The 117,980-nt window shown below is 43.8% G+C and overlaps 3 protein-coding genes and 1 non-coding gene across 10 annotated transcripts in view; all 4 read right to left on the minus strand.

Moving 5' to 3' along the window:
- Arhgef19 (Rho guanine nucleotide exchange factor 19) overlaps nucleotides 1-5,736 on the minus strand; it is a 9,435-nt gene extending 3,699 nt beyond the window's left edge. The window contains exons 1-11 of the mRNA XM_026400853.2: nucleotides 5,316-5,736; nucleotides 4,660-4,932; nucleotides 4,386-4,494; nucleotides 4,237-4,313; nucleotides 3,657-3,919; nucleotides 2,749-2,909; nucleotides 2,490-2,642; nucleotides 2,152-2,281; nucleotides 1,999-2,073; nucleotides 1,728-1,817; nucleotides 1,441-1,601 (exon numbers count right to left, since the gene is read on the minus strand). Of these exons, the coding sequence (XP_026256638.2) occupies nucleotides 1,441-1,601; nucleotides 1,728-1,817; nucleotides 1,999-2,073; nucleotides 2,152-2,281; nucleotides 2,490-2,642; nucleotides 2,749-2,909; nucleotides 3,657-3,919; nucleotides 4,237-4,313; nucleotides 4,386-4,494; nucleotides 4,660-4,932; nucleotides 5,316-5,721 (1,898 nt within the window). The 5' untranslated portion in view covers nucleotides 5,722-5,736. The remainder of the gene's footprint in view (nucleotides 1-1,440; nucleotides 1,602-1,727; nucleotides 1,818-1,998; nucleotides 2,074-2,151; nucleotides 2,282-2,489; nucleotides 2,643-2,748; nucleotides 2,910-3,656; nucleotides 3,920-4,236; nucleotides 4,314-4,385; nucleotides 4,495-4,659; nucleotides 4,933-5,315) is intronic.
- A 9,601-nt stretch (nucleotides 5,737-15,337) lies between these two features.
- Cplane2 (ciliogenesis and planar polarity effector complex subunit 2) lies at nucleotides 15,338-19,179 on the minus strand. 3 transcript variants are annotated; one of them, XM_026400848.2, is made up of 6 exons: nucleotides 19,078-19,179; nucleotides 18,686-18,812; nucleotides 17,333-17,485; nucleotides 16,621-16,745; nucleotides 16,167-16,303; nucleotides 15,338-15,979 (listed from the first exon to the last, which is right to left on the minus strand). In XM_026400848.2, the coding sequence occupies exons 2-6, from the start codon at nucleotides 18,795-18,797 to the stop codon at nucleotides 15,730-15,732; spliced, it is 777 nt and encodes a 258-aa protein (XP_026256633.1). In that variant the 5' UTR covers nucleotides 18,798-18,812; nucleotides 19,078-19,179; the 3' UTR covers nucleotides 15,338-15,729. The 3 variants fall into 3 exon arrangements, with proteins under 3 accessions (XP_026256633.1, XP_026256632.1, XP_077647529.1); XM_026400847.2 differs by having other exon boundaries at nucleotides 18,686-18,834; XM_077791403.1 differs by having other exon boundaries at nucleotides 18,686-18,834; nucleotides 19,034-19,179.
- Nucleotides 19,180-29,531: 10,352 nt separating this feature from the next.
- Fbxo42 (F-box protein 42) lies at nucleotides 29,532-107,132 on the minus strand. 5 transcript variants are annotated; one of them, XM_077791189.1, is made up of 11 exons: nucleotides 106,946-107,132; nucleotides 100,784-100,857; nucleotides 69,829-70,095; nucleotides 63,887-64,003; nucleotides 56,646-56,780; nucleotides 37,966-38,119; nucleotides 36,663-36,773; nucleotides 35,040-35,136; nucleotides 34,514-34,570; nucleotides 33,539-33,655; nucleotides 29,532-32,869 (listed from the first exon to the last, which is right to left on the minus strand). In XM_077791189.1, exons 2-11 carry the CDS (start codon nucleotides 100,788-100,790, stop codon nucleotides 31,754-31,756), a joined length of 2,178 nt encoding a protein of 725 aa, XP_077647315.1. In that variant the 5' UTR covers nucleotides 100,791-100,857; nucleotides 106,946-107,132; the 3' UTR covers nucleotides 29,532-31,753. The 5 variants fall into 5 exon arrangements, with proteins under 5 accessions (XP_077647315.1, XP_026256564.1, XP_026256566.1 ...); XM_026400779.2 differs by lacking the exon at nucleotides 100,784-100,857; XM_026400781.2 differs by lacking the exon at nucleotides 100,784-100,857 and having other exon boundaries at nucleotides 69,829-70,120.
- On the minus strand, nucleotides 52,665-52,771 carry LOC113191194 (U6 spliceosomal RNA). The gene has a single exon (XR_003301868.1). It is a non-coding gene; the product is annotated as a U6 spliceosomal RNA (small nuclear RNA).
- Nucleotides 107,133-117,980: the final 10,848 nt, after the last annotated feature.

Genomic DNA, 117,980 nt, shown 5'->3' on the forward strand with positions numbered 1-117,980 from the left:
CCCTCCTATGTACTGTCCCCAGAATCCTCTCACCCTGAAACACCCTGTCACCCCTGGGGCACCTACACTCACCTGGGCGACTGCGAGGGCTTCTGGTCTCTGCTGCTACCGGCCATCCTTCAGATTGGCAGGAGCAATAAGTCACACTGCTCCTGGCTCTCCATGCTCCTTGCTGCCCCCAGGACCAGTCTGACCTCTCCACTGTAACTTGCAACATCCCAACTGCCCTCTCCTGACCTCTCTTCTATAAATTCAGCCACAGCAGGTTCATCATTCCAAAACACACTGTCCTGGGGTTGTGGCTCAGTGGCAGAGCACTTGCCAAACACGTGTGAGGCACCGGGTTTGATTCTCAGTACCACATGCAAATAAATAAAATAAAGGACCACTGACAACTAAAAAAAAAATTAAAAAACCACACTGTCCTCTCATAAACTCCTACAGCCCTGCTGAATACTCTCCTCCAAATTACTATCTACCTGGAAAGCTCCTCCTCATCCTACGAACCCAACTGAAATGTCCCTTCCTTTGTGTAGCTTTATCAATACTACTCCACACTAGGGGCTACCACACACACCCTCCCATCTGAACCCACATGACATGATTATCAGGATGGATGCTCACTGGTCTGAGAGTCCTGTGAGCAGACAGCAACTGTCATGCATATTTATGTCCCCAGTACTCAGCAGAGGGGGTCCATTACAGAACAAGTTCAGTGACAGTTTATCAAGTGAGCAAAAAAATCAGGAATGAACTCTTCTCATGGCTTGAGATGCCCTCTCCACCCCATCCAGCCTCCAGCTCACGAGGATCAGCCTTCTTTCTGATCCCTCCTCACCTGGGATAATCACAGCTAGGACTGAGCGAGTGCTCCCTGGGCCCAGGCACCCAGCTGAGCTCTTTTCAAGAGTGACTGTCACACTGGATGTCCCTACACGGTAGCCTGTTTTACAGGTGGACATTAGGGCGGTGTGGTAGGTAAGAACATGGGTTCTGGCATCAGACAGAGGTGGTTACCTCTGGGTCCTTCATTCACTAGTGCCCCAATCTTGAGAATAACAAGGGAGCCTAATTTTCAGGGAGGTATCTGCAGGACTGAAGGGAATCCATGCAGCACGCCTGGCCCAGAACATGTCCTGGGCCAATGTTGGCTATTATCACTGACTCAGGGAAGAGTTGGACTTCAGAGCTTTGCTCATTTCTGATCTCACTGGCTGAAGCTTCACATCCTCTGCACACAGCCCAGCCCTTGACTCTCCCATCTGGACAATGGCCTCACTGTCCACCTGTGTTCTAGGAGCCTCCAATGCTCAGGGTGCCCAGGGAGCTTAGCCTGGCACAAGCTGGGGCTCCCAAGTCCTGTGAGAGGCCATTAGCAGTGGTCCTGATAGAGGAGAAGAAAGCCTGGCTCCGATCCACCTGCCCACCACCCAGACTCACTCCTTCCGCCGGGAGAGCAGCAGGCAGTCATTGAAGAGGTGCAGGTAGACAGCCTTGCTGGACAGCTTCAGCTTGGCAGGAGGCACTGCGGGCAGTGGTGCCAGTTCCACCAGCTCCCCATGCCGAACCAGCCAGCGGGCCTGAGAGATCAGCGGGAAGATCTGGAGGATGGAGTAGACAAAGAGAGGCTCAGGGGCACAGACAGAAAGCACAAGTTGAGAGGTGGGTATGGGAATGACACTGGGGCCTGAAGTCCCCAGGGGAAAGAGGAAACAAGAGCCACAAACCTTGCCCTCAAAGTGGATCTTCTTGCTCAGGTGAATGAGCTCCTCGGTCCTCTTCATGGACTGCACACTGGCATTGCACTCTTGTACCAGCTGGGGAGGCCAGGGGCAGGTCACCTGCAAGCCGCTTGACCAGAGCCCAGGATACCAGAGCCCAGCCTCAGGCCTCTGCCCAGGAATCAAAGACCCCCACAGCTGGAGGCTCTTTAAAGGACATGCTAGGAGTCCAGGACAGCTGGTCAGGAGCCCAACAGCCCTGTCCCCCTGAGCTCACCTCCTTGAGTGCATTAAAAGCCTTGGTGGCCATATCTTCATCTTGGGAGCCCTGGGCTGTGCGCTTCAAGATGTTCTAGAGGTGAGATTCTAAAATGAGACAGGCCACTCCCTTCCTCATGATCTTGCCTGCCCAGCCCTTCCCTCTGGGTACCTCCACCAGCATCTTCAGGCGGGTGATCCTCTGAAAGGGCAGGATGAGGAAGGAGGTGAGGGGCAGTCGTTGGCACACTGGAGACTCCTCCAGACGAGCCAGGATGCCGGGGAACTTGGGGTTTTCCAAGCTATAAAATGGGGAGAGGAGTCACCCCTAGGCCTGAACTCCTGGTGTCCACCACCCCACTACTCCTTGGCTCTTCAGGTGCCACTTATCTTGGTCACAGAGCCCCTTAGAGGGACCCCTCCCCATTCAGAGTCACACTTCCTCACTCTGTCCTCTGTGCCAGCCGGGACCTCCCTCCCTCCTCCCCCAAACAGAGCCCCCAGCCCTACAGCAGGCGCTGGTAAGTGCGCTCCTGGTACGCCTGGTTGGTGACATAGGGCAGGTAGACACGGCGGAAAGCAGGGCAGTGCTGCAACACCACGTCGCATACACTGAAGCGCAGCACATCTGCCTCCAGACGCTGCTCCAGATCCTGCAAGAACCTGAAGGGTGGGCCAGGGCTCAGGGCCAGGGCAGAGCTCACAGATCTGGGGGCGTGCCAGCCACAGGGTCTGTCCCCACCTCCACCAGGCCAGATCACTCCCTCACCTCTCGCTGGTACTCTTGACCTCAGGAAGTTTGGAAAAGAGCCACTGCTTATCCTGCGCCCCCAGACACTCGTTGAGGTCGGTGGAGCCTAAGAAGTGACCTACGGCTACTGTCAAGCTGTGGATGTATGAGGCTTCGGAGGTGATCAGTTCAAATTTGGCCTGAGGGAGGATGGACGGGGTTGTAAGGGCCAGGCTAGCCTACCTCGAGATCCTGGCCTGGAATCCCCCAACCCCAAGGCCGCCTCCACAGACACCCTATACCCGTCCCTTCTCTAATTGCACCCTTAATCTGGTTCTTGGCAGCGGCCCAGGGTCCCGCCTCCTGCCACAGGCAATTGTAGGAGCCAAACAGTGGCCCTCGACTCCACCCCTTCCTCTAGCTCCGCCCACCTGCCCCATTCCGCTCCTCTGGGCCCTGCCTCACCCGCGGAGCGCTCCTCCATCAGCCCCGCCCCTGCCCTAGGCCCCACCCCCGCCCCACCCAGCCCCGGCTATCTCGATGGCTCCGCCCCCTCAGGCCCTGCCCTATCCGAGGCTTCGCTCCCTTGGCTCCGCCCCTCACGCTCCCAGTCTAGATTCTCTACTTGCCTTCGGCACCACTACTTCTCTTGTCCTAGCTTCCAGGACCCTCCGATCCTCAGTGTGGGCAACCCTGCCGCTCGGTCCTTTTGTGACTCGGTCCGCTCTAAGTCCCAGGACTTGTGGCCCGCTCCCTACCTACCTACTTGTTATCCTACCCTCTGAGGGCGCCCCCCCAGCTCAGGCTCCGCCTCCGCCCCCCCCCCGCTCAGGCTCCGCCTCCGCCCCCCGCCCAGGCTCCGCCTCCGCCCCCCCCCCGCCCAGGCTCCGCCTCCGCCCCCCCCCAGGCTCCGCCTCCGCCCCGCCCCGTCGGGTCCCGGCGCCCACCTCCTGCAGTTTGCAGTCACGCAGGCTCAGCGTGGCCAGAACGCCACTGCCGCGCACGTCGGGGATGTCCTGCCATAGCGAGAAGGTGGAGCCTCGCGCCGAGCGCTGCGCCCGGAAGGAGCTGCTCGGGGAGAGGTTGGCGCGCGGCGGCCCGGGCCCCTCCTCCGCGCCCTCCGCCTCGTCCCCGGGGCCCTCCTCTTCGCGCTGCTGCCGCCGCAGTTCGCGGGCGCTGGCCACGTCGCTGTATTCCTGGTACAGGACAGCTGGGAGGGGGAGGGACACGGGTAGGGCCGTGGGATGCCCGCCGGCCCCGGCACGGCTCCTCCCAGGTTCTCCCGAGAGCCAGCCTCACTTAACAAGCCTCTGCAGTGGTTGGGACACATTGAATTCATTCATTCACTCATTTATTCATTCCGTTGACACTAATTGAGCGCCAACTGCGCGGTAGCACCAGTGCTAGATTTCGAGAATTCAATTCTGTCTTTCACACGATCTCAACCTCCCACCTCTCCAAACCCTGGAGTTTCCACACCCCAGCCTCTTCCTCCGTGATCCCCTCCCAGAGACCCTCTCCGCTTACAGTTAAGGAGGAATCGCGACTGCCGCCGCTCGTTAGCGCTTCTAGGATCTGGAGGCGGCCCTTCTTGCGTGTCCAGCCTAGGAAAGAGTGTCAGGACTCTAATTTGGCTGCACCCTGCCTCAGACCCGAGCCGAGTGAGTGGTGGTTACCTGGGATCCAGCAAGCCGCCGTGGCTCTCGCTTGGGTCAACAGGTGCTGGCGGAGAAATGCTGTCCACCCTCATCTCTATGCTTCGGGGCTCCCTTCCAGATGCCTTCCCTAGAGAGAGAGAAAGAGCTGAGGGTGGGTGGTCCCAAGGGTACAGGGCACAACACCCTTTCAACCAGCATCCAGTGGCAAGTGTCCCGGTGTCTAGCGAGTTGGACATGCCCCACCCCCATGTGCTCACCCAGGGCTGTCAGGGACCAGGGGAATTGTTGGTACCTTCCCGGGCTGCTCCTGAAGTCAGTGCCCTGGCTGATGAATTCCGCCCCAGGCGCAGAGAAGAGTGCAGCCGGGTCATCAGCTCTGAGGCTGAGAAGCGCCTGCGCTCAGGCCCTTCAAGGCCAGCCCTGGTAGTCCCAGACAGTTCCAGTGGCCTGGGCTCCTCTGTGCTCAAATGCCTCTCTTGCGCAGCTTGCCCAGGCTCCAGGAAGACAGCATGGGCCTGGGGGCTGCCCATGACCTCTTCACGCTGGTACACTCGCATCTTGCGCCCTGTGGTTGTGAGGCATGAGAGCACAGGCTGGCACCTACTGGGGTCTCTTCCAACCCCTGTCTCCTGCTTTTGCCCTGTGGTTCTGAGCATCCCAGGGAGTTCAGGCTCCATGCCCAAGAGAAAGGCTGATGTTTCTGTGAAGATCTGGTGCCCAGGGCCATGGAAGCAACAAGAGGGGTAGAGAGCACAGGGCAAGGGCCCAGGACAGCCAGAGACTTGTGTAACCTTTGACAAGTCACTTGCCCTCCCTGAGCACTATAGTTCCCTAATCACTAAGATCTGCCACTTGTCCTGGAACTCTGGGGCTTAAGGGGTTCAAAAAGAGCCCACCCAGCCCCCTCCTCGTCTGCCCCAATGGGCCATTCCCCGAAGGGTAACTCACAGGCTGACTTCTTCTCAGAGCCATGGCTGGCCCGTCGCTGAGGCTGTGTGTGCTGAGAACTCCAGGGTCCCTCCAGAGCTGGGGGCTGAGCACCAGGACAGTGGGGCCAGCTGCCCGCCCTGCTGGGCCGCATCCCCCCACTGGTGGTGTCTGGGCCTCCTGGGGATGGTGGCCATAGCAACCTTTGGAGAGGGGCAGGGGTCCCCAGGGACCAGCGGCTGCCAGAAGCCTGTAGCTCCTCCGGGGCGACGGGGAAGAGGTCCAGACACACAGGGCTCAGGGGCTGCAGGGTGGGCAGCTCCACAAAGGACAGACTCTCCTGCTGGCACACAGCTACTGGGCGGCGGGCAGTACTAGGTGGCCCAGCCAGGTGGGGCTGGAGGGTCGCAGGTGGCCCACAGTCCATTCCTCCTTTGCTGTGCCACCCACCTGTGCCTGCAGGGGAGAAGGGATCAGAGCCAGGCACAGGACAGCTGGACTAGCCAGTAAGCCACCACATTCTGGAGGCCTGGACAACCCCTCGTGTATGCTGTTTATACACATCTGCACAAACACCCACCTGATTATCTAATTAAGAGCTAATAGTTGGCCCTTACATAATGCCGGGCAAGTGCTTTCCACATATCATCTCATTTAACTCCTCCTATGAGTCGATGCTGTTATTCTACCCATTTTATAGGTGAGGGAAGTGAGGCAGAGAGGTGGTTATGTGGTGAGTGGTAGAGCCAGGATACTCACTCGGGCATTGCAACTTTCAAGACTTGCTATTTATTCACTGTGTACCTTCTTGAATACACTGATGCATGGCATATATATATTGCCACACAAATCCATGTTCCAACAAATACATTCACACATTTACCCTCAAGTACACACACTGACACACACACACTTTCATAGATACACTCAGACTTTTGAGATTCAAGTACACAAATTCATGGGCACATTTTTTTTTTTTTTACTGGAGATTTAACTCCGGGGCACTCAACCACTGAGCCACATCCCCAGTACTATTTCGTATTTTATTTAGAGACAGAGTCCCACTGAGTTGCTTAGCACCTCGCTTTTGCTGAGGCTGGCTTTGAACTTGAGATCCTCTGGCCTCAGCCTCCCAAGCTGCTGGAATTACAGGCGTGCACCACCATGCCTGGCTCACGGACACATATTTTTTGATTCGCTTTTTAATTTTTTTTAAATCAAACATCTATATAGGTGTTTTCTCCCAAACATGCACTGACCCATCTGATGTTTACACACACACACACACACACACACACACACACTTTCCCATTCTGTTCCAGTCACACACATGCACACCCCAGGATTCAGACATGAATGCATGGGCCCACTAGTCCTTGCTTTGGTGTGACCCAACCCCCCTCCCCCCCCTCCCCCCGAGTGGCGGCCTTCAGTGCTGAGTGATGCCCACACCCATGCCAAGCTGGCTGGGAGGGTCACAGCCGGAAGGCAGGCCGCCAACCCAGATTAGGTGGGGCCCTCCCAGGGAAGGGTAGAGAGGTGGCCTAGCCCCCCAGCTTGGGGTCGGGGGGGTTTCTCCCACCCTGGCTCCTAGCCCCTGGATCAAGCAAGGCTAATTGGGTTCTTTCTGGGCAGGACGTCATCCCGGGAGCCTGCCAGAGCCTTGGGGTAGAACCATGATCTGAGGGGTCTAAGCCCCCATGGCCTTTTCCCCAGGGCGTTCCACTACCACCCTCCTGCCCCTCACCTTTCCAGCTGCTGATGCTGTCGGGCTGCTGTGCAGGGGAAGCCCTCTCTCTGCCCAGCTGGCTGGGGGAGATCCCACCCAGACAAAGAGTTTGATTCATCAAACCCTGTGGTGAGGCAAGCCGGGAGGGAGGAGGGAGCAGGCAGCGGGCTGGGCGGGGGCCTACCCTAGCCTGGCCTCACTGTGGGCAGGCTGGGCAGCAAGGACCCCCCAGAGGTCCCTTCTGGCCAAATGGGCAGTGCCCAGTCTGGCAGGGCCAAGAAACTCAGAGGGAGACCCAGAGAAATGTAGACCATTTAGACAGCAACTCAGAAACGGAGACCCTGAATGCTGACAAACAGAAAAACCACAGATGCTAAGACATTCAGGGACCCAGAGATGCAGACAGAGACACAAAAAATTTCAGACAGTCCAGATACTCAGAGACAGACATGAAGCCCAGAAAAACCCCGGAAGACAGATGGACAAACAATTCATGCCCCGTGGGCTTGCCAGTCTGGTGGGAGAGCCAAGAATGAAAACAGTTACAATCCAGATTGGCAAGAGCCAAGCCAGAGGCACATCTGAGTAGTGTGCCAGGCTCACTCAACCTGGGAATCCTGGAGGTCTTCCTGGAGGAGGTCATGGTAACAGCTAATGCAAAATCCCCAGGACCCAGAGCACCTAAAGAGGAGTGATCCAGCTGCTTCCCCATTCTTACCCCTGGCCAGGTGGGAACCGGCTGCTCCTAAGGAGCCTCCCTGAGGTGGCGCCTCTAGCTTGTACCTGGAGCCTCTGTCCATCTGAGTATACTTCCCTAAGCCTCAGTTTCCTCATTTGGCAAACAGGAGAGAGACACCAACTTGACAGCGCTAATGAGAGAATAGGCACCGTGGAGGTGAAGCACCCAGGGCAGAGTGGAGCTTGTTGCCCACGGTCATTCCCCAGAGTATCATTATTATTATCATCAGTCTTTATGGTGTTGGGGGATGGTCTGGGTCATCAGCCAGATGGAAAAATGAAGATACACATGACATCTTAGGAGCATGTGGGTGGGGACCCAGGTGGCCTCTGCCCTCCAGATAGGTTCCTTTCTCTCCAGGAATAAGAAGTCCTCAGCACAGTTCGTGCATGCCCCTGCTCCCTGTATTAGAGGAAATTCTTTGGAGTTCTAGACGCCCCTGGAAGGCAGGGAGAGGCAACCCCCATAATTTACAGGGATAAATAAGCCAAACATTGAGTCTTGGGGCAGAGGCACGTCCAATTGAGGCCTTGGGGAAAAGCCTGGTGAGTGTGGGCAGAGGGAAGGTGGACGGCAGGAGCGGGCTGGAGGCAGGTCCTGAGTGGGCGGTCAGGAGTGAGCAGCCTCCACCCACCCCACGCCCAGGCTGAGGGGCGAAGGGAATGATCCACCCAGCTCAGGTGTGGCCACCCAACCTCAATGCTGGGGATCAGGTAGGGGCAGAGCTGCGTTCATATTGGGTGTAGCTCATCTCTGCTAGGAAAGAAGAAAAGAAAACCTGAGGGAGAGAACTGGGCCCAGGCAGCAGGGACACTACCTGCCCAGGACATAACCTCAGGAGAGACCAGTGGCCATTCTAGAACCCAAAGGGAAAAAACCCAGCCAAAGGTTCAAGGCCCCACATGGGCACTAATCAGCTCTGTGTGACCTTAGACAAGGTTCAAGGCCCCACATGGGCACTAATCAGCTCTGTGTGACCTTAGACAAGGTTCAAGGCCCCACATGGGCACTAATCAGCTCTGTGTGACCTTAGACAAGTCATGGCCCATCCGTGGGCCTCAGTATTCCCACCTTCAAAGTGTCCCAAAGTCACCAGCCCCAGCTGCTCCCTCTAAGAAACCTGTGTCATCATAAATATTTCTCCAGGACAAAAAGGATAGGCAGAGGCCAGGGAGAGTCCTCTCGGGTGGGCACTGCCAGTCACAGAGGGTGATAGGCCACTTGGCAAGGCTGGCAGAGAGTGTCCTTGGACACGATTATGGTCTTTTCCCTGCTCCTGCCTAGTGCCCCTAGCCCTGCAGCCCACAGGAAGAGGGATCCTGCCCCCTAAGGACAAAAAACAAGGGGGAGGTCATGGCTAGAAAGGGGATCCAGGCCAAGCGGTCTGCAGATCCCCAGGAGGCCATAAGTGTGTTGGGGCCAAGATCAGAGGCCAGGCAGGCAGCACAAAGGACTCACTTGGGGAAGACTGGTGGGAGGTGGATGGGGCTGCTGGCACCCTGGGGGCCCTACCTCAGCCAGGGAGCTCCGTCCAGCTGCGGGCACAGTCCAGGGCTGCAGGCCACCCTGGGGGCTCTGGGGTTGCAGCCAAGTCCTCAGGGGGCGATGTCAGCATGGCCCCTGAGCCCGGCCAGGCAAACTGCTGGGTATTGTGTGGGGCAGGGCGGGGGGAAGGCGGAGGGAACCTTGCAGAGAGGCAGGCGGCTGTCTCAACGTGCCTGCTCCCCGCCCCCCTTCCTCAGAACCGGTTTGGCCAGTCTGGGGTACAGAGGGGGCTGGAACAATGGGAGTCCTATGTCTGCAGGAGAGGCTCTGAAGGACCCCAGATGTCCTAAAGATGGGGGAGGCATTGCTGCTTCTCCTGGGAGACAGGTTACTCCTCTGCCGGAGCTTCTCCAATGCAAGGTGTTCTCAGGGGACTCCTGGGGGCTGGAGAGCATCCTGGGAGCCTCACAGAGAATCTCCCAAGCCTTGGAATCCTCAGGAACTCTGAGACCTCCACTGACCCTCTCTGAGCCTAATAACGCATATATAAAATGGGAATACTCAGCTCTGAGGTTGAGACATGGAAATCTGTGCTGACAGTTGGCAATGTACATCTGGCTTCATCCTGGATGGCCTTTCTAGCATGGCCACTTCTCACAAATTACTCATCCTTTACTGTCACCTGGAATGATCCACCTCACCATCTCCCATAGACCCTCCATCACAAAGCCTTCTCGGACTAAGCCCTCAATAAAGTAATTAAGATAGCCTAAACCCAACCACCCTCTATAAGAATTCTTTGTGCTGCTCTGTATCTGGCCTGTAATTTTCCAAAGCTTGTGAAAGGGGAAGCTGCTTCCCCCCAACCCCAGCCCCACTACCTGCCATTAATTTGAACACTGCAAATGCCAAGCACTTATTATTATATGATTTGGGCTGGGATGTTGTTCAGTGGTAGAGCTTGCCTGGGCTGTGTAGGCCCTAGGTTTGATCCCAGCTCTGGAAGAAAAAAAAAAGTTATGTATACAAAAAATAATACATTGCTAATAACTTGTATTGCACATTTACTATGCACCAGGCACTCTTTTGAGCACTTTACATGCGTTTCTTCATTCATTTATCTTTACCAGGACCTATGAGGCCGACACAGTGGCTGCTGCCACTCAGCAGGTCTGGAGCTTGCATAGGTAAAATCACACAGGCAGTTATCTCATTTGAATATATCATCAGTTCTATGAAGTTTCTATCTTACAGATGATGAGACTCAGGTTCAAGGGATTAAATAACTTGCCCAAGGCCACATAATTAGTAGTAATGAACTAATAATGAAGTAGTAATGAAGCCCAAATCTACCTGACCCCACCACCAACTTAATATCCCCTGTACTGCCTTACCAGGGTTTTGGGAGGGGCCCATAATCAGTGAAAGTCTGTGGGAGATGTCTCTGCTGACCTAGCTAAACCCTTTTAGTGTGGTTCATACACTCTGGGTTTTGATGACACACAGGGCAGGGGCTTGCTTCATGGCTCAGACTCCAAACAACGCTCTCCCAGAGTGGTTCCTTTAGCAGCCAATGACGACCATTGTGTTCGGAGTCATTAAGGTTCCTCTGCTTCCTGGTGTCCATATCCACTTCCTCCCCTAGAGCAGAATCTCATAGTGAGGACACACTGCCCAAGGCGGGTGGGGACTACGTGGCCGTGGAGAGGTCGCACACTGACACAGAGAGAGATTTACTGGAGGCAGGGAACACAGAGAGAACCCCAATGGTTTCATTCCTGGCCAACGCACTGCTCGGATCCCTACCTGGAAGCCAGAGGGCTCCCATCGAAAGAGCATCCTGGGGACTCTAGGGTCTTCAGTTATTCCTGCGTCCTGAGCTCAGAGGACAGCAGCCCCAGAGGGAGTAACACTTGTCCAGGTTGCGTAGGCTGACCTCCGGAGCTGAAAGCCTCCTCCTGGGGTGCGTATGTAAATGAAGGGGCGTGGAATGGGCGGGGTTTCATGGGAGGCGGGATCAGGCGGAAACTGGGGAATCCAGCCAATTGCTCCAGGGAGAAGACAGCAAGACCGCGGGGCTGGAAGCGGCTGAACTCGCGGGGGAGGGCCAAAAGGCGTGGTCACGCTGGTCGGACAGGGCCAGGTTCCCCACCCACCCCGCCTGGCGGACAGAAAGCGGCGCCGGCCGGTTAGTCGCCAGCACCTGTTGGCTAGGTAGCGCTCACGCTCTTTCTTGGCCAGGGCCGCGGCACCTTCGGCATGAGCCAGGCAACGAGGCGCAGAGGTGCTGGGGAGAAGGGGGCAGGGGCGGCCAAAGCCAGAACGATTATTTTAGTAATCTTAGTTTATGGTGCGCTTACCACGTACGAGGAGGTGTTCCGAGGATTTTCTGGATATCTTCACAGCTCCATGAGATGAGTATAACTGACACCTCCATGTTACAGATGAAGAAACAGAAGCATAAAGGTGTGATTTGCCCGCAGACACAGAGGAATAATTCAAACCCCTCAGCGCTCACTGTTGAAAGGGGGTCTTAAGCAAAACGGGAGGGTGCATGCTTCCTCTCCTTTCTCCAGGTCTTTTCCAAAATATACTATTATTAGCAGAGTTAAGTCATTGTGTACCTACAGTGTGCCAGGCACTGTGTGAGTGTTTGACCCTGAGTCTTCATAACGACCCTGAAGCAGGTCCCCATTATAAAATATAGCCCCATTTACAGCAGGTCGGCGACAGTGCCTGAACTCGAACCAGAACTGAGACAGGTTGAGCCTTCCTCAAGGCGACGATGAAGTCTAGACGCACAACCTGCAGCTTCCAGGAAAAGAAGGTGAGGTTCCCCTGCACAAAAGCCTCGAAGCTGGGTTGAGGGGTCGGGAGAAGCTTTCCGTTGTCGACTCGGAGGCCTACATTCCGGGCCCTCCAGGTCCTGGAACCCGGCCCTGCCCCTTCAAAACACCAACCCCATCAACCGAACAACTGCCTGTCTAGAGGAGTCTGCATCCAGGGGTCCCCGCAGGAACCTCAGGAACCTCGTTACCAGGACTCAGAGCCGCGCCCCGCCACCCTAAGGCTCGGTCCCGCCCGGATTCAGACTCCGCCCCATCCAACACCACCCCCAGCCCGGCCAATCCAGGCTTCTGCCCTGCAGTTCTCAGACTTTCCGCCCCGCTTGGACTCAGCCCTGGCTACTCCTAGACAGGCCTGGGCCCTCCAGACCCAAGTCAATGACCGCGCCTCCAGCCGCTTCCCTGCTCCGCGGCCTGAAGAGTCCCCCACCTGCAAGGTGTGCGGCAGCCCCGGGACCAGGTAGGTGAAGGGCGCAGGCGCCAGCCTTAAATTTACCTAGAGGACAGTTGGCTGTGGCAGTCTTACGTACTAGAGACCAGGCAGGAAATGCAAGGTGAAAGCGACAAGGAAAGCCTGCAGGGCACGAAGGTGTTCAAGGCCAAGTCCTCTAATTCACTCCCCATTTGCGTCCAGACCCACTCTTGCAGCAGGATGCGCCCACCTTCTGAGACTTCCAAACCTATGACTGCTATCCCAACTCCATCCCCCATTTCTCTTATCATGTGGGCCCTGCCCCCCAACACCCCCTGCCCCCATCTCTGACCTCGATTTCCCCTCCGACCCTGTATCCCCTCCCCTTCTTTACTGTGCTCACATTCACCATTGCCATCAGGTGGTCCGTGGCCTCTAGCAGGAGCAGACAGATGCCCCAAACCCCTGTGCCTTTTGGCCACTGGCTGCTGGCACTCACACAGGAAACTGGGATCTCCATTCCATTGTTGAGCAGAGAGAACAGGGGCGTCAGCAGGAAGGCCACCACAAAGATGGTGATGAATTCAAGCTGTAGCACTGGGAGATAGGGAGCCTCAGGCCTGGGCCAAGTCCCCAGTGTGTCAGGTCCCCCGATGCCCCATGCACACACCCATACTGCAGGGCCACTGCTCACCTATCCCCAGGTATTCATCAAGCAGGTCCTTGCACTGCATGAGCTCATAGTTCTCTGAGTGCTGCAGCTCCTGCCTTGCCTAGATGTCCCACATCCTTGCCAGCTGCCCCTGCTGCTTCTGGGCCTTCAGCCTCCTGCAGCAGAGGCAGGGAAACCCGATAATAGCTGTAACAATAGCCTGTGTCAGGAACGACCATTTCTATTCCTCCAACACTCCTTAGAGTCAGCACGATATTCCCACCTGACAGAGGAAAAACAGAGACCTAGAGATTTTGCCCAAGGCTCCCCAAATTTTAAGTGGTAGAGCTGGGGTTGAAATCATCATTTGGGTCTGGAATGCAGTTCTCCTTATTAAGAGCTCCAGGACTCAGTGCATCCTACATAATTAGTCATTCTTGGTCTCTGGAATCTTCTCTCCCCCAAATAGCAATCAGAAGCTCTCTGTTTCAAAGCTCTCTCCTGTTCAGCATTGCATAATCCTCTTTGCTCTTTTTTGAGAGGTATTATTGTTCCCATTGTTCTGGTGAGAAAACTGAGGCTCAGAAGAGACAGGGCTAGCCTTGGGCCTGTCTCCTGACACCCAGGCAAGCTTTCCTTCTGCTTTGTTCTCATAAAAGCCCTGCCCACAGCCTGGCTAGGCCCAGCCCGTCCTGTCCTCTGGTTCCCCACACCCAAGGCGGGATGTGCTCCTCCATGTTACTGCCATTCGCTGCCATGGTGTTGAAGAGCCTAAGCCAGCTCAGTGAGGCAGCCGCTAGGGCTGCACTGTTGTTGGCAGACACAGGGCACCTTATTTGGGACTTAGGAGCTGCAGAGGGGTGACTCCACCTCTCTGCCAGTGTAACTGGCATGTGTCTGGTCATCTTCTCCTCCCACCCATCCTGGAGACCCCAGATGCAGATCCTACCCCTGCCAGACTTGAGCATGGGATGGCCCCACACTTCTCCAAGAGCCAGCTACACAGGGGTGTAGCTGGTCACCTGTGAGCGTGGGCTGTGCAGAGAGCTAGGGACTGACTTCTCAAGAGAGGGCTCTGCAGCCAGCTGGCTTTGAGGGTCCCAGCTGAGTCATGTCAGGCCTCGGCCCAGGGGTCCACATGGGACCAGCAGGGGCAGCATATGATCAGGGGGTAAGAATATCAAGGCCCCTTCCCTCACCCCACTTTGGCCTATGCTCACCAATGTCTCTGGCCAACGAGCAGGAATAGCGAAGGCTGGGCCTGCTCACTACCCTCATGCTCTTGATCTTGCCCAGTGGCCTGTTAGGACAACTCATACCTGACTCCCTCCCAGCAGGGTCTTGGTCCTGCTCAGCGGTACTTTCTGACTCCTGGGCTAGCCTGATGTTGTTTTTTGTTTGTTGTTGTTGTTTGCTCTTTTAATTAAAAAAAATTTAGTTATTGATGGACCTTTTGTTTATTTATATGTGGTGCTAAGAATCGAACTCATCAAACTCAGGGCTAGGGTTGTGGCTCAGCAGTAGTGCGCTTACCTCACACATTTGAGACCGTGGATTCAATCTGCAGCACCACGTAAAAATAAATAAGTGTAATAAAGGTATTGTGTCCAACTACAACTAAAAAGTAAAGTTAAAAAAAAAAAAAAAGAATTGAACTCACCCATGCTAGGCGAGCACTCCACCACTGAGCCCAACCCCAGCCGGCCTGATGATTTTGCGAAAGGCTCCAGAGTGAAGGGCTTGCCTCCTGGACCTGCAGGTGGGATGAATCTCCCAGCCTCCTCCCCAGCTCCAGGTGACCAAGTGACTAGGTGCTGACCAATGGAATGTGGGCAGGAAGTCCACCCCAGGCCCAGTCCACAGAAATCTTCTGTGTGATTCATTCCCTGTCTGCCGACCATTGATGCCCTGGGGCAAATATGGAGGATCTCAGGGCCTGGGCTTCAGATGGGCACACGGAGTAGACAACTGGCCCTTTGCCTCCTCCTGAGGTGAGAACTAAGCAGGAAAAAACACTTCATTTTTTTTAAATTATTTTTTTAGTTGTTGATAGACCTTTATTTATTTATATGAGGTACTGAGAATGGAACCCAGTGCCTCACACATGCCAGGCAAGCTCGCTACCGCTGAGCCCCAGCCCCAGCCCCAGCCCCAGCCCCAGCCCCAGCCCCAAGGAAAAAGAGTTAAGCCACCAAGGCTTCGGGGTTTATCTGTTACAGCAGATCATGTGACTTCAATTAAGAAGGTGCCTGGCGGAAGGCATGTGAGGTCCAGGTCCTGCCCGGCCTCCCTCCCCCAGTCCCTTCTGCACCCTCCATGGGTGCTGCAGAAGGGGGAAGGGTAGCAGGAGGCTGGGGAGACAGCTGAGCTCCGGGCCCTGCCTGAAGCCCTGTGCCCCACTCACTGCCAAGTACTCTGCAAAGAAGGTGCCGCTGCAGCGGGCCCTTGCCGGCCAGCCCTCAGGAGGGGTCAGTGTTCCACCCCAGCAGGAGGCCCTCGGTGCTGCCCTCTGGTCCAGGTCACATAAAGGTTAGGAGTGGGGATCATAGGTGTCCTTTCATGATGCCACCCCTCAGCTGGGGGTATTTTCTGCAGAGGTGGGAAGCAGGCCAGCTGCCACCTGGTCCTGATGCCACAGCTGCTCAGCAAGGCCATTGAGCACATGGGCAATGTCGGCCAGCCCAGCCCGCCCATCCAGCGTGCGCCCATCAGCCAGGCGCCGCCCAGGCACACTCTTCACCCGCAGCAGGGGCAGCTGCCAGGCCTGCCGGAAGGCTGTGAGGTCCCGCTCAGGCACGTCTGTGTGCATGTACTGGTCGAATCTGGAGGAAGGTCAAGGAGCCTGGCCAGGCACCTCTGCTCACCGCCCCATCAGACCCGGGCTTTGCCCTCCTCCCTAAAGGCTGGGCCCCACAGCTGGGCGGAGGCGGGGTCCCTGAGCCCACGCTCCATGCCTTGTCAAGGGTGGCCTCTGACCCAAAGGTGTCCCAGGGACCACCCAAAGGATACTTGGAGCCAATGACCATCCTGACGACACCAGGGGCCTCTCCTGCTATGCGGGCCAGCTGTCCAGGCAGGTCTTCGAAGGAGGCACGGTCAGTGAAAGAGAAGAGGAAGAGGAAGGCATCTGTGTTCTCTTTGCAGGCCTGGGGATGGAGAGGCTGGCTCACAGCACACCATCACGTGACCACGCCACCCCACACCCGCGCAACCAGAACCTTGTAACTGGCTGCAAGGGGTCCCTCCTTTCAGACTGGGAACCTGAGGCCCAGAGTGGCTGGTCCTGTGGCACAGCTCCAGCTGGGACTCAGTCCCATGCCAGCTCAGAGCTCTGCCGCCAGCACACTGCCCACCCGCAGCTCATGGAAGCCCTGCTCAGGGTCCTGCAGACGAGGTGGGCCCAGCTCAGAGCTCCTCAGACATCTGCCTGCTCCCAGGGTCCTGCCGGGCCCGCCCTGCTCACCAGCAGCATGTGATCAAACTTTTTGAGCGCAGACTCCCCACAGTCCCAGAACTCGAAGCGGAACATGATGACCCGGTTGCTGGCCTGCAGCTTGGCTGGCCAAAACACCACAGTGGTCTGGATGCCTGAGGGGGACCGGGGTCAGCTATTCAGCATGGGAGAAATTAGGGGAACAGGGAACCAATAAAGAATAAGAAAAGGGATACATCCCTGCCCTGGTGGGTCACCAGTCTGAATGAAAGGCGCAGTCCGTGTCCTGGAAGAATTTTTAGTTTCTTGGGGGGAAATGGAGACTTGCCCTGGAGGAGCCCCTGGTGCACTGGGAAGATGCAGCCCTTACCAGGATAAAGCAGTTTTACAGCCTGTATGAGAGACCCAAAGGTCCTGGGACATTGAGGGATGCACACAATGCAGGACTCTGTCCAGTGGAAAGACAGGAGGATGAGCACTTCCTGAGCTCTGGCCGTGTGCCAGCCCAATGCTGGGCATGTTACCTTCACCAGCTCCAGCTCCAACTCTGTGACGTTCCCGTGGGGTTGGTACTATTATCCCCTTGGGATAGAGAAGACTCAGAGAGATGAAGTGACTTTTCAAGGACACAGGGGAAGTGGTAGAGTTGGATACACTCCCTGGCTTGTGTAGTCAACAGCCAGGTTCTGTCTTCCACTCCAGGGAAGGCCTCCAAGGATGGGCAAAGGGTGGGTTCACTTACCAGTGGTCTCATGGTGCACCACGGGCACCTCCAGGCCAGCCAGCTTGGCCACCAGCGCCGTCTTGCCCACACCACTTTTCCCAGAAACGAAGATCTTGTAACTGGCAGTGTCAATGGCCACAGGCGGGGGCAACACTGGCCGTTCAAGCAGCCCTGGGAGGGGGAGAGCCAGGTAGCGTCAGGGGTTCATCCTGCACTTGCCCCAGTGGACATTCTCATCTCTAAGGGTTCTAACCCACCATCTGTGGTTCTCCATATTTGTTCCAGATCCCTGGGAGCTTGTTAGAAACGAACATTTCAGCTACGCAGACCCACAGGCTCAGAACTTGCATTTAAAGAGGATTCTAGGTCAGAGGTCTGCCTGGAACTCTGGGGTTCTGTGACCCAGCTCTGGGCCACTCCAAATAATGCCCAACTTTTTTGGGTTGGTTTTACCGATACTGTTATGACATGCTCTGGATTTCCCACACACAGAAGTGTGGTTTCTCACAGATCCTCCTTCTTTTTTTTTCTTTTTAATTTTCAATGGACCTTTATTTTGTTTATTAATTTATTTTTATGTGGTGCTGAGAATCGAACCTAGTGCCTCACACATGTTAGGCAAGTGCTCTACCACTGAGCCACAACCCCAGCCCCAGATCCTTCTTAATAAGGCAATATAAGCAAAAGTGTTTTCAATTACTACAAGTGAACCCCATACAAAGTCAATCTATAGAAATCTTTAGGGGGGCTTTAAACTTAAAAGTTGGAAAAAAAAAGAGTCAAAATTATAAAACATCTATAGGCTAAGGGCTGAGAGTCCTAAGCTAGGGACTGCCCTCTCATGTTTTGGTGGAAAGTTGGCACTTGGTCTCTGTTGGCACTTGGTCTCTCCTGGCCGCAGTGGACTCTGGCTGCTGGGCAAGTCTAGCTTGGGTGAGCTGGCTTCAGCCTGGGGGGTACCAGTGTCTTATCTCTGGCATAAGGACGTGGAAGAGCTCTGTGTTCACTAGGACACATCCTGGGCAAGTCTGTAAAATGCTGTCAGAGAAGCTAAGACGGGAGTTCACAGGGTAAAGTGCCCAGCAGAGGGCCTGGCACCAAGTGAGGGCTCAATGGACAGCATCTCTGGTGACCGCGGCTGCTGGCAGGTGAGGTTGTTTCCATGTTCCTGGCTCTGTTGATGGAATTAGTTCTAAGGAGATTTGAGGATGGGGGTCCAGGGATGGGGCTTCCAGGAGTCACCAAAGCCAAGGAGTGCGGTGGAGCAGGGCCTCACTTCCTTGCTTCTTTCTATACCCACCATCTCCCAAGCAACAGGTGACACAGCCTCCCCAGAGTGACAACTGACAGGCTGAGGGCGAGAGCACTTACCAAACACCCGACGGCGGCTCTTGCGCAGGATGCAGGCCAAGTACTCCTTACCCTCGGTGGTCTCCTGCCAGTCTGGGACAATCACCGAACCGTGCGCGGGAGGTCTGGCCATAACTGAGCATGCCAACTAGGTAGACGGGTGCAGAGTGCTAGGAGTGGGGGTGGAAACGGGGGTGACGGTCTCAAGCTGGACCTGTGATCCTTCCTAACCTCCGACTCTACCGTAGCCCCAGCTCCCCATCTGAAGATGCCATCACATTGCCCCCTGGCCTCCGCAGTGCTCCCTGGGGACAGCCATCCCATTACTGCTTTGGAGGGGGTTTACACAACCCCTCTCTCCCTCATCACCTTTGGGTGGGGGTCACTCAGCCCGACTCCTGAAGCCACCTAACCTTCACAGCCAGCAGTCCACGCCGGCGAGCGGGCTCGGGTGGAGACGGTCCCTTTAAAAGCCTGCCCTGCGCCGCACCAAGCCGCGCCTCACCGCCGCTGGACCTGCTTCCGCCGCGGCTCCGGCGCTCTCCTCCAGCCCCTGCAGCGCATGTGCGGGGCCGTTGCCACGGAGACGCAGGGGGCGGGGTTGAGCGGCTGGCGGTGTCCGCTCCTCCTGCAGAGTAGTCTGCAGCCAGCGCCGCGCAATGAATGGCTTCTCTGGGCCACTGCTCGGTCCCAGCCCGTCTTCCCTCCCAAACTTGATCAAATGCCCCTCTGTCCAGGAGCCTCCCGCGCCTCGCTGTGTCTCAGCTTCTTGTTCTATAAAGTGCCTTTTTTTTTTTTTTTTAAAAAAACTTTTTAGGATTCTTTACAACACTGCTGCTCAGCAGCCTCCTGAGTTAAGACACCTCTGGCGTCACAGACTGGGAACAGCAGCTCGGAGAGGTCAAGGGAATTGCAGGAGGTCTTTAGATGTTGATTCATATATATATAAAACAAAACTCTCTCTCTCTCTCTCTCTCTCTCTCTCTCTCTCTCTCTATATATATATATATATATATATATATATATATATATATATATAGTTTTGTTTGCAGCCGACTTTTCAGCCCTGTGTCTGTGGTCCAATCGTGGCCACTCCACCTGCTACCCAGAAAGTGGGTGCTCAGTAAACACTCCTGAGTTGGAAGGGTGCAGGTGGGCCCCTACTGAGAGGTATCTACTACATTTAATTTTTACCATTACCTTTCTGCCACGTCTTCAAGTCAGGCGAGGACTTTAAGGGACCTTACTTTGTAAGAAATGAGCTAAGGCCAGGCAGTGGGACTTAGCAGAGATGACTTCACTTAATTCTATAAACATTACATTTAGTGTAAATAATAGCATCATCCCTCTTTTACCGATGAAGAAATAGAGACATAACATGACTTTTGTGAGGTCACACCACACAGTTAGTCAGTGGAAAAACCTGTCTCAGAACCCAGTGGTACCTGACTCTATAAAGTACATATCTATTCTGCCAGAGTGGGTTTTGTGTTTTAAAATCTTCGCCCCCAGCCACGAGGAAGGCTGTCTTAGTGAAGCTCAATGCAGCCAGAGGCCACAAATCCACAAGTGAGTGAGACCATTATGTCTGGGGTGTGGGTAGGAACGGAAGAAGATGCGTCAGACAGGGTGCTCCTTCAACTTGCTTACACTGCAGCCAGGCACCATCCCGACAGGATTCCAACAGGATTCTTTGCCTACTTGACTGGGTCAGATGGTTCCCTTCCTGCAGCTCTTCCTGCATCTGCCCTCAGTCAGGCTGCCCACAGCAGTGTGGCTCTCTTCACAGGCTGGGCGTGCCCCATGGTGGGGCTCAGATCTGAACTGTCTTTGGGTATCCAGGCTTCACGTCCAGCCCTGCCCTGGCTTGGCTTGGGGAGCCCAGTGAAGGTGTGAAAAAACAGAGCATCCTGACAGAGTGAGCTTGTCAGTTAACCCGCAGCCGTCACATTCTCTTGCAGCACAGAGGGAGGCTGGTGGTCAGAGGAACTGGTGGCCAGAGGCTAGGGCTTCAGTCTTCACTGCCCCACAGTGAGCTTATGGACGCCTGAAGCCTGCAGAGCTGATAAACGTGGACTCTGGGACTCTCGGGGCGATGTCTGTGAGTCTGCACCTTAAAGGAGCACTGGCAGTTCTGAAACTGGGATCTGATTAGCTTGGACTGCTGTGCCAAAGACTGGACGATTCAATAACAGAATTCATCTTCTCACAGTTCTGGAGACTGGAAATCTAAGAGCAGGGGTTGGTTTCTGGTGAGGCCCCCCTCTCCATGTCCTCACAGGACCTCCTCTCTGGGCTCACCCTCCTGGTGTTTCTTCCTTTTCTTCTAAGATCACCAGTCCTTTTGGATTAGGGCACAGTTATGATCTCATTTAAGCTTAATTACCTCTCTTTTTTAAAAATTTCGCAGTTGAACCTAAGGGGGCTCTACCACTGAACTACATCCCCAGCCCTTTTATTTTTTTTAAGAGAGAATTTTTTAATATTTATTTTTTAGTTTTTGGCGGACACATCTTTGTTTGTACATGGTGCTGAGAATCGAACCCGGGCTTCACGCATGCCAGGAGAGTGCACTACTGCTTGAGCCACATCCCCAGTCCTCCCCAGCCCTTTTAATTATTTAAATTTTTTTTTTAATTTTTAATTTTATTTTTAGACAGGGTCTTGCTAAGTTGCCCAGGCCAACCTTAAAACTTTTGATCCTTCTACCTCATCCTCCTGAGTGGCTGGGATTACAGACCTGTGCCTCCATACCTGGCTATAACAACCTCTTCAAAAGATCTCCAAGGCCAGACGCCATGGCATACACCTGAAATCCCAGCGGCTTGGGAGGCTGAGGCAGGAGGATCGAGAGTTCAAAGCCAGCCTCAGCAATTTAGTGAGGTGCTCAGCAACTCAATGAGACCCTGTCTCTAAATAAAACACAAAATAGGGCTAGGGCTGTGGCTCAGTGGTTGAGTGCTCCTGAGTTTAATTCCCGGTGACCCCCTCTCCCCCATGTACTGGCATACCGCTGTTATCCCAATGACTTGGCAGGCTGAGGCAGGAGGACCCAAGTGTGAGGGCAGCCTCAGTAATTTAGCAAGACTTTCAGCAACTTAGTCCCTGTCTGAATAAAAAACAAAATGGCTGGGCATGTGGCTATGGTTCAGTGGTAAAGCAACCCTGGGGGCAACCCCCAATACTTAAAAACAAACAAACAAACAAAAACCCTATCTCCAAAACAGTCCCATTGGGATTAGGGCTTCAATATATGGATTTTGCGGCGTACAATTCAGTCTATGACAAGGCCCACAGATCTCATGTGGATAAATTCTGCAGCTGGGAACACGGAGCCATTGACTGGCTGGGACCCTTGTGCCCTTCCATTAGAGTGGCTTTGCAGGCAAGGTGCTTCTCCTTTTAGAGCCTCGGGTGAAACAGGTGGACCTAAGGTCCCTTGCAGTGTAGAGCCCTCTAATTTTTTTTTTAATATTTATTTTTTAGTTTTAGGTGGACACAATGTCTTTTATTTTTATGTGGTGCTGAGAATCGAACCCATTGCCTCACCCATGCTAGGCTGAGCCACACCCCCAGCCCCGAGCCCTAGGATTAATGCATGCATTCTTCATGGTTCAATTATGTTCAGTTCCTCAGAGCAGGGACACAGTCACCAGCCGGACAGAGTGGATAGAAGCTCAGGTGGACGCGCGCACACACACGTACACAGGCTGGGGGAGGGTGAGTGAGATCGAGGCATGGGCAGCCCTGCCTGGGACCCTGATGGGGAGCCAATAGGACCCCAGGCTTAAAACCCTCTCCTAGCTTCCCCTTGCACCCAGAATAACACCTGTTCCCCACCTTCACCGTGGCCTGGAATGGGGCATACTTTTTGCTCTGTCTTCTACGTGGTCCTTCCACCAAGTCTACCACCTTTGAGCCATTCTCCAGGCTGAAGCCCCAGCCAGTCAGTCAGGTCAAGGGCATCAACCTTGTTGCCAAGTCTGTGGCAAACTCCCAGTCCTCAGATCACCTCACACTGGATGATTCCCAGGTGACTGGGCTGCTGGTGATGCTCCTAACTAGGAGGGCAGAGGAGGATCTCATGGGGTGCGAGGGTCTGGTGTGGATTCCCTGGAGAGGACGCAGCAGGTGGGGGGGGTTAGGATGCAGGTGAGCAGCCTGGGTAGAGTTCAGCACAATCAGCACCAGGGGAGGCGGATCAACTTGAAGCAATGGGTGTGGAAATAAGATCCCTCAGACAGGTGGACAGACTAGAGGCCGGGGCAATGACAGCTATGAGTTCAGACCCAGGAGAGGCAGAGGAACTGGAAAGTGGCTGAGATGAAGTAGCCAGATACCAAAGCTGGTCCAGAGTCAGGGCCCCTGGAAGTGATGGGGACAGCTGATGTCCAGTGATGAGGGACTGATGCCCAGGGCCAGCTGAGCTGAAGATCGAGAGAAGCCCGAGGTCAATGTCCTCTGCAGAACCATGTGTTGCTCTCTGGCTTAAAACGCTCTAATGGCTGGGCATTGTGTAATCCCAGTCAGTTGGGAGGCAGAGGCAGGAGTATTGCAAATTCAAGACCAGCTTCAGCAATTTAACAAGACACTGTCTCAAAAATAAAAAGGGTTGGGAATATAGCTCAGTGGTAGAACATCCCTGGGGTCAGTCCCCAGTGCTGCAAAACACAAAACCCCTACAGGGCCCACCTGCCCACTGTCCCTTCACTCATACACTCAGCCAGACTGACTTTTCCTCTCCTTCTTCAGTGTGTCAAGTTCATGCCCAGCTCAGACCTTTGTTCCTGTGCTCCCTCTGTGTGGAAAGCTCTTCCAGATTTCCCACGACTGGCTTTTTAAATTCAGGACTCAGCGAAAATATAGCCTCTGCGGAAGGGCCTTCATGGGATGAGCCCGATCCTGCCCATTTCCATCTGGGATGATGCTCTCCCCTACCCCCATGGGACTACATATTTGTTGAATGCAGGGATGAGTCCTGGCCAGACCTTTCCCCCTCCACCCCTAGCTCCAATCACTCACCAGAGGCTGAGAGATACCTCCTGCTTTTTTTCTTTTTTTTTTTCCTAGTGTCTGGGATGGAACTCGGAACCCCATGCATGTAGGCAAGGCTCCTCCACCACTGAGCCACAGCTCCAGGCCACCCAATACATTTTTTTTTGTACCAGGAATTGAACTCAGGGGCACATGACCACATCCCTAACCCTATTTGCCTTTTATATAGAGACAGGGAGGGCCTCACTGACTTGCTTAGCGCCTCGCCATTGCTGAGGCTGGCTTTTTTTTTTTTTTTTTTTTGAGAGACAGAGGGGAGAGGGAGAGGGAGAGGGAGAGGGAGAGGGAGAGGGAGAGGGAGAGGGAGAGGGAGAGGGAGAGGGAGAGGGAGAGGGAGAGGGAGAGGGAGAGGGAGAGGGAGAGGGAGAGGGAGAGGGAGAGGGAGAGGGAGAGGGAGAGGGAGAGGGAGAGGGAGAGGGAGAGGGAGAGGGAGAGGGAGAGGGAGAGGGAGAGGGAGAGGGAGAGGGAGAGGGAGAGGGAGAGGGAGAGGGAGAGGGAGAGGGAGAGGGAGAGGGAGAGGGAGAGGGAGAGGGAGAGGGAGAGGGAGGGAGAGGAGAGGGAGAGGGAGAGGGAGAGGGAGAGGGAGAGGGAGAGGGAGAGGGAGAGGGAGAGGGAGAGGGAGAGGGAGAGGGAGAGGGAGAGGGAGAGGGAGAGGGAGAGGAGAGGGAGAGGGAGAGGGAGAGGGAGAGGGAGAGGGAGAGGGAGAGGGAGAGAAGGGAGAGGGAGAGGGAGAGGGAGAGGAGAGAGAGGAGAGGAGAGGGAGGAGAGAGAATTTTTTTTTTTAATATTTATTTTTCAGTTTTCGCAGGACACAACATCTTTTTTATTTTATGTGGTGCTGAGGATCGACCCCAACACCCGGCGCATGCCACACCCCCAGCCCCCTGAGGATGGCTTTGAACTCGTGATTCTTCTGTCTCAGCCTCCCAAGCTGCTGGGGTTACAGGTGCACACCACCACGCCTGGCTCCATTTTCTGATGAGGTCCTCTCCTTGTTGCCGCTGCCCCACTCTGGATACTTGTTCCTGGACCCTACTCTGCAGTTCACCCTTCTCTAGTCCGTCCTCCAGTTCTGCCCTGTCCTCTCCAGTCACAGTGACCTTAAGGTTCCAGAAGGGCCTGACGGAGCCTTGGGCCTCTGCATTTGCGCAGGCTGCTCCCTAAATGGAACCCGCCCTGCCTCCTCTGGCCAGGTCTCTCTCATCTGTGTTCCAGGCAGGCCAGCCGCTCTTTCTCCTTCTAACCAAGCAAGAGCACAGATGTTTAAGACACAGAACTTCGGGGTCACATGTGTAGCTCAGGGGTAGAGGGTATGTGTAGCATGTCAAGGTCCTACATTTGATCCTAAGAACCCTTTTTGTTGTTGTTGTTGTTTTGTTACTGGGAATCGAACCCAGGGGTACTTGACCACTGAACCACAACCCTAGCCTTTTTTCTTTTTTTTTAATTTTTATTTTGAGACAGGGTCTTGCTAAGTTGCTTAGGCTTTAGGGCCTAAGTTGCTAAGGCTGGCCTTGAACTTTCAATCCTCCTGCTTAAGCCTCCTGAGTAGCTGGGGTTAAGAGGTATGCCACCATGCCCATGATACCCAGTCCCTTAAAAACAAAAAACAGCTGGTGTGGTGGCATACACCAATAACCCCAGCTACTTGGGAGTCTGAGGAAGGAGGCTATCAAGTTCAAGGCCAGCTTAGACAACTTAGTGAGACCCTGTTTCAAAAAAATCAAATCAAGGCTGGGTATAATGGCACATGCCTGTAATCCCAGTAGCTCAGGAGCCGAGGCAGGAGGAGTGAAAGTTCAAAATCAGTCTCAGCAACTTAGTGAGGCCCTAAGCAACTTAGCAAGACCCAGTCACAGACTAAAAAATAAAAAGGGCTGGGGATGTGGCTCAGTGGTTAAGTGCCCCAGTTCAATCCCTGGTATTCTCCCTGAAAAATCAAACAAAAACCCCCACAAAACTTTATTCCCTCTGACTCCATTTATTCTGTCTCTGAGCTTCTAACCTCTCTGATGCACACATTTTAATTCAATGACTTCCTGGTAAACTCAAGTTCAGCTATTTAAAAAAAAAAATATATATATATATATATATATATTATTTTAGTTGTAGATGGACACAATATCTTTATTTTTATTTATTTTTATGTGGTGCCAGAGACTAAACCCAGGGCCTCACGCATGTGAGGCAAGCGCTCCACCACTGAGCTATAGCCACAGCCCATGTTCAGCTATTTTTGATTCTTGACAATTTCAACACTCTTGAAGTTTTTTTTTCCCCCCATTTTCTCCTCTTCCAGCCCTGGGGGTAATGTTCCCTGTTGGCGAGGCCTGAGCAAATGCCAGGGAAGCACAGCTGCCTCCGAGCTCCCTCTCTTCGGGTGCCATCTCTGGCGGGGCCTCCTGGTGAAGGCAGACACTCCACTGGGCCCGCCTGTGTAGTTCTTTGTAAGAAGTGTTCTCTCCTTCCACTGAGGGCTCTGCTCACGAGCTTTACTCTGTTCCATCGAGGGGTGATCTCTGTCCATCAAATCTACAGAGGTCACTCTACATTTTCCTCAGTCCCTACCACTGGCTACTCTGGGCATGCCAGGCCTCCCACAGCCCTTTTGCATTCTGCCGGGAACGCAGGCAGTCTGTCTGTCCTGTGGAGGCCTGGACTGCTCCCTGCAGGGTGAGGCTTAGATCCCACCCACCTGGGATGCCCAGAGAGGCTCCAGCTTCACCTGCCCTGCCACAGGTTAGCAGGCATCAACAGATGCTCTGGGAATGTTTGCTGAGAACAGTGGTCCCTGGGTCAGTTCCAGACTATCCTGGCCTTCCCAGTGGGCCACAGCCATCTTCCTCCCGCCTCAGGCTCCTGTGGCTCGGAAAGGAGCCCTCCTCTTGCCACACTCGGCCTTTTAGGCATTTACTTAAGACATTAGCTTGGCTTTGTGCATGCTGACAGGGTCTGGGCCTGGAGCCCAGCCTTGTGGAGACAACACCAACTTTCCCACAGCTGGGGGCTGGGGCAGAGAAGGGAGAGGGTGCCACCCAAGCTTTCCCAGCAGGGGGAGGGAGGGAAGGAGAAGGCTAGCCATTTTTTCCTTTGCTTCTCCACCGCCTGACAGCGCACCAAGGCCCACTGGGTGCCTCTCACAGGGTGCCCCCAGGTGGCCTTCCAGGGACTCACACCCATTCAGTGGATTGACAAGTTTTGGCTGGTTCCAGCAGAACTGCTAGATGGCATCATCACCGCCATTGAGACTCAAAGTGGGATGACTTGCCCATTAAATAGCTCTTTTGGAATCTAGGTCTGTCCTGGTCCCTAGCCTGCTGTCTCCCTTCTACGTGCCCTTTGAGTCCACAGAGCCTCATCAAGAGTTGAGGGGACATGTAGGCTCCTCTTGCTCTAATGCATGTCAGCTGTGTTTCCCACTAAAGTGATGAACCTCTGCTTGACAACCTCAGGAAGTGGCATCCATGAGCACAACGACCTGCTCTGTTCCCTGGCGTTCTGAAAGATGAAGGGTAGTGATGGCCACTGACAGAGGCAGGACTCAGCTGGGAACACTGGCCCTGCCCCTGGGAGGTGAGAAGGCAGGGAAGGGGGAGCCCATCAGCCTGCTGGGTTTCAAGGTGACGCCTCTTGTCCTGCCTGAACCTGGGGGTGCTCCAGGCCCAGTTTCTAGGGACCTTACTCAGGTTCCAGGGGAGGGGTGATATGAGGCTTTGGGTGGACGACCTGGCTCAGGAGAGGGACACAGGCCAGTGGTTCTGGCACTGCCTCCCTTGCCCTAGCCAGTCCTACCATTCATACCCAATGAGCATGGCCTCTGGCCCCTTAATATGCAGAAAAGCAGAACACCTGGCTGGGGGCCTGGACAGGCAGTGGATGCCACTTACTATGACTAGGCACTATGCTATTTCATTTCATGTGCAGCTTCACTTGACCCTCATGACCCTGTAGGGAAGAAGAAACTTTGTTTACAGGCAAGGAAACACATACCCCAGGTTAAGTCTTAAATAGGGGAGGCAGGATTAAAACAAAGACCTCTAGGCCGGCCGTCTGGCCTGTGTTCCCAACCACCTGTGCTGTACTGCTTCAAGACCCTGGGTTCTGTGTCTACTCTTTGCTTAGGAGGCCAATGCAGATGCTGTCCTGGCCCCGGGGCCACCACTCCAAGCTCATCACACTCCTTGGGTCTCCCTGTAGAGCAGGACAGAGGCTCTACAGTATCAAGCCCTCAGGAGACAGTGGCTTATTAAACAGTTGTTCCAGGAAAGGGACGAAGGAACACAGCTCTCCTAGAGGACACAGAGCACCTTGCCAATGACTTTGCTTCTAACATCAACCTCCAATCCCAAATGCTTCCCAACACAGCACTTTTTCTTTTCTGTACCTAATAAAAAAACAGTTATGACAATTCTGTCCATTTTGTTTTATTTGTTAAATTGCTAAAAAGTCATTGGGGGAAACATTAACAAAAAATGAAATTGACAGATTTAAATATCCATGAAATCCATTTCATTCCTACACTGTTATGTGCCTAAAATGACTGTCTCAGGGGGAGCCACCTGGCAGCCCTGAGTCGTATGGGAAACATCACTCACAGCACCAGCTTCGCCAGGCACGATGGGTGCACTGACATGAACCCTGGTTGGCGGGAGGGGAGCAGAGCAGGGAGAAAGTACACCAGAGCCAACACTAAGGTCTGCTCACGTTCACGATGAACAGGGTGAAAGGGAGCCACACACTGGTGACATGCAGAACATGCCTTCTGCAGTTCCAGGGAGGCTGCCTGAGCATAGGCTTCCTGGCCCCCGGGCACGTTCAGATCCTCCCCACTGACTTGTGCGCTGGTGAGACCATAGATAATGCAAAGCAGAGCACATCACCATGCCAGGACCACCACAAGGACAAGGACGGACAGACAAACCAACCAGGTACATCACTTTGAAAGGGAAGGAAACAAGCGAATCAGAAGAAAATCCAGAAAGACAAGGTGAAGGAAGGGGATGTCCCCTTGCTCTCCGTAGGCCAGTGGCTTTCTGTCCTCAAAGTCAAGCATCTCACATGGATTTCTTTCTTCCTCCTCTTCTTTAGAGTTACAACACAGTTCCCACAGTTCATAGTTTCAGCTCTTGCTATGCAACTCAAACATTAAAATCAAACCCACAGAGGGTAGGAGGAGAGTAAGCCCAGTATTGCCTTAAAAACAAAATTTAAACTTCTTTTGACACCTAATTGGTGCTCCCAAATATGGGGGCAGGGCAGGGTTGAAGAGTCCACCATCCAAGTGTGGAGGAAGGGTGGAAACTGGGACAACACAAAACGCTCTCCGCTGCACGATGTGGGATGAGAACAGGAAGCTCTGTTCAAGAAGGTAGAAGAGACTAAAATTCCTACACGAGGTCAATGTGGTGATGGGTGAAGACAGTTATCACCTGGGGCTCTCAAAGGCACACTTGCAGGAATGGAAGGGTTAAAGCTTCAAGTAGAAACAAGATGTATTTTAAATACTTAAATACTGTTAAATATTTGCTAGGTGCTCCTGAGGGTTTAAAAAAAGTATTTTGTCTCCTTTCTTTCAGTCAATTTTAAGACAAAATTGTTATCACCGTCGAAACGGAGTCGTGGTCAAATCTGATCTGAGGGCACTGTGGGCACACTCACCTCAGCTGAGACACCTGAAGTCTCACTGTGCGTGTGGCCTTGCCAGGGCTGAGGAGACCATCACCTTGACTGTGCTGAGTCGCCTTCCCACAGCAAAGGCCCTCAGTGCCCAGGAGCCACCGGGTGGGGATGAGGCAGATTTTTCTCTCAGGGCTGTAAACGGACAGTCTGGTTCCCAGCAGCGTGGGTAACACTGGGGTGCCATGGAGTTCAGAGCAACTGGGTTATTTTCTAAGAGGACCAGCATTTCCGCTGCCTGCTACTTGGGGGAAAGTAGAAGGAACCAACAGCTTACAGCTAGGTTAAGAAGGCCACAGGACAAAGGGAAAGATTACAAAGTGGAGATTCTGAATTTTCAGGCTTCCGAGTAGTTGATATCCAAGTAGGACTAAGTTTGGAGGCACGGTCCATGCACAAACACGATGTCATGACCAAGGTTCAGCAGCAGCAGCAGCAGCAATGCAGAAATTGCTGATCTTCTGGGCTGGCTTCGCTTTGTGAATCAAGACCCCACACGATTAGATGGTCTTGGCCAGGGAGGGACTGGCCACAGCTGCAGAGAAGGGGAGTTGGAAAGCCGAGTACGTGGCTTGGAGTAGTGGGATACCGCAGGAAGTAGGCACATGGTCGTTTCCTCACCTGAGGGAGCATGTACAGCAGTTTCTGGAACACATACCTCTCCCTATGAAAGGGCCTTTGCTGGGCTTGGCACCAAGGGGCCTGTCCCACAAAGACCACGAAGGCAGAGCAAATGGCTAAGGGAAGGGTTCATCATGATGTAACCGGAGAAAACACTTATCAGACAGCTAAGCGCTGGCTAAGAGCCAGGACTCAGGGCCAGCTGCAGCCCTGGCCTGTGCTTGGGAAATGCTAACAAGAAAACAAGCGTGGGGGTGAGAAACATGATGTTTTAAAATTTAAGCCCTAAGGACAAAATTAAAGTCCTCTATCCACTGAGGATAAATCGCCAAAAATCCATATTTTAATGGTGTCACTTGAAATAAACTTACTTTGACATCTCATGTCCAGCCTTGGTTTAGACTAGTGACCTGCAACTTTCTGTTTTAACCAAAAAAATGTGCTACTAGGCTGCACCTTATCACAGAAATGAAGCAAAGTCTAAGTCCAAGCCCTGCTTGGGTGACGCATGAATAAGAGGATGGATCTACTCCCCAGGCCAGCCATGTGTCACAAAAGTCAAGAACATGACGCTCAACCCAGTCGCCAGGCAGATGACATGTCACAGGGGGAAAAAAACATTTCTGGAAGGAACTGTTGTGAGGATTCCCTTCCAGGATCAAATTTCACATTCCACAAACATGGACAGGTGTGCCCAATGTGCTTTGGAAGTAAGAGAAGCCCACAGGGGAAACCCAGTGTCTTGAGGGTTTAAGGATTCTTCATGACACTGGCCTCCTAGTAACACCAGGGAAAGTGTTCTGATTTCTCCAGGCACCCGAGCTTTGTAAAAGAAAAGACAGTGAGAAAGGTTACAGAGCTTTAAAAAATCCATATGCAAACAAACAAAATGGGGGAGTTTGGGAATATAGCAGCCTATAAACAGGGTAAGGCAGCAGGGAGGACTGATTCTAAAGAAGGAAAAGGAGAACAAACATGGTTTTTGGCAACTTGCAACCAAATACGATTGTCAGAAAATTCCACAATCAGACACCACGTTTTCTGAGACATGCAGGGAGCACTCAAAAGACCAATGGACACTTGGCAGACAGATGTCGGAAACATTATTTCAAGATGATCCTGGCACATGTGGAACAGATCCCCTGCTGAGGGACTTCCCTCAGTCAGAGGGCAGAAGGAAACCAGACACAGGGAATCTCTGCAGAGCTGTCACAGGTCCTCTGCGGTTTTAAGAGAAGGGGAAGGACAGTTTTCTTTAAGTTACTTTTACCCTGCCAGCACCTGTAGCACGGGGCGGGGGCTGAAATCCTTTGCATCTTGTCTATGCCCTTCCGTTTTCTAATTCTGAGAAGGCCACGTAAAGATTTACAGGGGCTCTTCAGTTTCTTTTGGAACATTACTGATTGCTAGTCTGTTCCCTAACTTCTTGGTCTATTTAACAGCAAAGTAGAAAAAGGCAGCACAGCCTCTGCTAAAACACAGCAACGATTTTATCTGAACAGGACGGAGCTCTCTCCCTTTTTTGTAAACAGAGTTGGCTATATAATATATATATATATATTTTCATATATAATTTTTTTCTTAATGGAGATTTGGTCCCAGCCTGGCATGAGTAGGCTGGGAATTGGAGTTTTGGTTTCGGGGAGTAATGCTGTTTTCCCAATTCTCAGTCCAAATGCTCACACACTGGAAAATTCCAAATTAAAAGCCACAGAAGGGAAAGGGGTTTTGAACACATTATCTCTTTGCTCGTACAAAGTACAAGGCGTTTGTTTTTGGGTAGTACTTCACATTCTGCTTCTTGTCCATGAGTCCTCCGAATATGATGAGTTCGCCCCTGCCTTGTACCACTGTATGCAGGCTGGTTTCAGGAGGCCCGACCACAGAGCTACTATTAAACACTTTCCATTTGACCCGCCCCTTCTCCTTGGTTTCTTTGATGTCCAGCACGTACATCTGCATGGGCTTGCAGTTCATACTCTGGTACAGGGGTTTGCCAACATTGAGGGACTGTGGAGGGTGGTGGCCCAGGCGGCGGGCAATGGGGGGTAAGGAATGTCCATCTCCTTGGGCAGGCCCTGGGCGGGGTATGGGCACTGTTTCTCCACTGCTCAGGCTCTGGCTCCCAGGGGAGCCTGGAGAAGACCCAAGAGGAGGGCTTAGTGCTGCAGAAGCTGAGGGGCCCTTGGATGACATTGCTTTGATGGCTTCCAGACTCCGACGCAGGGCACCAGGGGAGACAGCCCCTGCAAGGGCGCTGGCCACATGTGGAGGGGTATGGACACCATTGGTCTGTTCTGGAAGGTGTCTCACACTCCCTGTAACCGTCCTGTTGTCCATACCATCCACATGATTGCTACCAGAAGCAGGTTTCAGGTCCCAATTCAGATCTATCGACCCCAATCTCAGATCTTTTTGATCTGGTAAAGACCCTCTTCGGGGGGCCAAAGAAAGTCCCATTTTTAAGTCATATCCTTCAGAGGCAGATGGAGTGCTTGGTGATATGGCCTGTACAGGGCTGTCCAAGGAAGAACCACCAACAGCTGCTGTTCCTGGAGATAAACTCCCACCATTGAGGATGGGAGAGCCATCTCCTCTAGCTGGGGAGAGGCTCCCTTCCCGGGAACCTGAGGGAGTCTGCCTCTGAGCCCTGGGCCTCAGCGTTCCCCAGCGGCCGTTAACACATGGCGCTTCATCCATACTCCTTACTGGAGACTGGGAGCGGTACTCTCGGGTTTCGGGGACCAGGGCTGGAGGAGTGGCACTAATAGGTGATGGACGAGAGTTCAAACTGGGGCTGAGGGGGGCTCTCCCACTAGGAGCCTGGCTGAAGACCACCACGCACTGTCCCACCTGGAAGACAAAGGACCTGTGCTCACAGACTCTTCCATAATTCTCATCATTCAACCACCAAACATTTAAACACAGGCATCTGGAACACACCAGGCATTCTGTAGCCTTGAGATATGGAAGGGAAATGATCTAGAGATACAAATGATGCAGACTGCTCTCTAGGATAGAAGGGCAGATGCAGCAGCAACTGCGGCCCTGGTGTGACACAAGTTATTAGTTATGTCTGTACATTAGTACAGCAGAGTGGAGGGAGCAAATAGTTTTGTTTGTAAGACTTGGGGGAAGATTTCATAGATAAGAAATGCTTTAAGTCAGGACTTAGAGGATGAGTGGGGTCACTTAGCCCACGTATGTTTTCCCATCTAGTGGCTCATATATGCGAGAGATGGCAAAGGAGCTATGATTTTCACTTTTTTTTTTTTTTTTTTTTTTTTTTTGAGACAGGGTCTTGCTAAGTTGCTCATACTGGCCTTGAACTCATGATCCTCCTGCCTCAGGCTTCTGAGTAGCTGGGATTATAGGAGTGTGCCTCTGTGCTTGGCTGACAGCACCTCTTTGTGACACCAGAGTGTTTTCTATTCTGTAAGTTTTCCTTTGAAATTTATCAAATTAATTTGTTTTTCCAGTTTAGAATCTCTCCTTCTGCTGGCCTGTCAGTTCCTGGCTTACCCGGCAGGCTGGATGGCACCACAATTCTGGAGCCCCGTGATCTTCATTTTCTACCTTGAGTGGCTGCCAGGCCCAGGGACCTGAATGCATGTGCAACAACCAAGCATCCTTAAATAGCTGTAAGAAAAGGACCAACAACAGGACTCAGGTGTGGCATCTGCTACACACATACAGAACTGTAGTCTCAAGCTATACTGTCTGGTCTAGAAAGTGTGTGGGCTGGTCAGAAAGAATAACAAAGCCCTCAGTTATTTGTTCAAGTATACATTCATTCATTCATTTACATTACCATGGATTGGTCTGACACACAGAACTGTGTTTGTGATCTATGAATTAACTAACTGGTTTTGTGTGTGTGGATAGTGGGGTGCAGGAAAGGGTCTGACAATAGATGCCTGCAACTTTATGAATCTGCTTTTAAAGTAAATTCCATGTGGACTCTGGCAGTTACCGACCTGCTTTTTTCTCTCATTGCCCCTTTGCCTTTGAAAACATGATAGCAGCAAACCTTAGAGCTTAAAGAAGGAATAGGAAGAATATAGATATGAATATTCAAGAGACAAATATCTAATTAAAAGCATCTCTCAACACCCAAAAAGAGTGGGAAAAAAGGCCAGAGAAAATGAAGGCTATATATCAAGTGGAAAAGGCACTTTCTAAATAAAAATACCATGGAAAAGTCTTGTCTACTCTTTTTATTTCTTGGTACTGGAAACTCAGTACCAAGGGGTGCTGAGCCACTGAGCCATATATCCCCAGCCCTTTTTATTTTGAGATAGGTTCTTGCAAAGTTGTTAGGGCTTTGCTAAATTACTGAGGCTGGCCTTGAATTTGCTATCCTCCTACCTCAGCCCCCCTTGTTGCTGGGATAGTGGGCTCATGCACTGTGTCTGGCCTGTCTACTCTTACAGAAGATAGGGGAAGCAAGTTTTGAACATTTATTTTGTGTATGGGAATGCCACAAGCAATACTCACAGCATTGGGACCACCACACCCTCCAAGGATTAAGATAGTTGCATCATCTATGACAATCTGGGGAGGGGAAGAAATTTAAAATAAATTTACACACATAGCTATCTGACTTCCCATGCTCTAGTGATATTCAGAAATAGCATCCCCAGCTCCCCAAGAGTGTTCTAGTTACCATAAGCTCCCCATTCTCTCCAAACCAGGTCAAGCCTGATCCCTCTGACCAAATTACTGACAATTCACCTGAATGGATCCATTCTTTGTTGGTCAAATATTAACATGAGAGTCTCAAGCACTTAAAATGAAAGGTTCTCTTTGAGAAATGAAAATGCTTAGGGACAAGGCATAATATAAAGCCACTATAAATAATACAACCCATTAAAAGCCAAAAAATAAACACTAGTAAAAAAGAATGATAAATTCTCTTTGGCTTGGTGCATACTGGCATCTTACCTGACTCCCTCCTCCCTCTCCCGTCCTAACTGAAAGACGCTACAGAGTTTGCGGAATAGTTATTTTAATTCCTGAGCACCTGAGATTGGCCACCTCGAGGATGAGGACTAGGGCCAGAGATGTTCGGCTTGGACCATGCCCACTGCTCGAGGTCAAGGACCCAGACATCATTGCTCCTGTGAGAAAAGGACAGAAGGATGAGGAAGGAAGTTGGGAGCTCCCAGGGTGACAATGGTGGTCAGGGAGCTTCAGGTGCCTGTGCCCAGTGGTGAACTCACACCACTCTCCCACTCACCCAGACTGGCCTAGGGGAGGCTTCAGATGGTCTCCTCAGAGTGCAGAACCAGAAAGACAACTATGAATCCCAGCTGGCAGCCTGAACAAAAGCCTTAATTTTCTTTAACTCTGGTTTCCTTACTATCAAAGAGAAACACTGCTACCCTAAAGAGCAGATATAAATGAAGTTATATTTATAAATAAGTCCTGCAAAGTGCCAAGCTTATAATTAGCACTTAAAACTATGTTCCTTCCCCTGCTGTCCCTAGAACTCATCTTGAGACCTTTAAACATTTGCCTTTTCCACTGACCATAGGCCTCACTTGAATCACATCTCTAGTTAGACATGAATAGCTAATGTACAAGGTAATTAGTGACAGAGGAAACAGCTACTGGTCGAACTGCAATTATTCTAAACAATAACAACGACAAAACAACAAAAAACAGGAAGAGAAAAATGATTCAAGAGGCAGCTCTATCATTGTCTGGGGGTTAAAAGCTTTATTGATTCTGATACAAAAATAGTTTCATAATGGCTAAAGAAAGCATCAGTTTTATCAAGGACACACTGTCATCTCCAACTCTCAAAAGACCAGCACGGCAGGACAGACTCCTGGGTGGCAGTCTCTATTTTATGGCCATCTCTTTATGGTCCTCTGTTCATACACAGGATCCTACACAAGCTCCTCAACTTAAATCTTGAACCCTCTCATTTGGAGGGTAGCTCCTTTAGTCTCTCTCCATGATGGACAGAATATATGAAGATGGCAGGTGCTGTCAGGGGGAAAGAGCTGGGTCTGGCCTGACTTCACTGATGGCAGCCCATCCACTCCAGCTGATAGAACAGAAGAAATGACCAGTACTGCAGCAGCTGCTGAATCAGATACATAGCACTGCAGACGATGGCTCTGGCTCGTGACTCTGGCCTGAAATGGCCAGTGTGGAGAGGACAGTGAGTGGTGGTGTATGTCAAAGAAATGTGACATACCTGACTTAATTCCCTTGCTTCTATCCACTCTTCCAACTCATCCCAATTTCTACTTGTCCTGTCTACCCCTCTTTCTTCTCTAAAAGGGGCCTAAGCTATGTAGTCAAGTAAGGCAAGGAAAAGCACCCTGCTTTCTGAAAGGTGGCCTTCTGTAGGCACAGTATAGCAGAATTGGAGTTCAATCAGAACTGGACCCTACTGTATGCATGTCCAACAGAAAGAGATCTGATTCAACCCTGACTTTATAGGACAAGCTTTCCAACTTACTGGTCTGCGACTGGGGACCACAGAATAAAATGTCAAGGTGAGATGACTATCTGGATTAATTTCAACTATGCTGAGGAACATTGTACCTAGTGTCTAGTTCACTTTTCTGAGCTGTTATTCTCACGATTATTTTACCTTCAAGTTAACATGGAGCAAATCAAATATACTTACATTTGCCGGGATCCTAAAGAGCCACCAAAGACGATCATTTTATCATCTATCACACAGGAGGAGTGGCCGGCCATGGGAGGTGGCCCATGGGTTGTCACAATGCAATTCCACCTAATGCAAACAAAACAAACAGGAGGAAGCCGAGAAGTCAGCACCATCTGCTTCTGTTTTCTGAGATGGGGTCTTGCTAAGATGCCCAGTCCTCAGCCTCCTGTGTAGCTGGGACTCACAGGCACGTGCCACCACGTCCAGCTTCATCTGCTTCTGATTTTATAGACTTAAAGCAAAAAATCAGTTAAGCATGCATCACTAAAAATAATAATCCCATCACCTTCAGCAGATGTTATTAGGTTAATAAAAGGAGGATGACACAACTGTCTTTAAAGTTACATTCACTTTCAAGTTCTGAATGTGGCTGGTCTAGAGATAAAGTACAGAGATGATAAATCAATGGCAAGGGACACAATCGTGACTTCTTGGCCTCTTCAGCCCGATGTGCTGAAAGAATACCACCTGCCAAGAACCACATTCTAAGTTTTCCATTATATGGAAGAGGGGATGCTGTCATTTCAAGAAGATATGTCTAAAAAACAGCTGAGATCCATCTTGGGGACAAAGCAGAGCAGATGGAATCATGTGGCTCTATACCACTTCTGGGGAACTACCAGCCAAGGCTGAAGAGCTCCCTCTTCTTCAACTGGCTCATTCATTTTTTTTAAGAGAGGAGCAAACCCCCTTTACTTTTTCTCTTTGGAAAAAGAGTTCTTGGGCTGGGATACGGCTCAGTGGTAAAGCACTTACCTAAGCATGCATGAGGCCCTGGGTTTGATCCCAATAGCATGAAGAAGAAAGAAGAAAGGAGAAGGAGAAAGGAGAAGAAGAAAGGTTCTTAACTTAAATTCTAGGGGTCCTGAAAATCCTCTGATAGTACAGGCAAAATCTGGGTATACATACATTTCCCCTTTCCCCCTCCTGGGAAATGTCCATGGCTTTTCTTCAATTTCTCCATTTTTTTTTTTTTTTTGTACCAGGGATTGAACTTGGGCACTCAACCACTGAGCCCCATCCCCAGCCCCATTCTGTATTTTATTTAGAGACAGGGTCTCACTTCTCACTGAGTTATTTAGGGCCTCGCTAAGTTGCTGAGGCTGGCTTTGAACTCATGAGCTTCCTGTCTCAGCCTCCCCAGATGCTGGGATTACAGGTATGCCTGGCCTCCAACGGTTTCTGGACACAAAACAGATAAAGAATCCAATAACTTAAAACATTGCCTTCCAGATTTAGAGCTTATCTTTTGGCTTACCAGTTTTTAGAGGGCGAGTAGGTGTGTATTTCATCAAAGAATCTCTCCGGTTGGTGTAGAGGATAAGGGCTTGGCCGTGTCCAGCCACCAAAGAGCACTAGCAGGTCCTTGTACACGACCAGGGTTGCTCCGGCCTTTGGGGAAGGGTAAGACCCTAGGAGAGTCAATAACACCATGCTTAAAACTCAGGATCATACCACAAGCCCTGGAAAAATGATCAAATGGAAACCACTACTAAAGAATAGGAGAAAGAGAGAGACAAAACTGGTTCGCAGGTCTGAGAAAAACACCACTCATTTACACATTTTTTTAATTAACCGAGAACCCTGAGTTAGAGGGTAGTTACTTAGCTCCTCTCAGGTTCAACTAGCTCACCTGAAATCAGAGATCAAAATACCTATCTCATAAGTCTGTTTTGAATTACTAAATACAGAGGTTCCCTAGTTCAACTTAAAATGGTTTGACTCATAACTTTTTAATTTCCTAGTGGGTGCTAAAGTGACAGTCATTCAGTAGAAAGCCCACTTCCATTTTTTCATCTGTTCCAAGGCTAGCAATATGTGGAATAATGCTTGAGATGCTGGGCAGTGGCAGTGAACCTCAGCTCCCAGTCAGCTACATGAATGTGAGGGCAAACAACTGATCCTCCATAGTATGTTGTGTTGCTATGCTGTGGTGTTTAGTGAGTGAGGTAATTTTTTTTTAAAATACCTATTTTTTATTTGTAGTTGGACACAATACCTTTATTTTATTTATTTTTATGTGGTGCTGAGGATCAAACCCAGGGCCTCGCAAGTGCTAGATGAGTACTTTACCACTGAGCCACAACCCCAGCCCCAAGGGTGAGGTAATTAATTAAGTGCATTTTCGACCTATGATACTTTCAACTTACAATGCATTTATTGGGATGTGACTCTATCATACATTGAGCAGCATCTGTAATATATTCAAAGCACTTAGCATAGTAAGTACATAGCAGGTACTCAATAAATGTATGGCTCAGTGTAGGGAACTTGCCTAGCATGTATGAGGCCCTGGATTTGATCCCCAGTATCACAAAAAATAAACAAAATAATTTTAAAATGCTGCTACCAAATGGGTAAAAAAAAAGGAGGCAAAATAAAGTTCTTATGTCCTGTAAGTCAAATGTCAATATGGTGACCTTTAGGCCCCTCCTAGCTAGAGTCTCAGACTAGCACAAATGGGCAGACTTCCAAGGCCTGATGTGAAGGGACTCTGATGAAACCACAGGCTTCACACCAAGAATGGCTTCTAAGGCTATCCAGGCTGAACTCTGAGCTACAGAGACCACATTTTGAAAGAACAGAAATTTGGCTTATGTTAGAAAACATTAGGGAAAACAAATGTTTCAGAGGAACACAATTTTTTTTTTTAAAGAGAGAGAGAGAGAGAGAGAGAATTTTAATATTTATTCTTTAGTTATTGGTGGACACAACATCTTTGTTTGTATGTGGTGCTGAGGATCGAACCCGGGCCGCACGCATGCCAGGCGAGCACGCCACCGCTTGAGCCACATCCCCAGCCCCATAACTTAAACATTCCAGGATAAAATGCAGATTTGGATTTGAGATATTTAAAACCCAGGCTTTGAAAATCAAGTGTACAAGAGTGAAGCAGTAGGGCTGGGGTTGTGGCTCAGTGGCAGAGCGCTTGCCTAGCATGCTGGAGGCACTGGGTTCGAGTCTCAGCACCACATAAAAATAAAATAAAGGTATTGTGTCTTTCTATAACTAAACAAACAAAAAGATGTTGTGCTCTATTTCAAAAGGGGTCCTTAAAAATAAAAAAAGTGAAGCAGCAAAACGGGGGTCCCCCAAACAGCCAAAAAGAAAAAAAAATCCATTTTTAATTTAAGTTAGATTATTTGCATACAATTTTTTAAAGGATATGTGCTTTTAGTCAGTGATTTCATTTCTAGGGGTTATTCTAATAAGATACGTGGGCAAATGAAAAGAAAAATAGGTACAAGGATGCTCATTTGCAGTGTTTAAATAAATCAAAGAATATCTACACAGGGCTGGGAATACAGCTCAGTTGGTAGAGTGCTTGCCTCGCATGCACAAGGTTCTGGGTTCAATCCCCAGCACCATGAAAAAAAAAATCTACACAGAAGGATACTATATGAGTATTAAAATTTATGTGCCTCTATACCTTTTTATTACCTCAGAATGCTTTATTAAAAGTGAAAACTGAAAGTAGCAAGTGAAAAACATGAAACAATAATAGCTGAGGGGAGGGCACCATGCTCCTAGTGCTGCTCTAAGCGATTCACTTGGTACCTATGAAAACCTGGCCAGGAAGGCACTATGATCACCCACCGTATGGATAAAGAAACTCAGGCACAAAGTGGTTAATTTCCCCAAGGTCACACATCTAGTTAATCACACAGAATTCAAATCTAAGCAAATTAAGCCCACTTAAAATAATCTATTTTTCCTTTATGTGTTCCTACATAGAAAAGAAAATCTAGAAGATCAGTAATAGTTAATCACCCTGAATGATAAGATTATAGATGATTTTAATTTTCTTCTTTATAAAAAACACTCTGTATTGGCTGACCTTTACAAAGAGTGATACGTGCTTCCTGAGCTTGGGGAATAAGCTATTTCACTTTTTTTTAAAATATTTTTTTTAGTTGTAGACACAATAACTTCATTTTATTTATTTATGTGGTGCTGAGGATTGAACCCAGTGCCCACCCATTCGAGGCAAGTGTTCATCCAGCCCTATTTCAGTTTTTAAAAATAATATGGGGGGACTGGGGTTGTGTCTCAGTGATAGAGAGCACACCTAGCACTTTCGAGGCCCTGGGTTCAATCCTTAGCACCACATAAAAATAAATAAAATAAAGGTATTGTACAAATGCTGGGGCTTTGTACATGAGTAGGTAAGTGTTCTACCACACTGAGCCCCATCCCCTTATTTATTTGTTTGTTTGTTTGTTTGTTAGTTATAGTTGGACACAATACCTTTATTTTATTTATTTTTATGTGGTGCTAAGGATTGAACCCAGGGCCTCGAAAGTGCTAGGTGTGCTCTCTATCACTGAGACACAACCCCAGTCCCCCCATATTATTTTTAAAAACTGAAATAGGGCTGGATGAACACTTGCCTCGAATGGGTGGGCACTGGGTTCAATCCTCAGCACCACATAAATAAATACATTGCAAAAATGCATGCGTAAGAAATATGGATTTAAAAAAATCCCAAAAATAAAAATCACAAAAACACAAACTATAAGAAGTATGAATTCATTAGGATTCTTTCCTGCTCCACTGCCAAAAGTCGCTCAACTTAGAAAGCCCCTGAGAGGCTACACAGTACAGAGCCTTAATCCCATATGTGAAATGACAGAATCCTCAGAGGTATGTAAACCAATTAAAAAAAAAACAAAAACATTTGGTGATGACAAAACCTGACCTGAAATGATGAGGCTATGTATAGTGCTATTTAAGCTGCTTAGTGTGAATATTCATAGGTGTTGACAGAGCTATTAAGTCCAATTACAGGGTGCTGCCCATATTCTACCAAAAATATAAAGGCACACACATGGTATTTCTATCCTAAAACTTGAAAAATTCTGAATTCCAAAACACAATTAACATCAAGGCTTTAGCATAAGGAACTATGCCAAGAACACAGGCTCTCAGATAGCCTACATTGGGTTAGATCCCAGTCCTCTCCTTCAAGCAGCTGTGAAACTCATGCCAGTTACTAGATCTTTCTTTGCCTTGGTTTCCTTTTCTATACAATGGAATAACAAAAGCACTGCTTCAAAAAATGGTTTTGAGGACTGAATGTGTTATGTTGCAATCCACACAGTGTAAGTGCCTGGTGATGGTGTCATTGCGAAGGCAAATTAATACAACAGTTACTACCAGGTTACTCAGCCACAGACATCTGACAGTACTGCTAGATACACAGAACAAAGTTTAAGAGAACAGGATTTAACATTAGTAGTAAATGGTTAGATCTCGGCCTCCTGGGATTATAGGTGTGCGCCCCTACACCCAACTTCAATTGTAACTTTTAAGCAACAAGTGAAAACTGCCCCCCCCCCCAAAAGATAAGGGCTTCTCCAGAACTTCCTCACAGATCCAGAATTGAAATAATGGTCAACCAGACCACAGTTGGACCAAGATAGCTTAATTATACATACCATTTGTCCCCCTGCTCCTGGTCCCAATTCTTCTGCTATGTAAACCCAAAGCTTCATTCAGTACACTGAAGTCAGGGCTGAGATTCTGGATCTCACTTTGCCTTCCCAACATGACCATATTGATTAAAATTTCCTTTCCTTATTTTCGTTATCACCTTTTCTGTTCGATTTTTGGAGTGAGTGGATAGATGTGGCTCACTGGAACCCCAAGAGTGAGGCTCCTGACCTAGAACTCTAATAATAGCTTAAGCAGAGTGGGGAATAAAAGGAAAACTGAGGACACCCCAAAACTTGTGAGTATAATGTCTGTGTTGACTATAACCACCTTGAAAACCATTCAGAATAGTCTCCAGAGTACACAGCCTGAGGACCACAGAGTTATATCAGGAACAGACATTCGTTTTATTCAATAATAAGATTATTTCCAGTTTAGCATCAATATGGTAAATAATATTACAATAAACCTTTACATCTGTATAGATGCCCATACAAGATATCAAAACGTAATGCTTTATTAAAGACTTAAGTACGTGTTATTGGGTGCAAAAGAATTAAGTTGTGCACAGGTATAGCCTTCTCAGGAGGCTGCCAGCACACCCCTTCCCATGCTGGCTAAAGTCGGTCCTGGAGGAGGGAGCACCCTGTCATTTATGTTGATCTGAGCACTTAGCACCCTGTGTTGAAATAATCCATTTTGTCTCTCAATAAGATTATACTATCTTAGAGGACAGGGACTGAACAGAATCCAATCATGGAAGCCTGCTGGCTACAAGTCCCTTATTGGCTGGGATCACAGCTGGCTCCAGCTGATCAGAGTACCTTGGAAGTACCAATGAACCTTTCCAAACATTTCTTTGGGTGTCTCCCTCCTAGCACTCCACTGTTTTTATTCTATTTTATTTCTCAGTTTTAACAAACCAGATAAATTACTGATTGACAACAAAAACTCACTGATGATGTTAGACAAAGCTTTTACTGAATCTTGGGCTTCAAGGTATACATTCTATCTATCTATCTATCTATCTATCTATCTATCTATCTATCTATCTATTTAGTTGTTGATAGTCCTTTATTTATTTTACATGGTGTTGAGAATCAAACCCAGTGCCTCACACATGCCAGGCAAGTGCGCTACCGCTGAGCCCCAGTCCCAGCCCCAGCCCAAGGTATACATTTTTATTACTACAGCTATGCCCACAACTTTAAAAACACTTCCTGGGTCATTTACAGAACATCTAAACAAGAGGAACCTTGTAATTAATGACCATGAGAAACTTTTAGATCTTATATAACCATATATGCCACAAGCATGCAAATAAAAAGAAATTCCCTATTGGCCATGTTTTCAGTGCCAATAAACAAACTCGCATCAAAGACCGCTTGGTGAACAGGGCAGCTAAGCATCAACAAGGTGAAAACCAGCAACAGATCCTTGTTACCTCAAGTAGCCTTTAGATTCAATTTCTGGGCGAGAAGAGGTCTAAAGTCTTTGGTTTAATCTGATAACTTGTTAATTGCAGTTCTAATCAAGGGGTACTCTTTCAAGTGGCTCCATTTAGAAGAGAAACAATGTTGCTAGTCATAAACTTTCTGGCCTGGTGTCCAAAAGGGAAAAACCTAGTCAGCCGGGGGAAAGAGCCAACTGAAATATGGTAAAATCTCATTTAGTCTCTCTCCTGGAAAAACGAAGATTACACAGATCTGTGCTGTGTAAAAATTTTCCACTATTCTCTTCAGCAGGAAAGAATATATGCTTAGAAAAGTATATATTCTGGGAAAATCCCAGAATCTGAGCTTTATAAACAAATGGGAAGGATTCCTTCCTTTCCTAGGGGAACCTATTGGCTTTGCTCTGATTAACATGCCCTGAGACCATTACAGGGCCAGTTTGTTCTGGACTGTCTAGGGCTAGCAGGAACAAGGCAAACTCACCAGCTTATAATGAAGGTTAACCAGGGATGTGTCCAGGAGTCAGGAAGGAATAAGGACAACAAAGAACTTAAAATAAATAATATCCTGTGTCTTCCTAATAGACACTAGCTTATATAAATGGCATCTGGGCCCTATGTATTTCCCTTCTATGAAAACAGGAAAATGTAGATGAATATCCAGGTATTTTAATCAAAAGCATATCATACATTTTTTCTGTACTGGGGATTGAACGCAAGGGTTCTCTACCACTAAGCTATATCCCCAACCTCTTAATTTTTAATTTTGAGACAGGGTCTTGCTAAGTTGCTGAGGCTGGTCTTGGACTTGTAGTCCTCCTGCCTCAGTCTCCCAAGTCTGAAATTTCAGGAATGTGCCACTATAACTGGCTTACTTTAATAAAAACAGATAACCTGCCTTAAAAGTAAATTGTAGGGTTGGGGATGTAGCTCGGTGGTATAATGCTTGCCTAGTGTGCACAGGCCCTGGGTTCAATCTTGAATACTGCAAAGAAAAAAAAAAAAAAAACACAACAAGCCACTGAAGAGGTATATGCCTGTAGTTCCAGCTACACAGGAGGTTTGGGACCAGCTTTGGCAGCTTAGTAAGACCCTGTCTCAAAGTAAAAAATAAAAAGGACTGGAGATGTAGCTTAGTGGCAGAGTGCCTCTGTTCTGTACCCAGTACGTCAAAAAAGTAATAAATTCTGAGCAGACTCGGATTACCTATAAAAATCTATCCATTCGTATAAAATGGCTCCACAGACATTTTATAACTTATTTTAAATACTCCATCTACTCTGTCCTCTCCTGTCCCCCAATTACTTTCTTTTTAATTCTTTTTTTTAAACTATTCATTTTTTAGTTGTAGTTGGACACAATACCTCCGTTTTATCTATTTATTTTTATGTAGTGCTGAGGATCAAACTCAGGGCCTCGCTCTACCTCTGAGCCACAACCCCAGCTCTCTTCTCAGTTCTTTTTTTAAAAAATACCTTTATTTTATGTATTTATTTTTACGGATGCTGAGGATGGAACCCAGTCTAGCCGAGTGCTCTACCGCTGAGCCATAATCCCAGCCCTCTTCTCAGTTCTTTGTATTTCCTTTGTATTGATAAAACGTTCATTGTCTCTCTTCTGCTTGTAGACCCTGCTTCTTTTATTTTGTAGGGAGCACAGATACTAGGGATTAAACCCAGGGGTGCTTTATCACTGAGCCTCATCCCCAGCCCTTTTTGAGACACAGTCTCCTAAGTTGCTTAGGGCCTCGCTAAATTGCTGAGCCTGGTCTTGATCTTGTGATCCTCCTGTCTCAGCCTCCCAAGTCACTGGGATTCCAGGCATGCGCCACCGCACCTAGCTAGACTCCGCTCCTTATTTATACTCTACCCTTTAGTATCTAAAGCAGCACTGGAGCTGTAGTAAAAAAGAATATGAAGATAAATAAACAAAGGAATGAATGTAGTCAGTTTTCAAACTTTGGAAATTTGAAGTTACTCTGGCAGGAAGAGTTCATTACCAATCTAATTTCCTGAGAAACATGCTACCAAAACACAGATATATCCATGCTACTGCGAAGTTAAACTGCTCAAAATTGTAAGTGATGAGCTGTGTTTTTTCCTCAAACACACTCTCAGAATGGTCCCAACACCTTTCCAACCTCCCACCACTTGTCTCAGTTAATCTGTGACCTTACACCGTAGAACCCCAGTATGGTGGTCATAGGGAAAAGCTACACATAATATACTGGTTCTCCTGGGCTTATCATGGCTCCTGCTGAACTAGGGAAGGATGTTATCAAATCCATCAGTTCCTGCTACTCTCACAATGTACAAGTTAAGAAAATGAAAATTTTCATTTCATGTCAAATGTGAGCATAAAGATGGGGAGGTATGGAAAGAGGATTCTGAATACTTGTGAATCCATATATTTGGAGTGAATGTTACTAGCAGCCTGCTGAAATATCGGGCTCATTCATGTATTTTAATCAGAATATCAAGAAAATATTTTCTTAAAGGGAAAGGAAAATTGCATACTAAATTCTTAGGTGATATTACAACAGAGGGTGTGCACATACAAGTACATGGGAATCTAAAGTTGGGATTCTCTCAAGAGTGAGAACATATCCTTATACCTATGTTGAATGGATTCTGATTAGTAATACCAGTGAACTGTAACTCCATAAATAGTAAAAAGCAACCCATAGACCCAGTTAATGAAAACAAAGTGGAGAAGTCCCACTCTAGTTAGACTGAATTTTCAGTGTGTCACCTGGGCACATATTCTCTGATCCTCCCACTCTTGTACACATCAGAGAAGAAAGGGTACTTGGAACTTTTTTTCTACTCAACAGGACTCCAGTGCCTGCCAGTATCAGGAAGGAACACACATGGCTGGCCAATGCACAGGCACACCCCAGGAAAGGTCCCTGGATGCCAAGCCAGACCTGGACATTGCTACCAATTTTTTTTTTAAATATTTATTTTTTTAGGTGTAGATGGACACAACACAATGCCTTTATTTTTATGTGGTGCTGAGGATCGAACCTGGGTCCTGCCTATGCTAGGCGGGAGCTCTACCGCCGAGCACAATCCCAGCCCCATTGCTGCCAATTTTGAGGAGGACTTTTCCCACGGGAGCAGGTCTCAACCTCCCTGCTTCTCTGTGGGCAGACATCTGCAAGCTCAGGAAGAGTGAAAACAAAGAAAGGTCGGGGGTGTAAGATCTTTCCTTTTAGCCCCTGGACTATAACTGCTGGGGAGGCTGTACTGTTACAAGCCCATCACTTCCAATATTTCTGTTAGATGGAGTTACAAAGCATTAAATGGAACTGATTTGATGAGGCTCAACCACTAGGTACCAATGTGGTCAGGATATGTTCAGAAAATATTCCCCAAGGAAGACTGGAGTAAAACTTATGAATAAGATCATATATTTCCCCTCCATCATCCTTCACATAGTACCAGTCTTTAAGATAAAATTCAACCCTTTACTTAGACAATCCTTTCTTGTAACGCTTACCATGTGCCAGGCCCTGGGGTCTGTAGTGAATAAAATCTCTGACCCCAGGAAGCTTAGAGTCTGCTGGGAGAAAAAGGTAGTATGATGGATAGTGATAAATGCCAAAGGGAAATGAAAAAGGGACTGGAGATGGGGAGCCAGGGAAGGTCTCAAGAGGGTTATAAGAATTTGCATCTGTGGGGCTGGGGATGTAGCTCAGTTGGTAAAGTGCTTGCCTTGCATGCACAAGGCTCTGGGTTCAATCTCCAGCGTGCGCGCACACGCACACACACACACACAAAAAAAAAAAAAAAAAAACAAAAAAACACAGACCTGTGAAGTATTTGTGGGCAAAGATATTTAAGGCAGAAGAAAGAGTAAGAGCCAAAGTCCAGAGGTAAGGCTAAACCCCAGTGAGGGACAGGACACAGCAGATGACAAGGTCAGGGAGGTGACAGAAGGAAGATTGTGCAGGCCCTTGCTGGCCATGCACTGTTCCCTGACTACCTTCCCATGCCTCCTCTTACCACTCTCCCCTCACAAATCCTGGCTGGGGAATACGAACATATTTCTAAGTTCATAAACACACCAAACACTCTGACTCCAATTCCTCTGAAATTCTACTCTTCAGACAAGTCACTCATGTTTATTCTTTTTTTTTTTTGGTGGGGGGGAGGGTACCAGAGATTGAACTCAGGGGCACTCAACCACTGAGCCACATCCCCAGCCCTATTTATATTTTATTAGAGACAGGGTCTCACTGAGTTGCTTAGTGCCTTGCTAAATTACTAAGGATGGTTTTGAACTCGTAATCCTCCTGTCTCCACCTCCCAAGCCGCTGGGATTACAGGCGTGCACTGCCACAACCGGCTCATGTTTATTCTTTAAGACTCATTTCTAGTGCCACCATCTTCTATGCTCATCCATAGCCCTTATTCCTTTACAACACAAATACTATTTCCTTCTGCTTTTTTAAAATAATATTGCCTTTTAAAAAAAATTAGCTTTTTAAAAAACTTTATTTATTTATTTATTTTTTATGTGACACTGAGGGTTCCACCCAGTGCCTTACACATGTGAGGCAAGCAGTCCACTACTGAGCCACAACCACAACCCACGTCTGGCATTTGATGAAATCTTTTTGCAGTACCAGGGATTGAATCCGGGGTAGACTAGGTACATCCCCAGCTCTTTTTTATTGCTAAATTGTCCAGACTGGGCTTGAATTTGCAATCCTTCTGCTCTAGCCTCCTAAGTAGCTGGGATTACAGACACGTACCACTATGCCCAGTGTGGAATTTGAAGAATTCTTAACAATTTCGTTTTCATGACAATTTCAACCAGGGGCTCCAAAGTGTACAATGGCAAAAAATTAACCTACTACATGGACATAAAGTTCTAGATGCTTTTGATTTCTTCTAGATTCCCTAGTGACAAAGTCAGTGTGCCTGATATCTTGTCCAAAGAACCCCAGGCAATTTATGACCACTTTATACCCCTTAGCTAATAACAGTATGTGCGAAGGTGCCAACTTATCAGTTTTGATATCCCCTCTCCACCTCAGTATTTCTTTGCATGTAATTTGAGCAAAAACTATGAAAGGTAGGAATCACCATCTCTACCTAAAGGTAAGGCAACTGAAATATTCATTACTCAGCCTAAGGTCACCCCATTAGTAAATGACACAGCTGGAATGTGAACCCATGTTTGCATGGCACAAAAACCATGATATTTTATGGGATACTCACCAGCCTGCTTCTCTCCTACAGTGCATTCTTCCCTTCACTTTAGTAATGGACCCAACTAATGAGCATGGCCTTTCATCATGAGCCAGTGGTCATCCCTCTCCAAGTCTCTATAAGACTTAGTTACAACATCAGACTTTTCTATTTGTAGAACTCTCCAGGATGTTTGCCATGTCTAGAATATTCCCACCCACCCCCACTTGGTGGTACTGGGGATTGACCCAGGGGTGTTCTATCATTGAGCTATGCCCCCCCCTTTTAAAATATTTTTTTTTAGTTGTAGATGGACACAGTACCTTTATTTATTTTTATGTGGTGAAGATCGAACCCAGTGCCTCACACAGCTAGGCAAGTGCTCTACCACTGACTACAATTCCAACCCCCCCACCCCCAGCTCTTTTTTAAACTTTTATTTTGAGGTAGAGTTTCACTAAATTGTTCAGGTTGGCCTGGAACTTTCCATCTTCCTGCTTCAGTCTCCTAGCAGAGAGAATTACAGACTCAAGCCATCATACCCTGAATGTCGAGAATATTTCTTAAAGTCGACAAGTAAGAAATGAGTACATAATCTATCCAAACTTACATAAGAATGTTGATGGCAGGTGCAGTGGTGCACACCTGTAATCCCAGCAACTCGGAGGCTAAGGCAGGAGGATCGAAAGCAAATTCAAGGCCAGGCTAGGCAACTTAGTGAGGCCCTAAGAAGCAAGACGGTCTTAAAAGTGAATAAATAAATAAATAATTAAAATTAAAGTGGGTGGGGGCACTATGGATAAACTTCAGCAGTTAAGTGCCCTTGAGTTCAATTCCCAGTACCCCCCCCAAAAAAAAACCACCCAGTTACATTCAAAGTAAAAAAACTGTGACTACCTATCAATAAAGAGAATGGACTTTTAAAAAAAGGATATATGGAAGGATATATTCCTTTTCACAGCAGTGAAAAGGAATAGACAGACCACTGATGCGATCAAATGGATGAATCTCAAATACATGTGGAAAGAAGAAGCCAGAAAAAGCCATTTATACAAAGTTCAAAAGTAGATACTGTGTTGTAGTGTTAGAAATCAGAATGATAATTGCCTCTGTGGGAAGTGGTATTAACCAGGAAGGGACACTGGGAACTTTTGGAGGCGAGGAAGGACGTTCTATCTTGATCTAGGCAATCATCACATTGCTACTGTCATCTTGGGAGATATGGCCCATGGTTCCTGGCTCATAACTTCCCCTGCTAGGCAGGCCACAAAAAGTACGATTTATCTTTCCCAAGAAGAGTCACAGAAGCCTTTCTGTCTTAGAGGTGACCATAAAGAAATTCTCTGGCCTATCTTGTCTAATAGTAAGTGATAAGATTCCCATATAGGAAGGGTCCTGCTTCATACCTGGGAGGCAGGAATGTCACACACAAAGGCCAGGGGGAATCTGAGCAGACAGCCTGCTCGGTTTCCTTACCCAGTGTATCAGCAATAGATATGCAATGATGACTCCATAAAATCCTACCAGGATAGGGTTTGATGGCTTCTGTATAACTGAGCATGAAGAGGTTCCTGTGGTGGTACAGCTGGAGAGAGCAAGGAAGCTTCCCACCCATTTCCCCATATGCCTCTCTTCATTTGTGTCCTTTGGCTGGTATGTTTAATTCTGTGAGCCACTCAAACTTGAGGGAGGAAGCTGTGGGAATTCTGATTCACAGCTGGTCAGTCAGAGGCTCAGGTAAAACACTCTAAGGCTTGAGACTGAAGTGGAGACAGTCTTGGGAAACTGAGCCTTCAACATGTGGGATCTGACACTACCTCTAGGTGGAAGTATCAGAATTGAATTCAATTAGAGGAACCCAGCTGTGTTAGTCAGCTTTTTTGTCACTCTGGCCAAAATACCTGACAAGGGCAATTTAGAGGAGGAAAAATTTACCTTGGCTCACAGTTTCAGAGGTTCAGTCCGTGGAGGGTTGACTCCACTACTCTGGGTCCAATGTCAGGCAGAACATCAAGGTAGAAAGATGTAGTTGAGGAGTAGTTGGCTGTTCATGGCAGCCAGATAGGAGTGGGAAGAGGGAGGAATGGGAGGAGAAATGGGGTGAGGGAGAGAGGGGGTGGGGGAAGGAAGGTGGGAGAGAGAAAAGGAGGCCCCAAGGAAGATGAACTCTTCTAGGGCATGTTCCAGTGACCCACCTCCTCCAGCAGCACCCCACCTGCCTACAATTCCCACCAAGTCAGTCCATTCAAACTAGGATGGACTGATTATAGTTCTCACAGTCTGATCAATTCACCTCTAGAACACTCCTGCATTAACACAGGAGCTTCTGAGGACACCTCATATTCAAACCATAACATAGCTGGGGTCCACTGCTACTGGACTGACTGTTCCCTTGTTGGTGGGGAGAAATCCCCATGCTTTTGGAGAACACAGAGGTCTGTATTGATGGCTATGGAATGAGCTCCCTACACACATACATAAAAACCCATTAGTTGGGGCTGAGGTTGTGACTCAGTGGTAGAGTGCTTGCCTAGCACTGGTGAGGCACTAGGTTTGATCCTCGGCACATTAAAAAATAAATAAGTAAAATAAAGGTTAAATTCTTTTTTTAAAATTTTTTTTAAATATTTATTTTTCAGTTATCGGCGGACACAACATCTTTGTTTGTATGTGGTGCTGAGGATCGAACCCGGGCCGCACGCATGCCAGGCGAGCGCGCTACCACTTGAGCCACATCCCCAGCCCCAAAGGTTAAATTCTTTAACAATAAAAAACTCCACTAGTCTTGCACTTAAGATTTGTTCATTCTACTACATGTAAATTATGTCTTAATAGAGTATTGTTTAGGGCTGGGGTTGTGACTCAGCAGCCTAGCATGGATGAGGCCCTGGGTTCAATCCTCAGCACCACATAAAAATAAATAAGTAAAATAAAGGTATTGTGTCCAACTAAATATTAAAAAAAAAAATAGAGGGCTGGGGATGTGGCTCAAGCGGTAGCGCGCTCGCCTGGCATGCGTGCGGCCCGGGTTCGATCCTTAGCACCACATACAAACGAAGATGGTATGTGGTGCTGAGGATCGAACCTGGGCCACACGCATGCCAGACGAGCGCACTACTGCTTGAGCCACATCCCCAGCCCGCTAATAAATTCTTTAAAAAACCCAAAAAACCTAAATGTGATATATCAAGGAGGGATCTTAGAACACAAAATGAACGTTAGGTAAAAATAAATCAGGATATCTGAATAGAGTTATGGACTGAACATTGGATTATTGTTAGTCTACTATATTAATGTAAGATGTTAACGATAGAAAAAACTGGGGAACTCTGTTCTATTATAAAAATATGAGTTTTAAAAATTGGTAATATGAAATAAATTTAAAAAAAAAATGAAACTGCTCACTGTGTGGTGTAGTGGAAAAAGCATGAATTTCAGAGACAAAACCCGAGTTCCAATCTCTGCTGCTTCACTTATTGGTTGTATGGTCCAGTAGGTAAATCACTAGGTACTTCTGTGATTCAGCTTCCTCTTCTGCCAATGTGAGGATAAATGTAGTGCCATCCTAATCAGGCTGGCATGAAGGCTAGACAGAATGTATTAAGAATCTAGGACAACCAACGCCCACCTCTAAAACCTTCTCAAGGACCAGACACATTTCCTTGGGCAGTAAGCCGATTCTCACTAATTTAGGGGCAAAAGGTAGCAACCACAAGAGCAGGGAGGTAGCATGTTCCTTCCTTAACCGTAGTCGAGGAGCCCGGTTTGGCACTTTATATACCCACTTTCTACACAGCGACAAAGCTGAGTGAGATCACAGACTGCACAAGAAGGCAAAAAAGACATCATAAGATTCCAGAATTTCTTCTTCTTTTTTTAATAGAACGCTTCATGAATTTGCGTGTCATCCTTGCATAGGGGCCATGCTAATCTTCTCTGTATCGTTCCAATTTTAGTATGTGTGCTGCCGGAGTGAGCACAGGCTCCAGGATTTCTACATTTAGCTATATGTAGAGTCAATAGGGATTTTTTTTTTTTTTAATGTAGATTCACCAACTTATTCTCAACCCCTGAGATTACTGAGTGAGTCTGTTACAGGGCTATGGTGTCCATTGGTTAAGCACGTTTCCAGATAATTCGGATGACTGTTATTTCTGTATTCCAGGAACAGTGAGCTTATCTTTTCCTCTTTTTAGAGAAGGGAATCAAGGCCCAGAGAATGCAGAAGTGATGAAGTTCAAAGGCACGCAACTGAGGAATGGCTAAGCCAGGAGGAAAACATGTATCTAGGTTGTGTACCTTTGTCCTTAAGCACATTTTTCTAAAACAAAGGGCCTGAACCCATAACCTAACACTTGGAATTGCATGTGCAATGGAAAGGGGAAAAAAATCTTAAGAAATAAGGTTAGATAGGGAAAATGTGGTGGGAAAATCAATTATGACCCAGGACTAGTTAAAATAGGTGACCGAGCTCTAAATCTTTACCTAACATTTATATTTATAGACTCCACAAATATTTAGACTCTTTAACTGTGGAAAGTTCGTTCCTCTTCTGTAAATGGTTATAAGATTATCCTTAAGATTTTTGTACTGGGGATTGGACCCAGGGATGCTTAGCTACTACGACCCCACCCCTTTGTATATTTTATGTAGAGAAATGGTCTCACTGAGTTGCTTAGGGCCTCGCTAAGTTGCTGAGGCTGGCTTTGAACTCATGATCCTCCTGCTTCAGCCTCCCAAGCCACTAGGATTACAGGCTTGTGCCACCACACCTGGTGACTTACAATGATTGTATATTAGCCTTGGTTTGAATAAAGGGTAATTCGTTTGAGAAACAGTGGGTTAAACATTAGTCTTTCAAAGTACCTGTTAAAAGAACTGCTTATTTGCTTTGGGAACTGAACACAGAGACTGAGCCAAAAAAATCTGATTAAGAATCAGCCTTACCTTTGTACAAAAATGAGAAGGTGAAACATTCAACTTCCTGGAACCATTTGGCAAAAACCAGAACTATGTGTACAATTATACATTTACCATCACTGGCCAGGACTGCCAATGGTTTCTGTTCTGCTCCACCCTCAATTAGTTCACCTGAGTGATGCTCCAATCAGTCGAGAACCTGTACCAGCCCCACTCCCTAGCATCTGCAATCACACTTTTTCTCTTGTCCTGCAGATAAGTGACAGTCAACCTTCCCATCTCCAGGAGACCCCCCTCACACTTCATTCTGCCTTTCTCACCACTCAAAAATACTGTTCTAGGGCTAGGCCGGGGCTCAGTGGCAGAGCACTTGCCTAACATATGTGAGGCACGCACTGGGTTTGATCCTCAGCACCACATAAAAATAAACATATAAAGGCATTCTGTCCATGTAACAACTATTAAAAAAAAAAAAAAACATTGTTCTAACAATATAAACCAAGTCCTCTCTCTAAATTGTTCTTATCAGCATATCAACATCTATAAAACTTGCTGTTTTTTAAAAAATGAACCTCTCAACTATATATATCTTCTTTCACTTAGCACCAAACTTTCCGAAAAATAAATAAATAGATCAACCAACAACTACATTTTTGAAGACAGAGTACTGTTAGAGCTACTATCTAACACACCCGAACACTATGAGACTGCCCTTCAACTGTGACCAAAAGGAGAGAGTAACACCCTCCCCTCGCCAAACTGCAACTCTCTGCCTCTGAGCTCTGTGCCAGTCAGGAGCACCAGACACATGGACAACTGTTTTAATCAGACACCCTGAGGTCTCAGGAAGTGATTCTGGTTGGAACTCAGGACAGAAACATTCCTCCAGGCAATCTTCCCATGGGATTTCTGACTAAGTGAGAATCTCACAGGACTCTTTATTAAACCATTGTTTCTGTAAAGCAAACATTTCAAAAAGTTCAGTTCCTCCACTGCTGGACCTAGGCTTTAATTGTGGATTAGGGTGAGGCAGCAGCTAGATTCTTTGAGAGACTGTAAGAAAATAAAACATTTGAGAACTTACATATTTTAAAAAGAGGACATTCTTAGTGTTCTATATAGAAACTGAATTACCAAACCAGTTACTTCTCCAACACTTTTCTACCAAGGGAATTTCAAAGTGTCGCCTTTAAACAGTGATTTAAAAACCAAAACAAAGCCAAAACAAAACAAAAACCTAGGCTAGGATGTCCCTCAGGGACAGAGCACTTACCTAGAACACACAAGGGCTTTGGGTTCTAACCCCAGTACTGAAAATCAAACAAACAAAAAACCCACAAACAACAACAACAACCCCCCCAACACACACAAAAAAGCCCCCTGTCCGTCTTACAGAGAAAAATAACAAGTAGTATCAGTCTATGAAGGTTCTAGAACTCCATTTCCACAAGAGAGGGTTACACCCATGCCCAATTACCAAAGGCACAAAGCTTGGTTCAAACCAGAGAAAGGCAGTATTATTATTTTGTGACTGGAACAATCAAAGCTGCTCTCAAGTGCAGGCTGGACAAAACACCAAGTACAGGGACAACAAGAGGCTTCAGCTAATAAGAGCTACACTGCAGAATCAGGACTCCAAACACTGATACTGCACAAAGGACTAGAAAAGCAGACCCTCTGAAGTATGAAATTTTGAGGGCCAATACAACAGTGCTAACCTTCAAAGTTTCTATAAGATTACCATTTCCTCATATTTTCAATAATACAGATCTTCGGCACAAAACCCAGCTCCACCCAGTAAGTATCCTGTCCTTGTCCTCCTCCTCTATTTGTCTACCACACAGAGAAGGAACAGGAGAGTTCAGCTTTAGGACAGCAAAATGCTTCTTTTAAGTAGTTTTAAAACTTATCCTACATTCACTGTGAACACAAAAACATAACTGGCCTTCCCAGCCCACTTGAAAACAGAATCACCTAGTCCTACTCCACCTTTTTCTCACACAGGTACACCTACCTGCTCATAGTTAAATAGAGAATTGGTGATTATGCCAGGAAATGAAGTCTGTATCTACTCTAGCACCCTACCTTTTATAAAAGACCATGTTGCCTACAATCTAGCAATCCAAGTAGTAAAGGCAAAGCCTAAATGAATATGGAACCCGCCATGGAAAACCCAATCTCCTGTCCTAACACTGAGCTCTAACCTTGAAAAGCTAAATGAAGAATGTTTTGGGAAAAGTTTGCCAACAAATCTAGCAGTACACCTTATATTGAGGACTATATTTTGTACCAGTCCCTCAAATCATAACTGTGTCCCTTCAAATTGCCCTGTCTTGTCAGTGCAAACTCAGCTGTGTTTTTACTTTTTTCTTCCAGGAAAGGTTGAATAAGAATGTAGAAAATAATCTAGTTTCATTCTGCCAAAATTCTGGCAGAGCAGGGCTGTGCAGGAATGTACCTCTATGGAATCTTCCCACACTCCTGAGTTGTTAAGAGGAACTAGCAGAGGCATGTCCCATACACTCCCCAAATATCTGAGCTGGCAAGAACAAAAGATATTCAGAGACCTTAGCCCTGGGACAATAGCTTCTGTCAGTCAACTACAGTTCTCACGACTCTGTTTCTGCACTAACTTCAACCTCATACCAAACAGCACATCACACCTGTACAAGTACTTGAGAAAAGCACATGAATAAATTCACACAGTAGCATAATGATTTTGGCAAGGAACCAAAACTAATGATGAAGTATAACTTTTTAAAAATCAGAGACTTACCCAAGTATATTAATCTTAGCATTTATATAGCAGATTTGGCAAGAGATTTGAGACCCCAGTAACCTATGCCTGAGACCAACACCAAAAAAGATCAGGTAGAATTTCCATGACAAGGGAATTACTTGGTAAGGAGGCTAAGATCAGCATTCATCTCTTACCTGAAGCCAGAGGTCGGATCCATTCTTTGCTATTGAGGTCAAGTCTCCAGAGATCGTTGAAGGCAGCATTGCAGCTGCTCTGGGTACAGCCTCCAAACACATACATAGACTGATTAGCATCATAATAGCATGCACCTAGAAAGAAAACAACAACAATATGTTATTGCTGCTTAATATTGAGGCCTGTTCGACACTGAAACCATAGTCCACGTTTTAAAATTCAAATATTCTACACATTAACTAAGTCTGTTACCAGGAACCAAGTTTTTTTAACCAGCCTCTTGTCTTTAGGTTCATCAATCATATTATCCTTTAAAATATGGCCCAGAGAAAAGCCATGAAATTTTATTTCTGAGCAAGTAAGCAAGTAACAATGATGTCATTAAGTAAGACAGAATAATTCCAGCAAGAACACACGGGAATTCAAATTAAGGATGCTCCACAAGGGAAACAATTTAAATGTGTATCAATATCCTCTAGGGCAAGGCTAAGATGGTTCTGAGCTGCCCTCTGCCCTCCTACTCCTCTCCTCAAATCCCTCCTCCTATTGTTTTTGTTTTCAAATGAAACCTGAAGGGTAAAACTGTACACAAATCTCCCTATGAAATGCAGTGACAACAACCGTGAAACAGTTTTATCAATGACATGAAGTAACCATGCCTAAAGATCAATGCAACTAACACAACACCAATTTTATGAATTCCAAAATGCAGCCAGGGCTCAGTAGTGTGAGCCTGAACTGATTCCAAAGCAACAACAACAAAAGCTCACAAGTTATTAAGTTCCTAGGCATTTCAAAAGCTACCAAGGCAGGCTCCCAAAAACTACAAAAGGCATGCTGGCTGGTGCCAACTAGAAAACCGGCATACTTAAGAAACCTTTAAAAAGGACTAAGGTCTCAGAGAAGAGCCCTTTAAATTAGATGATTATGTACATATCACCATTTCTAAGAAAAAAAAGCAGACTATAAGAAGGACTCTTACCATAAAACTGCAAAGACCATGCTGGGCATGGTGGTACACATTTGTAATCCCGCTACTTAGGAGGTTGAAGCCAGTGGATCACAAATTTGAGGCCAGTCTGAGCAATTTAGCAAGATCCTATCTCAAAATAAAATTGTAAAGAGGGACTGAGGCTTGGGCTCAGTGGTAGAGCATTTGCCCAGGTAAGATTTATGTTTTCTTTTCTATCAAATCTAAACCTGTAATGAAATACAAATATGTTTATTGTAACCTAAATTTCATGTGTATGATGGAGCCATTTTAAGTTAGGAAACCATGAGGTCATAATGGTGCCATTTTAAAATTCCCAAACAAGACCAGACTTGGTGGTTCATGCTTATAATCCCAGCAGCTCAGGAGGCTGAGGCAGGAGGATTGCAGGTTCCAAGCCAGTTTCACCAACTTAGTGAGGCTGTGAGTAACCTAGTGTGACCCTGTCTATAAATAAAAATTTTTTTAAAAAGAGGTGGGATGTGGCTCAGTGGTTTAGGGCCTGTGCGTTCAATCCCTAGTACCAAAAACAAACAAAATTCTCTTAACAGGTATCCAAACACAACTGCAGCCCTTTTCTGTACCCTCCCCAATTTTAAATCGGCTCTTCCTATCAGAGCAAGGGGCAGTGCTTCACTAGGGATAAAACCTGGTGGACTGCCTGCCCAGGTGTGCTTGCTTGTTGGCCTCTGGGGTCACACCCTTCTGCAGAAGAACAGTATTTTTTTGTTTTGTTTTTTACCTTGCCAATCTATTTACAAGCAAGTTTGATTTCTTGGGTACTGGGTATTCTAACACCTAACATATGGAAAGCCCTAGGTTCAATCCCCAGCACCAGGGGAGGGAAGGAAAGGAAAAATAATACCACTATTGGTCATCCAGTGCCATTACCATAATGACCTTTGTGATATATATACTAGCTGAGAGTAACCCTTTTTTCCCTTTACTCAGCCCACCTGTTAGGCTCTTTAAAGATGGCACTAGGAAGGACAAGTCAGAAAACTACATGAGGTAGTAAAGCAGTGTGTCTAGGCATTATACCAGTCATCTCAGACAGTGAATAAATTCAAATGATCTGTCTGCCAGCATGTGCAACAATGGAGCTGCAGGCTTTTGAAAGATTGGAGAAAGAAGAGAAAACAGATGTGAAGATATAAGATGCCATCTAGTACAGGCTTACCCTTCACAGATTTACTACAGCCCCAGAACTCACACCAGAAAGGCATATGAAGATATAAATGGTCTCACACCTCCTGTTGACACCTTACCTCTAAAAAGAACTAATATAGTTTTATCAGTTTTTGAACCCACATCCCAACAAGAATATTTATTAAGTATAATAAAATTCCATTGCTCCCATTTCAGATTGGCTTAGAAATGCAATTTAAAACAAAAATCAAGTTAGAGGACTTTAGACAAACAAAAGACTAATTACCAGAGCCACATTTTGATCTCCACTGAAGGGCTCAACACCAGAAATTTTGGTCCTGTTAGACCTATCCTGAACTAGCAACCCCAACACATAGGTACTTTTGAACTGAACCAACGGATGCTAGGTGTAAAACAGTCCTCTTCTTTTGATTATCCAGAACAAAAACTAGCTATGTTTTATGGTTCTAAAACCTTAATTGGTTTCACTTATAATGATGTCTAATAAGACAAATTCATAATTTCATAGTTAAAAAAGAGGTGGCACACGACTGTAAATGCAACTCTGTGGGAGGCTGAGACAGGAGGATCACAAGTTTGAGGCCAACCTGAACAACTCAGAGAGACCCTGTCTCAAAAATAAAAGATAAAAATCAGTAGTAGAATGTCCCTGGGTTCAAAATCTAGTACCAAAAAAACCAAAACAACAACAACAACAAAAACTCCACAAATACACACACAAAGAGCCGAGGGCTAGTTCATGTTTCCTAGTTCCTCTAAAACTCTCAGCATCTGCTTTCTTCATGTAGCAAAAAAGCACAGTGCCTTTATTTTTCAGAGATGGTGTGAGTTCTGGGGCTACAGCATTCTTCTTCTCTGTCTGGATTGAAAACCCAGCCAACAGCAGGGCCCCCTGCGGTCCTTACTACATGTGTTTTAGTCCTATACTAAAACATGGCAATAGGCATTTTCCTGCTTTTCTTTGAGCAAACAAAGATTTCTGGAAGAGGAAAGCACAGCCCAAAGTATGCAAAGCCAATGGGTCTGAAACGGCAAGTTTCACACACAACTGGATTTTCTTTTTTTTAGTTTTTTTTTAATGTTTATTTTTTAGTTTTCGGCAGACAACATCTTCGTTTGTATGTGGTGCTGAGGATCGAACCCGGGCCGCACGCATGCCAGGCGAACGCGCTATTGCTTGAGCCACATCCCCAGCCCACAACTGGATTTTCAGTGATCAGCAGGGTTAGGGTTAGGGTTAGGGTTAGGGTTAGGGTTAGGGTCAGTCAATTATCACTGGAACTGGGGAATAAAGGGAGTCAATTTGGGCAGCTATGTTTAGAACTTATATATAAAGGAATAAGAAAATAACAATCAATAATACATTCCACTATTTTAAGCATCTTGCTGAACTTTGCTTAGTGCTTATTTTTACTTAAGATGCCTATATGTTGATTTTAGTGGGAATATCCAACAGGTTCAAATGGGCCTTTTAGGAAAAACTAGGAATTTGAACAAATTACCAGTGCTCAAGCAGTCATTTCCCTTTTACTCGGGCTCTCCACCCAAATAAAAGGTTTTCCTTTCCAAACATCTAGACTACTAGAATATGCTGTACAATGCAGTATGAATACTGTGCCAGGAAATATTAAGACTGTTTACCCAAGTTAAATCTCTTCAAATTTTCTAAAATGGGTCTGACTGTTTTATGATCAGGTTACTATCTAATAGTCCCTATTCAAAGACAAGTCAGATATTCACAATTTAATTAAACACAGCAAGCAAACAGTTTGTCACAGTTCTGAATATTTTTGTACTGTATTATAACGATCACGTGCAACATTTTCCTGTAGTTTCATATTTCCCATGCTGCCCGGTGCATTCCCTATGCTTGATGAATGAACTGTACATTCCAACTTTTGCACTTTCAGATGTTAAATTCTCCTTTGTTTCCCCACCTGTCTCCAGGGAAAGGCCCTCAGGCATTTATCCCATGCTTACAGAGACTCTGCTGTTCTGTATCTCACATCAACAAGCCAGAACATATTTGATAAGGTCTGTAATTACATAACTCTGGAATAGGCAAGAGGGGTTACTTAGCCTGGGCTTGCCGGCTCCTGCAAGAGCAGGACCATCAGTATGTGGAACTACCTGACCCTACTGAAAGCCTAAATACTCACATTTTTCCAAAGGATGACATTGGGGACTCAATAAACCTTTATATCAATATGAAAAGGTTCCAACCAAGTGCAGTGGTACAAGCCTGTAAATCCCAAATATTCAGGAGGCTGCTGTAAGAGGTTCAAAAGTTCGAGGCTAGCCTCAGCAACTTAGTAAGACCCTGTTTCAAAATAAAAATAAAAAGGGTTGGGGGTGGGTGCGGTGGCTCATGCCTTTAATCCCAGTGGCTCTGGAGGCTGAGGCAGGAGGATCACAAGTTCAAAATCAGCCTCAGCAAAAGCGAGCAAAAGTGAAACCCTATCTCTAAATAAAATACAAAATAGGGCTGGGGGTGTGGCTCAGTGACCAAGTGCTCCTGAGTTCAATCCCCAGTATCCCCCCCACCTCCAAAAAAAGTGTACTGTAGGGGAAAAGAGTGTGTGTGTGAGCAGTGCACAATGGTGCACGCCTATAATCCCAATGACTGGGGAGGCTGAGGCAGGGGGATTACAAGTTCAAGGTCAGCCTCAGCAACTAACCAAGACCCTGTCTCAAAATAAAAATTTTAGAAGGGACTGAGGATATAGCACAATGGTAGAGTTGGGTTTAAAAAAAAGTGTATTATGGACTAAGCGTGTAACTCAATGGTAAGGCACTTGCCTAGCATGTGCAGAGCCTTGAGCACCACAAAAAAATAACATTAAAAAAATGTGTGCTGTATTCTGCTACAAAATTGTGGATGTGTAACTGACGTGATTCTGCAATCTGCATTTGGGGTAAAATTGGGAGTTCATAACCCACTTCAATCTAATGTATGAAATATGATATGTCAAGAGCTTTGTAATGTTGTGAACAACCAATAAAAAAAAAATGTGTGCTGTGACGAGAAGATGAAATGATTAGTTTGTTAATTAGGATGATAGGAAAAAAGAAAAGGTATGAGGGAGATAGGATAGAATTAACAGAATTTGAGTTGTTAAGAAAAAGGAAGGAGAGAAACTGAGGAAGAAGCCAAGATCTCAAGTCTGTGTAACTAAGAAAATGATAATGACATGAACTAAATTAGGAAAGGAGAAAATTTGGGGGGAACTACTGAGTTCTACTTTTAGCTAACTGAATATGAAACATCTAGTATCTCTATGGCAACATAGGCAAGTATTAGAAATGCAGATCTCGAGCTCAATGTGAATTAGAGATAGGAAAGGAAACTTAGATCAAGGGGAAAACAGAATAGAAAGAGGAAGGAGCTAAGGAAAGAAATAAAAGGAATTCTTTTTGTTTTCAACCTATTTTGAAAATTGTCCTCTGCTGCACAGTGCCACACGCCTGTAATCCTGGCCACTCAGGAGGATCCTAGGTTCAAGGCCAGTCTGGGCAACTTAAAGAGACCCTGTCTCAAAGTAAAACAAAAACACAGAAGGGCTGGGGAGTGGCTCAGTGGTAGAGAACTTGCCTAGCATGTATGAAGCCCTGGGTTCAACCCCCAGTACCACCAAAAGACAAAAATTTAACAAAGAAAACCTGCCTTTTTGCTTGTAATGGTCCCTTTCAGCTTGCTGGTTAGCTAGTCAAAGACAGAATGTAGAGACAAAGGGAAGAAAACAATAACAGATCAAAAGAGATAATTAGACACAGTGTTTTTTTTTTTTTTTTTAAATATCTACCTACGGTACCTTTTCTTGGATTTCAAGTGAAGACTGAAAAATGTTTTAAAGTATTCAAATTCACCAACTTCCGAACTTCTGTGGGCTTACTCAATGAGCTATTCCTTTCCACTGCCCCTTCAAACAATGCCTCCACTTTGTGGCAATACCATCTGCAAAAGCTAGTTAACCAAAAAATATCTTTTTCCTTTCTCATAAGAAAGCAGAGCTGTTGCTGAACTGATCATTCACAATGGAATATTTCCGAATCTGGTTTCTATTTCACCCAGTGTAACCACCTGAATATGGATGGAGTGTCCCCCAAAGGTCATGTGTTAGACTAGACCATCTTGCTAAAAGAAAGTAGCTCTTGGGAGTTGGTGTGGACCTTCAAAAGGTGGGGACAAGTAGGAGGCCCTTAGGTGACAGGGGGGTATGCCCTTGAAGAGGACTCTGGGACACCAGCTTGCCTTCTCTGTTTCCTGGCTCATGACATAAGCAGCTTCTCCACCACGCACTCCTGTTATGGTGTGCCAGTCTTACCAGAGGCCTAAACAACTGGGCCTCAAGATCTTGGATTGGAACCTCTAGAACCATAAGCAAAGTAAATTTTTTCAAATTTAATTGCCTCAAGTATTTCACTACAGTAACATGAAACTAATATACCCAGGTTCACTTGACTTCTCAGAGTACTAAAACTACTTGTTTCAAAAAATGGTCTTTAGAAATTTTGTCCCTACCTTTTACTCCAGTTATCTGTAAATTAAGTCACATTCTCTCAATGATATGGGTCCTCCTGTAATTTACTTTTTCTCCTTTTGTGAGACAGGGTCTCACCAGGCACAGTGACACATGCCTCAATCCCAGTGGATCAGGGGGCTGAGGCAGGAGGATCACAAGTTCAAAGCCAGCCTTAGCAACAGCAAGGTGCTAAGCAACTCAGTGAGATCCTACCTTTAAATAAAATACAAAATAATACATTGACCTCTTTGAAATACAGAAAAATCCAGGGAGAAAACAGAATATAAAATAATTAATAAAACACCTCCAATTTATTTATTTGTTAATTTGTGGTGCTTGGGGATCAAACCCAGGGCCTTACCTATGCAAGGAAGTAAGCTGTATGCCCAATCCTTACAATATATTTAGGCTAACAATTTTCCTATTTCTGGTTGAACTTAATTAATACTCTCATTTTACATTCTCTTCATTAAAGTCAGATAAAAAACATGCAACCAAAATAGTTTCTGGAAAATGAGCAGAGGCAGGTGGGGTTTGTTTTCACATAGATACTTACTGTGTGAAAACCGCTGAGTGATTGGGGTTCCAGGATAAGGATAAGTCCGGCTCTCCCACTGAATGTTTCCTTCCTGGACAGCCTTCATGAAACCATGGTAACACTGGTGGGCCACACCTAAAGACAGAAGAACAAATGCCTGAGCTTCAACACTTAACTTGTAGGTAAAATTATTAAACCTGTGTCTTTAACTTTTTTTTTTTTTAATGGAGAAGAAAACATGGACCTGATTTTTTATTTGGCCTTAAAAGAATTATTAGTAAAACAAACAAAATATCAGTATAAGCTTTCATTGAGTATAATTCTTAAAAGTGAATTTGGCCAGGCGTGGTGACACATTCCTGTAATCCCAGTGACTCAGAAGGCTAAGGCAGGAGGATGAGTTCAAAGCTAGCCTCAGCAACGTAGGGAAGCACTAAGCAACTCAGCAAGACCCTGTCTCTAAATAAAATATAAAAAAGGCCTAGGGAAGTGGCTCAGTGGTTAAGTGCCCCTGAGTTCAATTCCCATACCAAAAAAGAAGAAGAAGAAAAAAAGTGAATCTGTATGACTATTAAACCATAAAGATATGACAGCCTTACTAACCAAAGAAAAGATCATTAACGCATGAACGCCCTCAAATGAAAATGGCTTGATTTGGTAGAAATGTAAAGAGGCAAATCTGTAGGCCTAAGTGATACAAATATTAAAATGATTTTTTTGCCTAAAGTAATGAAATAAGCTTTCTTACTTGTGATGATTTCATCTAGATGATCAACTTTCCCACAGAGCATGTTTTCTAGGGTTCCCTTAGAGATAGCAGATAATTTCAGGGCCCAATGGTACAGGCTTTTTAGTCTTTATGCCATCAGCTCATACTCTGATGATGTTTTCCATTAACATTTTTGTATATGAAGAATGAATATTATGCTGTTTTATTTAGGCCTTAGAATTATATATATGAGATTCAATCTTAATATTCTTGGCTCTGAGGGCTGGGGTTGTAGCTCAGCGGTAGAGCACTCACCTAGCATGTGTGAGGCCCTGAGTTCTATCCTCAGCACCACATAAAAATGAATAAGCAAAATAAAGGTAGTGTGTCCAACTACAACAAATAAATATTAAAAAAAAAATTCTTGGCTCCGAAATAGGCATGATTAGCATCATTAGCATATTAAGGAAGTAAGTCCAGAGTGGTTAAAGGACCTGTCCAAAACTGGACTGAAAGTCTGAACTTCTAGTTCTCTTTTTCTGATTTCTTTAAAAAAAAAAAAATTTCCAGTTGGCGGTGAAAGAGAAAGAAAACTAGTCTAAATTTCTTTGATTTTATTTATTTATTTATTTATTTATTTATTTATTCATTTATTTATTTATTTATTGGTACTGGGATTGAACCCAGGAGTATTCAACCACTGAGCCACATTCCCAGCCCTTTGTATTTTTTATTTTGAGACAGGTTTTTGGCTAAGTTCCCAAGACTGGCCTTCAACTTGTGCTTCTCCTGCTTCAGCCTCCCTGCCACTAATCTAGATTAATTTCTTTGATTTTTTTATTCAAAGAAAGGAAACAATCAAAGAATTTCAAATTGGGAAGATCTAATCCTTTCATTTTACCAAGATACAGTGAGGTTATTGACTTTCTCAAGGTTAACTGTAACCCTGGCCCCCTTTATCATGAGACAATACATCAAGATAAGTGGTATTTATTTTCTCCAAAGCAAAAGGGTGATGGGATAATTTAGCTCTGTGAAAGAATATGATAAGACAGTATCTGTAATTTAGTAGGTATTGTGAATATCTGTAGATAGATCACAGCTCCCAAGCATTCTCCATCCAAGGATACAATAACAAGCTTATAAAAGATTATGAAATTATGAATTCTTAACTAAGGAAAAAGAATTTTTTAAAGAGCCTATGTAGAAAATAGAAAGAGAGAGAGAGAGAGACCAACAGACAGAGAGACAGACACAGACAGACTTTACTGCAATGGTAGATTCATGTCATTATACATTTGTCAAAATCCACAGAATGTACAAGATCAAGAGTGAACCCTTAGGGCTGGGGATGTGGCTCAAGTGGCAGAGCGCTGGCCTAGCATGCGTGAGGCACTGGGTTCGATTCTCAGCACCACATAAAAAATAAAATAAAATAAAGATATTGGGTCCACCTAAAACTAAAAAATAAATATTAAAAAAAAGAGTGAAACCTCATACATACTATGACCTCTAGGTGATAATAATGTGTCAATGTAACAAATGTTCCACTTACGCAGACAAAGGTGATAAGAGGGAGGCTGAATGACAGGGAGCATATGGGAAATTCCTGAACTTAGCAGTTCTTTGCTAGGAACCTAAAACTTCTCTAAAAAATATAGCCTATTTAAAAAGGTGAAAGCTTTATGTTTCAGGAACAACCTATTTCTAACGCATTCATTTCAATTTCTGATTACATCAGAGCAAACTTCTGAAGGAAAAGTCCAATCAATTTTATGTTACATTTTGAAAGAATTTATCATTTCTCAATTTATGCAACCTTAGTAGATCTTTAAGCAGAATCACAGTACATAGTTATACATGTTTTCCATGATGATCACTATCCCCATAGTACGATAAATTCAATTTAGCTGAACTCACAATTAAAAAGAATTAGAATATTTTTAATCCATATGCCCATTGCTTGCTTGCTTTTTTTAAGGTACCAGGATTGAACTCAGGGGTACTTAACCACTGAGCCACATCTCCAGCCCTATTTTGTATTTTATTTAGAGACAGGGTCTCACTGAGTTGCTTAGCCCCTCACTTTTGCTGAGGCTGGCTTTGAACTTGCAATCCTCCTGCCTCAGCCTCCCAAGCAGCTGGGATTACCGGTGTGCACCACCGTACCGGTTAAACACCATCTTTAACTAGGGAGCAAAGCCAAGAAAATGGAGGAAAAAGCCTTTTACAACAAATGGTGCTGAACTGAGCTTATCTATTCAGAAAAAGGAAAGCAGAATACCTTCAAAACTAACTCAAAATGAAGAGACCCAAAAGTAAAATGCAAAACTATAAAACTCATTGAAGGTAACAGAAAACCTAGATGACCCTAGATTTGGAGATGACTTTTTAGATACAACACCAAAGGCAAAAATCATGAAAGAAAGAATTGATAAACTGGATCTCACTGAAATTTCTGCATGGGTGCAGTGACACATCCCTATAATCCCAGCAACTTGGGAGGCTAAGATAGTAGGATCCCAAGTTCGAGGACACCCAGAGTCAATTAGTAAGACCCTGTCCCAAAATAAAAAATAAAAAGGGTTGAAGATCTAAGTAGCTCTGTGGCAAAGCACCCCTGGGTCCAATTCCTAGTGAAACCCCCAAATTATAATTTTCTATTCTCCTAAAAATACTGTAGAGAATGAAAGAATAGGCTGTAGAGTGGGAAAAAATATGTGCAAAAGACTTATCTGATAAAGGTATATTATCTAAAACATATACAGAACTCTTTATATATATATATATATTTTAGTTATAGTCGGGCACAATACCTTTATTTTATTTGTTTGCTTATTTTCTTTACGTGATGCTGAGGATCAAACCCAGCACCTCACACATGCTAGGCAAGTACTCTACCACTGAACCACAACTCCAGTCCAAGAACTCATTAAAAAACAAAACAAAACATGGTGGCTGGGGCTGTAGCTCAATGGTAGAACACTTACCTCACTTGTGTGAGGCACTGGGTTCTATCCTCAGCACCACAAAAAAAATAAGTATAGATATTGTGTGCATTCACAACTAAAAAAATATTTTTTTAAAAAATAATGGGTTGGGGATAGAGCTCAGTTGATAGAGTGCTTGCCTTGCATGCACAAGGCCCTGGGTTCAATCCCAGCACCACAAAATAAATAAACAAATAGGGCTGGGGATGTGGCTGGGCTGGGGATGTGGCTCAAGCGGTAGCGCGCTCGCCTGGCATGCGTGCGGCCCGGGTTCGATCCTCAGCACCACATACCAACAAAGATGTTGTGTCCGCCGAGAACTAAAAAACAAATATTAAAAATTCTCTCTCTCTCTCTCTCTCCTCTCTCACTCTCTCTTTAAAAAAAAATTAAATAAATAAACAAACAAATAAATAAAGTCCAATTTTTAAAAATGGGTCAAAGACTTTAACAGCCACCTAACCAAAGATATATGGGTGACAAATAAGCATATGAAAAGATGCTCCATAAAATTTATCATCAGATAACTGTAAATTAAAATGACAAACTACTATAAGCCTATTTTAATGGGGAAATTCCAAAACAATGACAACTAAATATGGTGTTGAGGATGTGTAATAGGAACTGTTATCTGTTGCTGGTGGTAATGGAAAATGGTACAGCCACTTCAGAAAACAGTGTGGTGGCTTCTTATGTAACTGAACAAATTCTTACCATATTACCTAGCAACTGTGTTCCTTGGTATTTACCCAAAGGAGCTGAACACTTGCGTCTATAGGAGCACCTGCCCATGGATGGTAGGAATGGCTTTATTCACAATGACCAAATTTGGGAAGCAGGGAAGATGTCCTTTAGTGGTGAATGAATAAATGAACTATGGTTCATTCAGAAAATGGATTATTACTCTTCACTAATAAGAAATGAGCTAACAAACCATGAACAGACATAGAGAAAACAGAAATTCTTATTACTAAGTGAAAAAACCAATTTGAAAGGCTATGACATTCTGGAATAAGGCAAAACAATGGAGACAGAAGAAAGATCAGTAGTTGCAGGGATTGGGGAAAGGGAAGGATGACTAGGCAAAGCACAGAGGAGTTCTAGGACAGTGACATTACTATGTGGTACTATAGTAGTGGATGCACATTGTACATTTGGTCAAACTCATAGAATGCACATTGTTAAGCGTGAACCCACCTAGCTGAGCATGGCAGTACATGCCTGAAATCCCAGCTCTTCAGGAAGGTAAAGCAAGAGGATTGCAAGTGTGAGGCCAGCCTGGGCAACTTAGCAAGACTCGGTCTCAAATTTAAAAAGGGCTAGAGATGTAGTAGTTCAGTACTAAAGCACTTGCCTAGCATGCACTAGGCCATGAGTTCAATCTACAAGAAGAAAAATCTACAAAAAGAAAAAAGTAAAAAATACACAGAGGGCCTGTGCTTCTTAAAGAAAAATTAAGTAGTAAATTCTTTCATGATCACGTTTTGCTAAAATAAGCTACTTTGAGAGATTGTGTGTGTGTGTGTATGTATATATATATCCTAGTTAAGAGCAAGGATTCTACAGCCAAAATGACTGAATATGAATCTTCGATCCTTCATTTACTACTTGTGTGACCTTGATTTGGTTAGTTACTGCCCTCCTCAGTTTCCTCATCTATAAAATTAAGTACATTCTATTGTAGTTTGTTGTGAGACGAGAGCAATTACAATAGTGCTTGACACACAGTAAGAGCAATATTCATGTTAGCTCTTATAGTTCTCTCATATCCATGCCTGCATTACCTATTCAAGTACAACAGAACTTTTTCCAAATCACCTTTAGGAATATGAAGCTTTTAGAGCTAGGTGTGGTGGTGTACACCTGTAATCCCAGAGGCTCAGGAGGATCTTGAGTTCAAAGCCAGCCTCAGCAAAAGCAAGGTGCTAAGCAACTCAGACCCTGAGAACTAGAGATGTGGCTCAGTGGTTGAGGGACCCTGAGTTCAATCCCTGGTACCAAAAAAAAAAAAAAAAAAAAAAAAGAATATGAAGCTTTTAAAAAGAATCCTCATTTTTAAACTGTAAATCTTCATTTTAAATACTATATATTCAAGCTATGCATAAAACCAACCAAAATAAAAAAAAGGAAAATGGGTTGTCTTATACTAAATTTTATAATCATAATACATTTAAGGGAGAAAAGGAAGTTGGGAATCTAAAAATTAATCATTGAACACAATTTGAAAGGGTTTATTAATAAAGCTTTTGCCTTCACAGTACCTTTGATAAGTCGATACCACTGTTTGCAGACAAGGGCTGCGGTTTTATGTTCCTGATACGGTGAGAGAAAGGACAGGATATACTCCAAGACCTCTTCTGGCAGCTCAGACATGGACCTGTCATGTCTAGGCTCCTCGACATCCAGTACTGGGTGGGGGTCCTCGTCTTGCTCCATTGTCCCTTCCAGCACAGTTTCTTCTTGGTCCACAGCCATGAAACTGTCATCTTCACTGTCCGAGGAGCTGGCCATGACATTCCACTTGACAGCTGGAGTAGACAAGAAACAAACATCCTGCAGACTGTTAGCAGCAGCCCAGGACTCAGGCTGTTCAGATTTCCTCCCTCTTCTCTTCAGCACTTCCCCCACAGTAGTTGTGAGGCACCTTAATCTAACAGGAGGAGCTCAAGACCCAAGCCCACCTACAAAGGATCTGATTATACCCACACACACAGTGGAAACCAGGAAGGCAGCCAAGTTCTGGTATAATCTTAAAACTGGAAAACTAATTCCTTTAACTCAAAAAATCCGACACAGACAACAAAGAGAATAACAGCTAGCTTCCATTGGCCAGTAACAATGATCCAAGATCTTGAACTTAAAGGAAAAACTAACTCTGGGTCCTGCAAAGAGTAATAAAATTCTGAGGATATGAGTTAAGAATACCATTTTTGGGGGTGGGGTCATAGCTCAGTGACAAGAAAGCTTGTCTGGCACGTACAAAACTTGGTTTGATTCTCAGCACTGCAAAAGCAAAACAAAACTTTTTTTTCTGGCTTTTACATAAAGACAAGTCACTTAAGAGCATAATAAATGCTCCCAGAATAATTAGCTATAATTATTACATATAATTATGTGATAATATAACGTTTACCACAGAAAACATCATAACAGATCCAGGGAATGAAAACTGAAACAACCCAAATGTCCAGAAAAGATAAATGGTGGTACATTCGCACAGTGGAATATTATACAGCCAAGAATGAAGAGTACATACACACAGATATATCTTGCAGACATAATACTGAGCAAAAGATGACGTTATTACATATACTACCTGATTATACTTATGTCAAGTTTTAAATTTTACTTATATTACAAATGAGGACAGTGGCGAGCAAATGGGAAGCTCCTAAAATGTTAGTAAAGTTCTGTTTTCCTGACTGGGTACTAGTTACACAGATATGTTCTGTTCATGAAAGATTCACTGAACTGAGTACTTATGCACTTTTCTGAAGTTTACCAAAAAAAGCTATCATCAGTAGTTACCTCTAGTGGAGATAACAGATAATTTTAATATTTTCCTCTTTGTACTTATCTGTATTCCTTAAATTTTCTGAAAAGACCATAAATGTATAGAGAAAACCACTGATGCATGCAAAGCTTTTGCAGACAAGGACTGCGGTTTTATAAAAAGGGTAAAATTAAGGAAACAGGGTGACTTACGTAAGAACTGTGTCCCAAGTTAGATTCTTCAGGAAGCAGATACTAAACATTATTAAGAATGAAAAAGGTTGACTGATGAGTAACTTCTGTGAGAGAAAGAAGCAGGACTGGGGGGGAACGACATTAGATTACAGACTGCCAAAGCCTGTGAAAGCTAGTACAGATGGCCAGTTAAAGGAACACAATATAAGGGGACAGGGAGAAGTTCTTACATCACTGCTTTGCTCAGCCACTGGTTGGGACCCCTCTAGGAAGAGCATGACCTTGGCTCCAAGGGGTAGACCTTGAAGCTGCTAACAGGGGCAGCTACACTCCTTTGCAGGCAGCCAGCCAGCCAGCTCACACACCCCCACACACCCCGCCACACCCTCGTACTGAGAATTGAGCCCAGGGTGCTTAACCACTGAGCCACATCCCTAGCCTTTAGGGTCTCTCTGAGTTGCTTAGGGCCTCACTAAGAGGCTGAGGCTAGCTTTGAACTTGCAATTCTCCTGCCTCAGCCTCTCAAGCAGCTGGAATTATAGGCTAGTGCCACCATGTCCAGCATGCCAGCCCTTTCTTGAAGAGACATCTGAGATAATTTTATTTCTCTATAATATATTTACTTGCTTTGTTCCACACACATCTACCCAGATGGTTCACTATGCCACTCTATCTTACAAACATCCAGCATTCTCTCTAGCACTGATAAAAAGAATAATAGGAAGAAAATATACTTTGGGACTTTGAGAAAGATCTGAAATGTTGCAAAAGTTAAGGGGGACCCTTCAATAGATGAATGGATAAAGAAACTGTAAAATGTGCGCGCGCGCGTGCGCGCGCACACACACACACACACACACACACACAGAAGAATATTACTCAGCATTAAAAGAGAATAAAATTATTATTATGGCATTTGAAGGTAAATGGATGGATTAGAGAATATCATGCTTAGCAAAGTAAGCCAATCCCCAAAAATCAAAGGCTGAATGTTTTCTCTGATAAGTGAATGCTAATCCATAATGGGGGTGAGAGATGAGTGGAGCAATTTTGGATTGAGTAAAGGGGAGGGAGAGCTGGGGATAGGGCATGGGGTAGGAAAAATGGTGGAATGGGATGGACATCACTACCCTAGGTACATGAATGATTGCACAAATGGTGTGACCCTACAACCAGAAGTGAAAACTGTGCTCCATTTGTGTACAATGAATACATTCTGCTGTCATGTATATCTGATTAGAACAACCACAACAAAAAAGGTGAGGGGGAGGGCAAGAGAGGGGACAGGAAACTCTCACCTCATCTCTACCACTCCTTAATTCATATACTAGTTATGCACATCTTTGAAAACTGGAAGAATGATCAATTAAGAAAAATGGAAACATGAATCAACACTCACCGTTTCCAAAAATTGTTTATCTACTGAATTAGCTCACAATGCCGCAAATGCATCTAACAACCTGGCTGCTAGGATCTTGGTGATAATGGGGAACTGGCAGTTCCTGGGTTAGTAGAGCGGATTAAATCCTCCTGGTGCTGTGGTGCAGAGGCAGTGGCAACCAAAGGAAATCATTTCCCTCCTCCCAGCCCCCAACCCAAAACAAGAGTATCATAATTAATTTGCTTTCAACTATGTTAGATATAGGATCTCAGGTCTTTTCCAACCTGATTTCAGTGAGCTGTATTTCAATGAATAGACAGCTCCATTTCCAGCCTTAACTCCTGTATTAAAAGAGGGTATAGTCATGTGAAAAAATAAAAATCAGAAATGTTTTTCTGGCAAAGGAAAAAAAATCACAATTTTTTGTTCCCCTGCATATTATCACTTCCTATTGGCCATTTCCCTAATTTATTTACTTTCTTTATTAACTCCCTTCTGCTCTAAAATCACTGAGTCCAAAGAAATAGACTTCTTGAGTTTGACTACTTCATTCACATTTAAATTATAGACAGCCATTCCCTTGTACAACATTCTCATGTATGTGGACATGAGACAAAGAGAGAAACTGGAGGTTGAACCCAGAGACACTAAACCACTGAGCTACATCCCAGGCCTTTCTGAATTTTGAGACAGGGTCTCACTAACGTTGCCCAGGCTGGCCTTGAACTTGCCATCCTCCTGCCTTAGCCTCCCAATTTGCTGGGATTACAGGCGTGCATCAGCTGCCTGGTTACTTTGCAAGACATTCTGAGAGACTATGAGCCTTAGAAGGTCTGCTTCAGAACAAATTGAACCAATGGAGACTATAAAGGTCATTTATGTTACTATTTTTCCCAAGCAAAATAAATCTGTTTGATTCAACAAACCAATCTACTCCTCTTCCAAATTTTCTAAAAGTACAATTGGCAAGTCTCAACAAAGGCATCCACTAAACCATTTCTCTGTCCACAAAAACATCAAGTCTCAGACCCTTGAAGGCATTTTTGCTAGCTTGACCCTGGCACAGATGCCCAGTAGAACACCAGGAGTGGGCTCACATGAAATTCCTCAGTAATTGCATGCCCAGTGCCAATCTGCACAGCCCTTCATTTTCACTTCCATGATGAGGTTATGAAACCATCACTTATACTCCCCGAGGACACAAAGGCATTCTGAAGCTGAGTTTTTCTTGTTTTCATGCCAAAAGAAGCCCTACAAAATGTTTCACGTGTATGTGCATTAACTCAATGAATGTGATTTTTACCAAATGTTTAAAAGAAATCTCTCTCTTTTTAAAGAGAGAGTGAGAGAGGGAGAGAGAATTTTAATATTTATTTTTTAGTTATCGGCAGACACAACATCTTTGTTTGTATGTGGTACTGAGGATCGAACCCGGGCCGCACGCATGCCAGGCCAGCGCGATACCGCTTGAGCCACATCCCCAGCCCAAAGAAATCTCTTTACATTTATATTAGGTCTTTCCATTTTACTCAAAGTGATAATTTCAGGAAAAATACAAACTGAAGTTAACCTAATAGGATCCAACCTGCTTGAAGGCAGAGACCATTCAGATGAGCACAAAGTTTATAGGCATTTCTACTCAGAACACCTTTATGGTGAGAAATTATATCATTTCTCAGGAAATAGCAGACCCAACCCATATATGTCACTGGATGCTGTCAAGATATTTTATTGGTCATTATTAGTATATATCTCTGGTCCTTGAATTCTGACTTCCCCTCCCCCAAGTACTAGAGGTTGAATCCAGAGCATGCTACCTCTGAACTACATCCCTAGCCCCTTTTTAAAAATATTTAAAACAGGGTTTATATTAAGATGCACAAGTGGGCCCTGAACTTGGGATCTTCAGGTCTCAGCTTCTTGAGTAGCCGGGATTAGGTATAAGCCATCATGCCTGGCAAATTCTAAACTCTTTCTTCTTTTTGGGGGGCACTGGGGATTGAACCCTGGGGCACTCCACCACTAAGCTACATCCCCAGCCCTTTCTATTTTTGAGACAGGGTCTTGCCAAGTTGCTTAGGGCCTTGCTAAAGTGCTGAGGCTGGCCTCAAACTTGTAGTCCTCCTGCCGTAGCTTCCTGAGTCATTGGGCACGTACCACAGTACCTGGCAAATTCTGACCTTTTAAGGTGTACACTGGCCTGAGAGTCTGTTGCCAGGCTCATAAGCCACACCCAGTCACCCACTGCCAGGTCAAAAAAGAAAGTGTTTTAGAAATCATTTAATTGGCCCAGAATTTTTTTTTGGGGGGGTGGGATAGGGTGTGGGAGACCAACCTTATACCCAGTCACACTCCCTGGCTGTGTTTTGAGGTGCTCAGTCACAGAAACGTGGCAGAGTTTTCCCCACCTTTCTTGGGTTCGAGGGTCGGTGTCTCGTGCATGGGTGTGTCTTGCTACAGCTCCATGGGTGAAGCTACGCTCACCTCTTCCTTTGTAATATAACCCCTTGCCCTGTTTAGGATAGAATCTTCCATGGAAGTGCCTTGTGTGTGTCCCCTTCTCTTACTGTGCCCTTGGGTGTGGCCTACCCAGGTGTCAGTCAACCTGCTGACAGTGGACATCATGAAGATAGACTCAGCCCCCTGAAACCTGACCCCTTGCCTCATTTGAATAGCTTCTCCTCAATAAAAGGGGTCAGTGCGTGCTCTCGCTCTCTTCCTGCAGACCCTTAAGGTCAGAGGAGCCGTCACAGCGACCCCAAAGAAAAAGGTATTTGTGTCTCTTGGTGGTTATTTTGTGCTGCCCAGTTAGCCCAGTTCAATTGGAGTAATCCCTGAGCCTTTGAGTCGAGAGAACAGAAACCCCGCAGTAGGGTTATTAGGGATTTACCCAGGGGCACTCATATCCTGAGCCTCATCCCCAAACCTTTTTATTTTTTTATTTTGAGACAGGGTCTAAGTAGCTTAGGGCCTCACTAAGTTGCTGAGGCTGGCTTCAAATTTGTAATCTTCCTGCCTCAGCTTCCCGAGCCATGGGATTATAGACATATGCCACTATGACCAGCAAGAGAATTTTTTTCCCCTAAAAAACTATTATATCAAATCCATTTAAATACAAATGTGTTTTTCTTTCTGTTTGGGTGCTTTGGAGTAAACCCAGGGCTTCACATATGCTAGGTAAGTGCTCTACCACTAAGACACATTCCTATCCCAAAATCACTTTCTAAAATCCAAACCCTCTGCCTTCTGAGGTAAAAATTCAAATTAAGAATTTGAGCTGGGCACAGTGGCACACACCTATAGTTCCAGTGGCTTGGGAGGCTAAGGCAGGAGGACTGCAAGTTCAAAGCCATCTCAGCAAAGTGAAGCATTAAGCAAATCTGTGAGAACGTGTCTCTAAATAAAATACAAAATAGGGCTAGGGATGTGGCACAATGGTCAAATGCCCTGAGTTCAATCCCTGGTGTACACACACACACACACACACACACACGCGCGCGCGCGCGCGCGACTTTGAGACTGTTAGACGTAGTTACTGCTTGTAGCATTAATGCTGTGTGACTTAGGGTATGTCATACAGCAAGAAAGGAAAACCCTCTATCCTTAAAAAAGGAAAAGTTCTTACCTTATTCATAATGATTCTGTAAAGACAGCACATATCAAGATATGATATAGTTTACTGCAGGGAACTCACAGCCTATGAGAGTTAAGCAACTTAAAGAAATCCAAGATAGAAGCAGGGCACTAGGGCGCACACCTGTAATTCCAGCTGCTCAGGAGGATGGTGAGTTCAAAGCCAGCCTCAGCAAAGCAAGGCACTAAGCAGCTCAGTGAGACCCTGTCTCTAAATAAAATACAAAATAAGGCTGGAGATGTGGTTCAGTGGTTGAGTGACCCTGAGTTCAATCCCTGGTAGGAAGGAAGGAAGGGAGGGAGGGAGGGAGGGAGGGAGGGAGGGAGGGAGGGAGGGAGGGAAAGGAAAGGAAGGAGGGTAGGAAGAAGAAAGAAATCCAAGATTGAAATGTCTATAAACTTTGTGCTCCTCTGAATGGTCTCTGCCCTAAAGGAGTTTGGATCCCATTAAGTTAACTTCAGTTTGTGTTTTCCCAAACTCCATCACTCTGGGGAAAATGAGAAGACCTAATACAATGCAAAGAGTGACAAAGTTTAAATGGTTTCACAAAAATCACATTCATTAATATACATACATGTGAAAGATGGGAACTGAATTACTTCATCATACATATAAAAGTCATTGTGGGGTTTCGTGCATAATGTGATTAATCTGTGTCTTTGGCTGCTATACATCTAGATAATCCCCTGGAGCAAACAGGTCTTTATAAAAGCTGGAATTCACCTAATTTACCTACAAGGAAGCTGAAGATTTAAAATGCATCAGGTTTACTCTTTACAATTTCAAAGGTTTTTTTTTTTTTGGGGGGGGGTAACGAAACAAGGATCTGGGCATGGTGGTATATGCCTGCTTCAGTCATGTAGTGAGACCCTGTCTCAAAATAAAAAATAAAAATAACTAGAAACATAGCTCAATGGAAAAGTGCTATTGGATTCAATACCAGCACCAAAAAAAAAAAAAAAAAAAAAGTAAAGTCATGATGATAGTAAAATGAAGCATTGAGACATACAGAATGAGGAGCTGGCTAGGGAAGTGGTTCAAAACATAATCTCAGCAATTAGGGAAACTAAGGCAGGAAGATTACAAATTCAAGGCCAGCCTGGGCAATTTAGTAAGAACTTGTTAAAAAATGTGTGTGTGTGTGTGTGTACACATATACATATCCACACATGCCTACATATGGCTTGAGATATAGCTCAGTGGTAAAGCACCCCTGGGTTCAATTGCTTATAACAACAACAACACAAAAAAAGCCAGGTGTGATGGTGCACACCAGTAATCTCATTGGCTCAGGAGGCTGAGGCAGGAGGACTGCAAGTTCAAAGCCAGCATTGGAAATTTAGCGAGGCCCTAAGCAACTCAATGAGACCCTTCTCTAAATAAAGTACAAAAAGGGCTCGAGATGTGGCTCAGTGGTTAAGGGTCCCAGGCTCAATCCCTGGTACAAAAAAAATTTAAAAAGAGGAAGTTGGATTAAACAGAAGCACCCAGAACTTCCCTTACTCAGCAGGAGGACTCCTGAGGCTTCAAAGACAAAGCAGCAAACTTACACAGATACCATTATGAAATCAAGAAGTTACCCACCTCAGTGGCTATAAAAAAGTAGAAAATGCTACTTTTGAAAATATAAAACACTGTCAAATGAGGAATTTCAGAAGTTCATAATATGATTCATTTAAAATAATAAGCCTTATTAATATGCCACCATTATTATCATCGTCATTGTACCAAATCAAATGAAAATTATAGGAAGTGAAAAAATGATCAAATATAAAATTCTAACTTACTTCATGCATTCAAAAATGTAATATCTGCTGTGTGCAAAACTACTGTGCTTGGATCCCAGGAAAGGTACAAAGAAGGATATGCCACTATTTGTTCTCACAGATTATCCCCTAAGGGTAAAGACACATGCATAAGTAAATATGTCAACCCAAGACACTGTATGACAAATGACCCATGGTACGAAAAGAAGCCTGAGCGGGTAGGGAAAGAACAGCCTTTAAGTACCACTAGGATAAGGAAGTCACAGAGGCAGGCATGTAGGCTGAGCACTAATGAATACACAGGCCTTCAGGGAATGAACAGAGAGGTAGAAGGATAAGAGAATTTTAAAAAATTACTATTTCTTAAACTAATATTCTTTGCCACTCACAGAATTATCTTTTGGACAAAAGCTAAAAACCATTTTATACTCAACAGGTGTTTTTAACCACATGTATACACTATTTAATATTTTATCTATGGGCTGGGGATGTGGCTCAAGTGGTAGCGCGCTCGCCTGGCATGTGTGCGGCCCAGGTTCAATCCTCAGCACCACATACAAACAAAGATGTTGTGTCTGCCGATAACTGAAAAATAAATATTTAAAAAATTTCTCTCTCTCTCTCTCTCTCTCTCTCTCTCTCTCTCTCTCTCTCTCCCTCTCCTCTTTCTTAAAAAAAAAAATAAATAAATAAAATATAAAAAAAAAAAATATTTTATCTACATTAACAAAAGCTCACAATCTAGAAACTCCTTACAAAAAGCTCATAATCTAGAAACTCCTTAGTTTCGTACAGTCAATGTCTTGACAAAGTCTAGGAATAGAAAAATTTGGCATAACTATTATAGCTATTAAAAAACTGTGAGCTACTCTGAGATGCAAAATTCAGAGCTGTTTCTACAAAACATTCCAAATTTAATAACAGATGTCAGCTGGAGTTTTATTTTAATAGTTAACACTGTGTTACTCAATTAGGACTCCTTTTAATGAAATAGAAAAACAAAGTATTTCCCAAATTTTCCATCTGTCTACTGTCTTACCATTCTTTACAATGGCTGATATTAAATGAAAGCAACTGATGACTTGCAAAGTTGTCAGAAATGGACCAGTTCCTAGGGCTGCTCTCTTGTACCTCTATATAGTATCCAAAGGATTTGCTGTTGTTAGTAAGTACTAACGGTTTAAAAAAAGAAAAAAAGAGATACTGAGCCAGGCATGGTGGCACATGCTTATAATTCCAGCAACTTGAGACTGAGGCAGGAGGATCACAAGTTCAAGGTCAGTCTGGGCAACATGGCAAGATCCTGTCTCAAAATTTTAAAGGTTGAGATGTAGCTCAATGGTATAGTACCCCTGAATTCAATTCCCAGTTAAGAGAAAAGGGGAAGAGAGATAACTATTTAAGAAAGAAAACTGTGAAAAGCAAGAAAAATGCAAATAATTATAATATAACAGTAGTAAACTCAAAATTGCACTGGGCTACAGAAATGCTCAATTCAAGCAAATCATACCTCTCCTTCCCTACTCCCAAAATATTCAGTACCTGCCTACATCCTATCAATTACTAGACTGCAGCTGTTTGCTGCCTCCCCCTCTTCTTCTCATTAGGGCACACAAGAAAATAATTCCATTTTCTATACCCAGTACCTGACACTCAATCTATGCACTCAGCAGTAGCATGCTGAATGAATTAACAAGAACAATTTTAGAAATTTGTTTGAAAGTCAAAAAGACAACCCATTTTGTTTTAAACATTCTTAGCTCTATTTTTAATTTTGAGGTAGGATCTTGCTAAGTTGCTCAGTCTAGCCTTCTACCTCAGCTTCCCAAATAGCTAAAACTATAGGCACATGCCAACATGCCCAGCTACAGCCCAAATCTTAATTCTTATTCTGACAAATAAGAATTAAGACTTCATATTAAGAAATAATAAAATCAGAGAGTTCAGATGATCAAAAACTTAAGTAAAACAAGGGAATAGATGGTAAAAATGGAACCGAAGAAGAACTTTTAATTCATAAATTTAAAAACAAGCCATGTATGATAGCATATGCTTATAGCTTCAGCTATTCAGGAAGTTAGGGCAGGAGGATTACTGGAGTCCATGAGTTTGAGATCAGTCTGGGAAAAATAGAATGTCCCAAAAACAAAACACAAAAGCCCACACACTTAAATTTACAAACAAAATGTAAATCATTATTTTTAAGATGTTAGGCTTTTTCTACTATTGCAGAAAAAGTCTGCTCTGACAAAATGGGCTGACCATGGAAAAACCAATGCATGCCAGGATTCTCTTAGTCTTGGGAAAAGGCTTTAGCACAATGATTTCCAGACTTCTGAATTCCACAGGTCAGCAATTTTGGGGGTGGGAGAGGAGGGTGACTGACACAGTGTTGACAACTTTATTTTCCAAAAAAATGAAAAAACACAAATACACAGAAACACTACCATCCAAGTAATATAATTTTGTAAAAAGACGTTTACTTAAAATCCTAAACAAGGGTCTGGGGGAAAGTAGCTCAGAGATAGAGCATGTGCTTATTATTAATAACATGTATGAGGGCTGGGGATGTGGCTCAAGTGGTAGCGTGCTCGCCTGGCATGCGTGTGGCCCGGGTTCAATTCTCAGCACCACATACAAACAAAGATACTGTGTCCGCCAAAAACTAAAAAATAAACATTAAAAAAATTCTCTCTCTCTTTTTAAAAATAAATAAATAAATAAATAACATGTATGAGGTCCTGGGTTCAGTACTAAGCACTACCACCAAAAAAATCTGAAAAAGTTGAAAGATCATGACCTCCAAGAAAGCGAACCTCATACACATACACAGGCACCCTAAGACAACACAATCCTGAGGCAATATTACTGGGAACATCCTTATGTCATAGTTATTACATTTTACCATTAACTTGCTTTGGGGGTAAAAAGGAAACACAATTAAAACAAAATATGCAGAGTCTGAATTCTAACGTATGTGCGTTTAAGACTAATTTAAATTAAACGTTTCTCAGTTATTCTGAGAAACCATTCCCAACACCATGAAAACAACAGAGATGAAGGCTATTGGCAAAGTGCAATGTGACCCGCAAAAACGAATGCTGCCTTGTTTCTTCTAGAAAGAGCTTCACTCCTCTTTTCCTCCACTGGTGGGTCAAACTGATGATGTTTTGTTCCTGTGTTTCTCCCACTAAATTCTGTGTGTGTGTGGGGGGGTGTGCTGGGGACCTGATCCAGGGCATTATGCATTCAAGGCAAGCACTCTACCAACTGGGCTATATCCCCAGCCCTCTCCCACTAAATTCTATTTTTTTAAAAAAATATTTTATTATTTTTTAGAAGTAGTTGAACACAATACCTTTATTTTTATTTTATTTTTATGTGGTGCTGAGGATCGAACACGTGCTAGACAAGCGCTCTACCCCTGAGCCACAACCCCAGCCCTCCCACTAAATTCCTAATGACTATACTATTAACAAGATTTAACTAATACCTTTTTTTTTTTACATCTTTTAAACTGCAAAAGATTATATCAAACTTTATTATTGTTTGGGCATCACTACAGTCAAACCGAAGAGCTTCATAACTTTCCAAAGAAGCTTAAGTTTTAAGCATCCAGTTCTCCTGCAATTTGCTATTTTATTCTACTTAAAATTAAAAATAAAAAGAACAAGGCCAAAACTCATTCCAAAATTATGTAAGTTAGAACACTCTTCAACATTCGGAGGCATAAGTGAAATAATAAGAATAACAAAAGGGTTTAAATTAAGAAGGGCATCTCCATCGCAGATGCTTCAATTAAATGAATATTTTTATTAATTTAATATTTTTATTAATTTTTATTAATTTAATGCACTTTACTTTGCATAAGCAGTTCTGTATAGTGAAATGGTGTCTCCATGATTAAAAAAATTAAAGGCAACTTCTACTTTGACCCTGCATTTCTTATAAATAAATCTGCATGTCCTATGCAAGTATTTCTGATATTGCACAGGCAGAATGCAAACAGAGGAAGGAAAAGTTCAAAAACATACTGGATTTGGCAAAATTTATCAATGTAAAATATACAAACACAGGGCTGGGGTTGTGGCTCAAGTCATAGAGTGCTCGCCTAGCACGTGTGAGGCACTGGTTCCATACTCAGCACCACATAAAAATAAAATAAAGACATTGTGTCCACCTAAAACAAAAAGAAATTAAAAATATTTTTTAAAATATGCAAACACATGGGGCTGGGATTGTGGATTCGAGTCTCAGTACCATATAATAAATAAAATAAAGGTCCATTTACAACTAAAATATAGATTTTTAAAAATATGGAAACACAGAAGTTTTTGACTCAGCAATTTAATTTTCAGGTTCCTTTCTAACACAAACATCCAAACACCCATGTGTACAAAAAGGTCTGCACAAGACGGACAGGGTAGTGCACACCTGTAATCCCAGTGATTTGGGAGACTAAGATAGGAGAATAGCAAGATCAAAGTCAGTCTTTGCAACTTAGTGTGGCCCTAAGCAACTTAGACCCTGCCTCAAAAAAAATTTTTTAAAGGGCAGGGGATGTGGCTTAGTGGTAAAGTACCCCTGGGTTCAATCCCTGGTACTACCCTGCCCCCCAAAAAAATGTCTGCACAGGAGATTTTTAATCACAAAAACTTGCAAAACAAGTGTTTGTTAATGAGAGAACCGGTAGATAAATTCTGCTGTATCTAAATTACAGAATTTAATTACCCAGTTTTTTAAAAAGTGAGTATTTTGGCACATATTGAGATGAAAAGATCTCCCAAGACAAATTATTATGAAAGAAAGACTATAATCCCAATGTATATCCACATAGGTAATTATATATATATATATATATATATACACACACACACACAAACACATGGATAGGGCTGGGATTGTGGCTCAGTGGTAAAGCGCTTGTCTAGCATATGCGAAGCACTGGGTTCGATTCTCAGTACCACATATAAATAAGAAAATAAAGGTCCATGAATACACATGGATAAAGCAAAATTGAAATATGCATAAGTGGAACATACAATGGAATAGTATTCTACCCTAAAAGGGAAAGAAATCCTAGTCAGGCGCAGTGAAGCACACTGTAATCCCAGCTTCTCCGGAGGCTGAGGTAGGAGAATTGCCAAGTTTGAGCCCAGGCTAGACAACTTAGGGCAACCCTGCCTCAAAAAATAAAATGGGCAGGGGATATAGCTCAGAGGTAGAGTACACCTGGGTTCAATTCCCCAATAACACACACACCAAAAAAAAAAAAAAAAATTGAAATATGTTTGTCAGGTTAAACACTGATCAGTGTCTAGGAAAGCTTGCTATTCCTGGTGGCAATGAGGACTTCAAAGAATGTGATAACCAGGGGCTGTGGTTGTGGCTCAGTGGTAGATCGCTTGCCTAGCATGTGTGAGGCACTGGGTTCAATCCTCAGCACTGCATAAAAATAAATAAAGGTCCATCAACAGCTTATTAAAAATAAAATTTAAAAAAAAGAATTTGTAACCAGGGTAAAAAGGGAAACCAGCCACTTCTCCTGTCTCCAAACTTCCTGGTGGGGATCAAAGCAGAGCAATCTTGTTGAAAGATAAAGGGATATACACATAAAATATCTGAAAAAAATCACCTGTGCAGCAGGCACACAATCTATACTATAAATTCCCCCTGCTTGAAGGTGTGGTGCTGTCCTCCATATTACCCTGGCCAATCACGAACTGGATGAGGTGGCACATACCTATAATCCCAGTGACTCTGAGGCTGAGGCATTAGGATCACAAGTTCAAAGCCAGCCTCAGCAACTTAGCCAGACTACATGTCAAAATAAGAAATAAAAAGAGGAAGCATAGCCGGGGTTGTGAAGAGAGCTTGCCTAGCATGTGTGAGGCACTGGGTTTGATCTATGGCACCACATAAAAATAAACAAATAAAATAAAGGTGTGTGTCCATCTATAAAAAAAATTATTGAAAAAAAAATTTTTTTAAATGGGGGAGGGAGGCTTAGTGGTAAACCACTCCAGTACCAAAACACAACACAACAATATGCTGGGACTTTTTGTAGGGGTGGAGTTGAAAACGCATAACATGGAGGACTTGAAGACTTCATGTTAAGTGAAGCAGGCAGATATAAAAGGACAAATATCACATGATACTACCCATATAAAGTACCCAGAGTAGTCAAAATCACAGACAGAAGGGAGACTGATGGCTGTCAATTTAGCGAGGCCCTAAGCAACTTAGTGAGACCCTGTCTCAAATTTTCTTTTAAAGACTGGAGATGTAGTCCAGTGGTAAATTGCCCTGGGTTAAATCCCCAGCACCTCCCGCCACCAAACAAACAAACAAACAAAAGATATCAGATAAGAATATATGCCTAAGCATTACAATGTGCAGTCAGTGCCTGCAGCAGGCGCTCATTTCCACTGTGAGGTAAAATACCTCTGCAGGCACATGCCACACTTCATCCATTCTACTATTGACAGCAATCACCTGGCTCCAGTGTTTAGTTCTAATGAAATAATTAACTCTTTTAGCCAGGATCAGCAGCTTGGGAGGCTGAGGCAGGAAGATGACAAGTTCAAAGCCAGCCTCAACAACAGCGAGGCGCTAGGCAACTTAGTGAGACTCTGTCTCTAAATAAAATACAAAATAGGGCTGGGGATGTGGCTCAGTGGTCGAGTGCCCTGATTTCAATCCCTGGTACCAAAAATAAAAATAAAATACCAAAACACTCTTTTACTTTTTCTAAAACAATGGCTTTTCAACTCTATTTACCACAGGGGGAAAAAAAATGTCAAAAACAGCCCCCACTACACATAACACATTAAGATATATGAATGAGGGGCTGGGGATGTGGCTCAAGTGGTAGCGTCCTCGCCTGGCATACGCGCGGCCCGGGTTCGATCCTCAGCTCCACATACAAACAAAGATGTTGTGTCCGCCAAATACTAAAAAATAAATATTAAAATTCTCTCTCTCTCTCCCTCTCTCTCACTCTTTAAAAAATATATATATATTAAAAAAATTAAATGGTCTTATGTGTTGCCAGATCTTCTGATTTAAAAAAAAAAAAAGATATATGAATGAGAATAGGTTTCTAAAACTAGTACCTTTACATTGAGGTACACTGATATCCCCCCCAAAACAGGACATTATTTATTTGTTTGTTTCTTTGTTTGTTGTGGTACAGGGTTTGAACTCGCTAGGCAAATGCTCTATCACTAAGCTACATCCCCTGTCCCTATACTGATATTTTCTACTATTTTATTTTAACACTGCCACTAAATTGTCTTCAACCTTAGCATGCAGCAGGTTGTAAGATGTAAGTTAACAGTTGAAAACTACTACTCTAGAGTGCACAGTATGGGTAAAACAGCTGGGTTGCAGGGTACTGCATGTACACCCTTACCAGGCAATGTCAAACTGTCTTCCAAAGGGATCCCTCCAATGTATACTTTTTATTTAATTTAAATCTAAATGATGGGGCTGGGGATGTGGCTCAAGTGGTAGCGTCCTCGCCTGGCATACGCGCGGCCCGGGTTCGATCCCCAGCACCACATACAAACAAAGATGCTGTGTCCAGTGAAAACTAAAAAATAAATACTAAAAAAATAAATAAATAAAAAATTCTCTCTCTCTCCTCTCTCTCTTAAAAAAATAAATAAATCTAAATGATGTAAAATCATAAATGGGAATTAAAGTTTATCAAATGTTCTCCTGTAGTAAAATAGTATATGATTTTCTTTGGGTCTGTTGGAAGGTAAATTATATTAATTTTCTAATATCAAAACAAGCTTGTGGGCTGGGGTTGTGGCTTAGTGGTATTGTACTTGCCTAGCATCTGTGAGGCACTGGGTTCAATTCTCAGTATCACATACAAATAAATAAATAAAATAAATTTCATCAAATATCAAAAATACTAAAAAACAAACAAAACACACAAGCTTGTGAGCCAGGTGCAGTGGCACATGCCTATAATCCCAGCAACTCGGAAGGCTGAGGCAGGAGGATCACAAGTTCAAAGTCAGTCTCAGCAATTCTGTGAGACCCTGTCTCAAAATAAAAATTAAAAGGGCGGGGGATGTGGCTCAGTGATCAAGCACCTCTGGGTTTAATCCCTGGTACTCCCCTACCCCAGCCCCTCAAGAAAACACCCAAAAACAAAACAAAACAAAAAAATATTTGTATTCCTCAGATAAACTGAACTAGGTCATGGTTTTTTGTTGTTGTTTTTATAATGCTAGATCAGTTTACTAATGTCTGGTCCAGCATCTTTGCACTTATATTCATGAGAGACACTGGTCTATAATTTTTGTTTCTTGTGTTGTCCTTTTGTGATTTCTGGAACCAAGGTCATGGGAACTGTTTTTTATTTTCCTGTTCTCTGGAAGAGTTCACCTAAAACTGGAGTTATCTATTTCTTGAATATTTGGCAGAGATTACTTAAAAATCTACCTGGGCCTGGAGTACTCTGTGTAAGATTTATCTGACCACTGATTTCTTTAGTGTTAATAAGCCTACATGAGTTTTCTATTTCTTCTTGAGTTAATTCTGATAAGTAAAATTTTTCCTAGGAACATACAGGTCATCTAAGAGGAAACACATTAGGCAGAACCAACTAAAACTTTCATTACCCACATAATTTAAACAGCCTGGAGATGAGCTAAGATGCCACTTAAGTAATTGCTAAATGCCCTCAATTTTCAACTTCTATGAGCCATCAAACCTTTTTACTTATACAGCCTTCTCTCTGTCCTATTTCTTTCTTTTATTTTTGCTTAGAATGAACCCAGGGGCACTTTATCACAGAGGTACATCCCTAGTCCTTTTCATATTTTGAGACAGGGCTTCCCTAATTTGCCCAGACTTCCCTGAACTTGCAATTCTCCTGTCCCAGCCTCTGGAGTCGCTGGGCAATCTGACCTACTTCTAAACATCATTCTTAGGTTCCTTTCTTCCCCACTAGAGCATAATACTTGAGAGCAGGGACTAAGTCGTATTCATTTTTGTACATCTGGCATATTAGTAAGTATAATTTTTGTTTTCTATTATTTTTTGGCAGTGATGGGGACTAAACAAGAGTCATATAGGCATGCTAGGTTAGTGCTCTAAGACTGAACTACACCTCCTTCCCTCAATATCCACACTTTTTTTTTTAACATGGTGTCATTTTTTTTAATAGCCTTATTTTTTTTATTTATTTTTTTGTGGTGCTGAGAATCGAACCTGGGTCCCACCATGCTAGGCAAGCACTCTACCCCTGAGCCACAATCCCAGCCCCAATATCCACATTTTTTAATGAATGAAGATCATAAAGTCCTTTCTGATTAAGTTAATGTTGATAACTCACTTTTGTTTGCAATATACTTGAGATATTGAGTGTTCAAAGATTCCTTCCTAATGGACCACTGTGATATTGTGAAATATATATTTGATCTTTTCTCTGCTTCCTGGCATTCGACTCTTAAAACCCTTGAAAATCTTCAATGTAATGTCTTTTTCATGCTAAACAGTTGACTGCAAATTGGCAGCTTTGGCAGTTTCAGGATTGGAGCTGGTCATAAGACCAAGGCATGATCAGGTTGGGACTTTCAGTCTACCCGCAACCTCTAGGGAGGGGAGAGGAGCTGAAGATTAAATTAATCACCAATTTAATTAATCATGCCTATGCACTGGGTGCACACCTATATGCCAGTGATTTGGAAGGCTGAGACAGGAGGAGTTCAAGTTCAAAGCCAGCCTCAGCAACTCAGTGAGACTCTTATCTCAAAATAAAAACTAAAAGGGCTGGAGATGCAGCCTCCATAATTAAATTTCCATAAAACCCCTAAAGTACTGGGTTTGGGAAGATTCCAAATACAAGAATATGGGGGGAGGGTGGAACACCTAGACAGGGCATGGCAGCTTCATGTCCCTTCCCACATTTGCCCTATGCATCTCCTTGTTTGTATCCTTTGGAATATCCTTTATAACAAATTGGTAAATATAAGTGTTTTTCTAGGTTCTGAGCACTGCTCTAGCAAATTAATCAAACCAAGGAGGGAATGGAGAGAAGCTAGATTTATAGTCAGTTGGAAGCACCTGGCTTGTAATTGACACTTTAAATGGGGCAGTCTTGCAGGACTGAATCCTCAACCCTGGAATGTGAACTGAATTAGAGGGCAACCAGCTGGTGTTTGCTGTTAAAAGATTTCTTGCCTGATATACAGGGGAAATGCCCATACATCTCAAGTCACAGGTATCTTCTGTATTGTGTTATAACAGTAACTATGGTTTCCTGCTAGAACCATACTTTCATATGGCTCTCCTTGTGACCAACAGCACAAAGCCATCTATCTGTAAGACAGTTTGCCAGAGAACATAAAATGAGTTTATTTTCACTGATGAATTTATTAAAATAAGAATAGATCTCAAGCTACTTGAACTTGTTGCTGTACTTGAACTTGTTGACCAAAGGAGTTACCCTTCTAGGGGGGGAAAAAAAAACTATAAACAATAGGGAAAACACACAAAAATAATCAAGGAGGGAAATGCTGGGATACTATTCTATGCCAGATTGTAATTGTCATTATTCAGTCATAGATTTATGAAGTCTGGATTCTTTAAAGGCATAATTATTTCTTTACATAAATCTGAAACACTGCCAAAGTCCAGCTAAAAAGACTAAACAAAAATTTGCCAACAAATTTGGATACGGTCATTTATCATTTTGATCATTTTAAATTTTCTCATCTTTGAAACAACTCAGATTGTGTTTTCTTTGCAATAATTCATCCAGCTATACTATACTTTTGTAAACTGAATTTTTAAATACTTTAAAAATAAAGAGCTGGGGCTGGGGCTCAACGGTAGGTGCTCGCCTAGCACCACATAAAAATAAATAAATAAAATAAAGATATTGTGTCCAACTACAACTAAAAAAAAATAAAATAAGAAGTAAAAAAAAAAAGAGCTGAGATTGTAGCTCAGTGGTAGAGCACTTGCCCAGCATGTGTGAGGCACTGGGTTTGATTCTTAGCACCACACAAAAATAAAATAAAGGTTCATCAACAATTTAAAAAAAAAAAATGGTCTGCAGGGCATGGTGGCCCATGCCTATAATTCCAACTACTTGGAAGGTTGAGGTAGGAGAAAAAAAACATTAAAAGATGGAGAAAATGGGGAATACAACTGTTAAAATCATGCCATTTTAGAGTCAAAAGTAGGAGCTAACTTCATTTTGCCCAAACCACTCTTTGTTTTTTGTTTTTTTTGACAGCACTAGGGCCTGAAGCCAGGGCCTCACACATGGTAGACAAGCACTCTATCTCTTAGCTACATCACCAAGCCCTTTTAATTTTATTTTTAGACAGGATCTCACTAAACTGCCCAGGCTGGCCTTGAATTTGTGATCCTCCTGACTCAGCTTCCTCCTCCTCCTCCTCCTCCTCCTCCTTCTTCTTCTTTTGGTACCAGGGATTGAATTCAGGGACACTCAACCACTAAGCAACATCCCCAGTCCTATTTTGTATTTTATTTAGAGATAAGGTCTCACTGAGTTGCTTAGTGCCTAAAGATTGCTGAGGCTGGTTTTGAACTCCCCATCCTCCTGTCTCAGCCTCCTGAGCCACTGTGCCTGGCCTGCCTCAGCCTTCTGAGTAGCTAGAATTAAATGTGTACACAAGCACACCCAGTCAACTATTTATTTTTTTAAAGCATTTTAAAATTTGAGTACAATTACAGAAAAGGAATAGTACAGATGAATTGTTGCAAAATAAACACAAATCTCAATTATTTTAAAATGGGAAAAATTTAAATAATCAAATGATAATACAGCATATCCAAATTTTAGCTTCAATTTAAAATTCCCATTATGTGAAATCCCAAGGTTTTCTATAAAAACAATAAAAATCAAGACTCAAGGGCATGATGGTGAACAGAAGGCAGAGGCAAGAAGATGGCAAATCTGAGCATGCACGGGCAAGACCCTGTCTCAAAATAAAAATAAAAAGGGCTGAGGATATAGCTCAAAAATAGTAACCCTGGGTTTAATCCTCAGGACTACAAAAAATCCTATAACAATTCTCATTTGTCAAAACACACAGAATTTTACAGAATAAAGGATGAAACTTGCCAAGCCTGGTAGTGTACACCTAAAATCCCAGTGGCTTGGAAGGCTGAGGCAGGAGGATCACAAATTCAAAGCCAGCTCAGCAACACAGCAAGACTCTGTCTCTAAATAAAATATAAAAAGGAATGGAAGGGTAACTGATGTGATTCAGCAATCTGTATATGGGGTATAATTGGGAGTTCATAACCCACTTGAATCAAATTGTGAAATATGATGTATTAAGAACTATGTAATGTTTTGAACGACCAACAATTAAAAAAAAAAAAAAAAAGGTCTGGGGATATGGTTCAGTGGTTGAGTGCCCCTGAGTTCAATCCCCGGCACCAAGAAGGAAAAAAAGAGAGCAAAGAAAAAAAATGAATGAAATTTGTCAGGCATACACACTTATAATCTCAGCAACTCAGGAGGCTGAAACATAATTGTAAATTCAATATCAACCTCAGCAACTTGGCAAGTTCTGTCTCAAAATAAAAAGGATGCAGCTACGAGGGATGCAGCTAACCCTCTGGGTTCAATCCCCAGTTAGGTACACACACGCCCTCAAAAGGAATGAAGCAATGTACAGAATAGAACTGGATTACAAATATATCAATCAGCCTTACATGGAGGGAAGGTGCTGACCTACTTTGAAAATAAGGGTACCTACAAAACTAAAGGTAAATGGAACTTGTCTTTTTAAACTACTCTACTTGATAAAGCTGTTCTTCATGGGAGCATAATTTAACAATTCTAATATATAGTTATATGTACACTAAAACTAAACAGTTAGGTTAAGGGATGGCAGATGGCTGGAGCCATGTTTTTCACTTTGGAAGAGATATTTAGATAATCAAAGGAGGAGGGTAGAATAACCATGTGATAATGGGTCAAAGTGGGAAACCTTAGTATAAACTCAGGTTTAATTTAATACAAGCTACATATTGTACATACGCCATGAAATTCATAGTAGAGAAATACAGGTTAAAATACATATCCAAATATCAACAATTTTGTACACAAACCTTGGTTAGCATACACACATGTACTTCCTTGCTCTATTAGCTGTCTTGAAGGCGTAGACGCAATGAGCACACTAAGCACCAAGGTCTTGTTTTCCAATACCATTCTTTAATAAAAGGTACCAAGTCTCCTTGGTAAAACAGCAGAATCTAGGACTGGGACAGGAAACACACAAGATAAGCCTGGAGCTGACTATGGGGACACGTGCCTAAGAGTTCAAGGACAACCTGGGCAACACAGCAAGACCCCATACCAAAACAAAATCTAGTACCACCAGAAAGTAAGGATATGCTCCAAAAACAAAATAAAACTGATGGAATTATGTCAACGGGACACAAAAGACAGAAAAAAGAGCTCCCAATGGAAAAAAGTGGAAAAAAAAACTGTGGCAAAAAGTAAAGTAGTACTGAATTAAAACCCAAAGGGTAAAATGTTTATGAATTCATGGTGATATAAAGGAATAAATAAGCGAAAACAGGAATCTCTTGAAATTTTCCAAATAATTCATGTATACTCTCCCCCTTCCACTAGGTGGAGCTTAACTTTTCCTGCCTTATAATTTGTCTCTATGTAGATGAAGTTACACAATGTAGCTAGACACTATTTTTTAACCATTATGAAAGTAATTTCTTTTTTTAATAATTTTTAATATTTATTTTTAGTTTTTCAGTGGACACAACATGTTTGTTTGTATGTGATGCTGAGGATCGAACCCCGGCTGCATGCATGCCAGGCGAGCTCGTACCGCTTGAGCCACATCCCCAGCCCTATGAAAGTAATTTCAACCAGAAGACTGCCTAAGGGTTATTCCTCATACCCTGGACAAACAAAACATATATATCATATCTATGCCATGAAATTCATAGTGGAGAAATACAGGTTAAAAATTAAGAAATGGAAACCAACCGGTACCTTCCAGCACAAGCCATCCCAGATCTCTTTTTTTTTTAATATTTATTTTTTAATTGTATTTAGACACAATACCTTTATTTTATTTATTTATTTTTACGTGGTGCTAAGTATCGAACCCAGGGCCTCCCAGGTGTTAAGGCGAGTGTGCTACCACTGAGCCACAGTGCGTGTGTGTGTGAGTGTGTGTGTGTGTTTGTGTGTGGTGCTGGGGATTGAACTCAGAGCCTTGTGCATCTGAGGCAAGCACTCTTATCAACTGCGCTATGTCCCCAGCACTCCAGATCTATTTCTTTCTTTTTTAAATAATTTTATTTGTAGTTGTAGATGGGCAGCATGCCTTTATTTAGTTAGTTAGTTGTAGATAGACACAATAACTTTATTTTGTTTTTATTTTTATGTGGTGCTGGGGATAGAACCTAGTGCCTCATGCATGCTAGGCAAGTACTCTACTCTTGAGCCACAACCCCAGCCCCACCCCCACCCCTTTATTCTATTTGTTTATTTTTATGTACTGCTGAGGACTGAACCCAGTGCCTCACAGGTTCAAGGCAAGTGCTCTACCACTAAACTACAGCCTCAGCTCACAGACCTATTTCTTTTTGTTGTTGCTTTTTTTTGGTACCGGGAATTGAACTCAGGGGCACTCAACCACCAAGCCACATCCTCAGCCCTATTTTGAATTTTATGTAGAGACAGGGTCTCACTGAGTTACTTAGCACCTCAATGTTGCTGGGCTGGCTTTGAACTCCTGCCTGAATCCTCCTGCCTCAGCTTCCCAAGCCACTGGGATTACAGGTGTGTGCTACCACACCCACCCGGCTCCCAGATCTATTTCTGGTAAAGATTTATAACTTTTGTTTTGTTTTTAGTTTTAGGTGAACACAATATCTTTATTTTATATTTATGTGGTGCTGAGGATTGAACCAGTGCTTCATTCATGCTAGATTAGCACTCTACCACTGAGCCACAACTCCAGCCCAAGATTTCTAACTTTTGCTCTTCCAGCATTCCTTTGCTTTTGCACTCAGAACCTGTTAATTAGCTGCCTTCACAAGTAGACAAGTAAATCACAGAATCCTGACTTACATCTAAATGTTCCCATTTGCTGAACTGAACTGTTTCTGGCAAATGACATATCAAAAAAGGGATGGTAAAAACACAGTATGACAACAGCACATTAATATTAAGGAGACAAGTCCCAATGAACCCCACAAGATTTTTCTGAAGTCTAGTTTCAATCACATTATTAAACAAACTCAAGTAATTTTCTTGAATGATAGAAACATAAATTACTGAAGAGGAACTCTTATTATCCTCAGTTACGGTACTGAATGTTTTGTGCCCTTTGGAATTCATGTTGAATTCCTAACCCCCAAGGTGATGGTATTAGAAGACTGAAGCCCTTAGGAGGTAATTAGGGTCAGAGGTCATCAGGGTGGAGTCCTCAAGAAGGGATTTGTGCCCTTGTAAGATTGTGTGAATGCACATAGAGACAGCAGGATAAGAAACCTCAAAATTAAATCTACCACGCTAGTATCTTGATCTTGGACTTGCCAGCTTCCAGAAAAGTGAGATATAAATTCTTGTTGTTTAAGCTATGCAGATTATGGATTTTGTTGTGTAAGTCTAAACCGACTAAAAATACTTCTTCCAGAGCACCTCACAAAGAAAATGTCAAAGTACATAGGAAGTAAGCTCAGTGGATTTATAGCATAATATATCAACTGCATATGAAAGGATTTAAAGAAAATACATAGTGTCAGTTACTGGTTATATTTAATTATCTTTACTATTTAGTCACTCCTGATATAGCATATTTTTACTTTGGAAAAGCCCAATGAAGGGCTGGGATTGTGGCTCAGAGGGAGAGTGCTCGCCTCACATGCGTGAGGCACTGGGTTCAGCACCACATAAAAATAAAATAAAGATATTGTGTCTACCTATAACTTAAAAATAAATATTTTCTTAGGAAAAAAAAAAAGGCCCAATGATTTAGGAATCCCCCACTGCTTTGTTTTGTCATTTTCTGGTACCAGGGATTAAACACAGAGGGCCCTAAACACTGAGACATATCTCTAGCTCTTTTTATTTTTTTGAGACAGGGCCTCACTAAATTGATGGCTTTGAACTTGCAATCCTTTTGCCTTAATCTAGCTGGGATTACAGGCAAGCACCATCACATCCAACTATAGGTTAAAATTTAAATCTTTCTCCAACACAGCTATCACTACTATTAATACTCTTATTATTGAATCCAGGATGATCAAATATTATATACTTATATATATATATATCATTATATACTCCAAAGTGTATATTTATGGAATAGATGAAAAGATTTAATGGACAAAACCTTACTATAATATTACTTGGACAGTAAACAAATGAAGTTATCCTCCTGCACAATAAATCTTACTTGGTTTAATTCTTCAACAATATGAATGCTTTTAATAATTATTAGGCAATAGTTACTATAGCATACCAAGGTCTTCACAATGAGAAGATCAGTGGCTTTTTCCAAAAGATTTCCATTCAGCCACTTGAGCTACTTTACTGAAATATCCCCCAATCTTTTCCTGTCTCTGGTCTTGGCTCTTGCTGGTAACCCCTCTTTGAAATACTCTTTCTCCATTTGTTAGTATGGTGAATTCCTACGTCTTACTTAAGAGTCACCTTTTCTGGGAAGCTCTTCTGTTTCCTCCAGCCAATTAAGTTCTTCTTCTGGCCTTCTATTTGCTTTATATAATATCTTCATTAGAGTTGTACAAATACTTGTCAAGTGATGTGGCCTACAAGACCGAAGCCAACATTAGATAAATAATACAGATAGCTTCTACTTTTCACCACTTCGCAAGTTATAATTCTGCTCCTTAATCACTTGCCTAATTAAAACCAACATTTCACTACTCATTGCTATGGTTTCCAATGAAGTGGAGACAAAGAAAACAGCACAGAGACAGAGGCCACAGCACAAACACAATCAAGATGAAACATGCAAAGCCAGCTGTCCTATTATGTGTGCTGTATTACAGTGCACTTCAGATAGGTAGTGCTGTGGCTTGACCAAAACTCAAGAGTCAGCATGTAAAACGATGGAATCAGAAAAGCTAATTTCCATTGTTGATCCTTAAATTTGCTACGATCTCAGGGACATTGATTTTGTGTACTATATCAACTATGTGGTAAAAATAATAATCTGCCAGGAATTTCAAAAGGCAATATTGTGTCATTTCTATAAAAATAAGCAAAGATTATGTAGAATATAAATGTTTTCAAAGAAAATATTTAATATTAAATACAGAAATATATGTGGAAAGCAAATTTTTACTTCAATTTAAGGTGATTCTGGGGCTGAGGATGTAGCTCAGTGGAGGTGCACTTGCCTAGCATGCATGAGCTCCTGAGTTCAATCCCCAGCAATGCACCCCCCCCCCAAAAAAAAAAAAAACTAGTTAAGACTAATATGCCCTGGGAATACCTCCCTAATTCTTGGAGCTCTAAACAGTTGATTTACAGATATTCTTTAATAAAACCCATGACTCTCAGGCACTGTGGCACATGCCTATAATCCTAGTGAGTAGGGATGCTAAGGCAGGAAGATCACAAGTTCCAGGCCAGTCACAGCAAGTTAGCAAGGCCCTAAGTAACTTAGTGAGACCTTGTCTGGAAATATAAAATAAAAATGGCTGGGATGCAGGGTCGAGAGGGGGGAGGGAAAGGGAGAGAGAAAGGAAATTGCATGGTAAAGGAAGGAGACCCTCATTGTTATACAAAATTACATATAAGAGGAAGTGAGGGGAAAGGGAAAAAAAAAAAACAAGAGAGAGAAATGAATTACAGTAGATGGGGTAGAGAGAGAAGATGGGAGGAGAGGGGAGGAGAGGGGAGGGGGGATAGTAGAGGATAGGAAGGGCAGCAGAATACCACAGACACTAGTATGGCAATATGTAAAAAAGTGGATGTGGAACCGATGTGAATCTGCAATATGTATACGGGGTAAAAATGGGAGTTCATAATCTGCTTGAATCAAATGTATGAAATATGATATGTCAAGAGCTTTGTAATGTTTTGAACAATTAATAATAAAATAAATAAATAAATAGATAAAAAATAGTTAAAAAAAAAAATGGCTGGGGATGAAGCTCAGTGCTAAAGTGCCCCTGGGATCAATCCAAGTACCAACAAAACAAAACAAAATCCCCCAAAACATGACTGCCTGTAATCCCAGAGACTTGGGAGGCTGAAGCAGGAGAATCACAAGTTAGAGGCCAGCCTCAGCAACTCAGCATGATCCTGTCTTTAAAATAAAACAAAAAGTACTAGGGATGCAGCTGAGTGGTAAAGCAATTCTAGATTCAATCCCCAGAACCAAAAGCAAGCAAGCAAGCAAACACCAGTTAAATGGAGTTTTAGAAAGGTAAACAATGATCTGTGATATTATCAGTAAGAAAAACATGTTTATAAAAATAAAACTACCTGGGCACAGTGATGCACGCCTGTAACCACAGCAGCTCAGGAGGCTGAGACAGGAGGATCATGAGTTCAAAACAGCCTCAGCAAAAACTGAGGTGCGTTAAGCAACTCAGTGAGACCCTGTCTCTAAATAAAATAGGGCTGGGAATGTGGCTCAGCAGTTCAGAGTCCTGAGTTCAATCCTTGGAACCAAATAAAATAAATAAAATTATTTAGCATAGTGTGATGGTGCATACCTATAATCCCAGAGTCTTGGGAATTTGAGGCAGGAGGATAGCCAGTTCAAGGCCAGCCTTGGTAACCACAGGGGGGAAAAAATACATTTTAAACTGTTAACTATGAGTTTATATAAAGAATTTCAAATTAAATATGTTAAATATTATGGTGAAGTTAAATAAACCAAACTTTACACGTGGGAAAAAATGAGATGATTTGCTAAACTGCTTAGGGCCTTGCTAAATTTGCTGAGATTGGCCTCAAACTTGCAATCCTAATGCCTTAGCCTCCAGACTTCCTGGGATTACAGAATTACACCACCATGCCCAACAAACTTAATTTTTTAAAATATTCTTTTAGTTAACAATGGACATTTAATTATTTATATGTGGTGCTCAAAATCGAACCCAGGGCTCATGTGCTAGGCAAGTGCTCTACCACTGAGCACAACCCCAGCCCAGCAAACTTAATTTTTAAAGAACTAATTTCTGCGGTGAGGCACACCTATAATCCCAGTGACTCAGGAAGCTGAGACAAGAGGATTGTGAGTTCAAAGCCAGCCCCAGCAACTGTGAGACTCAGTGAGACTCTGTCTCTAAATAAAATATTAAATAGGAGTGGGGATGTGGCTCAGTGGTTGAGTGTCCCTGAGCTCAATCCCACTGGTACAAAAAAAAAAAAAAAAAAGAACTAATTTCTGAAAATTCCCAACTTCACCTGGTATCACCACTGTAATTCCTCAAATTCAAGTTAATTCTTGATGATTAAACATTCCCCTTGGTCTCTACTATATCCCTGACCCCTCATTTTGTTGTTCTTTTCTCCTTTCATACCCAAAATATGGTGATATAGATTCCATTTTTTGTCTTTTCTTGCCTTGCTGCATTTTCTCCTCGGGCAATTGCAGTTTTAAATATAAACTCTAAGAAAATGACTCACTAGATTGTGAGATCTTTGAGTTTAGAAATTGATGTGTTCATCTGGCAAACGGTATTGAATCAATTAAACATTTGTTCAAAAGACTGGATGGGGGCTGGGGATGTGGCTCAGCGGTAGCGCGCTCGCCTGGCATGCGTGCGACCCGGGTTCGATCCCCAGCACCACATACCAACAAAGATGTTGTGTCCGCCGAGAACTAAAAAATAAATGTTAAAAATTCTCTCTCTCTCTCTCTCTCTCCTCTCTCACTCTCTTTTAAAAAAAAAAAAAAAAGAAAAAGAAAAAAAGACTGGATGGATGGATAGTTCCAAACTCTAGGCCTGATTCTACTGAACTCTAGCTCTTCCTTTTTGTATTTTCAGTTACCTCTAGACACCTGATACCACATTCATATTGGACATTTTCCCAGTCACATGCTTATGTATCTTCCTGTTTTTCTGACATAAAACCTAAGGTGTCATCTTTTGCTTTCCCTCTTTTCTTTCCTCCCACAACTGATCAGTTGTTAAATTTTTCTCACAGTCACCCTTCCTTCCAGTTCCTCCCACTGCTGCTCTGTATCAGGCCCACATGTCTCTTCACTACTGCAACACAGATGATTACCTTGTTTCCCACCTCCTCACTCCTACCCTCTCAATCTATCCTTAAATTGCTGCAGGATTAATTTCATGATGCAAAGCTATTTGGTTGTTTTTGTTTTTGTGATGCTGGGCATTGAGCCCAGGGCCCTGCTCATACGAGCTAAGTGTTCCACTACTGAGCCACAACCCCCCAGTCTCAAAATGAAAACACAGACCCTGGGGTTGGGGTTATGGCTCAGTGGTAAAGTGCTCGCCTAGCACATGGGAGGCCCTGGGTTCGATTCTCAGCACCACATAAAAATAAATAAAATAAAAAATATGGTGTCCAGCTACAACTAAAAAAAAAAAAAGTATTAGAATAGAAAGGAAATTATCAAAAAATAATGATTTTTTTCCTGGGAGAAAAGTAAATGGCTGTAATCAGAATTTTGTTTTATTTTGTTTTTAGTTGTTTGGTACCCTGGGCATCAGCAATGTTCTCTTTCTTTTTTTTTTTTTCATAACTTTATTTTAATTTATTTTTTTTAATGTGGTGCTGAGGATTGAACCCAGTGCCTCATGCGTGCTAGGCAAGTGCTTTACCACTGAGCCACCACCCCAGCCCCAATGTTCTCTTTCTTGACCTGGATGGTGGTTACCAGGTGTTTGCTTATTATTCTTTAAACTTCATATTTTATGCACTCCTCTGTATTTCTTACAAGACATAGAAATCTGGCTAACTTGACTTTTAATAATATTAAATGTGTAAACACTTCTGCAATTGAACTTTCCTTCTGAACACATACTCACATATTTCTACTAAGTGTGTACAGCAAAACTAACCTGTCAGAGGTAGAAGAAAATCATCAGAAACTGAGATAAAAAGGAGGAATTTCAGTAGAAATCTTTTACAAGTCCAGTACTTCTCAAATGTTAATGTGAATCTAGTTCATACTATAAATTTGGCTACAGTAAGCCTGGGATACAACTTCACATTTTGGATTCCAACTTTTTTTTAAAACACTTTATTTTTTAGTTGTGGTTAGACATAACACCTTTTATTTATTTATTTTTATGTGGTGCTGAGGATTGAACCCAGGACCCCGCACGTACTAGGCAAGCACTCTACCGCTGAGCCACAACCCCAGCCCTAGATTCTAACTTTGATGATACCAATGCCTGTGGACTTTGAGTAGCAAGGTCTTTTTTTTTTTTAATTTTTTTTTTTTTTGCTTTTAGTTATAGTTGGGCACAATACCTTTATTTTGTTTATTTATTTTTATGTGGTGCTGAGGATCAAACCCAGTACCTCGCACGTGCTAGGCAAGCACTCTACCACTGAGCCACAACCCAGCCCGAGAGCAAGGTGGCCAGGTGTGAATGTACATGTGTAATCCCAGCTACCTGGGATGCTGAGGCTGGAGGATTGCCAAATTTAAGCTAGGCAGGGCAAATCAGCAAGACCCTATCTCAAAATAAGAGGGTTCTCAGTGGTAAAACACTGAGTCTGGTTACTTCCTAGTAAACACGAAGTCCTGGGTTCAATCAATCCCCAGTACTAGAGGAAAAAGAAAGAACTACAACATATTCTACTACATGCTATCTTGCATACACAATTTCAATTTCTCCTATTAGCTTTCTTCAAAATGTCCTTCCGTTTACTATTATCCCCTTGCTAAGCCAGTCATTGTCATCTACACTTACACTACAGTAGTAGACACCTGAGTAACCTCCTTGACTCTGGGCTTTTATCTAGTATCTGTTCCACAGAGTACTTGTTGTCTCTAGGAACTCACTCAATGTGGTCTAGAAGCATGGGGGAAGAATTCAAAACTACAGTCCTACAATGATCCTATTAAATCTCTCAGTTTGTATATAAAGACAGCTTCCCACTGGCACACACCAGTATTTTGCAAAAGAAAAATAAATTTAACACGAGTCTGTGAGGGGGTAGAAAATTTCATTTCTGGGGTTGAGGATACAGCTTAGTTGGTAGAGTGCTTGCCTCACATGCACAAGACCCTGGGTTCAATCCTCAGCACCACAAAAAAAAAAAAAAAAAAAAAAAAATTCATTTCCATGTCTTTTTCCCAGTACTAGTTACAGCAAAGCAATGTTCTCCTTCTCCTGACTGAAACCCTAATCTTCTAGATGAGGAGAGTACCTGCTACATCACCAGTCAGAGTTGAGATTTTTTTTTTAATAATGTTTAGTTGTCAATGGACCTTTATTTTATTTATTTATATGCGGTGCTAGGAATCAAACCCAGTGCTTCACACATGCTAGGCAAGTGGTCTATCACTGAACCACAACCCCAGCTCCTAGAATTGACAATTTTTTATGTATGACTTTTCTCCTTAACCAAATTATAAATTCATGAAAGATAGATGATGTCTTATCTGCTCCTTAATTCCCAGGAAACCTAAAGGATAGAGGCATTTGCACATAAAGCAAATCTTTGGATCACAAGCTCACCTGGTCATAAAAATCCCCTAGCAGGGCTGGGGATGTGGCTCAAATGATAGTGTGCTCACCTGGCATGCACCGGGCGCTGGATTCGATCCTCAGCACAACATAAAAATAAAATAAATGTTGTGTCCACTGAAACCTAAAAAATAAATATTAAAAAATTATTTCTCTCTTTAAAAAAAAAATCCCCTAGCAGGTAGATTTCCTGGAGATTGTTTATAAATTTAGGGATTGATCCAGGAACCTTAATTTTACCAACATGCCAGGTGCCGGGTGCATGCCTATAATCCCAGCAACTCAGGACACTAAGGCAGGAGGATCACGAGTTCAAAGCCAGACTCAGCAACAGCAAGGTGCTAAGCAACTCAGTGAGGCCCTGTCTCTAAATAAAATACAATATAGGACTGGAGATGTTGGCTCAGTGGTTGAGGGACCCTGAGTTCAATCCCCAGTACCCCCTCAAAAAAAGGTTTTTTTACCAACAAGCATTGCAGATGCAAGTTCTGAAAACCCCTAATCACACTTCTAAAACTTACATTATCCCATAATCTGTTTTTAAAAGATCAGCAATAAAGCATTATTTACCAACATGAATCAAAAGGAGAACAGTTGAACAAAACCTACTATATCAATAAAGCTGTGAAAATGAATAAGGATTTCCTGCCTGAACGTGGTTGATCTCCATGATATATTAAATGAAATCAGCAAGATGCTGAAGAAGCTGTGAAGTAGGGTAAACTTCTGTGCAAGAAAAAAGAAAAAGGAAGGTATGTAGAATTCTGCAAAAATAAACATTAAAAAGATAAACCCAAAACAACTAAAAAAACAGGAGGATGATGGTCCAAGCACCAGCTATGTTAACAACCCCTCATAATTCCTCCTCAGAGTCCAGCTCTGAAAGCTGCAGTAGTGTCTGAAGTGGTAACCTCTCCTCTGTATCCTTAGAAGTTCTAGTTATACTCTCTCTTCCCTTTTGTTCCCCCATCCCTTGAGGTATTAACTGTTTCATCCTACAGTTACTAGTCTCTAAATTATCTCCACCTATTCTTTTTTTGCCTTCCATTCTGGCAACACACACGTAACTAATTCACTGTATTAAATCATTTCTGTTTGAAATATCTAGCATGGTTCCCAGTTTAGGGCTGGATTCTGATGGAAAGAATATTCTAAGCATAAAAAGAACTACAAAAAAATCTTAAATGTACCCCAGGAATTTTGTTAATACCAATACAGATAATATACTTAAAATCCTATATATAAATAGGATAAAGCAAACACATGTTAACACTATTAAAACCAAGTTCTTCAACTGAAGAGGCATGTCAAAAGGATACAATACCATCTTTTTTTTTTGGGGGGGGGGTACCAGGGGATTGAACTCAAGGGCACTCAACCACTGAGTCACATCCCCAGCCCTTTTTTGTATTTTATTTATTTAGAGACAGGGTCTCACTGAGTTGCTTAGTGCCTTGTGGCTGCTGAGGCTGGCTCTGAACTTGCAATCCTTCTGCCTCAGCCTCCCGAGCCACTGGGATTGCAGGCATGCACCACCACATCTGGCCAACACCATCTTAAATAGGCTTATATTGGCCAAATTTCTGCATCAAAAAGACTAATGGCAGGGCTGGGGTTGTAGCTCAGTGGCAGAGCGCTTGCCTAGCATGTGTGAGGCACTGGTTTCAATCCTTAGCACCACATAAAAAAAATAAAGGCATGCTGTCCATCTACAGCTATAAATTGGGGGGGGGGGACTAATGGCTATAAGTAAATGTAAAATAATGAATAAATCAAAATCCATGTGCCTACAGTAACACAGAAAATAGCAAAAAATTTATTTACCACTACTGAGGTGACTATTGCACCAATTCTTTACTAAGAAACTTTAGAATGAAAAGCAAAGAATTAAATATTTTGTCTTAGAGAATAAAGAAACAAATTTGGAAGAACATTCTGTACTAATGAATTCCTTAAAACAAATGAAATAAAATTATCCTAAATAGTCTAAAGAAATAATACCAGCTAAAACTAAAATTGATTTGCCTTTATAGAAAGTAAATGAACTACCTCAAATCTACATATTACTAAAAATGAAAATAAGTTGCTGTCAGGGGCAGGGGATGTAGTTCAGCAGTAGAATGAGAACTGGGGGCTCAGCACATGTCACATCCTGAGCTCAATCACCAGCAACAGAGAGAGAAAAGAAGTTAGTTTAAGTTAATCTACAATCCAGAACAGAAAAATAGTTTTACAAAAATAGTAGTTACAAGTAACTACTGCTTTGTGTAATACCTATATATTTACAATATTTCTATATTGTTTATGTATATTTGCATATGCTTATAGATTTACATATATTTGCATATGTATAACTACACAAGTATGTATGTGTCTATCAAAGGACAAGATACTAAACTCAATGCGGTGGATTACACCTGTAATCCCAGTGATTTGGGAGGCTAAGGCAAGAGGATTGTAGATTCAAGGCCAGTCTCAGAAACTTCGGGAGGTCCTATCTCAAAATAAAAATGGGGGCTGGGGATGTGGTTCAAGCGGTAGCGCGCTCGCCTGCCATGTGTGCGGCCCGGGTTCGATCCTCAGCACCACATACAAAGATGTTGTGTCCGACGAAAACTAAAAAAAAAAATAAATATTAAAATTCTCTAAAAAATTTTTTAAAAAAATAAAAAATGGGCTGGGATATGGCTCAGTTCTATCCCTGCACATTTGAAGCAAAACAGAATAATACTGGAAAAAATTTCAACAGAAAACTTTGCAATATATAAATTTAATACAAGAACAATCACAATTCAAAGCAAATTTGCTTTCTAATACATGCATGAATAAGGAAATGCAAAATTAAAGGTACAGGAATGCCACTAAATCATAATCTTACAAAACTTTTAGAAGAATGTCACAGGAAACGTTTTTAAAAATAAACTGCATTATGAGCTTAACATAGGGCAATTTTAAAATGACTTGTATATAAGTCATACTCTCTTACATGTAACTGTCACAATACAGATAAATTAACACACTACTTTTCTGTCTACCACAACCTTAAAACACTCCTTTTCAGTGAAGATACAGATGACATGTACTCAAATAACAGTGCCACATAAAGATTCTACTCTATTCAAAAATATATAAAATTCTAGCAATCTAGACGACAACATGCTAAATTAATTATAAAACAACTACAGCACTAAGATACATAACTTTTGTAGAAATACAGAAATTCAATTTCAGAGATGCTAAGCAATCTCAATTCACATAAGCAGATTCTATAAAGTAGTTTTGTGTTAATTCTGGCTTAAGCTGCCAGTTTCACCCAAAAACCAACAGGACTTTATTAATTATTCAGAAAAAGGAAACAGTACTAATAACCACCATAGCTGACATTCTAAAGGATGACAACTCAACATTAATTAAATATGATCAAATTAAAACATATAATGCCTCTCGTGCTAGTTGGCAAAACAAAAACAATGAAAAAAGCCTCACTCTATAAAGTTATCACCACTTAGTAATCTGGGATATTTTAATTGCAGCTGCAATGTTTGTGTTTGCTGCCTGTGCTTCTGACTCACTCAGAAAGGTTCTCCCAAGATTGCTGAATTTTTGAGAATGCAGAAACCATAACTAGGGCATACTGTGTGGGAAGTGTCATGACAGTGAATGAATAAAACAGGAAAAGAACTGATGACAGAATTTTTAAAAAGTTTTTATAAAAAGCAAGTCACTCACAAAAGGCAGACTTTTTTGCAGAACAATAAGATAGACTGGGGAAAATGTTGCCAACTTCAAGAAACCTTCCTTGACTCCCCTGTTGGATTCAATGCATTTTTTTTTAAGTTATGGATGGACCTTTATTTATTTATATGCAGTGCTGAGAATCAAACCCAGTGCCTTATACATGCTAGGCAAGCACTCTACCACTGAGCGACAACCCAGCCCCTCAATGTACTTCTTATATATACTACAATAAGCTTAAGTGGTTTCCTTGTCCAGTTTCCCAATCAGACTTCAGGCAACTTCATACCAAAAGCTGCCCGTTCTTAATTAGCATCATTAGTACCTCCCTCCCAAAATACCTAGTACAGACAGCACTCTTAAATAAGGATTTCATAGAATAGAAATAATCTTACATTTACCTTTCATTTGACATCTACAAAGCACCTTCACAAACATTACCTCTTATGACCCACATAACAATCTTATGAAGTGGGAATGTCATTATTTATAACTAAATGGCTCTAGTTTCTTATAAGAATTGTTGACAGCTCTGAAATCACAAAGATAAGCACATATTTGTTTTCCTTTGAGACAGCCTCTCCTGGGGACCTCAATATTTTCATAAAACTCAGGCTTTACTAGCATTTTCTTTGCTTGCACTTCATAATAGTTACCAATCACACAGCTCTGAATCTTACTGAAGGTTTTACTACATAAAGAGACATTAAAGGCCCTTCTAGAATTTGAGGCATCCTAAGCTGTTTTTCCTGATCCTGTTCTTTTTGTAACTGAGAATGGTAAGGAATTACAAAAGTAGAAGTGATGGGGAGAGAATGATGTCATGGATGTCATGAAGTTGCATCAATATCTAATGATGATTTAGCACAACAATGCAACATATTATGTCAAAAAGCACACTCTCAAACCACCAGGATGTTTTACTGCATTAATTTCAAGACTATTAGCAAATTAATACATAGAGGGGCTTTCCAATTTTCTACTGTTAGTGCAAGTTTACTTCTTTAGCAAAGACACTAAAAAAAATCTATAAATTCTATGAAAAGCACCTGGATTTAAAAATAGAAAAGGAAAAAATGCTTAAAGAACTAGCCAATATTAAACTAAACAGCTACCATTTTAACAATTAAAAGCTTTTTAAAGGGCAAAACAAACCCGTGGGTCCATGTAGATTGAATAATAAGCTTATATTGGGATGGTCAAAAGCAAACAGTTTCAGGGTACAAAATGACTATGTACAACAGAAAAGACACCCAACCAGATTATACATATGAATAAACTCAAAGTTAGCAATTCGACACACAACATCACTATTCAATGTAAGAGGTACAGAATGAATTCTAAATGAGGGCTCAAATTTTCCATGTCTCTTTAAATCCATGATGTCATCTTTCTTAAGCACAAATAAAACCAAAGGTATATGTTACAAAAGGTATTTGGGGAGTCCAAGCAAAAGCAATGGCCACAACCATTCCCCATAGCACAATTACCACTGAAGCCATCATTCTTCAAGGCTTCAAATTAGCTTCCCTACCTGAGAGAAACTAAGCCAAAGGCTCCCAAACAGCATTTGAACAAAAAGTTATTCTCAAAAAGGAATTAACCAGCACAGCACAATGACACTGCCAGCAAATGAGAACTGGTAATATGTCTGGATCTTCATCTAGCTCGGTGGGAAGCCCACCAGAGAAAAGTCCAAAGACTTCGGCAACGAAGAAATGAAGCTTTTATTTTCCTAATAAAAGTGGGGAGATCGAACAGACAAAGCAAATGGTTAAACTTAACAATCCAAAGGTTTCAAACGAACTCCATGAGCGCTGAAGTTATTCTGCAGACTACCGAGATCTTATAATTGTGTTTTCTTCATTTACAAATCGTTCCCACCCTCAACCGTTCCCATTGCACAAACAATTCTCACCAAGAAAAGCCGTCCTCAGTCACAACGTGGATTGCAGTCTCAAGCAAGGAGATCCGCTGTTCCCACTTCTCCAAGGCAACATTCATATACCCAGGGGTGAGGAAAGGCTGCTGCTGTTTTATTTTGCAAGCCAATCCCAATATCATCCCTTTGCAGCTGCAGCTTTCGAGATGCGGGCCCCTCGCCGCGGACCCAATTTTGGAGGGCACCAGCCTCCAGCTCCTCTCTCAGGGAGTTAAGGTCTGGGGGGCGGGGTTAAAGCCTATTTGACACCCCTAAAACCATCCTTGCCATGGCCACACACCCCTTCCTGGACCGAGTGAGGGGACGAGAACCGCCCCGCAGAAAAGGGACGGGAAATGCTGGCTGTAAAGGGGCTCTCCTTCTCCCCGCCTCACCCAGGGGAACCGACGATGACGACAGCAAGGCCCAGATCGGCCAGGACCGACCCCGGCGCAGGATGACCGGCCTGCACGTACCCCGCGCCCACTGCCCCCGGGGCATAAAGGGCAGGAGGCGCCGGCTGCCAGCCGCAGCTCGGGAGGAGGAGAGGCCTCACCTGGCCCAGCCCGCTCCACGCTCTCGGGTTCTCTCCGCTGGCGACTGTGGGGAGGGAGCCGAGGACAGGGCCAGAACAGAGGCGCTGTGCCCCAGGTCGCGCTGGCCGTGCTCGGGTATCCTCACAGCTGGCGGGACCCCGAGCCGTCCCGAGCCGCCATCTTCCTCCACTCAAACGCCGCCGCGGCTACTGCTGCTCTGGCCGGGAGAAGACAGCACGGAGCGCGCATGCGTCGAGACTCAGCGCGGAGGACGCGCGCGCACTCACGTCAACGCGGCGGAAAGGCGCGGCGCGGCCACAGGGCGGCGCCATGTTGAGAAGGGTTTTCTCCAGGAGGTTTGAAGGCAACCTAGTGGAGCGAAGCCTCAGAGCTGTATCCGCTGCGCTGCCTGGGGCAACAGGGCGGTTTTCCCGGTGGTTTGAAACTATGACGTTTAACCAGGAAATTAATTCAGTTGTGCCCCCGGGGTTCCAGTGGGAACCTATGAGGGCTGTGGCCCATGGAAATGCCCTTGGATGTCACCTGGGGGAGGGAAACTGCCTTTGGAGGCAAGCAGAGCAAGCAGAGCAAGCAGAGCGTCTCAAAACTGTACCAACCACTGTGTGAGTCGTTACTACCTACACCTTTCGGATAAGAAAACTAAGGTGCAGAGCCATCACCTAGCAGTAGAAGCCAGGGCCAGGAAGAGACGAGATTCAAACTTAGGTCTATCTGATTCCCAGGCCCCTGTACTGCTGCTCACTATCACTAGGAGACGGGGTCCACCAAAGTCCCCCTCCAAGGGTGCAACTGATGCGCATGTGACAACCTTGAGGAACCTATTCCTGCAGCATGTGGTCTGAAGATATACCAGAGATGCGGAGCTCTGTGCATATCACAGGAGCAACCTTGGGCTGCCTGCCTGCGACAGCCCTGGATAAGAGCAGATCTCCTGGGCTATTCTTCTGGGTCAGAAGCCAAGTTCTGCAGGTTCTGGTGGTACACTCCCGTGGTTCCAGCTACTCAGAAGGCAAGAGAATCGCTTGAGTCCAGGACTTCAAGACCAACCTGGGCAACATAGCAAGATCATGTACCAAAAACAAAAAACTCTGGCTTTTAATTAGGAACTATCACCACAAAAGGGAAAATTGTTCATTAAAACTGGTAAAAAGGATATTTAAATCATGTCATTTAAAACCCCAAATCTAAACTGGGCACGATGGCAGACGTGTACAATACAATCAACTCCTGAGGCTGAGGCAAGAGGATCACAAGTTCAGGACCAGCCTCAGCAATTTAGCGAGGCACAATTAAGCTCTGATAGCTCTTGCCTATCATGCCCGAAGCCCTGGGTTCAATTCCCAGCACCACCAAAAAAAGAACAGCAACAAAAAAAATCATAGAATTGTGAACCCTTCTCCCGAGAGCACTGGAACCACTATTGTTTCCTTTTTTTTTTTTTTTTTTAATTTATTTTTTAGTTCTCAGCGGACACATCTTTGTTGGTATGTGGTGCTGAGGATCGAACCCGAGTCGCAGGCATTCCAGGCGAGCACGCTACCGCTTGAGTCACATCCCCAGCCCCTATCGTTTCCTTTTTAAAATTCTGGTTCCAGGACCTGTTGCAGAGCACTGCCATAGACTTTTTAAAGCTCCCCAGGGATACTGATGCCCAGTCAGGGTTGGAACAGCTAGAGCATGTTACAACATGTTCAAATGAAGGATCGATGCATCCTGTCATAGTTCAAAGATAGCAGGGATTTTTGTCTGTTTTGCTCACTGCTTTATCATCTACATCTAATAGAGACCAGCATACAGCAGGGACTCACTAAATATTTGTTGAAGGAAAAAAAATGAACAGGGAATTTGACTGCAAGAAACAAAAATTTAGTGAATACCTACAATGTGCCAGACAATGTGGCATGTATTTTTTTGATATATATATTTTTAGTTGTAGATGGACACAATATATTTATTTACTGATTTTTATGTGTTGCTGAGGATTGAACCCAGTACCTCTTACTTGCAAGACAGGTGCTCTACCAGCCCCTGTGGCATGTATTTTTAAATAAAACAAGGTCTCTTCCCTCATGAAAGGCTCCTACAATCTACGTAGAAAGAGACAATAAACAAGTAAATAAGCCAAAACAAAAACTACAAATTGTGTTAAGCAAGAAAATGTTATTATTAAAGCAACTTACTTTTTTTTGGGGGGGGGGGGTACTGGGGATTAAACCCAGAGGCACTTAGCAAATGAGCCACATGCCCCATCCTCTTTTATTTTTTATTTTGAGACAGGCTCTAATACAATTGCTCAGGGCCTAAATTGATGAAACTGGCTTTGAACTTGCAACCCTCCTGTCTCAGCCACCCAAGCTGCTGGATTATAGGCATGCGCCACTGCACCTGACTAAAGCAAATTTTAAAAAAATAATCATAGTTTCTGGATGTGGTAGCAATATACCTGTAATCCTAATTGCCAGGGGAACTGAGGTAGTGGGATCACAAGTTCAAAGACAACCTCAGCAACTTAGCAAGACTCTAAGCAACTTTGAGACCCTGCCTCAAAATAAAAGAGGGGCTGGGGATGTAGCTCAGAGATAAAACACCTCTGGGTTTAATCCCCAGTACAAAATAATAATAATGATCACAGCTGATGCTCACTGAATACTCTTATTAGGTGCCAATCATTGGTATGTTGTTTCTGTTATTGTGCTTATTTAATGAATGAGGAAACTGAGGCTTTTAGGGATCAAATAGCTCACTATGGTCACAGGCAGGGTTTGAAACCAGGTCTGATTTCAAAGCCTGTGCTCTTGAACGCTGCAAAACCTATCTTCTGACAAATTTAGGAAAATAAGATTGAGGCCAGGCACCAGGTACAGTGGCACATGCCTGTAATCCCATTCGGGAGGCTGAGCCAGGAGGATAGCAAGTTTGAGGCCTCAAAATAAAAAATAAAAAGGGATGGGGATGTGGCTGAGTGGGAGAGTGCCCTTGCATTTAATCCCCTGTACTGAAAAAAAAAAAAAAAAAAAAAGCTTGAAGTCAAGTTTGGATGATCAGGAGGAGGACTAGACCTTTCCTCCAAGGTTGTGGAGAATTGGGGCAGAAAGGACATGTGATGAAACTGTCTCAGAATAGTCTCTGCAGTATGAAGGGTGACTGGAACAGGACTGAAGAGAGGTTGAGGCTGGGATGAAAGGTGGGACTAGAGTCTCTCCATAAGTTCACACAAGATGATCTCAAAAATCAATTATGAAATTTATTTTGTACATCTTTACTTACTTAAAATATAGCATAGTTCTTTTTTTTTTTTTTTTTTTTTTTTTTTTTTTTTAAAGAGAGAGAGAATGCTGAGGGCCATTACCAAGTAGGAATGACGCATCAAAATCTCCTTGCCAGCGTACCCCATGCTGCTTAGGACATTCGATGGGACATTGCATGTATGCTTTAGTAAGATGACCCTGCTCAAGGTGATCGAGGGTGGATACAGGTTTGAGGAAGTATCCTGGTACTTGGGTTTAGGGTGTTCCTGGTTTAAGGCGGTTCCCGGTTTAAGACAATAGGGGTTTTAGGGAAGTTGGAGGTTGAAGATTATTGCTGCTGGGATTAGGGTGTTCCTGCTGCTTGTTCCAGTTGAGTTCTCCTGAGATTCAAATGGGATTTGGAAAAAGCCTTGTGGAATAGGTGATTTGGGGGCGGCGATATATTGGAGAATTTCCCCTGAGCGTGTGTGGAGGCTGGTGTGAGATCGGGAATAAAGAATTGCTGTTTGAACCTACAAAGCTGTGGTGCCTCCTGATCTTGTGCCCAGCAGAGACATTGCCAAGAGAATATTTTTAATATTTATTTTTTAGTTTTTGGCAGACACAACATCTTTATTTTTTATTTTATGTGGTGCTGAGGATTGAACTCAGCGCCCTGTGCATGCCAGGCAAGCGCTTTACCACTTAAGCCATGTCCCCAGCCCCATAGTTCAGTTTTAAAGCACTTACCTCGAATGTGCAAGGCCCTCGGTTCCAACCCCAGCACCACACACAATAATAATAATAATTGGGGCTGGGGATTTAGCTCAGTTGGTAAAGTGCTCGCCTTACAAGCACAAGGCCATGGGTTTGATCCCCAGCACCACAAAAAATAATAATGATAATAATTAGCTGGTTAAGTTTATCCTACTGTGTCACCCATGTCCCACATGGGCAATGGATTCAGGATCATTCCCCATGAATGGGGCTGGCAATGAAGAGACCACACAAACACAAAATACTTTTTTTGAGGATCAGGGATGGTTCAGCTCCCATGCTGGAGAACGAGAGGAGCAAGGGAAGCAAGAGAGCAAGTGTACCCCAAACCCTGTTTTTATTAGGGGGAAGACATTCCACCCAAATAAGGCAAGGGATTGTGTTACAACAAATGGGGAGGGGGGATGTAGCCCAGTCCCATTGGATGAGCCCAATCCCAGAGCTGCACTTCCTTGCAAAGCAAGGTAAGGCCCACTTGATGCCAGTTCCATACCCCTGTTACTCAAGGCTAAGGGTGGGGTGCTCACCTCCTATTCAGGGTGGCCCCCAGGCTACTGATCCCCAAGTTATCTAGTCACCCCTTCCCTCTATCAAGACTGCTCTGTTACAACTTTTTTTATCCTTCCAGATTCATGGACACACACACACACACACACACACAAACACACACAAACAAATAAAGCAAACCTACAAATAGCAGCATGCTAAACACACTACTCTGCCTTGCTTTAAAGAAAAAAAACACACACACACAAGTAGTTCTTAGAACTCAGTCAATATTGGTACATTTAGGACCATCTAAACTTTATTAACAGTTGTATTCTATTCCTTTGTATGACTATACCATAAATTTTACATTTCATTTTTTTCTAGTCTTTAACTTTGAGGTCAAAAGGCATGTACACTTTAGATATGAGCAAACTGCCACTTCTCTGTGTGTGTTGCTCTGGGGGATCATACCCAGGACATCCTCATGCTAGGCCAAGGGCTCTACCACTAAACCACACCCACTCCCACTGTGCCCTGCTTTACCACTAATTTCTTTCTTTCTTTTTTTTTTTAATATTTATATTTTTTAGTTGTAGTTGAACACAATACATTTATTCCAAACATTTAGTTTTATATGATGCCGATGATACAACCCAGGGCCCTGCACATGCTAGGCTAGCGCTCTACCGCTGAGCCACAAGCCCAGCCCCTACCACTAATTTCTTAACTGTCTACATAGCCTCAAATTAGCTATCATAACAGTTCTCTCACTATGACCTTTGTGTTTGTATCCCCATCACGTATCAGTGGATTTTTTTTTTATTATTTTTTTATTGGTTGTTCACAACATTACAAAGCTCATGACATATCATATTTCATACATTAGATTGAAGTGGGTTATGAACTCCCAATTTTACCCCAAATGCAGATTGCAGAATCACGTCGGTTACACATCCACAATTTTACATAATGCCCAATTAGTAATTGTTGTATTCTGCTACTTTTCCTATCCCCTACTATCCCCCCTCCCCTCCCCTCCCATCTTCTCTCTCTACCCCATCTATTGTAATTCATTTCTCTCCTTGTTAATTTTCCCATTCCCCTCACAACCTCTTATATGTAATATTGTATAGCAATGAGGGTCTCCCTTCATTTCCATGCAATTTCCCTTTTCTCTCCCTTTCCCTCCCATCTCATGTCTCTGTTTAATGTTAATCTTTTCTTCCTGCTCTTCCTCCCTGCTCTGTTCATAGTTGCTCTCATTATATCAAAGAAGACATTTGGTATTTGTTTTTTAGGGATTGACTAGCTTCACTAAGCATAATCTGCTCTAGTGCCATCCATTTCCCTGCAAATTCTATGATTTTGTCATTTTTTATTGCTGCATAGTACTCCATTGTGTATAGATGCCACATTTTTTTTATCCATTCATCTATTGAAGGGCATCTGGGTTGGTTCCACAGTCTAGCTATTGTGAATTGTGCTGCTATGAACATTGATGTGGCAGCATCCCTGTAGCATGCTCTTTTAAGGTCTTCAGGGAATAGTCCGAGAAGGGCAATAGCAGGGTCAAATGGTGGTTCCATTCCCAGCTTTCCCAGGAATCTCCAAACTGCTTTCCAAATTGGCCGCACCAATTTGCAGTCCCACCAGCAAGTACAAGAGTACCCTTTTCTCCACATCCTCGCCAGCACTTGTTGTTGTTTGACTTCATAGTGGCTGCCAATCTTACTGGAGTGAGATGGTATCTTAGGGTGGTTTTGATTTGCATTTCTCTGACTGCTAGAGATGGTGAGCATTTTTTCATGTACTTGTTGATTGATTGTATATCCTCCTCTGAGAAGTGTCTGTTCAGGTCCTTGGCCCATTTGTTGATTGGGTTATTTGCTATCTTATTGTCTAATTTTTTGAGTTCTTTGTATACTCTGGATATTAGGGCTCTATCTGAAGTGTGAGGAGTAAAAATTTGTTCCAAGGATGTAGGCTCCCTATTTACCTCTCTTATTGTTTCTCTTGCTGAGAAAAAACTTTTTAGTTTAAGTAAGTCCCATTTGTTGATTCTTGTTATTAACTCTTGTGCAATGGGTGTCCTATTAAGGAATTTGGAGCCCGACCCCACAATATGTAAATCATAGCCAACTTTTTCTTCTATCAGGCAAAGAGTCTCTGATTTGATATCAAGCTCCTTGATCCATTTTGAGTTAACTTTTGTGCATGGCGAGAGAAAGGGATTCAGTTTCATTTTGTTGCATATGGATTTCCAGTTTTCCCAACACCATTTGTTGAAGATGCTATCCTTCCTCCATTGCATGCTTTTAGCCCCTTTATCAAATATAAGATAGTTGTAACTTTGTGGATTAGTCTCTGTGTCCTCTATTCTATACCATTGGTCCACCCGCCTGTTTTGGTACCAGTACCATGCTGTTTTGGTCACTATTGCTCTGTAATATAGTTTGAAATCTGGTATCGCTATACCGCCTGATTCACACTTCCTGCTTAGAATTGCTTTTGCTATTCTGGGTCTTTTATTTTTCCATATGAATTTCATGATTGCTTTATCTATTTCTTCAAGAAATGCCGTTGGGATTTTGATTGGCATTGCATTAAATCTATAGAGAACTTTTGGTAATATCGCCATTTTGATAATGTTAGTTCGGCCTATCCATGAACAGGGTATATTTTTCCATCTTCTAAGGTCTTCTTCTACTTCTCTCTTTAGGGTTCTGTAGTTTTCATTGTATAAATCTTTCACCTCTTTTGTTAGGTTGATTCCCAAGTATTTTATTTTTTTTGAGGATATTGTGAATGGAGTGCTTTTCCTCATTTCAGAAGTTTTGTCGCTGGTATACAGAAATGCCTTTGATTTGTGCGTGTTGATTTTATATCCTGCCACTTTGCTGAATTCATTTATTAGTTCTAGTAGTTTCTTTGTAGATCCTTTTGGGTCTTCTAGGTATAGAATCATGTCATCTGCAAATAGTGATAATTTAAGTTCTTCTTTTCCTATTGTTATGCCTTTAATTTCTTTCGTCTGTCTAATTGCTCTGGCCAGTGTTTCGAGAACTATATTGAATAGAAGTGGTGATAGAGGGCATCCCTGTCTTGTTCCAGATTTTAGAGGGAATGCCTTTAACTTTTGTCCATTCAGAATGATGCTAGCCTGAGGCTTAGCATAGATAGCTTTTACAATGTCAAGGTAAGTTCCTGTTATCCCTAGTTTTTCTAATGTTTTGAACATAAAGGGGTGCTGTACTTTGTCGAATGCTTTCTCTGCATCTATCGAGACGATCATATGGTTCTTATCTTTAAGTCTATTGATGTGGTGAATAATATTTATTGATTTACGTATATTGAACCATCCTTGCATCCCAGTATCAGTGGATTTTTTTAAAATATTTTTTTTTAGTTGTAGATGGACATAATACCGTTTGTTTATTTATTTATTTATTTATTATGTGATGCCAAGGATCGAACCCAGTGCCTCACACATGCTAGGGAAGCACTCTACCACTAAGCTATAACCCCAGCCCCCACATATCAGTGTTTTATTTGGTGTATCAAAGGTGCCTGCTGGGTGCATGTTTCCAGCATACAAGCCAAACATGAATCATGAATTGGACATACTACACAAGAAACAGGAGTCGATGGCTTAGGGTCTCTGCCTATATATGTGTATGCCACTCTCTTAACTTTCTGAGAGGACGAAACTGCCTCTACATTCCAATTTTATTTGTTTATTGATTCTCATGCCCTCACTTAACAAATAACCAAACAGATCAAGAGGGTAAAGAACTTGCCCAAGAGCTGGGGATGTGGCTCAAGCGGTGGAGCGCTCGCCTGGCATGCGCGGGGCACTGGGTTCCATCCTCAACACCACATAAAAATAAAGATGTTGTGTCCACCGAAAACTGAAAAATAAATAGTAAAAAAAAAAAAAAGAACTTGCCCAAGGTTGCCAGGGTCTCTATGTTTATCTAGGGATGGCTTTCTGATTTCTCATTTGGTGGAACAAAATCTATTTCCTTTGTAGCAAACTCATGATTTCCAAAGGTTAGATCTTTTAGTCTCTGAAAATTCTGCCCCAGAAATGTCCTGCTAATGCCTTCCCTAAGGCACACTGCCATGGAGCACGACAGTAAGGAACTATCTCCCTCTGGTGGTATTACGCTATAACTACAAAGCCTAAAAGTACTGGGAGTTGGTTGCATTTGGGAAAAACAAACCACACCTCCAGAATAAGACTTAGTTTATGTTTGATGGTTTCATCCACCTTGCTGTCACCAAGACTTAGGATAATTCAGTTCAAAGAATAGGTTCTAGAAGCCCCGGGTACCGTGGCGCACACCTGTAATCCCAGCACCTTGGGAGGCTGAGACAGGAGGATCCTGAGTTCAAAGTCAACCTCAGCAATATCGAGGTGCTAAGCAACTCAGTGAGATCCTGTCTCTAAATAAAATATAAAATAGAGCTGGGGATGTGGCTCAGTGGTCGAGGGCCCCTTAGTTCCAACCCTGGTACCCACCTCTCAAAAAGAATGGGTTCTAGCAAAGCACAGTGGCACACCCCAGTTGTAATCCCAGCAACTCAGGAGGCTGAGGCAGGAGGATCACAAGTTTGAGGACAGCCTTAGCAACACATAGCTCAGTGGTGAAGTTCAATCCCTAGTACCAAAATAACAAAAATTTAAAAATAGGTTCTTGGGGCTGGGGTTGTGGCTCAGTGGTAGAGTGCTTGCCTCATATGTGTGAGGCATTGGGTTCAATTCTCAGCACCATATATAAATAAATGAATAAAATACAGGTCCATCAACACTAAAAAATTATTTTTTTAAAAAAAGGCTTCTGGGGCTGGGGATGTGGTTCAAGACCCCTGGCATGTGAGGGGCGCTGGGTTCGATCCTCAGCACCACATAAAAATAAAATAAAGGTGTCCACCGAAAACTAAAAAATAAATATTAAAAAAAAATTCTAAAAATAAAAAAAAGGGTTCTCAGGAGAATGTATTACAAATAAACACAGTCCCAGAGAATGAACAAGACAACATCCTCTTTGTCCATGAAGATGGTGAAGCAGGTAACAGTATTAGATGAGTTTCAACCAGAAAATTTGAGCTGCCAATGGAATATCCACACAGGGGACAATAAGAAATTGAGCTATATGAATCAAAATCGTAAACACCCAATCAGTTCACAACTAGAAATCAACTTTGGGAGAAGCATTTTACCGTCAGCATTGATAAGAACCATGGACTGAGGGTAGATCTAAAGATCAACAAAATTTCAGAGACAGGAAGTTGTGAAACTGAATTAGTAAACAGGACACTTTAACTTCTAAGTAACGACCAGTAACAACACATGATTGCGACTCATAATGAAACAGTCCCTTTAAAATTCAAAGCAACTTCCTGATAACTGCTTTTCTGAATCCTGAATTTCCCCAGGTTGAGAATGAAAACTGAAACCACCACCCACGGTGGCCTGGCTGGGCATCCTGAAGCTTGGGGATTCTCAAGCTAGCACCACCTGGCTAAATTAACATATGTAAATCACTTGGCTTTTTGTTTTTATAAATCCTAACAGCTTCTGCGGGACAGGCAGAGAAAAAATCCAGCTGCTTCTCCCCAATTAGGTCAAACTGCATAAAATTCATTTTTCCTTTTTACATCATTTCTCACGCAGGCAGGATGCCAGATTCCACCAGCCAGGATCCAGGGAGGTTCTCTGGCTGGGCTGCCAGTAACAGTAATAATCACCAAGGATACAAACTGCAGCCCAGTACGGTGTCCTGTACTCAAAGTTCCAGAGGTTCATTCGAGGACAGCCTTCAGTTTATCCTGTCTTAAAATTAATAAAATAAAAAAAGACTGAGGATTCAGCTCAGGAGCAAAGCATCCTGCTTTCAATACCCAGTATTGGGAAGAAAGAGAAGGAATACAAACTGCAAACTTTCACAACAGGAAAACGTTACTTTGTAAAGACTAATGGTATGCTAAAAACATGCAGAAAAACACATTCCGATTTGGATAAATTGATTACAGCAGCCAAACGAAGCACTGCAAAATTATGAAGCTTTTAATACTGAGAGGACTAGAGGAACCTGTCAGTGAGAATAAAAAACATGGTGTTTGCTTTTTTCCCCACCTTTTGTGTTTGGGGAAAGAAAGGATGATTAGAGAGAAGTGAGAATTAGAAGTCTTCCCCAGGCAGGCAAGACACTCCACCCCATAATGATAATAACTAACTCAGAATTTTTACTCAGGGTCAGATATGTCTAGGTTTTTCAGCATTGTAACTCGTTTAATCCTCACAACCTACCTTTGCGGTAGTTGTTACTACTATTTCTTTTTTTTACACTTAGGGAAACTAAGGCACGGTTTCATAATGTACACAAGATTGTTCAAACTGAAGGCGTCTGAAGGTGAACTGGAAAAGGTCTCCACTTGTATTCTGAAGAAAGACAATACAAGAAAGCTAGGTAGAAATGTAGTGGATTTTTAAAGGTAATGCTAATGTATTCACCTATCATTAAAGACGCAGGACAAC

The sequence above is a fragment of the Urocitellus parryii genome, chromosome 11 (assembly GCF_045843805.1).
Source record: "Urocitellus parryii isolate mUroPar1 chromosome 11, mUroPar1.hap1, whole genome shotgun sequence".
Taxonomy (NCBI): Eukaryota; Metazoa; Chordata; class Mammalia; order Rodentia; family Sciuridae; genus Urocitellus; species Urocitellus parryii.

What these genes read in the sequence shown, in the direction of transcription:
- Cplane2 (XM_026400848.2), bottom strand. Translation starts at nt 18,797, where the DNA reads ATGGCCAGACCTCCCGCGCACGGTTCGGTGATTGTCCCAGACTGGCAG. An exon ending in GGTGCACCATGAGACCACTG is followed by an intron (nt 16,746 to 17,332) that starts GTAAGTGAACCC and finishes GGTCCCCCTCAG; the next exon opens with GCATCCAGACCACTGTGGTG. An exon ending in AGTTTGATCACATGCTGCTG is followed by an intron (nt 16,304 to 16,620) that starts GTGAGCAGGGCG and finishes CTCCATCCCCAG; the next exon opens with GCCTGCAAAGAGAACACAGA.
- Fbxo42 (XM_077791189.1), bottom strand. An exon ending in TACTCGCCCTCTAAAAACTG is followed by an intron (nt 36,774 to 37,965) that starts GTAAGCCAAAAG and finishes TGTTTGCATTAG; the next exon opens with GTGGAATTGCATTGTGACAA. An exon ending in GGTGCCATCCAGCCTGCCGG is followed by an intron (nt 32,870 to 33,538) that starts GTAAGCCAGGAA and finishes TTTGTCTTCCAG; the next exon opens with GTGGGACAGTGCGTGGTGGT.